Source organism: Arvicola amphibius, chromosome 3 (assembly GCF_903992535.2).
Source record: "Arvicola amphibius chromosome 3, mArvAmp1.2, whole genome shotgun sequence".
Lineage (NCBI taxonomy): Eukaryota > Metazoa > Chordata > Mammalia > Rodentia > Cricetidae > Arvicola > Arvicola amphibius.
The window spans coordinates 145,336,739-145,458,634 of record NC_052049.1 but is presented as its reverse complement, the minus strand read 5'-3'; the positions used below and the strand labels follow the sequence as shown (position 1 = coordinate 145,458,634).

The window sequence follows — 121,896 nt, the reverse complement described above, 5'->3', positions numbered from 1 at the left end:
ATAAAATATACATTTTTGACTTTAAATTATAGTAGTCTATCTAACACTTATATTATCTTGTGCAAACACCGAAAGTTTTTATTAATGTTTAACCATAAGAAGCTCAAGTAAAGAATCAGTCTCAAGGTCCAGGCTGAGGTGTTCTGGTGATTAGAGATCAGACTTCAAGGGAAAAAAACCTCAAGACTGGAAACAGAGATAGCTGAAAGTGGAAGCTGAACCTTCGTCCAGAGAATGTGGACCGAATATAAGATCTTAATCTTTTCCTATCTGGTGGCAGAACTCTGTGCCAAGACCCATTCCTTTTCGCAAAGAGAAGTGGATTCAGGACCATATTTCCCTAGAAATCACACCATTTCCGAAGGTGCTCGGCACAAAAGGGCCATTTTCCAAGGGCAATACTGTAGACTCTTCGGCTGTTGTGAAGACAGAGACGATTCCTGTGTCACTCCGTTCTATGAAGTCAATGCATTGTGTTACTGTGACAGCTTTTGTGAAAGGGAAAACCCTGATTGCTGTCCTGATTACAAGTCATTCTGCCGTGAAGAGAAAGAATGGCTTCCTCTCAAACAGCCTTCAGATCCGGAAGGTAGGTTTTTGGGAATGTGTTTGAACATTTTCCTAGTCATCAGGTCTGACAGTTTTATCTATCTTTTCTCCTCTCCTCTCCTCTCCTCTCCTCTCCTCTCCTCTCCTCTCCTCTCCTCTCCTCTCCTCTCCTCTCCTCTCCTCTCCTCTCCTCTCCTCTCTTCTCTCTTCCTCTCCATTCTGTCCTTCAGTGGAATGAAAATGATTATTTCAACAATTTTTTTGGCTTTCTAAAGTGTCTTTGGTTCAAATACAGGGCTTCTGTACCACACTGACACCATTGGGAAAGTGCGGGTCTGAGTGTAGTAAGCATGGATTTGGATTCTGTCTTGAAATTTCTTTCAACATACAGGCTGTTTACAACTTCCAGTTATGTACTCATCGTGACTCTCGAGCATTTGAGTGTAGCTTTCATAGAGAATTTTGTGAAGTTTAAAAATCTGATCATTGGACATTCTCCCCATGTAACATTTTGCTTATTGTTTTGTCAGGCTCATGAACCAGTGGCATTAGAGGACATGGTATCAGCAATTCTATTAAAACAAATTAAAGCAAAATAGAACTAGGCACTATCCTTACCTAGGGATAATAAATTCGTCAAATATGGTTTTGTCTTGTCCCACCACGTTGGAAATTTTCAGTCTCCTGGAGAGAGATGTGTGAATATGATTCAGTTGGTAGAATGGTTGCTTAGCTGGGGTTTGATGTCTTGGGTTTGATCACAGGCACCATACAAGTGGACATTGGCAGCACACTCCTGTTAGCCTAGCACTCCAGAGGTAGAGGAAGGACGATGACATGTGCAAGGTGACCCTCAGCTACACAGTGAGACTGAGGACAGAATGAGCTGCATAAAAGGCTAATCTTTATTTTATTTTTATTTTCTAGTTTTCCAAGACAGGGTTTCTCTGTAGCTTTGGGGCCTGTCCTGGAACTAGTTCTTGTAGACCAGGTTGGTCTCGAACTCACAGAGATCCACCTGCCTCTTTCTCCTGAGTGCTGGGATTAAAGGCGTGCACTACCTCCGCCAGGCTATGACAGCCTGTCTAAAATAAAAATCATTAAAGGGAAAGGGAGGTCACATAGACTAGTCTTATGAGCGTCTAAGACCCAGATAGTAAATAGAAATGATGTGTGGGAATGTAAGTAGAATATTGGTATTTACTACCCAGATGTAATTATACAAGAATGGATATTAATCTTCGGAAGTTGCTATAACAAAACGCCATGGACAAATGTACCCTATACACTTCCCTAGATGAAGATCTCATAGTACCACATCTTTTCTTCAGAAGTCTTTGTTTAATCAGAGCTCTGTCACACAATTATAAATGGCTCTAGAACTTGGAGTCTCTAGACGACTAGAACTTATAGTTAGAAGGAACTTTAAGACCCTAATTTAATATGAAGATAGTATTGACTGCTCTTATTTTCATATTAAATTCATTTTTAAGTTTTAAAAATGTTTCTTTCAAAATATATTTATCGTTTCAAATTGTCCACAGAATTTCCATTTAGTCCAGGTTTTCATTTTACCACCAGACTTCTCAGTAAATGATTACTTTATTTTACAAAGTGGCAGATACTCTACTGTGCTTGAGACGTCTAGTCTTCCTTCAATAATTCTTCACGTATCACTGTTGTGTCAGGCAATGTGAAAGGTCTTATTGTTATAACATTAGTCAAATTGGATGGGAAAAGAAAAAAATGTAGGAAATTTACTGAGAGGCTGTAAATAGTGATGTATTCTTTTGAGAAAAAAATGGACTTTTCTATGGACTGAGGAAATAGCTTCAATAATTAAAGCACTTGCCTTGAAAGCCCGAACTCCTGTGTTTGACATCTAGAAGCCAAATAGAAAAACAGGAATGGTGGTATGCGTTTATGGTCTCTTGACCAGAAAGGCAGGGGTAGGAAGATATCGGGGTTCAGTAGTCAATTGTACATGTTCCACAACAGAGACAGACCCTATCTTAAAAGTAAGATGATAGTTCCCAAGGCATGACATTGAGGTTAAACTCTGATCTACACACACACAAATATGCCCATTTCCATGCACACACACACAAATTGAGAGCTGTGAGAATATTAATATGTAGACAGCTATATGCCATCAGTCTCACTGGATGATGACTAAACAAAAACATTCAAACTCTCTCATAATAAAGAATGGGTTGAACTGGAGAAAAGTTTACACAAGAGTGTTACAGACCTGAGTGTGAACACCCTAACACTGTTTAACAACTGGAAGGAAACCACCATTTCTAGAGAGTCATGATGAGGGAATGGAGGGACACAGGAGATCAGTTTGAGAGGTGACTATACATTATTGTATGTCAGATCATTTAGGTCATGTTGGGCATTTGGGATCACACTTGTTTACTAAAAGTTATCAAGAGATGCTACTTTGGAATGGGTATGAAGTGTCTCAGACGTGTAACCATGTAATCAAAGAGCTTCCCATTCTCAGAGGACTCTCACGCTCAGTTGGTGCCATCTTGAAGCTCTTGATTATCTTTAAATATCAGGCCTCAGTCCTAAGTTTTGAGCTTGTTCCTCAACTAACCTGTGCTTCAGACTTGAAGTTGGATGGGACGGTGAGGAAACAAGTGGCATGGATAAGCCTTGCAGTATTAGGACCAGACGCTGTAAGAGCAGGAACTTTGAAGACATGGTCTTACCCTAGAGGAACTCAGAAAAGGTGCGGATACCCGAGGGCAGTATTTGTGAGAGGAATGGACTGAATCAACTAGAACCCAGGACAATAGAACTGAGACAAGAGATAAATGGGTCATCTAGAGGATGAGTGAGCCGCCCGGCAACATTTCAGTGTTTTACGGGGTTGATGAGTTTGTAAGAAACTGTATAGTGCAGAACCAGTAATTAGGCAGGAGGGAAAGAAAGATTAGGTAGGAACACTGAGCACTATGGACAAGTGTTCAAGGTCTTAGACTGCCTGTCTATAGAAAGTGATTTTGCAAAGTGAAATATGTTATTTCTCCTCTGTACCAACTCTGGATGGAGAGAATTGAGTTAATTAAAGTTATTTAGGGTACACTGTATACTTATATGCCATTATAAACCATGTGGACTGATTTTATATATCTGAACTATGAATTTTAAACTTCCTTCTGTTAAAGACAATGTTGGTTTTTGCTATTGTCAGACCGCATGATGTCTAAGGGCCTGGGTGTGTCTGTGCGCATGACTGGACCTCTGTGGTGCCCCTTTCTCGTTATTTATTTCCCTTCTGTTCTTTCCGTAATGAATGGGTACCTGCAACCACAGCAAAGCCTTGGGCAGAGCCTCATGTAAAATTTCTCTTTCAAAAATCAGTCTTAAAAAATTGATAATTAATTTTGATAATTAAAAAATTATCAAAAAATCAGATAAGTTTTGTGTGTTACAGAGGCATAATTAACATTCCTCCATTTTTAGTGTGCATATATGTAAAGGGTTCTCTTAGACATGCTTTCAGAAGTTTTTTGTTATAACCCATAGTAACAAAATTTATAGCAAAACTGGGTTACTATATAGGTTTATAAAAATTTTAAAAATTAATTGAACTTTGCAATTGTTGCAAATCATCCCATTCTGTTTTACTCTATCTTATAAATAATAATGCTTATCTTAAAAATAAAAATGCTTTTCCTGGTCTCAACATACTAAAATAACTTAATTTTATTTAAATTACTCTTTTACAGTGTCATAGTATCATGTACTTTTATCAGAGTCTCCTCCAGTTACCCTCTTGTCTACTTTCCCAACTCACAGAACCTCTTCTTTCCATCAAATTCACCTCCTGTGTTCATGTGTGAGGGCCCACTGTGTTTAGTTACTGTTGCCTTCATTAACTGTTGCTTCAGTAACTTAGTTACTTAGCCTGGGTGTGGATTAATTACAGAAGTAGGGGGTACTCACTAGAGTCTGTGTAGCTGAGGGGACTGTGATTCTTTATCCCAGGTAGACACTGAAGTCTATAGCTCTCAGAGACAATTGGGGGCCTCATGTGTCCTTCCCTGCTCTGTGATAAACTGTTAACATGCCCAGTCTTGAGCAGGTCTCATGCAAGCAGCCACTGCTCCTGTGAGTTTGTGGGTACCACAGACACCACGTCCAGTAGACAGCGAATTACAGAGCTCCTCCCACCTCTGGTTCTTATATTTCCACTTCCTTCACATGTCTACTCCTGAATCTGTATGCCAATAAACAACAAACAACAAACAAACAAACAAACAAAAAAACACAGGGGATCCTAGGACTGGAACACGCACTGCTTCCTGGGGCTCAAGACTGTCTATTCCAGTCTGTTAGTCCCAATCTGGCACCATATACAAATTCATTTACCCAATATTTTAAATACCCAGTATTGCAACCTTTCCTTAGAGGAACAGTAGAAACTGGCTTCTCCCTGATTACTGATGGGTCTGAGCTTCTCTTCCTATCTCTTATTGGACTTTCTTCTCATGATTTGCTTCCGACCATGCACGCTTCTCACTTTGTCTTACATATCTAGAATAGCAAGTTTCCTTTCTCTTTTTTCTTTCTAGGAAGACAGGATAGGTACTTAGTCCTTTAAAATAAGTTACTTTTCACTTAAAACAAGTTAAGTCTATGAGAATAATTGCTTAGGGTTTGTAAATTTTATTTCAGTTAAACTTACTTTTTAAATGACACAAAACATAAATTATAAGTATTAAGGGTGTAATGTGATATTTTGTACACATCTATATTGCACAGTATTTAAATCAAGTTTAGTGTTTATCATTTGTTTATGTTTAAAACATTCAATTGCCTTTCTTCTAGTGAATGTGACATACAGGTACATTGCTTTTGTCTGCTGGACCCCCACTGGGCAATAGCACACCAGGACTTCCTGTTCCTATTTAACTATGATGCAACACCACTGATCAGCACTATCTACATCTCACTGCTCCTCCTCTTTCACATCTCTGGTAACCACAAGATCATTGCGCTTGTCAAGCTTGATATTCTTTTTTTAATTCTTTTTTTTCTCTTTTATTATTATTATTTTTTATTAAAAATTTTGGCCTCCTCTCCGCATCCTCCCCTCCTCCCATTTCCTTCCCTCTCCCCTCACTCCCCTCCCCCTCCCTCTCCAGTCTGAAGAGCAATAAGGGTTCTCTGCCCCGTGGGAAGTCCACGATCCTCCCCACTCCATCCAGGTCTAGGAAGGTGAGCATCCAAACAGGCTAGGCCCCTCCAAAACCAGTACATGCAGTAGGATCAAAACCCAGTGCCATTGTCCTTGGCTTCTCAGCAGCCCTCATTGTCTGCCATGTTCAGGGAGTCCGGTTTTATCCCATGCTTTTTCAGTCCCAGTCCAGCTGGCCTTGGTGAGCTCCCATTAGATCAGCCCCACCATTTCAGTGGGTGGGTGCACCCCTCGCGGTCCTGACTTCCTTGCTCATGTTCTCCCTCCTTCTGCTCCTCATTTGCACCTTGGGAGCTCAGTCCAGTGCTCCAATGTGGGCCTCCTCTGTCTCAGTGTGGCGGTTTCTCAGGAAATTCGGGATCAACCTACCCCGGACCGAGCAATACCACTCTTGGGAATATATCCAAGAGATGCCCTACCATATTACAAAGCATTTGTTCAACTATGTTAATAGCAGCATTATTTGTAATAGCCAGAACCTGGAAACAACCTAGATGCCCTTCAATGGAAGAATGGATGAAGAAAGTGTGGAATAGATACATATTAGAGTACTACTCAGCGCTAAAAAAAATGACATGTTGAATTTTGCATGCAAATGGATGGAAATAGAAAACACTATTCTGAGTGAGACAACCCAGACCCAAGAAGATGAACATGGGATATACTCACTCATAATTGGTTTCTAGCCATAAATAAAGGACATTGAGCCTATAATTCGTGATCCTAGAGAAGCTAAATAAGAAGGTGAACCCAAAGAAAAACATATAGTTATCCTCCTGGATATTGGAAGGAGACAAGATTGCTGGGCAAAAATTGGGAACTTGGGGGTGGGGTGGGATGGGGCTAAGGGGAGATGGGGAGAGAAACGTGTGAAGGGGAGGATGGGGAGAGCTTGGGGGAATGGGATGGTTGGGATACAGAAAGGGTGGATATGGGAACAGGGAAGTATATATCTTAACTAAGGGAGCCATTTTAGGGTTGGCAAGAGATTTGACTCTAGAGGTTCTCAGGTGTCCAGGGAGATACCCCCAGCTAGTTCCTTGGGCAGCTGAGGAGAGGGAGCCTGAAATGGCCAAATCCTATAGCCATAATGATGAATATCTTGCATATCACCATAGAACCTTCATCTGGCGTTGGATAAAGTTTGATATTCTATCCAATAGTAGAGAGTATGTCTCCTCTTACTAAGATTATTATAAGAAGTCTTTAGATAAAATAATTTCACAGTGGCCATATATATTATGCTAATTTATGATTTTCTTGCATTTTTGGAGGATGAGCCCAGGACCTCAGGCATACTAGATAAGGCCTCTACTACTGAGTTGTAGGCCCAGTGATATATGTAGATTTAGTTCTTGCTATCTTAGATAAATGCTATTTTCATATTTGTTCAGATGTTACCTGTCAAATTTCCCAATTCTCTTTTTTTAGAAACAATAATGCAACTAATTATTGCAAGGAAAAAATTACAAAATAAATGTCACAAATAATGAGGAAATGTTAGCTCTATTTTTTCATGACTAGTAACAGGTCCTGTAGATGTATTATCTTCACAACTACTAAATAAGAAGTTCCCTGATAATACTTTAAAAAATATGTGAAACAAACTGTAAAAATGAAATTAATTATTGGAGTCAATGTGATTATATAACAGAAAATACCACTAAGATGGATTACAAGCACTTGAAATCAATGTTTTCACTATGAAATATAAATTACTAGCTACCCATGGGGATCTGGAAGGCTTGGTGATGCTGGGTCTTTCTGCTGGTTGTGAGAATGGGTGCCACTCTTTGGGAATCATGTAGTTTCGACTCAACCCCATCCTACAGTCCCTATTTCTTCCTTGACCCTCTTTTCTCATTCAATGCAATGGCAACTATAGTTTCTGTGATTCGAATTCTGGCTGTGTCCAAAACCCAACTAGCGTAACTGTAGACAGTAGCCCTGGGACACAACTGTATGTATTTTAGGCTTGAAAGGCAGTGATTTCTGGGAAAGTATAAGAAGCTTCAGAGCTCCCTTTGTAGTTGAACTTGTTTATTCTATCACATTGAAATGATTTCTAAAGGAACTATTAAAGTCAAATTACATGACAATCTATATTAATAACTCAATGATAATGTATGGGCTTTTTATAGAGCTCTATGCCCAGAATCGGTCAGAGGTAGGATTCTTTTTGTAAGCATTATCCCAAATAGTATATGTTTGAATGTTGTATATAAGAGAAATTCACTTAATGCAACATGGTAACTTACAACACATAGTAGATGTTTACCAGACCTTTCTAAAATACCATGCTTCTTATTAACCCTTCTATTCCTCTTTCTAATAGTAAGTAATATTATTGAATACTTACTATATTGTATCAAAGTTCCTGTACCCTTCAGGCTTTAATATGTACATTATTTTCTGCCCCCTTGTTTAATGGGGGAGCTACTCTGCATGGATTGTGTAAGTAGCTATGGAAAGGATGCGGTGCTTATTTTCTGTGTTCTAGTTACAGCACGTGAAGATCACCTGAGTACCCTCCTAAATATTGGTTCATTTACTATCAAGTGATTCCCAGAAAGTTTTTATTTTTTTTGAATGACAGATTTATGAAATTAAATAATAATCTTATTTCTGTATAATTGTAAAGAATAAATACATTTTAAATTATTTCTTTCAAGTTTTTGAGAGTATAATATAATTACATAATTTTCTTCTTAGGTTTTATCCATTCAAACCCTTCTATCTATCTCTCTTTGCTCCTGTCTAAATTCATGGTCTCCTTTTTTCATTACTTGTTGACAACTTCTATATCTATATCTGTGTATGTATATGTATACACACATATCTATATCTGTGTATGTATATGTATACACACATATATCTATATCTGTGTATGTATATGTATACACACATATATCTATATCTGTGTATGTATATGTATACACACATATATCTATATCTGTGTATGTTATGTATACACACATATATCTATATCTGTGTATGTATATGTATACACACATATATCTATATCTGTGTATGTATATGAATACACACATATATCTATATCTGTGTATGTATATGTATACACACATATATCTATATCTGTGTATGTATATGTATACACACATATATCTATATCTATGTATGTATATGTATACACACACACGGACACATTCCTAAATACAACCTACTCTGTCTATTGCTACTTCAATGTGTATGTTTTCATGACTATTTGGTATTGGATAGCCAATTGTTGTACTCCTCCCTGGGTATGCCTATTTCTCCTCCTCTCAGCATCTCTTAGTTCTCTATAGATCTGTGTGTAGGGCTGAGGCTTCACAGGCTTTCTCCATTCATGTTAGCATGTCTGTTTGTATCATCCTCGTTAGGCCCATGTCTAGGCAGTCATATTAGTGGGCTTGACATCCACATTCTCAGGAGACAACCTCACAACAAACTCCCTGGTCCTTTGGATCTTATAATCTTCCACCCATCCCTCACAATGGTCCCTGAGCCTGAGGTGTAGGAGTTGTGTTGTAGATATAGTTGGGACTGGGCTCCATCCATAACTCTGCGTTTTCATCAGTTTGGTTTTTCTGTTATGGTCTCTGATGCAAAGAGACATTTGGTAGATGAGGAGGGAAGGCCCAACTTATTGTGGGTCTAAGGACAAATATTTAGAATGAAGTTAGAGGTTATGGTGATTTAGTAGAGTTATGGTTCTCCTTCAAGATCCATTCCTATAGAAATAGATATCTAGAAAATTTTTATGTTTTTGAATGCAATATTCATCAAGTAATATTTTGACATAGTTTTAACTTTTTCATTTGTTTTAGATTTGAGATAATATAATTACAACACTTCTCCATTCCCTGTCTCCCTCTACACCCTCCCAAACACTCCTTCCTTCAAACTCATGGCATTATTTTCATTGTTATTACATGAATGCAATATATACATATTCCTAAATTCTCAGTCCATATGAAGTTTTTTTGTATGTGTGTGTTTATGACTTCACAGCTGACAGTTTGGCAGTGGACAACCAGTTGGCTTCCTCTTCCTTGGGGAAGACCTTTCCCACTCCCAGCTTTCTTTTGTTGCCTATAGTTCTTTATCCATATAATTTTAATGAATAAACAAGTTTTAAGAAGCATGTTTTTTTCATGCATGAGGTAGATGTTAAACTGTGTTAAATAGTGAAAGATAATTTTCTTATTTTCAGGTAACTCATATTTTTTTCAAGGTGACAGTTTGGTAAAAGCTATTGATAGTATTTAAAGCTTTTAGTGTATCCTTGAAGTAAGCACTGATGTGCATAATAAAAGAGTATTATAGTCTTAATTTATATTATATAAATTTATTATATTATATTATTTATATTATAAAGTCTCACCTCTTGAGAAACATATAATCTGTGTGAGTAAGAAGACTGTAGCGTATGAAATGATAAGCGTATAAAATGATAAGTGATATTGAGAACAACCACTTCAGTCTCTGAGAAAATTAAGACTCATGTAAGAGCATGCCTATCTAGGTGCTTGCATTTTTTTAAGTCACAATTTCAACGAAATATAAGTATCTCCTACTTTGGATTGGGTTTTGCTTTGTCTTCCATTCTAGGCTTTAATTCTTGGACTCAGTTAAATCTCTTGCCTCAGTTTCCTGAGTACTAGGGATCCAGGTATACCTTAGTTCAATTTACTATCAGTTTGCATATTAATATTATAAAATAAGTTATAATTCACTCTCTTCTCTTACTGACAAAGGAGACAGGCTTTCACCTTGTAGCCTAAGTTGACCTCTATATATCACACAGGTCTTAAAGTCAGCAAGCTTCCCCACTGAAGCCTCCCTCCTACTCACAGGGATTACAGGTATGAGCTTGTAATAACTGACTCAGCTGCAGTGCTGTAGATACAATAAAGCATATTCAGACTTTTCCTATTTCAAACATGTAGTCCAGTCTGAAAAGTAATTGCTACCTCTTCAACACCCATTTTTCTTTGAGAGGGGAATATTTCAAAGATTTCAACCCAAAGATATATTTTAGGTAGAATTTATGTTTCAGAGAGAACTTTTACTCCATTCATTATGGATAGGAGCAATTAATTACTCATTTCAATTAGTAGCAAAAAGTTCACATTAGACTATAATTGCTCTCAAGAAAGATAATTTTCCCTCGTTTTGTCTTCCTTTGGAAAATAATTTGTTGAAGAGAGCATATACGAAATTGAAGAAATTTGTGAAATAAACTAAAAAAATAGTTATGATTTACATTAATTTTTCATGTGCAAAGCAAATTTCATCTTTGTTTCCAGGTTTTCTCTATGTTGTATGTTTCCTACATTTTTACACAGTGATTTATTAGCTTCACATGACCAAGTTACATGCTGGTTTCTATTTCTGTCCTGAGAAGTGTTTAAATAAAAAAACTTGATATTTTGCATATTTTAAGGAATAAAGATAAATATGTAAAATTTTATATAAGATGGAAGCAGGACATACATTAACTACATCCTTTCCTTCCTTATGTGCAGCATTGTATCTAGTAACTTGAGAATTTCAAATTTCAAATACAAAAAGCAGTGATAGTGACAGACTTTAAAAAACCACCAACATGGGCAAATGGACCACACACACACACACACACACACACATGCACGCACGCACGCACGCACGCACACATACATGCACGCGCACACACACACACACGCACACACACGCACACACACACGCACACACACTCACACACACACGCACACACACACGCACACACACGCACACACACGCACACACACACGCACACACACATGCACGCGCACACACACACGCACACACACACACGCACACACACATGCACGCGCACACACACACACACGCACACACACACACGCACACACACACACACACGCACACACACACACACGCACACACGCACGCACGCACGCGCACGCACATGCACGCATGTGTGTTTATCACTGATATATTTGAATTTTTCATTTGGATGAATTCCTGTATCTCTTTGCAACCTCTTTAACAATATTAGAATGAAGATCGATTACAATCAAATTCTTAAATTCTGCTACACATATCGACCATTCCAAAAAAAAAAAAAATGCATTGGTGAATAAACACGCAAATTCACATAACCTCTCTGAGCTAGGTGAAATTTCAAGTCTTTGTCCTGTTAGGAATTCATTTCTTGAAAAAAAAATTACTGGAGGAATACATGCTCCTGTTACAGAGGTTTTATTACCATTTGAGTAGGTATCAAATTGGAAAATCTTCTTGAATGATGTGACTGTATGCAGGAAAAGACCAATCTGAGGGTATGAGGTCCACAATTGTGTACAATTTGTCCTTAAGGAAATATAGATAAGTATGAACTCTGAGTTGAGAGGTACAATGCGACACTGAAATATTTTAGCTCACCACATAAATTGGACACTATTAACCAATGTGAGCTATTTAGATCCACTGTGCTTATTAACAAGCCACTACTTTTACCAATAAAATCCCATTTTTATATTCACTATGCTAATTCTGGTGCTGCAGATGTGGATAATGTAAGCATTCAAAGCAGCTAGCCTCAAGTCTGGCTTGTTAGAATGCATGCTAGGGCATACCCCTGGGGTGCAGTTCCTGATGACAGCAAGTGACTGCCTTTCCTCTGTGCAGCCTCAGCCCGCACAGATATTTATAACACCAGGTGATGAAGCGTCTTAAACTAAATCACAGATACTATATTATTATCTTTCCTTAAGGCAACAAGACCAACTATTTCCCTCTTCAAACTTTTGATTTACCTAATTCTAGAAGCTTAAAGTTGTAAGACTCCCTTAATTTTAGTAGTCATTAGATTTATTTTTAATTTAATGTAATGTCTTTTGACAAAACTGTTATCTAAATGATATGTAAAAATAATTGGGCGAACTCGCTTGAATATACTTCATATACATTTTAACTGAAAATGGTATTGTTTCCATCATTATAAGATTAGCCCTGTTTTAGTTCCATCTTGGTTCTCATTTCAGTTGAACTGATTCCCTCTTGTGACCTTGGAGTCCTGGAGTACCTTTGTCTTCTCAAGTGCTCCTTTGAATTACAATCCCCCCACAACACACACACCTCAGTCTTCTAAATGCAATTAAAAAGTCTTTTAATTTAATTTTAAGACATTTTCTTTTCTCTGTTCTTTATAATTTTTTTGTTTTCTCCATTTAATGACAAAATATCTGAAAGAATGATTTTGCTTTCTTTCAAGTTCTCATCAACATATTCTGACAGGCTTTCTCTCTTTGCTATTCTTCTGACCCCTTTCTAATGAGGCTGTTGACAACTTCTCCAGCATTGAATGATATGTCCAGATTTTTGCTTTCTTGCTCTTGATCTCTGGCAATGCTATGCATGACTGGCTGTACTGGTTTGTTTCCCATTACTTGATAAGCATTAATGAGACAGCATTAAAAAAGCTTGGAGAAGAAAGGGTTTATTTCATTTGACAACTTAAAATTTATCATCTCAGGGGGTCATAGCAGGCATTCAAGGCAGAAACCGTGAGGCAGCAATCAAAACAGAAGCCATGGAGGAGTGCTATTTGCTGGGTTGCTCCTCATTGCTTTCTCAGTATTTTTTATGCCCTCTGTCTATTGGCACTGCCCACTGTGACCCTCCCACATCAATCATTAATCTAAAATTGTCCCAAAGACGTGCCTACAGGCCACTGTGTTGGAGATAGTTTCCCAGTTGAGGGTTCCTCTTCCCAGATGACCCTGGGTGTGTCAAGTAACAAGAACGACACCACTAGACCCCGTGTCAGCCATTTTGCTCAAAAGAAATTTTTTCTTTCAGATTCAACCTCTATTGAATTCCCTGTTGCCTTACAGGCCATTCATTCTTAGTTTCTTCTGAATGTTTCCCATCTGGTATGCTTTGAGATAAGTCCTGGACAACTTTTTCTTGCTTAAACATACTGCTAAAATAGACATGTAGTCTCAGGTTTCAAGAAATACATAATGTATATTATCATTCCTGGATTTCTATATACTTCTATCAATTACCCTACTGAGATGCCTAGTCTAGATTTAATAGAAATCTAAAGTATACTGAGCAGAACTGAAGCCTTCCTGTGTCTAAGGAAGTACTCTACTTCTGACACATACCTCCAGCCTTAGAAATCTTTATCTCATCCAGTAATAGCTGGACTGATTCATTATCAAAACTACTTCACCTGTGTAGTAATTAAACTCTGTATTTAAAGTCAAATCCCTCTTTTATTTGAGTTTATCTTTTTGAAAAATGCCTGGTCAATGATTATAGGACATTGAACACTTTCCTTATTATCATGATTCATCATTGGTCTCTTTTGGATACTTCACATAACTTTATAAGCCAGTTATCAATCAATTTCAGTAAATAGTTAAGAGGCATTTGGATCTCTTCTTCTTATTTCTCTTCTTTTCTTAAATATTTTTCACTTAGTATATTTTAATCATGTTTCTCATACGTAAATTCCTCTCACATCATCTCTACCTTTGTACCCATCCAACTCGGTCTCTTTGCTTTCTCCCACTGTCAAAAAAAAACCCATAGAAATAGAAAAATCAAAGAAAACAAACAAATACAATAAGACTAAAAATGGTCAAGCTAAACAAAATGAAACAAAAATCTCACATGCAAATATCATGGTGTTCACCTTGTGTTGCCTAACTACTCTTGATCATAGGGCTTGCCCTGAAGTGTGATTGATATTCTCAGTGATGTATCATTGTGGAAAGCGTATTTTTCCTGTGTAAGCAGCTATAAAGTGTAAATAGCTTCTTGGTTAGAGGTGAGCTCTTGTGCCCATGTCCCTCTCAGTGCTGGGACTTGGTCAGGCTTGAACCTGTACAGGTGTTTGCATGCTGCCGTGCTCTCTGTGGATGCATTTGTGTGTTAGTCCTGTCATGTCTGGAAGATACTGTTCTTCTCAAGTCATTCACAACCTCTGGCTCTTATTATCTTTTTGCTGCTTCTTCCTCACAATTTCCTGAGCCTTGAAGGCATTAAGAAAAAGGACTGAAAACTATTCTCTTGCTCTCTGCAAATTGTTCAGTTGTCGGTCTTTGTAGTAACTTTCATCTTTTCTGATGGAGGACTGAGCCAGGAACTCATCTATGGGCAGAAGAATTTGTCAGTAGGAGTCACTGAATTACTATGTTTCTTCAGCAGACCAATAGTAGTGGTAGTAGGTTACTCCTAGGACCATGGCCTATATAGCCACAGGGTTTTGGCCTCATTAACATTATCAGGGTTCCCTCTATTAGAATGGACCTTAAATCCAATCAGAAAGTGGTTGATGGCTACTCTTACATCATTTTGGCAGGCTGCTATTGTAGACTGCAAGTTTTTTGGCTGAGTGACATTGAGCATTACCTTTCTTCTCAGGTAGCACGTGGAGTACCTTCCAGGACAATGAACTCTAGTCAGTAGGGGTGAAGATTCTATTTGGGACACAGCTTGATTCCTCTGTGTTTGATCACATAAGGAAATATTGTCTTCAGTAATAGGGTCTTACGATGTCTGATAAGACTGTGAAGAATGATCGATAGCCTTGGCAAAAGCCTGTGATTCTTGGGAAGGGATCCTTTTGGCTAATGACTCATAAAAGTATAGCCTAGGTCTTGCCCTGTAGGTTTTACTTGGTGGCCTATGATATCTACTTGGGATATTATCTCCCGATATTCAGTATTCATTTAAAATCCTTTCATAAATATTTTAGGAGGCTTCTGTGGTCATAAGTTCCCATATGATTTTTTTTAGCAGAACTTATGTTTATTTAATATACACAAATGATAAATGAACGGAGTATGCTCTGCAAAAATATGAACCTATATCTTTGGGGGTAATGTACTTTATTGATTTTTATTGAACTCTACATTTTTCTCTGCTCCTCTTCCTGCCTCTCCCCTCCTATTCAACCCTCCCCCAAGGTCCCCATGCTCCCAATTTACTCGGGAGAAATTTTCTTTTTCTTCTTCCCATGTAGATTAGAACTATATATGTCTCTCTTATGTCCTCATTGTTGTCTAAGTTCTCTGGGATTGTGATTTGTAGGTTGGTTTTCTTTGCTTTATGTTTAAAAATGACTTATGAGTGAGTACATGTGAAAATTATCACATGTACCTGTATGATTTTTCCAAAGGCTTTCAGTGTTAGTTGTTCCTCCACATAGTCCCTCCTTTACCTTGTCCACATATCCTCTCCCCATTTAGATCCCCTATTCTAGTTTCCTCTATATATCTCCACAATGCTACATTTTATCCCCCTTTTCTTGGAAGAGCCTTACCTCCTCTCCTCTCCTGTCCCTTTCCCAAGTGCCCAACCTCAGTGATTATTTGGACTGTAGCATACATACTGAAATCTGAAAATCTAGAATCTAAATATAAGAGAGAATATGTGATATTTGCATTTGTGGGTCTGTGTTACTTCACTCAGGATGACCTTTTTTCTTGCTTCATGCAAATTTCCTAAGTTTGTTTTTCTTAATAGCTGAACAGTATTCTTTGTGTAAATATACCACATTTTCATCATCCATTGAGCAGTTGATGGGCATCTGGGCTGTTCCCAATATCTGCTTATTATAAATAGAGCAGCAGTGCACATGGATGATAAAGTGTCTTTCTAGAAAGATGGATAGTCCTTTCAGGATGTGCTTAGGAATGTGTCAGCTGGATTAAGAGGTAGATCTATTCCAAGCTTTCTGAGGAGCTACCACATTGATTTCCATAGTTTTTTTTTTTAAATTCAGGATTGTTTTAACTATCTGATATTTTGTGTTTCCATATGAATTTGAAGAATTTTTTTTCAATTTCTGTGAAGAGTTGTGTTGGAGTTTGTATGGGGGTTGCACTGACTCTGTAAATTGCTTTTGATAAGGTGGCTATTTTCACGATATTATGCCTACTAATCCACAAACATTGAGCATCTTTCTATTTTCTGGTGTCTTCTTTATTCTCCAAGGTTCTTGGTTTTTCATGAAAAATGGCTGCATTTTTACTGATTTCATGATTTTTATTCTCATGAGCCAAAACACTGGAGAAAAAGTATTTGTCAGGTGAATTCAGCTAAACTCTATTTTATTGGGTCATTATGATTTTGAACTCAGGTCATTTGTCAACTGATAAGATCTGATAAAAATTTAAAAATAGAAAATACCATAAATTGACTCATGTTTATACACTACCAATTTAAACATTTTAAAAGCAAAGTTAGTGATTAATTTCTTGATAATCTAGTTTTCACTTCTTGCCATCCTATTTTGCAATGTAATGCCCACTGTAAAAACAAAATCTCACAGAAAGAGCATAGAAGAATTTGATATATAAACCTTAACACAAACCAAATGGAGACTGCTATCAGATTGGCACTAACTAGCTTTCCACATTCTGTCAACTAATGACCATCATAGATGGCTTGTCATGTGAATATGGTTTTTTCAGTTCAGAATTTTCACTTGTTTGCTTGTCCTGTGATCAGGTTGCTCCAGAGGTAACCGACATTATGAAGAAGGATCAGTAGTGAAGGAAAACTGCAACTTCTGGTAAGGAATCTAAGCGGCGCGGAACAGAGCTCTATCGTCTGAGTATTTCTTCAGGAATGAGGACAGCTTCTAATTAAAGCATACATTTAAATGCATCTAGACAAAAAAAATCACATGCTGTAAGACATTCATTTTCAGAAGCATGAAACTAATTTTGGAAATGTAATTATGTGTGTATTTAATGCAAGCCTTAAATTGGATGTTTTATAGAAAGCCTTCTCCATATATCAAGTACTCATTAAGCATATTCTAAATTATATATGTTTTGATAGACTGCTAACAAAGTGTGGTTTTGTTTTTTGGGATTTTTTGAGCACAGTAAGTACACATGAAAACATGCTGCTTAAATTGTATTAGCTTGCAGGTACAATTTCAAATATATGTATATCAAAACTATATTTTAATTTGCTTTTAAACTTCAGTGAATATGGGGTCATGCATTATGTAGTTACTTCAGGGGATAAGAGCACATTGACTAGCACCTAATTCAAGCTTTATGATTTATTTTCTCCAACAATCAAACAACAACATGGCTAACATTAATCAAGAAATTTGTCCCATGACTTACTTAACAATGTAACAATAGTAACTCTTGTTCTGGAAACATATTCTGTAAAGATCAAAGGACTTTTGTAATTTTTTTTTTGTCTTTATAGTACATGCTCAGGACAGCAATGGAAATGTTCCCAGAATGTGTGCCTTGTTCATCCAGAGTTCATTGACCACATAAATAAAGGGGACTATGGGTAAGTTTATCTTTCAGTATAGGACTCTTGTTCTCTCTTACTCAGAAGACATACTGTGTGTTGTTTACTTCTAACCATGGCTATTAATTATAGAGAAAGATTGGGAAAGAAAACGAGAGTTTTAGAAACATGTGCATTTCATGTGTACAAGGTGAACATTAAATGGTTAAAATACAATGTGTAAGATGAACGCATAGGTGTTAGCCTTAGAGCACTAGGAAATATCAGTGCCGTTGTGTGGTGGTGAGATACTGAGAGAACATGCGTAGCTCATGTGATAGGTAAAATTAGAAAGCTGAAAAGGTTGATGCAGTTTAATCATTTCCTCCCTGTTGTTGCATTAAGCAAGCCAAACCATGCTCAGCTTCCCTAGGTAGAGTGTGAACTCAAGTCAGATGGTGCTCTGCCTTGCCAACACTGTAGTGTAGCACTAATCACTAATCTACAGTTTCTTGGAAAGGACTGACATTCAACCAATTTTACTTACATTGACATCAAACGGTATGTGGAGGTGTGCTATGTTGCTAGCAATTTTAAGATAGAAAAATGACCAGGAAATGTTAGGGAAAAACTGCGCTCAGCTGAAGACTATTAAATTTGGTTGCTTCTCCACTTACATATATGGGAATCTGCTGTAGGCACCCACATTTGCTTTTATTCCAGAACTGAATGAAAGGTAATAGCTTGGAGAATCTATGCCTTAACATTTTTTCCACTGCCACTTACCAGTCTATATGCCATCGATAACATTATTGACATTCTGCAAAATGCCAAACATAAAAAGACCATGTTGAAGCAACTAGAAAAGTGAAGTAATACATTTTTAAGGACCTTTTGAAAATGACAATTTTAGAAGTCTGTGTGTGTGGATTAGGGTGGGAGTAGGACTGTTGTGATATTCATGCTATAGCTCATGTCTGATATTAAAGCAAAACTTGGAGAGTGGGCTTTCTCCACCATGTAATCCCCTGGGATTGAGCTCCCTATATCAGACTTGGTAGTAAATTCTGTTACCTCTTGACCTATCTTAAAGGCCCCTGAGATACATTTTTTAAAATATAAGTACTATTTCTTTCAGGTATAAAATTTTATGTCCCTCAGGACAATGCTAACACTGAATTTCAATGTACCTAAAGTATTTTCTTGGAAGACACAAAGTACAGAAAGTCACATTTTTTGACATTAGCATTCTAAAGTCATTCTCAAGCTCTCTATGTGATGTGTTTGTTTAACCAGTGTTTTAGGTGATAACTTGATGACATTTGAGTATTTCTAGGGAAACCAATTATGGTTTCCTGTGCGGAAATTATATCCAAATCACTGAAAAGACATAACAAACACAAGAGTATGTGTCATCTTGATAAATGACCCTAGTCAGTGTTCTTAAAGGATTCCAATGCTGTACCCAAGCTGGACAAATTTCCCAGAAACCATAAGAGAACTGCACAGCTTCCAACTGTTCCAGCATGCACGGGAGCCACTGTTAAGCAGGGTGGAAATCAAGCACTCTTAAGAACATGGGTATCTTTAGGCAAATGCCTTCTTGGAAGTAGAGTTTTCTTTCCCTTATTTGCTTGTTTGAGTATAATGGAAAGTTATTTTGAGGCATAGGCTTTCTACTTTTGTAGAAAACATTAGTATATGTGTTTTTACAAGTATATAAGCTTTGCTTCCCCAAATCTTCACTGTATATTAAACTCAGGTCTGTATTGATTGTACATAATATACTACAGTGCATATTTATCCAGTTGATTTATTATTTATTTATTTATTTGTTTGTTTGTTTATTTATGCAGCAACATTTTGCTGCATAGTGCAGGCTGACAATCTTTCCTGTTCACCCTCCCAAGTTCTGGTATTACAGGCTTAAAACACTCTGTCTAACATCTCTGTATTATTTTTCACGGCAATGATTAATGAAAAATGTCTTTCTTTCATGACATTGCAGAAAATATAAACAAATATTTTTGCCTCAAATTAATTTACCCTCTACTTGAAGAGCCAACATATCATACCATTGTAAAGGGACAGTACATAAAGCCAAATAAAGTTTTACAAAAAATCCTGAGTGAGAGAGAACAAATGGAGATTTCCACCTGCCATATTTATCTGAGGTTGCGAAGCAAACACTCCAGACTCAACACTTTCAAGCTACAACCTCAATCATGCTTGGTAGCTCAAGCCTACAGTCCCAGTAACTGAGAACTGAGGCAGGAGGATCACTGTGAGCTTGAGGTCAGTCTGAGTATTAGATACCAATCTGGGCTACAGATTGAGAGACTCTGCCTAAGAAACTAAACTAAACTAACAACACAGCACAACAAAACACATTCTCTTATTTATACCTGTCAACAGTTTGGAATGAATTCAACTGGGGCTTTTCATTTGAAAGTTTTATTAGTTCTTTGTATATTTTATATGTACTTTGATCATATTCAGTTCTCCCCAACAAATCTAAAATATTCTTGGCCATGTAGTCTTCTACTGGAGAGTGGTGGTTGACTTACAAGGAACTATGCTCTTAGGGAAAAGTTTCTTCCAATACCTAACAATTGCAAATAGCTCCACAGCGAGGGGTCAGACTATGTGGCCATCACCTCTCTCCTTGTTGAGGTTTGGTCTGTTTTGGGCTTTTGTGGGTTTTGTTTATGCTGTTGAAATTCTGTGAGTTCATGTGTACAATTGCCCTTCTGTGTCTAAAGATTATGTTTTCTTGTCACTATCCCTTGCTCCTGGCCCTTCCACTCATTCTCCTCTGTAGTAATCCCTGAAACTTGGAATGCGGGTTGTAGTATGCTATGTTTCCTTTGGTGTTGAACATTCTGTGTAGTCTCTTATTTTCTGTTCTTTGACCAGTTGTGAGTTATTGTCTTAACCACAATCCACTGCAATTAGGAACATCTCTCATGAAGAATAAGAGAAATATTAATCTTTACATATAAGTCATTATGAGTCAGTTTAATACCAAGTCCATTAACAAAATTTCTAGCTTTTTTATCTCCTATGGCCTATGATCTGCTTAGTCATAGGTTCTGAGTCTGAGTATGATGTTAGATGTGGGTTTTATCATGTGGAATGCAACTTAGACCCAAGCAGAAAGTGATTGATTACTCAGCTGATTTTTTTTTTGCACCACTATCATATCAAAGAGTGTGTCTTGCCAGGCCAGCCATTAGGGTAGCTCAAAAGATGAGCTGGTATTATTGATCACTTTCTTCTCTGGTAGCATGTCTAGCACCTTCTAGTATTATACAAGCTAGCCAGTAAGTATAAAGCTTTCAGGTCTGTATCAGGTTGATTTTTGCAATGTGTGTCAAGCATCTGTTATTTTTAGAAATAGGGAATTAGGATTTAATTCTGGAGTGTAAGAAAGGGCAATGGACATAGCCTGTGATATTTGTGGGTCTATAGGACCTCACTGGCCAAGAACTCCAAATGAAGTAATTCAAACATAGTACAGAGCTTTTTTTTTTTTTTTCTTTTGTTACCCTCTGGTTGGTGTTGTGTAAGGGTTTTTGGTTCTCTTTTAGGCTCAAAAAATTTCTAGGCTGAATTTTTTCTTAGTGTTTTAAAATTTTTTCTCCTAGTTACTTATTCTTTCACTCACTTTGGTAACTTTGTTGTCTGTCTTTATGTCATAACTGTTTTGTACACATCTTGATATAAACTCATATGTTTATTTGAATTTCTTTTGGTTGGGGGACCTTATTTTTTAAAAAAAGTAGAACTCTGAATTTTTTCCTCTGGAAATTCTGCTAGCTTACTATCTTTATTTTACCATACCGAAAATCTGTTAAGTGTGTGTATGTCATGGTGAAATGGTACTCCACGTTTTTGTTTCTTTATGTGATATTCACCACCACTTGAGAGGCTATGTCTTCAAGTTTTTAAATTTTCCCCCTTCCCTTTGCTATTGTTTATTTTATATGCACTTTCCTTGTGTGCTAGATTCATTAGGTACTATATTTAGGAGAAAATCAGCTGTAGTAAAGAGACTGTGATGGTTTCCTCGAGGTCTTGGAGACAGCTTAGCTCTATTCATCAAGATGCTACGCTAAGGTCCATCATACCCATCATCCACACACCCTCTTTGTAGCACGGTCTGGATGGGAGTGTTAGTAATCACTATCCTTGCTTGCTTTTGTGTTGCTATAATAAAATTCTGATCAGAAGTAACTTGAGAAGGGAAGAGTTTATTTGGCTTATAGCTCACAATTCGTTGCAGAGGAAAGCCAAGGCAGGAAGAAAGGCAGGAATCTGAAGGCAGGAACTGAAGTAGAGACCATGGGAAAACACTGCCTTTGGCTTTTCTCTCAGGTATACCCCAGGTATACCTTATACACCCCAGGATTACCTGTCCAGGAATAGCACAGCTCACAGAGGGCTGGATCCTCCTGTATTGATTTTAAACAAGAAAATTCCCCATATTCAATTGAGACGATTCTTCACTGAGTTTTGCCTTTTCCCGAGTGGTCCAATTTAACACCAAAGCTATCCAGGATGTTCCTCTCTTCCAGATCTCACAACATATGAGCTTCTGTACACCATTTGTGGTCTGCTTTGTAAGCCACACAATGCTCTAAGCTCTGTCACTTTCTCCTCTGAAGCCCAGTGGATCTCTTGCTCTTGTTGTAATATAGAGGGTGTAATAAAACTGTACAGATGTTCCAGTTTTAGGGTCCTTAATCCTTTCTCTGGGGCTATACCTGAGGGCTGATTGCCTCTGTTCCTTGGTGGTAGACTTGGGTAGGCTGAGCTTGATTTTTGTTTCTCATTCTTGAATCTTATTTCATTTTTATTTTTTCTCATATAATACATTCTGACCATAGTTTCCTTTTCCTAAATCTCTCCATCTCCTGCTGTCATCCATCTCCCTCAGATCCATCCCTCCTCAGTTTCCCTTCAGGAAAGAGCAAACCTCCAAGGGATATCAACCAAACAGCCATAACAATATACAATAAGACTTGTCATAAATTATCACATCAAATCTGGAAAAGGTGTCCCAGTAGGAGGAAAAAGGTGCCACAAGCAGCCAAAAGAGTCAGAGACACCTGCCTTTCCATTGTGAGGAGTCCCACAAAAGCTTTTTGCACAGCCCTGAGCTATTCCCTCAGTCTGGTTCTGGGGACCCCAGTCTGATCATGTGCTTCTTCAGGCAGAGGCAAGGCTGGAACACCATGAGCACTGGGAATCTCTCCATTTTAGATTTTCCCATACTCTTCTGGTGCTTGGTCAAGGTTTCTGTCCACTTTCCTCTTTAGTGGTTAAGTTCAGCATGTTATTTGGGTTTCAGGCAGAGTCAACCAGTTCTTCAAGTTCTTAATAGGTCAGGTGCTTAAGTCCTCATGGTTCTTCCTGGTAGGATATGGCTCTGCACTACTACTGGGTGTTTCTCATTGCCCTGGCTTCTTTGTGGACAAAAGCCCACCTAGTCTTAGTTCTTTGCTCATATTTCCTCTATTGGTACAATGCATGGCTTTTTATCTTGATTTTCTTCTACTTACCTAGTCTCAAAGACACTATTTCTCAAGAATTGAACTCAAAGATGCCTTGTGCCTTGAGGAGCTCTAAGGAAAGTGGAGCCAGTGCATGCCCTCAGCTAGCAAGAGGAAGATCACCTCTATCTTATTAGGTTTCTTTTGTCTTTTAGATTTATCTATTTTTTTTTACATTTACCTGTTTATGCAAATGAGTGATTCGGCTGCCTGTATGTATGTATGCATACCACATGTGGCCTGTGGTCTCTGCATAAGTCAGAAGAGGACATTGCATCCCTGGGATCTGAAATTACAGAAGGTTAGGAGCTACCATGTGGATGCTGAGAACTGAATTCTGGTCTTTTGCAAAAGCGGCAAACACTCCTATCCACAATAGAACTATCTCTTCTGTTTTACTATATATCCTTGGCTGGCCTAGAGCTCACTGTGTAGACCAGACTGACCTTAAACTCAGTGAACCTCCTGAGTAGTGGGATTAAAAGGCTGGAGCCAGCACCCCAGATGAACCCCTCTATCTTTTATTTTAAAATGCTTCTTCCTTTCGTTAAATTGAGTTCTCAGTTAAATAATCCCTGGATGTCTCTTACATATTTGGAGACTACTAATACAGGGAACCTCCCCCTAAAAATCACTTTGCCCAGCAGTTTCTGTTTGTTTTATAAGTAACATTACATGTGCAATACAGATCTGGAGGTTACCACCTTGAAATTCCTTAGGTGTTGCAGTTTTTGCTTTAAAAATATTACTGAGAATTGAGTTGAATTTCTAATAACTCAAAATATCTTACCACATTATAAGTAATTTTGATGACAAACACAACAAAGTATAGTATAGACCTGATTTTAGTAATGAAAACATTTGTCTGTAGGGTAGAAGGTTTGGACTAGCAATGTTTAGAATCCTGTCTGGTGTCTGGTGTTCAGCCACCATCACCTACTGGAGAATTCAAATTTTCTTATCAAAATTTGAAAATAAGGCACTTTTTCCTAAACAAGGTGAAAAAATAAGTCTCTAAAAAACAATGCATTTTAATAGCTGATTTCTAAATAATGGACTTAATAAGTTTGCCAGTAACTATTAGTGGTTAACACTGGATACAAATTAACTCACTTATTGTCTAAATAACATTTGAGGATATAAACTCTTTAAACTAGAATGATGAAGATTGCCAAGAAGACACTCAATGGTAGAGCACTCACCTACCTAGATTCAGTCTCCAATACTGCAAAAATAAAATGTATGACTAGCTAGCTTTCCATTTTTCATAGACAACTTCTGTTTTGCTGAGAAACTTCAAAAGAAACTTCAAAACTGAGAAAGTTCAATTCCAACTGGACTTGGTGGTCTCCCGTTAGATCTGTCCCACCATCTCAATGGGTACATGCACTCCTCACGGTCCTGACTTCCTTGCTCATGATCTCCCTCCTTTTGCTCCTCATCAGGACCTTGGGAGCTCAATCCGGTGCTTCTATGTGGGGCTCTGTCATTTTCTCCATCCAATGCCAGGTGAAGGTTCTATGGTGATATGCAAGATATTCATGAGTATGGCAATAGGATCTGGACATTTCTGGCACCCTCTCCTCAGCTGCCCAAGGAACTAGCTGGGGGTGTCTTCCTGGACATCTGGGAACCCCTCTAGAGTCAAGTCTCTGCCAACCCTAGAATGGCTCCCTTAATTAAGATATATAATTCCTTGTTCCCATATCCACCCTTCCTATATCCCAACCATCCTATTCCCCCAAGCTCTTCCCATCCTCCACTTCACACTTTTCTCTCCCCATCCCCCCAACTCCCCATCCCACCCCACCCCCAAGTTCCCATTTTTTGTCCAGCAATCTTGTCTACTTCCAATATCCAGGAGGATAACTATCTGTTTTTCTTTGGATTCACCTTCTTATATATCTTCTCTAGGATTTTTTTTTATGAATTATAGGCTTGATGTCCTTTATTTATGGCTAGAAACCAATTATGAGTGAGTACATCCCATGTTCATCTTTCCTGGACTTAGGGGGAGCTGGGAGGACCTTGGACTTAACATAGTGAAGGGAACCCTGATAGCTCTTTGGCTTGGAGAGGGGCAGAGTGGGGGTATGGGTGGAAGGGAGGGGAGGGAAGGGGGAGGAGGAGGGGAGGAGATGGAAATTTTCAATAAAAAATGAGAAAAAAATAAAAATAAAACTGAAAAAAAAGAAAAAAACTGAGAAAGTTCAAAAGGCACAGTTTGTCCTCTTTAACCTGTAAAGTCTGTAAAGTCAGGTTTCTTTCTAAAGAGCAATTATGTACATTTAAAGGAAACGACATATATTAGCATTATTATACTTAATCTTTTTATAGTATATAAAGATGTCATATTCTTGGGTTCAACATATAATTATGTGGACTCACATTTCTTATATCTATCATAACAGAAACAGACCAAATCCAAGACTAGTGTTTCATGCCCTTGATTTTTGAAAGATCAGTGTTTGCAGCCTTATGAAGACTATTCGCTCTGTTCTGATAATTCACATATTTTGATATCCCATTACTATATAATTTTCAGATCTAGAAATAAGAATGTATTTATGAGTGATATCATGTAACCTATACATATTTTTTTCTGCTTCATTTGTAAGGTAGATGGACAGCACAGAACTATAGCCAATTCTGGGGAATGACTTTAGAAGAAGGGTTCAAATTTCGCCTTGGCACCTTGCCACCTAGCCCTATGCTTCTGAGCATGAATGAAATGACAGTAAGTGTTTCTTTCTGATTCATGGATGTACACGTGTTTTTGCAGGTGAACTTATGTATATATTTAAAGAAATCTGAACTATAACGTACAGTTTTGATTTTTCAGAACCATGAAAATGAAACATAAATTAAAAAGAAAATCGCTAAATATAAAAACCATTACCTACCTATAAAATTTGTGTGTCTTTTAAATGATGACTGGGTGTTCTGTTTCATTGTCAGTGACTTTACAGGAATACGTATTTCTACTAAAGGGTTTGATATTCCATGTTTTCAGTGGCAAGTCTTGATCGTCAAGTTGATTTGACTAGGAGGGTATGTTTGTGAGAGTGCTTCCAGAAAATATGAACTAAGAAAGGAAAGCAACTACATACAACAAAAACAGTTAACAAGAATTGCATTTTCAATATTCAGTCCATTTTCATTTAGCAAATTCAGAGAAAACAGTTCACCATCTATACCATTGTAGTGACTCCAAAGTTTTATACCTAACTTATTTTCTTAATTAAGAAAAACTGCAACAATAATTCTCCATAAGACCCTGGAAGGATATAAAATTACATACCAATGGAGACATTTGACTGCCTTGTCAGTCACCCAACGTTCCTTTGCAATGTTAGAACTTCTATCTTTAGCTTACAGGCCTAGAGTATCAGGCAGACTTTTCAATGAAACAGGAAATTTGAAGGTCTATCCTGCCTTGTTTTAGCAAAGTTCAATAGTTTCTTTCCTCTGTGTCTTGCAGAATGTCTGTCAGACTCTTCTATGAAGCAGGAATCTCAAAGGATTTCCCTGCCTTATTTTGGCAAAGTTCAGCAGTCTCTTTCTTGTGGATCATGCATGTCTAGTTTGCACAGCACATAGTAAAGCAGTCAAGGCAAAAGCAGTTTCTTGTCCATTGAGTTTCTTCAATGGCCATCACCCTTTTAAGAAGTAGAATGGTGCTGACAGGAGCAGATGTGTCTCATTGTCATGAGAAACCCATCTTAGGCACACACTCCATGATGATTAGAAAAGATTTGTTCTCCTTTGTCCTTGGCTACTCAGTCAGCCTCCACCGTCGGCCACATTCAGAGTCCGGTTTGGTCTCATGTTCCATCAGTCCCATTCCAACTGGACTTGGTGGTCTCCCGTTAGTTCTGTCCCACCGTCTCCATGGGTGAACGCACCCCTCACGGTCCTGACTTTCTTTCTCATGTTCTCTCTCCTTCTGCTCCTCGTCAGGACCTTGGGAGCTCAGTCCGGTGCTCCAATATAGGGCTCAGTCATTTTCTTCATCTATCGCCAGGTGGAGGTTCTATGGTGATAAGCAAGAAATTCATCAGTATGGCTATAGGAAGTGGCCTTTTCAGGCTCCCTCTCCTCAGCTGCCCAAGGAACTAGCTGGGGGCGTCTCCCTGGAAACCCGGGAACCCCTCTAGAGTCAAGTCTCTTGACAACCCTCAGATGGCTCCCTAAATTAAGATATATGCTTCCCTGCTCCCATATCCACCCTTCCTGTATCCCAAGCATCCCATTCCTCTGAGCTCCCCCCATTCTCCCCTTCATGCTTTTCTCTCCCCATCTTCCCTTGGCCCTGTCTCGCCCCACCCTCAAGTTCCCAATTTTTGCCCGGCGATTGTGTCTACTTCCAATATCCAGGAGCATGGACGGGCTCTGTGGGAGCCTTCTCAGCTTGGTTGATCACCTTCCTGGACCTGGGGGGAGTTGGGAGGACCTTGGTCTTAGCATAGAGTAGGGAACCCTGATGGCTCCTTGGCCTGGTGAGGGAGGGAGGGGGTATGGGAGGAGGGGAGGGGAGGGACAACTTCTTGATGTCCTGGATACCAGCATCACTGAGTGCTTTAATATCAAACAAACTACGATTGAGTGAGCCTAAGTTACACTGAGACTGAACAAGCAAATTGTTGCCTTGGAATTCATTACATTGCAAAAACCTTGTTTGTTGCTCCTACCACAGGAGTCTGTAGTATAAGTATGTCAAGATAACTTCAGCCATTTCACATTCAACATAGAAAAGATGTTTAATATACCAACAGTTATTTTTCATAGATATTCAGCTTAGAAAGTGTTCGGAGTCTTCTATAACTAGTATGACAAAATCTTTAGCAGTATGGTTCATTTCATGGTTTTCAGTAACTTAACTTTATACACAACTGGAAAAAGTATATTTTTTCTTGTAGTTTTTGTCTTTCCTTTTGCCCCTGGTATTGTTTAAGAAAATACTCCATTATAACAGCCATTCTTTCATTTTCTTTCATTGAGTGGCAGAGTGAGCTCAATATTTATTTTTAAATATTAATATGCTTTTCGTTGATATTTTTACAACATTTTCTTTTAAAGCATAAACTTTCAGAAGCTTCTGATAACTTACTGTAGTCTAGAAAAACACATGATAGAGTTTTTCAAGTTGCTACTCACCACAGCAGACAGCAGACCCTTTCACTCTAAACCATTTATTGGTTCTTGGGTATTTGCCTAAAAATTTCTGTGGTAATACATAAATGAAAAACAATTTTAATGATTAGTGTTTTAGGAAAGTTTAAAGCTAAGTAGTTCCAAGAAATCAGCAAGGACAATTCAACTGATCTCCAAGGGTTCCATTGCCTAATTATGACATACCCGCTTGGAAATAGATTCTGATTTCTTAAGCACAGTAGCTGAGGGCTGTTTCTAAGTGTTCGAATTGTCTCCAATACTAGTCAAGAATAGTTTAGGAACCAAAGCAAGTATTTATGGGAAGGACACAAGGGCAACACAAACTGAGTTGAAATGGTAGTCTTATATGGGCTAAAGATGAAGCCTCTTGGGTACAAATTAATACCCAATAAATGATATCAAACTGACTCAAAGTATAATACAAATGGACAATTCATAAAGTTGTACTTTTGAATAACTGATATTTCCTTTACTTAATTGTTTTCAAAGGGGTAGACTATATATGTAAGAGGGTTATTGGTAGAAAATCCAAATTTACATTTAGTGTGGTTATTATCTATTATTGAAATATTTGTAGTTGCTGAGCCATGATGTGATTCCTGGTATGCTAAAAAATGCACTGTACCCTAACCTAAAATCCCTCTCATTCTTTGGCCACATTGCCTAGATGAGTGTTGGAACTCAAAAGTTTTTACAATGCAGAGAATGTTGAGAGGAAGCTGGTCTGTACTTCTGCAACTAGGATTCCTGGGATAGCTGACAGCTAGGAGACTGTATCTCAGCTGCTGCCAGATAAAAAGAACATTATATCTGTCTTTTGAAGATTCATAATACTCATGAGAACACAGAGAATATTGCAGTTTTAATTTTTAGCAACTTTTTAGTGCAGCATTATCTAAATTCACAGATTAGATAAGTTTTGGGTTAGTAGTCAGGTCTTAGACTCCACACAATATAATTTAAGAAATACTGACTTCAGCTAAAGTTTTAAAATAAAAGTATTGCAAAAAGCAAAAGTATATTCTTGGAAAAATACAACATAGTCCAATTCCTTAGGAAAAAATTAGAGATGACCAATTATTATGGCTGTTTGTAAAGCTTAAATTGATGGAGTCTCTTCTGAGCTAGCAGAAAAATTACTGTTGAAGAGATGTTAAAAGGTATATCTGGGTTTGGTGATGTGCTTAGTGGTGGAGTGCTTTTCCAGTATGTACAAAGCCCTATACAAAGTATTATACACATGCACAGATATGTGCATGCACTTGTACATCTAGCATATATATATATATATATATATATATATGCACATGGGAATTTATCAAGTACTCCAAGAAACTTCATTGCATGATATTTATTTATAAATATTGAAAATGCTTTGTATTAAAATTACCATTTTTGCTCAAAAGTCTAAAAATAAGTGTTTATTTGCATATTTGTTTCAGTTTAAATTTTTAAAGGACAGCCTGGAGAGATTGCTTCATGCTTAAGGGTACTTTGTGCTGTTTCAGAAGGTCCAGTTTTAGTTACCAGCACCTTTATGGTAGTTCACAATCATCTGTTAACTACAATCCCAGTCAATTTGATGCCATCTGCAGACACCAGGCATGCATGTAGTACACATGCATGTAGTATACATGTAGGAGAGACATCCAAACGCATGCAAAACAGCTCAAATTTAAGAAATGTGCAGTTTTATTATTGCCACTGTTGATTGCCCTAAAAAAATAATTTGATGTTATATCGAAAATAGAACTCTTCTAGAACTATAAAGATGTTAAGAAGGACAGCATGTCAATTGAAACCCATAGCCTTACTACTATATTGGATGTCAAGATGGTATAGGTAAAATGTTCAGTTACCCTAATGAGAATCTTTATTCTGTTATTCAATATAAATGGACTTAGTTGGAAAAACTCACAGATAAAAATGATGACGTAAATTTTCAATTCTATGTTAAGAGTAATTAAAACTATCATTTTATGAATTACATATTAACTTTAGGCCGCTAAAATTTTTGATGAGTCAACAAATGTTCATCTGATCATCTGAATGTTTCATCACTATCTAAGTGGGACATAACAGTTGATCGACTGTTTTATTTCTCTGGTCATTAGATATAATCCATGTATTTTCCATCAGTTTTTGATTGAAGCCTCTCTGATGACTTTAGGGCTAGGCATCAATCTATGAATATACCAGAATATTGTTAGGCATCATAATACTGACTTTTTTCTCCATGCATTGTCAGGGGTGGGCTCCCTCCCATGGCATGGGTGTCAGGTTGGAACAGTCATTGGTTGGCCACTCCCACAATATCTGTGATACTCTTTCCCCAGGACATCCCATAGGCCAGACAGACTGTAAGTCAAAAGTTATGTGGCTAGAATGGTGTCCCAATGCCTCTACTGGTAGTCTTGTCAGTCTTGCCTGTTACAGCTGGTGGCCAGTTCAGGCTATATATCCTCTTTTGCTAGGAGTTTTAGCTGGGGTTATCATGTAGTTCCTGGGAGTTTCTCCTGAACTAGGTTTATACCTGACCATGAAATGACCCCTTATCTAGTAAGCTCTTTCAATACAGTACTCTTCCACCTACACCACCCCATCTGATCCCTCATGATCCCATCCGGATCTTCCTCCAGTCCACCCAGGGAGATCCAAGTGCCCTCTTTGTTACCTAACCTCTCTGGGTCTATAGATTGTATCATGATTATCCTTTACTTTCCAGGTAATATCCGCTAATAAATGTATTTGTTTGTTTTCCTGGATCTGGGTAACCTTACTCAAGATATTTTTTTCTAATTCCATCCATTTGCTTTTGAATTTCAAGATGTCATGGTTTGTAATAGCAGAGTAATACTCTACTGTATAAATGAATCACATTTTCTTTATAAAGTCTTCAGTTGAGGGATATCTAGATAGTTTCCAGCTTCTGACTATTCTTGCTACTATAAACTTAGTTGAGTATGTGTCCTTGTGGTATGATTGAGGATCCATTGGGTTTATGCCCAAGAGTAGTATAGCTGGGACTTGAAGTAGGTTGATTTCCAGTATTCTGAGAAACCTCCATTGCCACGCGCTGTGCCCCCTCCCCCCCCCCCTCGTCTGTGCTGTATGCCCTAGAACCCAGTTAGTGAGCTTCAGGCAAGGGGCTGGAGGTTGAGGAAACACACGCAGAGACAGACTGGCACACAGACCTTCCAACACTGGTACCAAAAAGCCCTCCTTTAATAGCACCATGGAGGCTTAAATACCCTGCAGTCAATGGCCAACAGGTGAAAATCCTATCCTCTGATCCTCTAGGTAAAGCACAGCTTTTAGTAACTTCAATTAGAAGGCTCTAGACAAGGAAGAGCAGCTGAAGGCCAGGACTCATTAGTTCCAACACTCCATATTGATTTTCAAAATGGCTGTACAATTTGTACTCCTACCAGAAATGCAGGAGTGTTCCCCGTACTCCACATCCTCTCCAGCTGCCTTTGCCTTACAGAAGCTTTTCAGTTTCATGAGGTCCCATTTTTAAATTGTTGAAACATTTTATTTGAGTAAAAATAGTCCTTTCTGAAAGAAGATCTTATCCTGGCACCAAAAGCACCTGTGTAACAGAAAACTTTGTGGAGACCAAAACACTGACAACAAAAAGAAAAACACAGTTAAATATCTTTATAATTTACATACTATTGGATAAAATGGTCTGTTTCCCCATAAAATGGTTGTTTGGCTCCAACACTCATGTAAAGCAGCTGGCCACAACACAGTGAGTGTGAATGATGCCAGAGAGTCTGGGTCAGATGTTGTGGTGGAGCTTGTGCTAATGTGTGTTCACCTCAGAACATTCTCATACATGTTGACAAGGGCAGGAGCAAACCAGGAGAGTGGACATTCTCACTGACACTGGCTAAAGCTGTTAAAATTCTAGCCACCACTGTATGCATAATGCTGTGACGGTGACTGAGCACAACCAGAGCAGTGGGGAGCCTAACTGATTGACACAGATAGATCCTCACAAGGGTGTTTAAAAGTATATTTTTTATTAAACTGGCCTTCCCCTATAAGCAGATTGATGACCACCTCAAGTGCCATCATAGAACCTTCACCCAGCAACTGATGGAAGCAGATGCAGAGGTCCACAGCTAAGTTCTTGGCTGAGTTTCCAGAGACCAGTCCTAGAGATGGAGGAGTGATGTATGAGCAAAGGGGTCAAGATCATGATGAGGAGATCCAAAGAAACAGCTGACCTGAGCTAGTGGGAGCTCACTAGCGGACTGACAGTGGGGAAACCTGCATAGGACCAAACTAGGCCCTCTGAATGTGGGTGGCAGATGTGTTATTTGGGGCAGTCTTTGTAGATACTGGTAGTGGGACCAGGATTTATACATAGTGTTTTAATTGGCTTTTTGGACTCCATTTTCTTTGGAGGGATACCTTGCTCAGCCTAAATATAGAGGGAAGGGCCTTGGTCCCACCTCAAAGTGATGTGTCAGACTTTGTTGACTCCCAATGGGAAAGTTTACCCTCTCTAATGAATGCATAGGGGTGGGGCAGGAGGCAGTGGGGGCAGCGGGAGGAGGGAAGGGAGTGGGAATGGGATCACTATGTAAAATGAGAAAAGATTGTTTCAATGAATAAATTAGTTGATTTTAAAAAAGTAGATTTCTAAAGTAATCAGAGGAATCTATATACTATATACCACTGTCTTTTGAGTGTCAGGCTCTTTTTTTCTACTCTTATTTCTTCCACAAATCTACTGCACAAGACATTAATTCTTTGCTTTATCACTAGCATGAAATAGAAAATGAAATAAAATGAAACAATCTGCATTGAGTCAAATGACAAACCCTTAAAACCATGGAATACTATCCATAATTTTTAGATCCTCACATAAATTTTAGATACCCTTGGCACTTGCTAAATAAAATATTGTGTTGAAAATAGAAACCAATTAAATTAAAAAATGGTTCTTATAAACTGTTCAAGTAAATCAACTTCCTTTAAAATTACCTGCTTCAAACTTGTGTTCTAGGTAAACCATTTAAGATATATTCATCTGTACTCGTATGCATCGTTCTAAACTTTTAGTACCTCTGAAATTGGGACGCTTTCTTACATTTCATAGATTTGGTTCAATGAAATACAGCATTGACCTAGAAACTTCAATGACAATTCTTTGTTCTTTAATAAATATGATAAGGCTCAACTGTGAGTGACAAGACTGAAAATGGCAGTGGCATAAGCACAGCATAAATCACCCCTCCAATTCTGCAAGCAAAGCCGCAGAGGAAGAGGGTCCTGGACCCAAGCTGCACTCCTGTTGCTCCTTCATTTCTTGTTCCTTCATTTCCAAGGTGGGACAACAGCTCACGGAGATTCCTCCATGCCTATCTATAACACCTGATTTCTGGTAGCAGAGAAAAGCAGGAGTAGAAAAAAAAAAAGCCCGAGTAGTCTTTTAAAGAAAATTCTCATACAGTACAAGTGACACTTCTGTGTATTGTACTGGAAATAGTAACAGCGGCACCTGGAGTCTGGCCAGTGTAGTCTCGTTCCTCAGCCTGCGTGTGCCATGATAAAAATTCTATGACTATGAAGAAAGGATGGGACTGGAGACCTGGCACTAGCCACGGAGCATGAGGTACCAGAGAATCATCAAGGGATTCCAAATGCCAACATGCAAATTTAAATATTTGCGAGGATGAGAAATATCCACATATTCCCCGGCTATCAGAAAAACACCTTTCTCCTTCTCAGAATTAAATATTTTTGAGAAATGTCTTGGTATTCTTCACCACTGATCTGGAACTGTGAAATGTTGGAATAGGCTCAAGTTTTTGGTTTCATTATTTAAACTTTAGATGTTTTTGGTTATCCAAATTAAAATGGGAGGGTAAAGTTGGAGCTGATGATAGGAGGGTGTTCCACATAGTGTGTGTCCTGTAGGTATAGAAACAACATATAGATTCATCACGGTTTTCTTAAGAAAACAAATGTGTCTTAAGGCTGTCTGTCATTGCCTTTCCATTCTCCATAACTGGACTAAGTGCAGAGGGTAATGTAAGTCTCTGGTGATTGGCACTGCTGTGGATTTCTACATCTGTCCATAGCATCTTCAAAATTTATAAATAAAATGTTGAATTAGGGAGATGTTCATATTAATTCTCAAATCTGGCAAATGTTGGTTTGGGAATAGAATTTAAAAATAACAATATAAACAATTAAAAATGCCCTTATGGAAGAATACATATTCTGTTTGAAGACAAATTTCTTCCTTATATGAGATACTACATTTGAAATTTCTGACACTCTTAGGTTGTCCTCTTGATTCTTTTAGTTATTAGGTAATATTTCATCAAATTAATTAATTAGAATATATCATTTATTAAAGCCAGCATTCTTTAGCCAGTTCCTGAAAGTTATTATTTTGGGATATTGTTTTTACTTATTAACTCTGAAAACATTTTGGTATCTAATGGAATGCAATACTTTGGGGATCATGGGATGTAACATTTTCTCTGTGTTCCTTAATTAAATCATTTGATAGCATGAGGAAAATACAATTGAAGGTAATTTCTCTGATGAGCTTCAGGTCACAGAGGCTTCCTTTCATGGAAACAATATTAAAAGTGATAAAAAAATCTTTATAAGACCAATACATGAATTTCATGTATTGTACGAAAATGTAGTTAAATACGTTTTCGATAAAAATCATTATAATTGATTTGTCTCTATCATGTTATTTTACCGAGGACTATCACTTTTTTTTTTGCAATTTTTAGTTTCAAAGAATGAATCATGAAAGTAGCAAAGTAGTGGCACAATAGTTTAATGGGACAAAGGGGAATCATATTTCAAGAGATGAAATCTACCTGACTTACACCCCTCCTCTCTCTGTCTCTCTCTGTCTCTCTGACTCTCTCTGTCTCTGTCTCTGTCTCTCTCTCTCTGACTCTCTGACTCTCTGACTCTCTCTGTCTCTCTCTCTCTCTCTCTCTCTCTCTCTCTCTCTCTCACACACACACAATCACACACAGATACACAAACTTTTATTATTATCACACAATCTTGGGCAAAACAGTCTGATCATCTCGCAAATGTGGAAGTTACATTCTACATCACTAAATTCTGCTGGATTGTACTATAAATGATGGATCTTAATTGCCTCAACAGGGAAGAAGAGATGTATCCTAACTCTCCTCTTAAATTGTATTTCAAAGCCATAAAATAACAACTGGCATTCGGACACTCAAGTTTTCTGGATACTTGAGGCAGATTAATGTAATATGCACTTAAATGCACACTGATAAGCTGATGAGAGAGATATGGGGAAGCACAGGTGATGTATAAGTCGTGTTTTTGTTTGCCATTTAGAAAGACACCTTTGAGACTGAGTCTCTTTGGTCACTCCTCTTAGCTTAAGCTGTTCCAGCTTCTGCTCTCTGGTCCATTGAGCAGCGCTGGCATTTCAATCCATTTCGTCACCGATCCCTGTCATGCTGACCCTTCTCATTGAGGCTATTTGTGGTAACCAACAGTATGTCCTTCACTCTTCCGTCTAAGCAGCGAAACTTTTTGGAATGGACTCAATGTTTCTTACTCTCTCATTGGGTGGTAATAGTTCTCTAAGTCGAAAGTGAATTCTTTCCCCAGTGCTCTAATTTATAAGTTATTTTGGATGAATGCATTTACTTCATAGAGACAGATACATTTTAAATTTTGCCTGCTTTAGACTTTGAATTTATTTTATAATTGTCAGAAGTAAATTTTTGTAAGATGTCAGATTAGTAGCATCACTAGCACAAATCATAAAACTATTAAGTCAATGAACTTTTACCATTTACCGACATTTAAGTTCTGATACAAGGTGCTGCATGCACTCATTTCTCATAAAAATGACATTAATGGAGCATGATGTCAGAAAAATTCTAAGTCAAGGGTCTAGTCTGAGGAGAAAGTCCTGTTTAGCTGGGTCTTTAGCATATCCATCAGCTTTTAGAAGTCAGTTACCTCATTTATTGAAAAGGGTTGCAAATATCTCCTCTTAGTATGTCACCTAGACATGTTGAGAGAGTAGCAAGAACTGACCCTGTTGGGAATTTAATGTGGGTTTTTATGACATCATGGTATTATATCTTTGGTATTATACACATTTTAAAGTTTTCTTTAATCTTTTGGAATTTAAGAATATGAGCAAATTAACTTCAGTTTCATTTCTCATAATGATGCAAAATTGAATGATTTCCTGTGTTAATATGAATTGCCCTGAAAGCCTTTGTTTGAAATTCTTTCACCTGACAATCATATACACTCTCCAAAGGAAGAGAGATATAGAAGTAACATTCTTTACAAGGGCTGATTTTTCACAATCTCATATGTCATTTCACGTGAATGAGCAAGCTATAATTCAAAATGACAGGGACACTGGTAGAAGGGTCCTTGCACTACATGGCAACCAGAAAAAAGCATCCAATCCATGCTGTGATTCCTAACATGCAGCTGCCTTTACACCCAAGCAGAAAGAAATCCCCTGTAGCTATGCTTCCCTCAGAAGCCTTAATGCATAAAATAATTTAAAATCATTATAAACACTGCAAGAGGGCATGCATGCATCTTTCAGTGACAGTGTGGACATACTTGAAAACTTCTAATATATCTGTCTCCTTTCCCTTAGGCATCTTTTCCTGACAAAGCCGATCTTCCTGAGGTTTTCATTGCTTCTTATAAGTGGCCTGGATGGACTCATGGTCCATTGGATCAAAAAAACTGTGCTGCATCCTGGGCTTTTTCCACTGCAAGTAATGACATTAATTTCAATCGCTTCCTCATAACTTCTCCTGTTTTTAGAGCATGGTAGAGTAGTTGGACAGTTTATAAGCTTGGAGAACGTAAATAATAGTAAACGGTCAGTTTAAATATTCTGGACAAAGAAAGGAACCTGGAGGTTACAAATTTTAATCTAAATCTTGGACGTTAGTATCTAATGTATATAGATAATGAATAAATTAGCAAAATTAACTTGATTTTGAGTTTAGATTTTAATTTACTTTTATCATAATGTCATCAAGATTTCTAATATTCATGTATAAATTCACATAAAATCTTTACATTATTTATTTTTATAAGATTTATAAAACTATAGTTGTTAAGCTATTTTGAAGAAAAGTTCAATTCTAGATTAAATCATAGTAGACTGAAGTTTTGCATCTCATTCTATACAAAATAAATCTATAGGTTTTAAATTTAAGGTGATATAATACCTTTTAATAAGATTGCTTTCCAAAATAATGTTAATATTCATTTTAAGTTGTAAGAAACATCCCTCTAACAGCTATTTATTGGTCTAAAGCCAATAAATAAGATACTCGGATTGATCCCAATATTTGATCTCCAAAATTACCCCCGAAGACTTTTCACAATTAAATAGAACCTACAGTGATAATGTCTGGATACTATCAACATCTTCATAGAGCTATGTTCTGGTGCTTTGATGTAGTCCTAAAAGAGCACTCAGGAGTAGGCTAAAGCATCTCAAAATTTTCTACTGAAATGGTCCTCACCCTGATTTTTTTCTTCTCCTTTTACATTTGACTACTATGTAAGTGTTGTCACACTGTAGTACACTATAGTCACACACAAGTTGATTTTTGCTACCATTGATCCATTTCCCATTTTTCTATGAGGGCAGAGATATGCCATCTCTTTCTTTTTCTATTCTTTGCCAGTTAATTTATATTTATTTTTCACATTAAAATTTTAAAATAGTATGCATGGTATTGTCATGACATTCCAACAACAACAATAAAACAAAACAAAAACAGAAGACGTCCACACCTAGTGACACATTTCCTTCAGTGAGACCGTATTTCCTAAACCTACCATAATGCTGCAACCAGCTGGGAAACAGGTTTTCAAATTCTGAAGACTACTGGGGACATTTATCATTCAAACAACTATGAAATACAGCTAATTACTTTTAATAGTAGTATAGTAATGCTGGTTATAACCACAACTATGAATACACTCACTTAGTTGCACACACATACAATATATGCATATATGTGTGTGAGTGTATCTATATTTGTATATATAGAATTAACTACATGTCTACTAAAATAAGATTATTTTTAATCACATAATGAATATAAAAGTATGATTTAACTACTTAAGCTATAATATAATGGATTTGTAGTACCTTAAATTAACAGAAATATGACCTCCAGGGAAGTTGCAACAGAAGCCAATGTAAAACTTAGGGATTTGGTTTACTTTAGTGTATAAAGTTACACTAGATTAATGGATTAATTAAAAATGAATTAAATTATATTTAATATTACTGTGTTAATTTTTTTCATATAAAACATAGATTTATCTGCAACTCTAGGGAAGATGCTCTCCCAGGTGCAAGAGTTAGACAATTCAAGTACATAAATCTCTTTCTTTCAGAAACTCTGCCACTTGGCAGGTTTCTTAATGAAAAACGGGTTCAAATATATATAGGCCATAAATGAATAAAGAACTAGAAAAGCCTTTGAGAAGTGAGTTACCGGAGCAATATCAATTTTGAAATGTAGTTGAGGGTTCAAATAAAAAAGTATTAGAACTATGACATCACATGTTATTTGAATATTAATCAGTATTTTGTGTGAAATAGGTGTGGCAGCTGACCGGATAGCAATTCAGTCCAACGGTCGCTACACGGCCAACCTCTCCCCTCAGAATCTGATCTCCTGCTGTGCCAAGAACCGCCATGGATGCAGCGGAGGAAGCATCGATAGGGCTTGGTGGTTCCTGAGAAAACGTGGGTAAATAACTGCTCGGCATGTGTCTCTAGGAGTCTTATGCGTGTTTTCTTTCTTATGTGAGGATATAGAAAAAGACTGGCTTCAAGATTCTATTTTACAACAAGAAACTCTAAAAAAACATGCCACATCTATATAACCATGAGTAAATGCCACACTTAAAAATATATATTGCACTTGGCTTCTGCTAACATATCAGCCACAGGAAATAGTGTTGGAAGAAGGTCCACATTTCTAGCTAAATTAATATGAAGACTCAAAGAGTATTTGTTCCTGTTGCTCTGAGCCAAATAGTTTTATTGGCTTTTCACAAAGGGAGTAACATTGGTCCGTGACACTGATAAATCTGGTTTTCCATCTGGTTATCCAGATTGAGGAATATAGAACTCCAGGAAAAGTCAGATTAAACACAAGAAAAATACAATAAGTGAAAAATTTAGAGTTTTTAATGACCCATTAGTTTCTATCCTGTTGGATGAAAGTGGCATTGTTTCAGTCTCATGTAGTTTGATATCTATATAATATCCTATGTCTAATGTATGACAAAATTATGAAAGAACAAAGGGAACTCTAGCTGATAGACAGAGATAGTTGTTCTTTATCATATAAGACTAATGTGCCTGCTATTTCATGGCATCTGATCACAGCCAGACATGAGTAAGAGGTATGGCAGGTATTAATGGGAGCTAATACAATAAGTTATTTAATATATTTCACCCAGTAAAGAATTGTGAATTGAAGTTGCCTAATTTGGTATCTTCCAGTATGGTTAACTTTTGCTTGGTCTTATGATCAGATGAAACAGTTAGCATATCTACAATGCAACCCCTACACCTAGGTCTTAGAACAAATTACAGAAGAGGGGGCAGAAAGATGAAGAGGACCAAGATGCCTACTATGAGACAGCATATATATCTAGCCTATGATATCAGTACAGGGAGTCAGAAACAGGAATATAGCAGGAAGTCACTTGCCAGACAGACTAATCCACTGGTAAACACTAAATTCAGTGAGAGACTCTATCTAAAAAAGACGGGAATGAAGAGAAACCAACGTCAATCGCCATCCTCCATATGTGTAACTAAGAACACAAACACCATCATACATGTGTGTACACATACGTCACACCCAAACTTAATATGTGTATATTAAATATATTATACATAATTTGGCACTGCAACCCAACTATATATGATTGTGTTTATTTGTTTAGCCCACCATGACCAAATGACATAAACAATGGACATTTTATTCTGGAGTTGCAAAGTCAAGATCAACATGGTGACTGATTCAGTGCTTTGGAAGCGATGTTTTCTTGGCTGGCAAATCCCTACCCTTTCATAGTATCACCATGTAGCAGAGAAATAGTTTCTCTTTTTATGAGGAGAATAATCCTGTCTGTAAGTGGCCTATTCTCATGATCTCACTTAAACCTGATTATCTTAAGGCCAAAGTTCAGATATCATTACCTAAGCTTTAGAGATTGAATAATAGCTTAAGAAAAAGAATATATTTCTAATTAAAATAGAATTATATAACTTCCTTTATTTCCTTTTCTTTGTTTAGCCTCTCCCAACTTTCAAATATATAATTTTACCCTGCTTATTTTTGTTGCACATACACATACACACATATATTTATACACTATGGAATTTATGTACTTATACATAAATACAACCTGGTGAGTAGGTTTTTGTTGTTTGCCTGTATGCAGTTTCAGGGCTGACCATATTTTCTTTGATAGCCAATAAAAAGGCTCTTCCCTGGGAGAGGTTAATTCTTCTCTCTCAGCACTCATCAGTTGCTCATAGTTCTTTGTCTAGGGTTATGGTCATCTTGGTATTGCTTATTTATATAACTAATTACATGGTTTTCTTTCCATACTATCCACTTCTCTATACAGTAAGGTAATGTGAAATTTGGAGGCAAGAATTTTGGATCCAAATAACTTATTCGTGGTTCAGTTTCAAAATCTATCAACAATGGTTTAATTTTTTATATAATATACAACTTAGAACAACTTATTTTATAAATTTTAATATTATATGAAAATTATACTGTTTCCCCACAGACACTTATTCAATGAAATATTAAGAAAAAAGATAGTGTAATTGAAGGGTTGACAAAATACAAAATCAATTTTAATTCTAACAGTGAAGTTTTCAGAATAATCCATCAACAAATAATCAAGTAAATGTCTTCATATTAACCCAGATTTATTGCAGGATACTTTTCTTCAGGAAATTTCACGCTAAGTATATAGTTATTTATCAAAAATGGATTGAAGTAAGAGTTCAAAATCATAATTAAGAGTAAAAGAGGGAAGATTATAATAACGTTAGGCTGCTGTGTTATGTAGGTGGCTGACAGTTCAGAGTTATGCAGACAAATAAGCAGCAAAATCCCCAAGCTTGACTATAGAGAGGGTGCTATGGCATTTTTCTGAATGCTATCCTGTTTTTTTCTTATTCCTCTTAGACTGGTATCTCATGCATGCTACCCACTTTTCAAGGACCAAAACACTACCAATAATATCTGTGCTATGGCAAGTCGATCAGATGGACGGGGGAAACGGCATGCCACAAAGCCATGCCCCAACAGCTTTGAGAAATCCAACAGAATCTACCAATGTTCTCCCCCATACAGAGTCTCTTCCAATGTAAGTCTAAACTGCAAGGACTAACAAGGATGCCATTCTCAAAGTAGATAACTCGGCCATTATTCTTACTATTTTTAATTTATTGTAGACAAGCAAATGTTGTGTTTGCAGATATACTTTTCTACTTTTACTGCATTTGTTTATGGTGTGTGTGTGTGTGTGTGTGTGTGTGTGTGTGTGTGTGCGTGTGTCTGGGATGAGTGTACTTCACATGTGGAGATCAGAGAACAAGTTGGCCCATCTCCTTACATCATGGGTGTCCTGGAACTTGGTGGCAAATGCCTGGATCTCTGAAATAACCAATGAATATCCCTGTCCTGTTCACATACAGTTGTTGCTATTCTTAAAATGCCCATTAAAAACTTGCATTTTGATCAGTTGTAGGGCAATGTAGTTGTTACAGCAAAAATTGCAAGGGATTGGCATAGAATTTAGAACGCCCCCCATAAACCAAGGTTTAAATTCTGGCTTATTTAATACACATGTGCAGGAAACTGAGATCACAGCTAAGTCACTGCATTTTGGTGGCAGAAGTTCATTTTATTGATCTTGTTCTTTAGTTCACAAAAGAGGACCTCCACATAGTGAGAAAAAGATCCCCTTAGACTCCAGATTTTCATGCTTAATGCTCACCCACTTTTAACACAATCTCCTCAGGGTTATCTAGACTCATTTAAGAAACATATGAACCTTTGATTACCACAGTTTTTATGAGATTATCATCCAATGTTTTTATCTTGGTGTACTGGCCTTTTATGCATGGTTGACCTACAACGTACAGAAGTTAAGGTCTTGCCAGTATTTAAACCTCTACTTACCTATAATTATCCTAATAAATGAGATAATTCTCTATTGCCTGCATAGATCATGCCTTCTCTATCTTCTTTACTGACATAGGAAATATTTTCTCTGAGTCAAATGGTTATTCATTCACCTTTCCACCTGAAGAAACTTTAAACAAGGGTCCAGACCTATGGCAAAATTTTGTGGGTTTTTTTTTTTTTTTTTACTTTGTGGGATTATTGTCTTCATATTAACCTGGATTTATTGTAGGACACTGTTCATCTTCAGGAAATTGTAACCTGGCATATAAATATTTATTAAAAATAGATCGAAGTAAGAGTTTAAAATCCTAATGAAATTGTAAAAGGAGGGAAGATAAGTTTCCTTAAGCTGTCGTGTAATTTAGTTGTTTTCTGTTTTTATCAATGGTTCTTTAAGCTTGTCCCTATAATAGAACATATTATATGATTCTGAAGTTAGCTGTTTTATTGCCTGTATACACCACCAACATGTCTTAAAGATTATGAAGCATCCAAATTTGTTTCTATTGGAGTTTTTATTTAAAAACTTTGTGTTAAATGTACATGTAAGACTGAATGAATGAATGAACTGCCTCCCTCCTGAGGGGACACTAAGTACAAAATAGGAGTGTTTGTAATGAAGTTGGTGTACAGCTTCACTCTTCAGTTTGGTGCAGCTGCTCTTGTGATCGAAATACCATAGGAAACGTGAATATTCACTAGCTCAATCTTCATTTTCTTCATTGCCATAAAAAGTTAGTATAATTTTGTCCATATAATTTTGTCCACTCCAAAAGTATTAAAATAAAAATCAATAAAGCAAATGGGCATGCACTGGTTTTAGCAGGGTCATCAATGCATTATAGTGCATATGGTCATTGAAAAGTTCATCAATGCATTACAGTGCCTATGGCCCTTTCAAAGTTCATCAATGCATTAGGGTGCATATGGCCATTGCAAAGTTCATCAATGCAATATGGTGCGTATGACCACTTCAAAGTTTACCAATGCATTGTGGTGCATATGGCTATTTCAAAGCAGCACCGCAGCAAGCTGCAAGTGGCCGAGTATCTGAGGATTATGTAATCCCTAAATGGATTGTCCTACAGGTCATATTATACACCAGACATTAGCTTTAGTATTTCTCATTAATGCTCAATGATATTTTTCATTCCAGGAAACAGAGATTATGAGAGAAATCATACGAAATGGACCAGTTCAAGGTAAGATCAGATAAAATGTCATTTTCAGTTATGAATTTCTTTTTTTTTTTTTTTTTTTTGTTTTTCGAGACAGGGTTTCTCTGCAGCTTTAGAGCCTGTCCTGGAGCTAGCTCTTGTAGACCAGGCTGGTCTCGAACTCACAGAGATCCGCCTGACTCTGCCTCCCAAGTGCTGGGATTAAAGGCGTGCGCCACCACCGCCCGGCTCAGTTATGAATTTCTATAGTAAACAATGTTACATGATATGACATCAAGGGAACATAATAAAAAAACGAAAATCTTAGGTATCTTCCAAAGAGTTCAACACTTCTAGTCTGCGCAGTTGCAGAAAATTAACTCATCAAAGCATATCATCAGCTTCCATTTTACTTTAAGAAGATAAACTTGTTTGTTGCTTGAACTCTTAGATGATAGTGGCACATTGAAAGAAAGCTGGCTGAGTCTTTCCAGAGTTATCATGGAGCACCTGACAGGCACCTGTCTTGCAGTAATTAATCCAATGGAACTCACATTATCCACTTGGTAATTTGTAAGAATCACACTTACAGATAGATATTTAAATTTATTTAGATACAATTAAATACCAATATTTAAATTCAGTTTAGGTGGCTATAGGAATATGTTGACAAAAACCACAGTAAGAATTGCTATAAATAAAGTAAATATTTCCTTTTTATATTAGGTCAAGGAAAATCAAACAAATTAGATGACTTTTGTGGCTTACACAACCATTTTATAATTTTAGCTACTTTTTAAATTTATTATTGGTAGTAAAATACTATTAAATAATATAATTTTACAGTGGTATACTAGATATAGATTTGACTTAAATGTATATCTGATTCCTTTTTTCCTTATTGGAATTTGTCTTGTACCAGTAATGCTGATAAAGATAAGTACACAAGATGTATTTTCTGTATAACATTTCTCCTGAAGGGCCTGGGAAAACAAACCCAATGAGGTGTGAAATGGGAATTCAAGTAGTGAACATAAAAGGCCTGAGTATAACATCAATACAGTGGGACACAAATTAAAAACACTTGTTACGTATTTGAGGGACTCCTGGTTAATTTTCCCCTTTATTTCTGAATGTTGATCTGATTAGTATTGATATAGGAGCTATCATGGATTTTAATATTTATGTTGAAATTATTTATCAAAAAATCAAAGCTTATGCTAAACATGTGCTAAATTTAATTTTAAAAAATACTAAAACTTTACATTAACTTTGCAACCAATAAATAAGGCTCCTTTTTTCGAAAACGTGTGAAATTTGTTGACTGTTATAACAGAGAATTTGTGTGTGGTTTTCCTATGTGCTTTGACTGGTGGTACCTGAGAGACAAATATGAAAGACAGAAGAAATTTTAATTAAAGGCCAAACTCACAAGCCCTACTTTGACATTTCCTTCTTAAGTGGCTTTGGCAATTCATTACGCAGTAAATTTGGCTTAAATCATCCCGAACTTCCGAATCATTGTAATACCCCCCAACCTCTGTTCTCAGTCAAAATAAAGCAGGATCTTAATTTTTTTTAAATGCTGTAGAAAACTGAGGTTTACTTTGCTGCCCTACTTTTGTAAATTTCACTTACTAAATTATCAAGTTCATAGAATACAAAAATTAAATCGGTGAATTCTCAGTTTGAAATTGTTGAGAAGATATCTCTTGGCAGCCTTAGCCACAGTCAAGATAAAGCACACACGGGGGGGGGGGGGGTCTGTCTTCTACGCTCACACGTCTTACAGTTCTGTGCAGTAGTTGACTGTGCGCAGCTTTCCAAGACTCAGAGTGCAGAGCAGGGTCTTACATGCTCACAAGCTTGTAGATTCATCTCTTTTGGTTTAATATCAGAGACTGAAGGAAGATGGTACTTTGTTATTCATGTTGACTTCTTAACCTTTGCTTCGGCTGGCAGTGTTTTACGGCAGTCGTAATTTATCTTGTCCAAGTACTTAAAGCAGAGCTGACGGTAAGGGTTAAATGAGTCAATGGTTATATGGAGAGGAAAATCATTGGGTGAAATATCTTCATATTTTTTTTTTTTCGAGACAGGGTTTCTCTGCAGCTTTTTTTTTAGAGCCTGTCCTGGAGCTAGCTCTTGTAGACCAGGCTGGTCCGAACTCACAGAGATCCGCCTGCCTCTGCCTCCCGAGTGCTGGGATTAAAGGCGTGCGCCACCACCGCCCCGCATATCTTCATATTTTTGTGAATGAAAAGAATGCTATTTGGTTCTTTCTGTACATGCAATTTGATTGCCTGCTTGCTGTAGCTTGGTTTAACTTACAGCATTTCTGTCTGCCTTGGGACAAAACAAAATGTCAAATGGATTGAACCTCGAGTAAATAACACTGTGAGCATTTCTCTAAAACCTGCAGAAAGCAGAAATTTGCATAGAGTACAACCTAAAAAATTTTAAAACCCTGTGGGGGATGTGTTTTATAGTGGGTAAAGAAAATTCAACTTTCAGTGACACTTAGAGCCCCCCCCCCCCCCAAGGCCCTGAATGCTGAAGAACGGAGCTAAAAGCAGAAGATGAAAAGCCACATTTCCCTGTGCAGCGTGAGCATCACCATAGGATCTAGCGAATGCAGTGACCTTCATTCTGACTTTATTTAAAACACATATTGAGCTAAGATAGGTAAGCTTCATTCTTAGCTAGCACGATAGCCATAGCTAGTCCTAATTTAAAAGAAAATCTTCAGTAGATGCCTACTGAGGGAGAAGTTTAAAGTCTTCAACCTGAATTGCACAAGCCCTTTTTCAAAGCCCCACATGAAATAGAAAAGAAGAAATGTAAGAGAAGGAATGAAGGAGGGTTTTAGGAAGCACGGGCTCCGGTTTTTTAAAGAGTGCAGCACAGACTCAGATCTCCAGAGCGGAAAGGATGAAACTCTACCAGAATACTCCTTTGTATATGGTTTTCTTTTATTAGCACCCAACAAAGAAAAGCTTGAACTACATTTTAAATGTAAAACTTGTATATAGGTAATGTTCTATGTAGCTGAGATTGTTTTTTAAAAGTAGTAAGAAAGGTGTGTAGCCAATGGATAAGAAGAAAATTAGGTGTGCTCTCTTCTTAGACCCCACTCCCCACAGCTTAACTGTTGATTGTTCTGGGAGAACTTCTGAGATTTTGAAGATGCACTTTTGTAACCGTGCTGTTCATTCTGTTGGGCTTATTTCAGCCATAATGCAAGTCCATGGAGATTTCTTCTACTATAAGACAGGGATATACAGACATGTTGTCAGCACAAATGAAGAATCAGAAAAGTATAAAAAACTTCGGACACATGCAGTTAAACTCACTGGGTAAGGCAATTGCTTTCATCTTTATTGTTTGGATTTTTTAATTTTTGAAAAATAAAGTCAAGAATAAGAGGAAACAACTATATAGCTTTGATTGATTGATTGTGTATTCATATTTCTTTGAGCCTGTATCTGATATCTCCAGGTTGCCTTGGATAACTAATTTTCTTTTCTTTTCTTTCTTTCTTTCTTTCTTTCTTTCTTTCTTTCTTTCTTTCCTTCCTTTCTTCTTTCCTTGCTCCTTCCTTCCTTCCTTCCTTCCTTCCTTCCTTTCTTCTTTCCTTGTTCCTTCCTTCCTTCCTTCCTTCCTTCCTTCCTTCCTTCCTTCCTTCCTTTCTTTTTTCTTTCTTTTTGGTTTTTTTGAGACAGGATTCCCTGTGTGGGTGCTGACTGTCCTGGAGCTCATTTTGTAGGCCAGGCTGGCCTCAAACTCACTGAGATCCTACCTCTGCCTCCCAAGTGCTGGGATTAAGGTGTGTGCCACCACGTCCCATCCCGATAACTCATTTTCATGTGTACATTCTCTATTTGCCTTTTCATCATTAAATTTAGGAATTCAATTTCATATATCTGTATTCCCCTCTGACTAGAATTTCTCTTTTTTCCAGTTCATTTCCTTCTCTATCTTGGCATCCAACAGCTCTATTATATCATAATAAATCCATTCAGTTTGACTCATATTCAACCGATCCTCTTCTAAAGCTACATACTTACTTAATTATGACCTCATAGTAAATCTTTATAATCACCCTTACACACACATTTCAGCAGTAAGAGATCTTTAGAGGAACAGAACAGATAGTATGAATGTGTGAGAATTATTCATCAGACTTATATAAAGGTAATAACTACAGTTTTCTTGCACCAGAGAGGCTGACAACTCAGTAGTTGTTTAGTCCTTGAGGCTGGGTATCTCAGAACTTGGAATAGACCCCCCAATGACTGTCTCACCTCAGAGAGAACAAGAATCTAGTAGTAATTCAGTCCACAAGGCTGAGTGCTTTAGCAGTCCCAGTGTGACCCCTAAAACTTGAATGGTTCCTGGAGAGCAGGCTGTCAGTCAGTTATAGAGTCTAGGTGCTGGTTCTGATATCAATGATGGAATTATTACTAGCAGCATCAACAGGATAAGTCAACTCAGTAGCAAACAAGAGAGCTGGGCAGGCAAGAGAGAGGACAAAATCACATCCTTCTGTTATGATGTCTCCTTTGAAACCAGAGCTGCTACTGAAGGTTCTGTATATTCTCGGATGATCTTTCTGCATCAATAAAGCAATTAGGATAATTCTTTAGTTGCGGCTCCCTACTCAAGGTGATTCTAATTTGTGGCAGGCTGGCATTAAAACCAACCATCATTATACCATTGACTCTTCCGTGCCTAAATGTTTGTGTTATCCCACCAAACAATAAAAAATGTTGTTTTTACTTTTATATCATTTTACAGTGATAAATTTCAATTAGATGTCTTATGCTACCAGGCATTTGCATACTAAACACCTATATTCTTTGTTTTCTCGGTTTTCAAATGAGTTTCTCAAAATCCCAGGGCTTCTTCCTTCCTGCCCTTGGAGGATAATCATGTCAGATATCACTGAAAAGTTTGAAATCATTAAAGCACATTTCCTGGCATCACAAGCGCATTTGCTGCTTTTCTGCTACAGAACACACAGAGAGACCGTGCCTTGTTCTCCCTACACTCCTCTTCTTGCAGCAAGTCCCCTACACCTCACAACATTTCAAGGACTCATTGAGGAGTTTTCTCTATTTCTTCTCTGGATTTGATTTCATTTGAGTAAAGTATCTCAGCTCACGGCTGTAGGAGCAAATCCTTTACTCTTAGCTCACATTCTTCCCAATTTACTAATGTTTTCTCTTTGCCTTCACTCAATGTCCTCAGGACTTCCTCCCCAAGTCTTCTTAAACTTACAAAGTCCTTTCTCACATTTCCTTGCTCCATTACCTTTCTAAAACCTGCATATTTCACAGCTATCAACTGTTTCTATCTTGTTAACACTATTTGTCAGACTTCACACTTGCTTATTCCTCCATCCTGGTGTGTCTGTACTTGTTGAGACTTGTCAGGTTTCTTTTCCCTTCTTGTTTTGGCTTTTCATGGCTGTAGTTGTCGAACTGTGGCCTCTCCTCTCCCTACTTTTCTCAGTCTTTCTCTGGTGAATTTCTCTGAACTCTTTCTGGCTTTCAGCACCAGATAAAAGCTGGCGTCAGTTAAATGATATATTCGGGTTACATCTCTCTCTTGAACTTCAGACACGTATATTTTGTGCACTACGCAACATCCCCATGCACAAGATGGATGCTCCAAACTTGGCACTTTCAAAATAGAGCTCTCTATCTTCCCCTTTCTCTGTACAACAGCATCATTTCCCCACTGAGTCAATGAAAGCCACTGTCCTAGTTTGGGTTTTTATTGCCGTGAAGAGACACCATAACCACAGCACTTATAAAGAAAATATTTAATTGGGGTGGCTCGCTTACACTTTCAGAGGTTCAATCCATTATCATCATGGTGGAGAGCATGGCAGTGTGCAGGCAGACACAGTGCTGGAGATGAGAGTGCTGCATCCTTCAGGCAACAGGAAGTCAAACTGACAGGCACACTGGTGGAAGATTGAGCCAAAGAGACCTCAAGCCCCACCCCCACAGTGACACACATTCTCCAACAAGGCCGCTAATACTGCCTAATATTGCTACTCCCTTTGGGAGCCATTTTCTTTCAAATCACCACAGCCATTCTCCCACATACTCTGGAGTGGAAACCTTGGAATTATTCTTTATTCCTCTCCCCACAACCCATTTTCAGTATATCACAGTGTCTGTTGAATTATAGCCCAGATCAACTTCTCTTTATCTTCTGAACTTGCTTGAGTACCCATTACATTTACTTTGTAGCTGGATCAGTCATAGGTCTTTGCCTTGTCCACTAATTTTGTTTTCAACATAGATCCCTGTAGAGCATATCTAGTTGCTAATTTGCTTAGAACACTACAGTAATTTTCCATTTTTCTCAGAGTAAATGGAAAGTTCTTTGCAATGATTTTGTAAAAGTCTGTCTTGCCTACTACACTACCACAGCTACCAGATTTCTGATGTCAAATTCTACTCTCCTTTACTCTTTCCACCTAAAATGCGTTTCTACCAAATATCCAATCCATTGCTAAACACACCTTCATCTAATCTGCTCCAATTTCCCTTATCAGTGTGGCTTTTCTGAATATCCTATGGAAGCCACTTTTTGCTCTGTCTATTTATTAATTGGCTTCTCTTTACCTGCCACTCTGCTCTCTATAGTTTCATATAATTATAACTTTCTTAGTAAATGATTTGATAATCCCTTCTTGTTGATCATGTATCATCTAGGTTGAAGCTTCCTGAGACCAGGTCTGTTTGCACAATGACCTTATAACACCAACTCATCTAATACAGTGTTATTTCTTGACACGACATGTTTAATATTTTTGTTTTCTATTGAAAAGTGACCCCTTTAGCTCCTGCTTTAGCTAGTTCTCACTTGTTGCTTTTAATCTTTAAATTGGGCAATTCTTAGTTTAAAAATAAGATAGAAAGGTAAGTCCTCTCTTGGGAAGTCAATTGTTTGTTCCATCACTTCATTGAAACAGGACCAAGGCCCTTCCCATACCTTGTGCCTAGGCTGAGCAAGGTATCGCTCCAGAGAGAATGGGCTCCACAAATTCAGTTCATGCGTTAGGGTTAGAATAGGGTGGACTGAAGGTGGGGGGAGCAGGAGGAGAGGAGGGGAAGCTGGGATTGTTAGGTAAATAAATAAATAAGGTTAAGAACAGAAAAAGAAGAAGAAGAGGAGGGAGAGAGAGAGAGAGTACTATATAACAGAGCGAGCGCTCTAGCGCCGCATCTCTCCCGCCCCACCCCTCACATCGCCCTCCTCCCCCCTACCCCCTCCGCCGTAATAAGATAGGAAGAAACTGGAAAGGAAAGCCAAGGTAGTCCTCAGCTTTTGGTTCAGTTTTGTGGATGTTCAACCCCTAATCACAGACCCTTTCTTTTTCTTCTTCTTTCCTAGAGGCTTGTCTGGTTCTTATCCCAGTTTAAACATGGCTAAATGAGCCTTCTAATGCACCTCTTGGAGTTGTTTGATACCCGGGGGTACTCTTCGCCTGCTTTCTTTGAATTATGTTGCTTCATTCTTTAGCCATTACTTCTAAAGGACTGCTGGGATTCTGGTTTGGATTCTGATCTCTGATGGGTACTTTGGGAAGGGAATAGTGTCTGCGAATGGCCTTAATAGAAAGATCTTGAGAGAAATGTCTGGAAAGTCTGACTTACTTTCCAAGGTGGATTTTGATACTCGGGTTCAGTGAGAAAAGGGGTTGAATCGAATGCTGTCTCTCCATCTCCATTCCTACTTTGGTATAGTGAAAACGAATTTTTCCATTATTCCTTAAAGTTATGTTTTTTTTTTATTATGACTGCTTCACTCACTAAAGATAGAACAAAGGCACTGATGCTTAAAGTTTGTTTCTTTGATTTTAATAGTGTCGTGCGTTTTCAGGAAGCACATGGACTCTAAGCTGAGGCATCAGTAATTGCATACAGCGTCATTGGGATTGAAGATTTAGATCTAGTTTGGCTCCCCATCTGTTCAGAAGCTCATTTTTCTAATCGTCATTTGTGTATTTCATATCCATTTTTGTCTTGTCTGCTGATAGCCTTGGTCTAGAAAAGCTTCCTCATAACACATTATGAGGTAGATGTTTTTTTTTTTCTTTCAGAGCCCCCTGATTGACAAGAACTGCTCACTGTCTTTGTCTACTGCTTGGGTAGCCATGGCACTCGTGTTAGCTTCACTATTATTCTCACCCAGGCTGTGGTTGAAGGGGATTTAAATGTGTTTCCAATTCACTGCTGCCGTTGTTTGTAGATTCCGTGCCATGACTTTGTTAGGCACAGTAGTGTGTTCACTTTCCTAAGCTTCTGGGATTTTATCTTCCTTCTGTGATAATTAACAAACTAACTTTTTGGTGATATGCAAGATATTCATCAGTATGGCTATTGGATCGGGCCATTTCAGGCTCCCTCTCCTCAGCTGCCCAAGGAACTAGTTGGGGATATCTCCCTGGACACCTGGGAACCCCTCTAGAGTCAAGTCTCTTGCCAACCCTAAAATGGCTCCCTTAATTAAGATATATGCTTCCCTGCTCCCATATCCACCCTTCCTTTATCCCAACCATCCCATTCCCCCAAGCTCTCCCCATCCTCCCCTTCACACTTTTCTCTCCCCATCTCCCCTTAGCCCCATTCCATCCCACCCCCAAGTTCCCAATTTTTGCCTGGCAATCTTGTCTCCTTCCAATATCCAGGAGGATAACTATATGTTTTTCTTTGGGTCCACCTTCTTATTTAGCTTCTCTAGGATCACAAGTAAGAATGTATCTATTTTTTAACAAATGTTTTGGATCATCTGGGCATCATTTGGTGCCTCGGAGCAGTAGATTTTAATTCCTTTCTCCTCCAGCAATTCCTTATTTGGCAATTACCACATTCAGGAGTTAAATGCATCAGTGAGTTAGAGAATAATTAAGTAGCTCAAGAAAGTTAATGTCCCTCATCTGAAGAGCTCAATATACTTTTGTGAAGTACCTAAAAATTTATCTCAACAAATTGTTTGGGGTCCTTTGTGCAGAATTCAAAGGTATTAGATTTAATTCACTTGAACAAATGACTTTGAGCTTATATTAAGTGCTTAACACTAGGGAACAAAAGCTGGAATAATATGTAGTCTCATTTTTCAGTAATTTTTAGTTTTGATGATTAATTCCCATTGTTATTTCCATTGGACTAACAAATACCTAGGAAATCAACCAAGCACACTTTCGAGTGTGTGTAAGTATGTGTGGATCAACTGAGGTCCTATGACCTGCCTTCAAGGTGGGCAGCACTGTCATATGGTTTGATGTCTCACACAGGATAATAACAGGAAAAGTTGAGATCTGGTGGAGTACCAGCATTTTTTTCTATGATGTATCAGGATGTGAACATAAGCCATTTCTGTGGCTATGCCTTGGTCACCAAGATCAACTGTATCTGCTTAAACCACAACAAAATATATAACATTCTTCATTAAAGTTGCTTCTTGTTAGACATTTGTATCAACAATAAAAAAGTAGCTAACACAGAATGCAAGGAAGATATGTCCAAAATTGATTCTACCAGAAAGGGATGGATATATGTTTAAAGCACAGGATAGTGAAGGACATATATAAATAAATTTAGAACACTTCTTTTCATCTCCGGATTCTTTTTGTGAATGCTGTTAAATAAAAATACTTTATCTTTAGCCAGTGTTGTTTCTTGGGCTACTAATTAGAAAACTGTTACTGACAAAACTAAGGAGTCCCTTCGTTTTTGTTTTGTTTTGTTTTGTTTTCCAATCCTTGTTCCCTATGTTATAATCACACTACCTCATCATGGTCCATTCATGTCCCTGAGATTTCCTTTACTCTGAGTCCAAGGTTGGCAATGCATTACATGAATGCTATTTATTTTGCAAATGCTTTTCAGGATCACTGATAGAATTCAGTGAGCAAATTTACTGTTTGAAATTTTAGATAATTATATAAAAAAGAGGCAAGTATTTACATTCCCTATTGTCATCTCTGTAGAACAGAATTTTATTGGAGCTGTAGTCTATATATCACCCAAAGAGAATAATATTTTGAATCAGTGTTTTATTATGTTTAACCAATATCTTATCTATCACATTTTCTGAGAAAATGGTAGGGTTTTATTTATGAGTGGAACAGAGAAAGATTCTAGCCCTCATCAAACTAAAAGCCTGATAATAGCTAAATAACTAGAAAACTAAAATTATATTTTGTAAGGGCCAGACTACAGATACTGAATATTTTTGTCTAGAGTCAATAGTATGAAGGGTTTTTATAACTTATGAAAGTTAAGTAATTACCCAGTGAGAGAAGAGACATATTCTCACTCCTCCCACTCTGCAATAGGACTTTGGGAGTTCAACTCAGTGCTCTGCTGTGGGTTTCTGCCTCTGTTTCCATCAGTTGCTGGATGAAGGTTCTATGGTGACATTTAAAGATATTCATCAATTTGACTATAGGGCAAGGCTATTTCGGGCACCCTCTCCTTTATTGCTTGGGGTCTTAGCTGGGGTCATCGTTGCAGATCCTGGAAATTTTTTAGTGCCAGGTTTCTTGCTAATTGCATAATGGCTCCCTCAGTCAAAATATCTCTTTCCTTGCCCTCATCTCTGCCCTTCCTCCATCTCTTCTATCTCCTTCCCGCAAGTTCTCCTCACCTCTTCCCTTTCCCTTCCTCTTCCTCTCCCATTCTCCTGTCTCTCTTCACCCCAATGCCCCCTGTTTTGTCAGGCAATCTTCTCTATTTCTCCTTTCCAGGTGGATTTATGTATGTTTTCCTAAATTTTTTAATGCACAGATTTAAGACAGTTGGATGAGCATTTCTGCTATGATTATTTAATCAATACATATAGATATGTAATTGTAATAATTAATACAGGCAGCATAAATTATTTAATTTTTGTGTTAAGATGACTTTCAAATACAAAATAATTATTTCTTATACTTTCTAATGGGTATGAGAAAATATACCTGATTTAAAAATATGATTTGATTCTTCTTGGGAAAAATTTGATCAGAGATAGATTTAATATTTCTGAAGTCTTATGTATATTTACAACACTTTTGAAACCTATGCATAACTGCATAGCATATAATAGTAGTATATATTGTATATAATAAAATATATTCAGGTATATTTTTAAAAAAGGGTTTATAATTTATGATAATTGAAATGAGATATTTTACTTTCTGGACTTTAACATTCTTGGATTTTATAATTTGCAAGATATCTCCCCAATTTAAGAAAAAATGCAGTAGGTAGGTGACATTGCAAAGACTTTGGTCTTTTATTGAAGCCTGTATATGTCATCAGCCTATTATTATATTAAATAATATATCAATCTTATTATTTAACTCCCGTATACAATGACTCATAGAATTATAGCTTAAAAAACCCTTAAGTTTTGTTCATAAAGACCAATGTCTAAAATGTAAAAAAAAAATAGTGAAATTTAAGAAGGATAATGGCTTCTGTTCATGGACAGGAATTAGAATATATTATTATAAGATTTAATGTTTATTAAATCGTTCAGAGATTCCAGAGCTCATGTGCTGAAAAATGTTTGTTCTCTCCTCCTGTATGTTGATCACTCCCAAGGTTTAAGCTTCAACTCTTTTTGGTTCCTTTCTCAAGATTAATTGAATCGACTGCATACAACCATCTAATTATCATTGGAAAGGATGTCATTTTAGTAAGCTTAAACTTTATAATTTAAATTAACATAAGTTTGATTTAAATGGATACTGAACTAAGAAAACACTTGTCTGATGATGTATATTTAAACCAGCGGTTTCCTCACAGTTGTGCTACCAATGGCTTGAGTATTAACTCTATCATGCAAAGTACTAACTCTATCATGCAAAGTACTAACTCTATCATGCAAAGTACTAACTCTATCATGCATGTGCTCACAGGCTTCATGGCTTCATATACTGATGAACACATTTAGTTTTGTTTCAATATTCATTTATAGAGGAAAGTTAACTTAAAAATTGTTACATACTATTACTGTCTTCAGATTTTGGGAAAATATGACATCATAAAATAAGTTGAATAATAAAATAACAATAAATAAATAAAAAATAAAAATGACTGGAGCTATTTATAAAGTACATTTTTCATTGAAAAACTGGCATTAAATTTAATTATTTCAAATAAATACTATTCTCACAATACACATGTGACAATTATACATATTTGTATATTTTTGCTTTTACTATTTTTAAAAATTGTCTTTTAGAATGGCAGAGAATAAGAACATCTAATATACAAACTGCTCATTTTACACTGGGAAATACTAATATCTTTTAATCCCATTGCTTCTTATAATATTGATATATTAGAATGTTTTATAATATAAAGATATATTATGATATATAATATGTGCATATATATATATTTCTGCATAAAAACTTTCTTGTGTACAAAAGGCATTTTTCCAGAAACAGCAAGGGGATCACAATGGATTAAAATATAAACTCAAGACAGGGAAGGAGATGAAGAAGTTATCCAGGACTTTGAACACAAAAGTCACAAATTAAAATTTGTTATGGTGGGCACCAATGGGGAAGTATGTAATTATAACCAGAAGGGTCATGAATCTGCTGACTGTCAACTTGTCAGCTTACACAGAGGGCAGAAGGAGATTATTTTAAATGATTCTTAGAAATGCACAAACAAGCAATGAGGTACACTCACCTGCATGTTAAATTTGCAAACATTTAAAAGTTAAAAACTAGATGCTGGCAACGATACATTCTCACATTATAGTTTCAATACAAATTAGGACAATTCACGTTAGAGTTTCAATACAAATTAGGACAACAGTTTTGGAACACTGTTAGTATGCAGAGCCATTTAAATCTCATACTGTTTAACCTAGCAATTCTACTTCTAGCAATACAATCCAAAATGTAAAACAAATCTCAGAGTTGGATTCATCAAAATATTGCTTGCAATGGCAAAGAAGGTGCAATCTTTAAATATACAGACACAGAAAAACAATATATAACATTAAGTGAAATAATCAGTACCCAAATTTCAACTTATAACAAAGAATACCAGAAAGTTGCCAAAATTATAAACACTGTATTTGGAGAGAAGGAGTTGATTTTTTTCTTCATTCTCTCTGTCTCTCTCTGCCTCTCTGTCTCTATCTCTGTCTCTATCTATCTCTATCTCTCTCTGAACTTTAGGCATTAATGTTGCCTAGCTTCTTAGATAAAAATAAAATTATAAAATCCCTGTCTTAACTGTTCTCTTCCAATACAACTCTAGACTCTCCTAGAAGAATCACTTGAGGGGGCTGTAGAGATGGCTCAGTGGTTAGTAGCATTGCATGCTTTTCCAAAGGTCCTGATTTCAATTCCCGTGGCTCACAACCATCTGTAATGAGATCTGGCGCCCTCTTCTGGCCTTTAGGCACACATGCAGTCAGAATATTGTATACATAATAAATAAACAAATATTTTTTTTAAAAAAGAAGAATCTTGAGATACTTAGTAAAAACACATATTAACACCCTGAACCCCATGGGACACCACTGAGTTAGGACCTCCATGGTGGGGCCTTACAGTACCCTGTGTTTGTTCATTTGAATCCTTTTGCTTCCTTTCTTATAATGACTTTTATGCCAGAGATAGGATACATTCAAAGCTCATTTTGGAGACCTTTCCCTGGGAAGCATGCATAGAAAAGGCAAAAAAAGTGTTTAATGTTTAGCACTAAGTAATGAAATACAGTTAAAAGCAAACAATGCCCTTCTCTTCCACCTGCAAACAATACTATGTTTAGCCTTGTATGTTTGGTCCCTCATGCTGAAGGAAGAAGCAAGCATTCCAAGGTAGAGGACATTTGGTGGCTGAGTGCCCTTCATTTCCCTGAAGAGGAAAGCTGAAAATCCACATGGAGACAGCCCTTAGATGTTGCAAGACCCACTAGGGAATCAGCCAAGAAAGTCTATGGGGAAAGAGGAAATTACTGAGCTCTAGGAATGCCAAAGTTCTTGAGATCAATTTAGGGAAGGAAATCCCTTACTGGGGCTCTTATGTAATCTCTGGCTGATTAAGCCAACAATTGCACTTCATGACACTTTCAAATAAGGGGTCAGCAAGTATTTATGACAGTATCCTAGATTTATTAATCTTGTTCCCTATATATTGGAAATTAAAAGTCTTACAAGATGCATATTTTTGAGTCAGTTTAGTTAGGTGTCAATTTCATGGTTCCTGTCTTTTTCTAAAGATTTTTATATATATATTGCGCATTGGTGTTTTGCTCATGTAAGGGTGTGAGGTTCCTGGAACAGACAGCTGCAAGCCACCAAATGGGTGTTGGGAATTTAACTCAGGTCCTCTGGAAGAACAGCCAGTGCTCTTAACTGTTGAACCATCTCTCCAGCCCATTTCCTGATTTTATACTTTATCTTTACATGACATTTATATTCATACTTGGTGGTTCCAATTTTGTAAGAAACTTTTTTTTTTTTTACTTTCTCTTACATTTTGTATTTTGGTCCCTGTACTAAGTCTTTGGGGTTTTATTTTATTTATTAGTTTGTTTCTTTTTGTGATGTAGGAGAATGCAACTAGGACATGCTACACAAGGGCTCTGTCACAGTCTCTCCCTCACCCACACAAATGCTTTATCGTTTGCAATGGGGTTCTACTAAGTTGCCCTGACTGGCCCCAGTAGCTCAAGCAGTTTTCTAAACTTTCAACTTTCCTGCCTCCTATTCAGGGTTTCTGTGACTACAGGCTTGTGCTACTAAGCTTTTTTTCTGATTTTATGTACATATGTGACAACAGGCCCACCATGGAGACTGAGAAAGCTATAACATGAAAGATCTAATAGTAGGTGCAGAAGACCAAAATTCAGTTCCTAGCACCCACCTTTGGGTAGGTGCTCAAAACCACCTTTAACTTCAGTTTTCAGGATGTGTGATGCCCTCTTCTGTCTTCAACAGGCATCTAAAGTCACAAGTATGTATGTATGCACACACATATATACACATAAATAAAACATAAACCTAAAAAGAAGTAATAGGAGCATTGCTAGACATTAATATGAATAGAAGACTATAAGGTGTATTGTTGGCAGAACTGACAGTTCACAGTAGTTTGTTGGATGTGTTGGTGATGGAGAGAAATGTGTACATTTTGACTCTCAAGTATCTTCCAAATTTCGAAGACATACTATTACCTTTATTAAGGAGCCATGGAAAGGCAACGAATGGATGTACAGAGAGAATGGCAAGTTCACTTTTAGTGTACTGAATTGGGTACTTCTGGAGATATCTAATTTTAAATATAAAGCAAGCATATATATATATGTGCAATTTAAACCTAGATTTTTAAAACTCTGAAGAAGAAACATTAACAATTAACTGTCATTTCAGAGGGGGATATACATGAGAAATTGGGGGAAGGCAATGTACAATAAAAGAAATGGCAAATTTAATTATATAATAATCTCAAAGTTACAATATTTAGTTATAAAATATAATCTTAAAAATATAAGTCTATTATAATTATATTGTAATCTCAAAAAATTTAAAAGGTTTTTTAAAAGCACAATTGAAGCAGCGTAAACGAACACAATCAATTATATGAGCGTGAAGAAAATTAAATTGATTTTACAATTAAGAGACTGGCACTGATAGGTCTAATTTAAAAAGTACTGTTGACATTTCCTTTATAGCCAAGGACCTGGAATAAAGGGCTTCCCTCAGAACAGGAGCATAGGACAAAGAGCTCAGGGCCCATCCTGAAGAGACTCTGTCTTTAGGTTAGGTAGAGAAATAGCCTAATAAAAAGAAGGAAGCTAAGGGTTACAAGACAAATAGATCTTAGAGAAAGAATACTTTAAGGAAGATAAAATGCTTCATAGTGTGGAATGCTGCTTAGAAACTGAATGAAACAGGTACTGGAAAACTGTACATTGTTATTGGAGATCAAAAGAAATTTTAAAAATATCAATCTCCAGATTTTTTTGTTTGTCTGTATATAACTTGTGAAGATTATTTTATATGCATTTTAAGTTCGAACTAATTTGACTTATTCCATGTGAATTTTCTTGACATTCATCTATTTCTATTGTGTGTGTGTGTGTGTGTGTGTGTGTGTGTGTTGTGATAAAAGTGGGATATTTAAGATTCTATGAAGATAGGGGTGAGCAGATGTCTCAGGGTTGTCGGGGTTTCTATCTTGCCCAGTTCCCACAGTCTTAAGTTCCAAAGAATCACACAGAAGTCTATATTAGTTATAAACTGATTGGCCCATTAGCTCAGGCTTCTTATTAACTCTTATAACTTATATTAGCCCATTATTCTTGTCTATGTTAGCCACGTGGCTCAGTACCTCATTCAGCGAGACAGTCACATCTTGCTTCTTCTGTGGCTGGATCAGGACTGCAGACTAGGACTTCCTTCTTCCCAGAATTCTCCTGTTCTCATTGATCCACCTCTACTTCCTGCCTGGTTGCCCTGCCTATACTTCCTGCCTGGTTACTGGCCTATCAGCATTTATTTAAAATATAATTGACAGAATACAGACCATTGTCCCACACCATCTCAGTGATTAAGACCACTTGTGTGCCTTTCTTGCAGTGAACTGTAGCTCTGTTCCAGGCACTCAATGCTGGGTGGCTTATAACCTCATGTAGCTACAGTTCCAGGGGATCTGATACCCTACCCTGGCTTTTGTGGGTACCTAATAAACATGCACATAATTAAAAATAATAATCAGGATGGAAAGATGGTTCCGTGATTAAGAACTCTTGCTGCTCTTCCAGAGGACCCAAGTTCAGGTTCCATCACCTGTATCAACTATATGTAACTCCAGCTCCAGGAGACCCAAGGCCTCTGACCTCTGAGGGAACAAGCACTTGGATGTGCACACCCACGTGCTCTCTCACACACACATCACATACACAATTTAAAATAATAAATAAATCTTCTAAAAATATGAAGGTAAAGTTAATGGCTTTCCAAAAGATTTGACCCTTGCTAAAAAGTGGGAAAATGTCGTTATTTAGTTCTGGTAGAGTCTACTCATCTTTTCTCAACTTTCAATAAAATTTATTGAGCAACAAATGTTTTAAAAGCCCCCGGTTAGGTACAATGCAAACTGAGATGAATAAATGCATTACCTCAATAAATGAAATGAAGTTCATGGTCTCACTGATTTGCAGGTGATCAGTCATTCTTGGAACCCATTGGGGGGTCCCCTAGTGATGCTGGCATCCTGTGAGTTGGACTTAGAGTACACGGGAAAAATCCAGGAGGCAGCGAAACTGATAAATGGATTTTCTTCGCTTCAGTTTTCAGGATGATAGACTCCTGTTGTCTCCTTTGTCAGTACTGAATCAAACTAACAAGTCCACGCTCCGCTTCTTCTCTTGTCTGACACTGTCTCTCTCTGATTTGTCATCTCCGTGGTTGATCAGTTCTGTCCCTTGCTATACTGCTGTTACTGTAAGCTGGATTTTTCAAGCATTACATAAAGCTACAGCATCAAGGAAAGAGAGCTTTATTTTTACTTGGACAAATACATGATAGGAATGGTGTTATGAAAGGATTATGAGAAAGCCATATTAGTGTTCATAAAATGTGATTTATTTAAATTTGTTTGCACACATATAAGTGCATGTGTGTGTATGTTTGTGTGTAAATGTATGAATATATATGTGCACATGTGTGAAAGTGCATAGGTATGGATGTGTGCAACTTTATGGGTATGTGTGTGAGTATGAGAGAATGTGAGGGGAGAGAAAGAGAGAGAGAGAGATTTGGTATCACGTCAAGCACAGGATTAATGGTGAAATACTACGCATCTTAAAATACAAGCATCCTTTAGCAAGTCATGGATTAAAATGCTAGTTCTGTCCTCTCTTGACAATCTCAGTTTATTTAATTGTTTGGTGATATTGCAGTTTTCTCAACTATTCCAGTGAGATGACATTTTTCCTCCTTGCCTTGTTTTGAAGATTAAGACAAAATATATGTCATCTAGTAGGCTAATAATTATATATATATATATTTAAGAATATATATATATATATATATATATATTCTTAAACTTTTAAAATCTGGGCTTGCTCTTAGTTAGATTAATCCAAGAGGAAATTTTAGTCCTCTTTCCTTGGAGTGAGTAGGGCATTTTGATGCCCCCTCGAAGGATTCTTTAATGTGATTAACAACACAGGTGCAGACCCGAAGGTCTTCTCTCTCTCAAAGAACAACTGATTCACAACAGTTGACAAAAGTTAGGCACCACCTTATTTTCAACCTCTGAAGTCTCCTTTCCCATTTCCAAATCTCTGGAAATTCACATATGACAGAGACTAGAACATACATATGCCTTCTAGGTGTGTACAAACTAGGACACATAGGCAAGGTGGAAGAACCAACCCACAGCCCACAGACAGCAGAGATAGTGTGGCTAGCATGGGTGTCTAGTATGCAAGGAAAAGATGCTACTATTGTGAAGATAGCATGGGTGGACAACAGAAACTCCCAACGCAGTTTATGCTGAGCCTCCAGCACCAGAATAAACCATAAGTAAGAGAAACATAGGATCTAGCCTGAACACTCCCCCAACTCTATTTACCGGAGGCTTAGGATTTTAGAGAACTAAATAGAAACTGCATTGAAATTCCTATCACTTCAGTCAGAATGGTTATCATCACCAGGAAGTCAGGGTTCCTTTGTTGAGTTCTTGGTCTCATTAGTAAAAGAATTTCAAAACTGACTTGGAAGAAAACTTATGGATATTTCTCATAGAATGTGAGAGAAAAACAGCAGGACAATCAATTGGTAACCTTAGACTCTGCCAGTAGAAGGGAGCTTGATAAGAAGAAAGAGAAAGCCATGTCTTTCTGAGTCAGAGTCCAGGAAAATGGACAGTTAGTTCATGATGTCTGTGAGCACCTACTTGGTAAAGAAGGCAGCTGCACTGTGCAAGGCTGAGTAGCTTTAGACAAAGGTGAGTAAAGCCCAAGTGTCTGGGAAAGCAGCTTAGGCTTACAGCCAGTATCCAAAAGTAAAAGATTAAAATAAATAAGGAAATGTTTTGTCTTTTTGGGCTAGAACTCAAGAAAATGGACAGGCTTAACAGTGTACTTCCTAATGCAAGCTTCGTATGCCACAGTGCTAAGTGTGTGGCTCAGGATCAATGAGTACATTGTCTCATTAAGAAGGTGACTATTCATCCTCAGCATGTGTTCAGGTGAATTATACCTCCTCAGGGGTGGATTCCAAGCCATATGACTGACAGGCCAGCCAGATCAACTCTTAAGACACAGTGTGATGTGATGCTCTAATCTTTGGCAGACAACAGCAGATTCCATTTTTCTTTAGACCAAGAGGAAGCAGTTTTCTCTGAATGGGTGTCAAGAAAGCCTTGATATCTCCACCTATTCTTGTGGTCAAAAAGTTTTGCTATTTATTTATTGAACATCACAGAAAACAAGGAATGGGAAAGATATTTTACTAAAGAAAAAACTTGAGCAGGGTTTTCCAAGGAAAGACATTACTTTCCCAGCTGTCTGAGAATAGAACTCATTAACCTATATCCACATTTTGTTCACAATATTTGTCAGATATTGATTTTGTCTTCTGTTAGTTACCTTCAACCTCTTGGCTGTTTTCAGCAAATAATTACAACAAACACACACACATACACAATGCATTATTCTGTGTGAGAGTCATGGAAAGAATATGTAGCTTAAGAGTAATCATACACTAAACGTTGGTTATACATGCTGATTGGATGAGAAATCCAAGCCATAGCAAGGTTAGTTACATGGTTGTCTAGGAGGCAGTTTAAACTTAAACAAGTTGAGCACACAGTAGGACGCAGTCTAACTAAAAGTCTTAAAATTATCTAAGGGGATATTATTAACTAGAATGTAAGGTCTAGTAAAAATTCAGTCTCTTTGAGACCAAGATCTATATTAAGACAACGGCGATGAGCATGAACTGTACAGCATGGACGGGCTCATGGACGGGCTCACTGTGAGCCTTGTCAGTTTGGTTGCTCACCTTCCTGGACTTAGGGGGAGCTGGGAGGACCCTGGACTTAACATAGTGAAGGGAACCCTGATGGCTCTTTGGCTTGGAGTGGGGCGGAGTGGGGGTATGGGTGGAAGGGAGGGGAGGGAAGGGGGAGGAGGAGAGGAGGAGATGGAAATTTTTAATAAAAAAAATGAAAAAAAAAGAAAAAGAAAAATGTATCACCCACAAATACTATGTGTTTGTTAAAGCACATGACACAAAGTTACATTTCAGATCCTGTGGCCTAGAAATACTGTTTGTACATAAGAAATATATATATATATATATATATATATATATATATATATATATATATGAACACACACACACACACACACATATATATATATGACAGATGTATGAATGAATGAACCAGGAGTTTTTGTTAAGGGAAGCATTGCTATGGCAACTAGCAATTTGTTCTCTGCACAGATTTTATTACTGACTTCCTCAATAAGAACAAGGAGAAGTTCTGCTTAAATCCATACTGTAACAAAAAGAAAAAGATTGGACAAAACACCACAGTTTGTAGATAATAAGTAAATACTACTTGTGTCAGTGCGACAACTTTGATATATTCTGATCTGTAAAATATACACTTTAAGCATTACTCTTATCCAGCTCCTTCTTTGTTATTACCATATTCATTACATTTCAGGATGTGAGAAACAGGCTTGTAGCATGCAACTAGTTGAACTTTTATTAGAACATTTTTTTTATAAAAACCCACGTGTCTTCTCCGCCCTGAAAGTTCTGTTATTAATTCATATATTCACCTTCACTAACATTCTAATCCTATGTTTGCCTACAACCATCTTTTCCCAAAATTTTATAATTTTGTGGGAGTGTATTAAGGGCAGCTCTTTACATTTATCTCATGTTTTTCTCTGACTTACACCCTCATTTCTCCTTAGGATTTTCTATAAATTATTCACGACTAGATATTCTTTCATAGCTCAGCACAGCAAAGCAGTGACTCTACTCTTTCTCGCTTCAGGTCCTAGTTTTATTGCCTGTGTTATTAATTTCCTTTCAGATATTAGTAGCAAATTGTGCCCTTAAATGTGTATTTTGAAATGCTTGTTTATTTCTTTAGGCCTCATTTTTATTATCTGTGAAATAAAATATTTTTGTATGGATAATTGTTGCTGTGATAAAACACTGTGACCAAGATCAGCTTGGGAAGGAACGAGTTTATTTCATCTTACAGTTTGTTCTCCATTATCAGGAAAGTCAGGGCAGGAATTCAAGGCAAGAACTTGAAGTTAGGAATTGATGAAAAGGCAATGGAGGAGTGCTGCTTACTGGCTTGTTTCTTATGACTTGTTCAGCTTGCTTTCTTAGAGCAGCTAGAACCGTCACTATTCCCTGTGGATAAGTTAATGCACATCAATTGATTGTCAGTCAATAAAATACACCACAGGCTCCCTCAGCCCAAATGGTGTGGGAGGTCCTCTGTCTATGTGTTGCTTTTATTGGTTAATGAATAAAGAACTGTTTTGCGCCTATGGCAGGGAAGAACAGAACTAGGCAGGGAAAACTAGACTGTATGCTGGGAGAAAGAAGGATGGAGTCAGAGAGATGCCATGGAGCTGCAGCCAGAGTCTGACATGCAGAAACTTTGCTGGCAAGCACATGGTAATACAATGATTAATATAAATGGGTTAAATGAATATGTCAGAATTAGCCAATAAGAAGCTAGAGCTAATGGGCCAAACAGTGATTTAATTAATACAGTTTCTGTTTGATTATTTTGGTTCTGGGTGGCCAGGATGAACAAACAGCTCCTTCTACACCCAAATTTCTCTTCCTCCATCTTCCTCTCTCTCTCTCTCTCTCTCTCTCTCTCTCTCTCTCTCTCTCTCTCTCTCTCTCTCAGATAGATTCTTCTCATTATTTTCTCACACAACACATTCCTACCACAGTTCCCCCTTACTACACCCATCCCAGTTTCCACACACACATCCTTCCCTCTCTCCAGGATCTACCCCCCTCCTCCATCAGAAAAGAGCAGGAATCCAAGAGACACAACCAAACATGAAAAAACAAAATACAATAAGACAGGAAGACAAAAGTCCTCACTTAACTAAGTGGACAAGGCAACCCAAAAAGAGGTAAGAGTTCCATGGGCAGGCAAACAAGTCAGAGACACACCCACTCCTACAGAAACACCAAGCTACAGCCACAACATCAATGCAGAGGACCTGGGGTGATGTGGGAGAGTCTTCTGTTTGTGTTGATTTCATTCGTTAGTAAAGAAACTGCCTGGCTCATTTAATGGGCCAGCCCTTAGGTGGGTGGAGTAGACAGAACAGGAAGAAGGAAGTGAGGTACATGGCTCAGTCAGATGCAACGCCTCTCCTAAGTGAGACAGATGCCATGCCTCTCCTCTCTGAGACAGACGCGATTAAGCTCCGGCCCAAGATGGTCGTATGCTAGAATCTTCCCGGTAAGGCACCATTTCGTGGTGCTACACAGATTATTAGATATGGGTTTATCAAGATGTGAGTAAGAAGCTGAAACTAATGGGCCAGGCAGTGTTTAAATGAATATAGTGTGTGTTGTTATTTCACATGTAAAGCTAGTCGTGTGGGAGCCGGGTAGCAAGATGCAGCCCGCCACTCCTCACTACACTGGGGCAGATCCATGCATTTCCTTTCTTGCTGCTCCAGTCTCTGTGAGCCCATAGGTGCAGACATAGTTGACTAAGTGGGCATGTTCTCCTTGTGTCCTCCATCCCCTCTGACTCCTGCAATCTTTTGGCCCCTCTTCTAGGAGATCCCTGAGCTCTGAGGGGAAGGACTTGATGGAGACCTCTAATTTAGCCTCTCTCTTGACATAATATCTGGCTGCAGGTTTCTGCACCTGAACCCATCTGCATCCATTTCTTCTACAATATCTTCAATACCTGAGTTTCTATCTTCCATATCTTATTTTCTATTGGTGAAGCTTGTCTCTGTAGTTTCCGGTGAAATTCCTAAATTTTTTTTACTTTCAGAATTCCCGCAGTTTGTGTTCCCCTTATTGCTTCTATTTCTATTTTCAGTTCTTTATCAGTTTTATTTTCTTCAGCTATTTGTTGGTTTTTCTTGGATTTTTTAAAGGGATTTATTCATTTCCTCCAATTGATTTTTTGTGGTTTCCTAGCTTTCTTTAAGGAATGTATTTATTTATTTACTCCAATTGTTTGTTTGTGTTTTCCAGTATTTATTTTAGGAGTTTTTCATTTCCACTTTTAAAAGGCCTCTATCATCTTCATAAAGTTGGTTTAAAGGTGTATTTCTTGTGATTTAGCTATGTTAGCATATCCAGGGCCTGCTATGGTAGGATAGCTGGGCTCTACTTGATACATATTGCCTTCCCTGGCAGTTATTGATTGTTTTTACACTGGTGTCTCAGCATCTAGGTTTGGGTTGATAATAGTTCTAGATGCTGATTTCTTGGTTTGTCTTTGTTGGGTGGTTATTTTGGTCCTTGATTTCTGTTTCCTCTCTGGATTTCCAGAGAGTGTGCTGGCCGTGTGTTGCCTGTTTTACTGGCCTGCTTGTCTGGTATTCTCACAGAGAATGCCTGTAGGTGTTGGAGACTGGAATGCAGTGATGTAGGAGGAGGGATGTCAGGAAGAGATGGTCCATAGGATCCACAAGATATGTGGGCAGGTGGAAGGGAAGTCACATCTGGTGATCTGTTGCAGCTCTAAGGAGGAGATGGAGGGGTTGGGTCTGGAGGAACAGAGGGAGTGGAGAATGTCCCAAGGTATTTTCTCATTTGGGTTTCCTTCCTTCCTGGTGACTAAATCTTGTGTCAAGCTGACATAAAACTAGCCAGCACATAAAGATATTAGGTTAGAATCAGATACATTTTGTGGGCTTTTGCTCTTGAGTATTCAATTCTGCCATTTGCAGATATGTACAACATCTAAGCAAAGGAGGTAGATTTCCTATTAAATTATATTCATAAAACATCCAGTCAGCTTGAGCTTTTCAGTCATAGCTGACCAACCCTTTTTGTGCACGATAGTCCCAAAGTTTTCTAGTGTTTTTTATTCTAAGAAAATGTAAAGAATAATTTCTATTCTTAGTAATAAAGGACTAATGCTTTTCTTAAACTATCTCGTAGTAACACATTACATTGGTTAATTGCCATCAGTAGTGATGGATGACTTTGGACTTTGCTTCTATTTCTCAATATATTTCTTATGATTATGTGAATTTAACATATAATCTCTCCGTACGTCAGATTGTAGACAGATAGCTTTCTCAGACATATAACACTTGTTAACTGGGTGTAACATTCTGCCAATCATCCTGTTTATTATTGCAGGCCAGTTTGCATTTGGTAGCATACTTGCATGCCCTTTCCTTCTTGATACAGTAGGATAAGAAATATATATGCAGTAGTTTATAAAAAAATAATTTTCAGAAATCTTCAACTGTTTCTAAAATCCACAAGAAAAATTGGAGCCACTTGGCTGGATATATCAATGAAAGTACTGATGCGAGATTTAGTGAATTCCGGCTTGATTTCAGTTTTTCCTGAAGTGGCAAATGAAGCAGGGTGCAGGGAGTAGCTTCATTCCACCCTTCTCTTCCACATCCTGTTGTTGCTCATGGTTGATGCAGTGTTCAGCAGCACTTTCTGGAGCTCCCGACACACTCCACACAGCCACACTCAATAGGTGTGTACCCATTGAGAAGTGAGCCTCCAAAGCATCTCTAGTAGAATATTCACGAGGAAACAAAAGCCTGCATGATTTTGCCTCATTCTCACTGCGGTTAGCTCTCAAATCTTTGTGTCAAAGAAACAGAGTTTCTAACTGTTGTCTCAAATATAAAAGCAAAACCCCATAGCAAGAATAATCAAGTCACTGTTATCTACTAAAAGCCCACCTGATGGTTTCTTCACACTTGGATTCTAGCTTTCATTTTCTAACATGAATGATTGAGGTTTCATACTAATACCAATATTTCTTACTGAAATGCGCTGGTTCTGCATGGAAAATCTTTTGTGTGTCCTCCATTTGTGAACTTTGTCTCCATCTGTCTGGATCTGTATTCACAAGTACAGAATGATCTGCTTAGAAAACATAAATTTGAGTTCTCATTGTCAGCCACTTGGGGACATGCCAGGGTCCCAGAAGTAGCAAATCTTGAGACGTGTTCTGACACTTTTGTCTGATGATTCTGTTACAAACCAGAATCTACTATTAGTTAAAATAAGCTGGAATGGGGAGCCCAGGCAATCCCAGCACAGGAAGGCTGAGGCAGGGAGTGTGCCAGGTGTCTAACGTTAGCCTAAGCTACATAGTGAGTTTCAGGAAAGCCTGAGTTACAAGTTGAGATTCAATATAAAAGATTAATAGGGGAGGTGATGATTTAGCTCAGTGGTAGAGCACTTGCCTATCAAATACAAGGCCCTGAGTTTAGTACCCAGTTCTAGAAAGAGGAGAAGAAAGAAAAAAAAAAAAGACAGAAGAAAAGGAAAGGAAAAAGAAAGAAATAAAGAAAGAAAGAAAGAAAGAAAGAAAGAAAGAAAGAAAGAAAGAAAGAAATGCTAAAAGTAGTCAGCCAAGTTAAAACAAAAAACTATAAACTGACTCAGAGCCCTGGGGTTAGCCTACACACACACACACACACACACACACACACACACACGCACACACACACAGAGAGAGAGAGAGAGAGAGAGAGAGAGAGAGAGAGAGAGAGAGAGAGAGAGAGAGAGAGAGAAGCACACACAGGGCATGGCATGTAACTCCAGCTCCAGGTGGTTCAACATCCTCTTTTGATCTTCAACACCATACCCACAACCCCTCTAACCCCCTCCCTACAACACATAAATAAAAACAAGTGTTAGGTCTGAAGAAATGGGTCAGCAGGTTAAGGTACATTCTCTGCAACTCACATGGTGGATAGGGAACCAACATTTTCAGGTTGCCTCTGACCTCCACATGCATGTAATGGCACTCAGGTGCCTGCACACATGTACACACACACACACACACACACACACAGGGAGAAAATAAATAATAATTTAAAAAGAATAATATAACTACTTACTTTTTACTCCAGATTTTTATAGGAATTGGATTTCCAGGCAAGTGTGGTTTTGATATGTGAATTAGGAATATTATCATTACAGCAAAATTTCTCACTGTGTAGAATTGATTTTTCAGAATTTCCTTTTTCAGGTTTGTTAAGTATATTTAATCAGCCTTCCAGAATTGTTAAGTCTATTTGCTGTCTATAAGCATGAATTGTCATGAGTTAAAGATTAATATGGACAGCCACCAACCACCAATACTGAGATCTCAACAGAAGATGTCTTAATTCTGTAATTGTGGTATTAGACAGTGGTAAAAATATCCTATTACCTGGAAACATAGCTATGTAATACAAGGTGCTTCACAGGTAACATATATAGTATGTGACTATTGATTTAGTTTTGAAATTCCAGGGTGGATCTTGACTTTTATTCCTTTTCAGCTCATGGAAATGAATCAACCAATCCTTTCATTTACCTCATCTGTGCTCCTCTTATTCCCATTGCCTGTACACCTCACAAGCGAAACAAGCACCTATACTCACCAATTTGAGAGTCACTTTTTAGTAGTACTAATACAGCTGTTAAAAGAATCAACAATATTAGGTCTTATCACCATTTTGCTATTTTGTTTGTCCTACAAGACTTATATTTTCTATGAGGCTCCTTCTCTAGCACCTATCTCCCACAGTAGCTTCAGAGCTGCCATTTTGAAGGACTATCTAGATCACACCATGTCCCATGTAGGAAGACTTTTATCATCCACACTGTGAGTGTCAACATAGATAGACGTGAATACTCTGGGCAGACTGTGTCAAGACTGGCTTTTCTAACCTCATGTCCTGACACTTCTGTAGAATGGGCTGCAGTGGAGTTCAAACAGTGTCCTTAGAACAGGCTCAGATGCAGTTCAAGCACTACCCTAACAGCAGGCTAAGTCCGGGTTCAGTAAAGCTCCTAGAATAGGCAGAAATGAGGTTAGACCTTATGTTTTCACATCTATTTACTGTGTTCCAACTTCTATCCACTGTTTTCAGCCTGAAGACTTTCTGTTCACCTCTGTGAAGGAAGTTGTGATTGTCCTCGATAGACATTTTATTCTTCATCTGCAACATGCTATTATTAAAGACTGCAAATAGAGTTGTGGTCACATATACTCATGTCTTTTCTCCCGGTGTCATACTTACTTAAATGTCAGCTACTTTGGACAAAATAAAACAGTTCACTGGATGAAAATAGAACTGAATTCATGAAGTACATAGTTGACATTCCTATCTATTATGTTAATGAAATATTTTATTACTTATTTAAGAATTTCATATAATGGATTTTGAGGATATCTACCACAAACTCTTCCATTAACTTCTCCCAGATGTAGCCCCATACTCCAGTCAACTATACTTCTTTTTATTTTAATTGACCAATCTGTGCTGTGCATATATCTCTGGGTATGGGGCCATCCACTAGAAACACACTGAGGGAGGTATCCCGGGTCCATGGCACATGTTCTCACTCATATGTACATCTTGGCACTGCATCTTTGACTTTGTGTTTTTAGCTTAGAGAACTTAGAGAAGTGAACATATAATATGAAGCCTGAGGGAGGACTTCAGTGACCATGACACTGAGTGAGAGCTGCTTGGAGATTTTCTAAACCTGTATGTTCTGAAAGAGAGGCAAAAATGATAATGAGCCCCAAATAACTAAAGCAGTTTATTTTAATGTTGTAGGTTAAGTTCTAAAGGGCAGTTAAAAGTCAAAATTGAGGAGATTACTCTAAGAAAAGAAAAATCTATGCTGGGAATGCTCTAGCTTCTCAACCAGAGTCTTTAATATTTTGGATGGTAAAGTTATAGGAAAATTTGACCAAAGGTCCTGCTCTGTTTGAGCAAAGGTCTATAAAATGAAGGGATTGATTTATTTTAATGGATACGAAGAACAAATAATTATGCTACAGATAATATGGATGCTGTAAAAGTCCTTACATCTTCAAAGACACTCACTGACTTATAAGAGGACATGTGTCAAAAACATATGCATACTTCTTGAATTTTCCAACTATTTTTAAGATAGTAGGCTGAGGTGGTTTCTTAGAAAATTGGGAATCAATATACCTCAAGACCCACCAATACCACTCTTAGGCATATACCCAAAGGATGTACCAACATACCACAAAAACATTAGCCCAACTATGTTCATGACAGTATTATTTGTAATAGCCAGAACCTGGAAACAACCTTGATGCCCCACATCTGAAGAATGGATAATGAAAAATGTGGTACATTTACACAATGAAGTACTACAGAATGGTAAAAAAGTACTATGACATCTTGAAATTTTCAGGCAAATGGATGAAAGTAGAAAAAAAAAACATCCTGAGTGAGGTATCACTCATAAGTGGATATTTGACATGAAACAAATAATCTACAACCTCAGATAAGCTAGATAGAATGGATGGTCCTAGGAAGAAGAAATAGTTAAGATCTCCTGGGTACACTGGGAATGGGTATAAGGGAGGAATGGGGGATGGAAACATAAAGGATCAAGAAGGCCTAGTTAAGAGAGGGATGGGGGAATGAAAGTGATATCTTGAGAGAGGGAGCCATTATGGGATTAGGGAGAAAACCTGGTCATAGGGAAATTTCCAAGAATCCACAAGGATGATCCCAGCTAAAACTCCTAGCAATAGTGGAGATGGTACCTGAATAGACCTTCACCTATAATTAGATTAGTGACTACCCTAATTGTCATCATAGAACCTATGTCTAGTAACTGATAAAAGAAGATGCAGTAACTCACAGCCAAGCACTGGGCTGAGCTCCTGGAGTTCAGTTGAAAAGAGGGAGGAGGGATCATATGAGCAAGTGGGTGAAGATCATGATGGGGAAAAACCACACAGACAGCTGACTCAAGCTAGCGGGAGTCCATGGACTCTGGACCAACAACTGGGGAACCTGAATGGAACCAAACTAGGCTTTCTGAATGTGGGTGACAGTTATGTGGCTGGATCTGTTGGGTGGGGCCCCGGAAGTGGGATGGGGACTTATCCTGGGTGCACAAACAGACATTTTGAAGTCCATTCCCTATGGTGGGTCCCTTGCTCAGCCTTATACAAGGGGGAGGGGATTGGTCCTGCCTCAACTTGGTATGCCAGACTTCATTGACTCCCCAAGGGAAGCTTTGCCCCTTCTGAGTAGTAGATATGGGTAGGAAGGGGGAGGTACGGGTGGAAGAAGGGGAAGGAGGAAGAACTGGGGTTGGTATGTAAAGTGAAAAAAAATAAATAAAAATAATAGGCCAAGGTGCATGAGGTGCATGACCATAATTCAGCAGTACACATGTATTAGGGGAAATGTTCTCCATTGACTAATAAAGGAATTTCCAGTAATGAATAATGTAGGTTACACTTATTACCCTTGATTGACTAATTATTTTAGTCTCATGAATTTGCCCTAATACCAGGTAGGAAATCCTTTGGTTCAAAGAGGTCATTTAGTCTCTAGGGTATGGGGATATTTGGGAAATAGTCCTCAAGTCTGGTTTTGTCACAATACTCCACAACAATCCTACACCATATCTGATGACCAGCTTAGATGCCTCCTAGAGAAGATCAGGAAGTGAAAGGACATTTGAAGGTCACCATATAAGTGCTGAATTTGAGTTGGCGTTGCTTGTTGTTTGCCCCAGAGACTACAGGCTAGGTTAACTAAGTGGTATCTATAGTGGTAGTTTTTTCCTCTGTGAACTTTTATTGCCATTTGAAGTGCACACAGAGGTGGAGAGTCTGTTAAAATATTCTTCCACAAGACTCCACCTCCCTAGAACTATTCAACTCAGCCGCCATCCTTTGTGCTTTTCCCTCTAGCATTTAGACAGTTATGATTCATCTGTTTCGCTGTCAATTTCATGAATGTTTATTATGATTTCAATGTCAACATCTTCTCTGGGTTTGAAATGATGATGATTTATTAGTTTCTTTATTCTTTATTTTTTCATTATTTAGAGTCAACAGAAACAGGCCTCAGACATATTAGATAAAACTGCTGAGCCCCATCCCCAGACCTTGCCTTACTTTCCAGTTTGAAACGGGGTCTCACTCAGTTGCCCAGGATTGACTTGAACTAGTTTCCCTCCAGAATAGCTGTGATTCCAGCTGTTTAAGGCCCAGCTATGAGCATTATTTTAAAAAGTATATTAAAGTTATAATTAAATTCTTTTTGAGAAGATATTTAAGGTAATTCCCGAGTTTTTAAAATTGTTGCTGTCTTTCCTATCCTATTTCCTAAAAATATCATTAGAACAGAGAACAGAAGCACAGTGCAGGATGTTGAAAAGTGAACAGCTATAAAGACAAAAATATTTCTTAAAAGTCAGCAAACTAAGGCAGTTTCTTTTACTTTTACTTAGAATTGCTATAAATAATGAAGAATTTGAAGTGATTAAGTAGCTCTTAATATTTTGTAGGCAAATGTTTTGCGTATGTGAATGTCACATTGTTGAGCTTTAATTCCGTTTGTCAGCATGATTTTCTCTAAACATATCATGACATATTTGATAGTACTGAGGGGTATGCTAAGTATGCTTATGAAAATCACAGTGTCCATTTCATGGTATATTTTTGCTGTAAGTTTCATCTGTTTTCCCTATTGATTTATTTGTCCTTTTATGCTTCATTCCTAAATTCACCAGAGCACAAGGAATTCAAAAAACCTTACCAAGTGACAGAGTAATAGTGGTCACTTTGAGTTTGTAAATTGTTTGAATATTGCAAAATTTTTCTATATTATACACATAATATCAGGGAAATAACTCACTCAGAACTATTTTAACAACAAGTTTGTCACACACCTTTTCAAATCAGTTTCTCACAGTATTTGTTAGGATCTTGGACAGAAGAAGTATGTTATGCTTATATAATCTCAGAGATGAGTGGTTCTTGTGATTTAATCTTATATTTTGTACTTTAAGTAAACAGCTAATGTGTCAGCCAGACCACATTGAAGGTACTTTTCTAGCATACTGAAGGCATTCTGAAATTGTTAGGATTGCTATGGTCAATGGACAGAAAATGAGTGATAAGCTGTTTTCATATATATGTTTGGGAAGATTGTTCAGTAAGTATAACACTTGCCACCACACAAACATGAAGACCGAAGTTTAAATCCCCCAAACCTACAAAAATATCAGACCTCTTAAAAGTAGAGTCTATAATCCCATCTTGCATAAGTGAATATGAGACATAGAGAAAGATTCCCTGGATGCTCACAGGCAATTATCCTGTAGTCAATAGCAGGAGGAACAAGTAGAAGAGTACCAACATCTGAAATTGTCCTCTGACTTTGATACACTGCTGTGGTACCCACAAAGATACATTCAAACACACATGGATACACAGACTTCTGATGTGATCTAGTACTTGAAATAACAGTCTTCTAATCTTTTGAGGCACTTATGATTGATAATAAATGGCTTTTGAAAGAAAAGTTACAAATATGTAAAAGTAACTATAAAACTATATAATGGCTTTGGAAATTGAACTCTTTCCTCTTGTGAACTTATTCAGTAAGCTCCCCTTATTTGGAACAAAAATACATATTCTTTTGAATAGCAGAGAAAAGGGGAGATCATTAGTGCAATTACCACCCAGCCTCAGACAAGACTGAAAGAAAGAAGAGTTGTTCTTCAGATTTTTCTCAAACTTTCTTATTACAGACTTGTTTCATGTGCTTATGACAAAGAATACAAAAGCAAAGGAATATTCCAAGAACCCCACCAGAAGCTTTTGTGCAAAGCATCTCCAGGAGAGATCAAAACAAACACCCATTTACAATCAACTACAGAACAAAATGAGTCCACTAAAGCCCAAATTCAAGAGCCAATGAGTTTATAGGGGTTGCTTACAGGGGCATGAGTGAGAGGTTCCTTAAATAAACAAGGACAGCTCAGAGGCAGCTGTGTCACTGAAGTCCATGCCAACCTGACTGACAAATTATGGAAACTACATCCCTGCAGCTCTCTGTGTGACCTACAGGCAACATCGTAGGTCTTAGAGCCTCTTTTAGGCAGTTCAGATGGTCATCCTTCCCTCCTCTAATTTTTGTTTTACTGCTTCCATATTTTGGGGAGAGACCTTGTTAACCTTGGTGATTTCAGGAACCTCCTGAGATTTCTGAGTTGTTTACTTCCTGAGTCTTATGAGTTTTCTCCCACCATCCTGGAGGAAATGTTTCAATTGAGAGAAAAGTGATCTAAAACAGAGGCCTGTCATTTTTGGACAAAAGCTTTGCATTATGTTACGATTGTTCTTTTATCCATTAAACACCATTTGTACAAATGGACAGATTATAAAATATTTGTGTATTTTAAGTTATGTATTTTCTGGGAAAGCTTGTCTTATAAAATTTTGTTTTGATTTGGAACTCTGAGGATGAGATTGTACACGTTAAGGAAACGCTAGTGCAATGTCAGAGAAAAATAAATTTTATTCTCACAGTCTATCATATTATATGAAAAAAGAAGTCAATGTGCTTTATCCCATACAATCCAGTGTTGCATAGGATACTCCACAGTTGAGAGGTTATGTGTTCATAATAAAAAAAGGAACATAAGATGACTTTGGTGGTGTACAGCTATAATTCCAGAGCTCAGGAAGCAGAGGCAAGATTTCTCCCATGTAACTTGCTTTGCATAATGAATTTCTGACCCTAGTAACATAGCAAAACATTGTCTCAAACCAAAAGAAAGAAAGGAAGGAAGGAAGGAAGGAAGGAAGGAAGGAAGGAAGGAAGGAAGGAAGGAAGGAAGGAAGGGAAAGAAAGAAAGAAAGAAAGAAAGAAAGAAAGAAAGAAAGAAAGAAAGAAAGAAAGAAAGGATATATAATATGTTAACGAATATGAAATTTAGTTTCCTGGTCCAACTTTTTCTGCTTAGAATTCTAATCAGCCAGTCATTATGCCAAGAAGTGGATAATGTGGCACAATTAATAAATAGGCAGAGACAGATGTTAGTATTCAACCTGAAGGTCAGAAAGACAAAATATCCAGTCTGGCTCTTACTTCTACCTCAGTCTGAAACGGAGATCCTGCCTCCAGTAATCTCAGAATGAGGCTATGTCTGAGAGCTTTCTCCTAGCACTGCCCGGTTTATATGGTAAACCACTTTAGCTCTTGGGATTAAAATGTGTGTCACAATTGCATGGTTTGTAAGGCTGACAAGTGGGACTGTTTTCCTCTCAGATCTTCAGGCAAACTTTATTTATTAAAATACAAATGAAATATCCCTACAGGAATATGTGAATAATACCCACCTCAGGGACTTATTTAAGAAAAAAACAATATATTTGAAGTTCAGTTTCTTTAAAACTGTTACAAGTATATGAATTTTTCTTTGGAACACTAGCTCACAAATAATGACATGGAGACTTATTATTAATTATGAAAGCTTGGCCTTGCCTTAGGTTTGTTCCTTACTAGTTCCTACAACTTAAATTAATCCATATTTTTAATCCACATTCCTTTGCATGACTCAGTACCTCATCTCTCCATACTGACATCTCTCCATGCTTCCTCCACATTCGTTGGGAACTCCTTCTTGTACCTAGATTTCTCCTCCTATTTTTTCTCTCTCTTCCTGGAAATCCTATAATGTGGGAGATGATGTATGCTGTGAATATGTTATTGCCATTGGTTAATAAAGAAGCTGCTTTTGGCCAGTGGCTTAACAGAGTAAAGCCAGGCTGAAAGAGATATATAGAAAGAGAAGGCAGAGTCAGAGAGAAGCCTTGTAGCCACCTGTGGGAGACAGATGCCTTCACAGGACATCGCTGAATCTTTGTTCATAGGCCACAACCTCACGGTGATGCATAGGTTAATGAACTATCCAGAAATACGCTTAAGCTATTGGCCAAATAGTACTGCAAATAATATAGATTCTGTGTGCTTATTGCAGGACTGGGTAGGACAGAAGCCTCCCCCAACAGTCCCACCTATACTTCCTGCTTAGCTATTGGCCATTCATCCTTTTATTAAACCAATTAAGCCAATCACAGCAATATATTATTCTACAGCACACAAATATCACACAACATTTCCCCCTTTTTTGTATAAATCAAAAGCAAAGGTTTTAATTCTAAATAGTAAAACTATATACAATAAGGGCAATAATCAGATTAGAATTACATTCATAATATTCAGTTTATTTGCTTTTGGCAAGTTCAGAGAAAATATTCCATTATCTATCCTATCTTGGTGAGTCAAAAGTTTTGTACCTAGTTTACTTTCTATCCTACCATATATTACTAACTCCAAAGTATCTTTTTAGACCTTAAAATATTATCTTAAATAATCAACTTAAGCTTTTATGTCTCTCAGCCTTATATAATTTATACTTTTGTGAATTTTTTTCTGAATTTTGTAGCAAAGTAAACTGTAACTATAAATATCTAGTCTTTAATATTATCAAAGACCCAAGAGGGATATAATTTAAAAGGATTAAAAAGGAAGTACAGAGTAAACAACTTCCAAAACTAAGAAGTGACAGAGACATCTGACTTCCTTGGGCAGTCACCCAAGTTTCATCTGCAAAATTGATGCATCCATTTTCATCCTACAAGCCCAGAACACTTGACAGACTTTTCTATGAAGTAGGAATTCTGAAGAGTTGTTCTACCTTGTCTTGGCAAAATTCAACAAACTTCCTATTTGTCCAATTTGGACAGCATACTATTAGCAGTAGAGGCAAGTTCAGTTTCTTGCCCAAATGGCTAGCTTTGCCTCCTTGAAAACAAATTCTATTTGGAGGTTTTTCAATGCCCAGCATCCTTTTTGAGGTAAATTTGTGCTGCTAGGAACAGATGTGTCTCATTATCTTGGAAAGCCTTATACTATTAAAATATTTTAAATGCCAAATTTGTATGTCTTCAAAATGTTTAAAGGCAATCTATCTATTTAAAATATATCTCCATTTGACTGAACAAATACCTAACCTAAATTTGATTATTATAGATGACTAACCATTAACCTGTCTTTCTTTATTATCCTAAATAACTTTCAAGGATTAGAACTATACGTTATGTTTTTAAATGAGCTACATAGGTAAAATACCTTAAACAAGAAATAGAAGCATATAATACTATAAAACAAAAATAACCTTAAATTTGCATTAATCTACAAAGATTCATAAGTGTAACATATTAGAGACTAGAGGTCATGCAAATGTAAACATAACAATTCACCCTTTTATACTATCATTTCTATGCTGTATCCCCCTCTTTTCGCTTCAGAAAGAGATCCCTGAATCTAATCTCCATTGTTCAACTTTTTTATTGAGTATGATCAATAATAACTTATAATTATTATTATTATAATAATAATCTCCATAAATGAAAACAAACATTCATAACTCACAATATAACCAAACATTCATAACTCACAACTTGGCAAGTTCAGAGAAAATATTCCATTATCTATCCTATCTTGGTGAGTCAAAAGTTTTGTACCTAGTTTACTTTCTATCCTACCATATATTACCAACTCCAAAGTATCTTTTTAGACCTTAAAATATTATCTTAAATAATCAACTTAAGCTTTTATGTCCTCAAATGCAACATATTTTCTGACTTTTATTATGTAGTTAAGACATTCTTAAAATGTATAGGTTGGCTTAATTTAGCAGTTTCCATAATCTGATGTCTCTCAGCAGTTATTACTTTGTGTATCTTGAGATTTAAAAAAATTCAAAGTCAACAATGCACTATATAGGATCCAGATACCCTGTGTATTTCCCTTCTTTATGCAGTTTATTTTTTAATATTATTTTATTCTTTCTTTAAAGACTTTGCTATTGTTTTTAAGCTAATATGTATTGTTGTGATTGGTTTAATAAAGAGCTGCAAGTCAATAGTTAGGCAGGAGGTATAGGTGGGACTTCTGGGCAGAGAGAGAATAAATAGGAGAAGAAATTGAGGTGTAAGCAAGAGATACCAGCCAACCCAGAGGAAGCAGGATGGATAGTATGGAGAGAGAGGGAATGTAGATTTAAAAACATGGGTCAATTTAAGTTACAAAATCTATATAGGAAGAGGTCAAGATTAAGAAACTGAATGTGCCAAGCTAAAGGACTGTTGATACATACAGTTCTAGAGACTAGCACAAAGAAGGAGAAAAGGAGGTACATAATGACAGGACCACTGTGGAGAACACTGTTCAATGGGAATAAAATCTGAGTTCTGAACAAAAGGACTAGAACAGAAAAAAAGGACCAAGACTGAAACAGTTCACTACCCAGAGCCCTATGGATGTGGGAGCTGCAGAGAAGACAATCTTACATGGCTGGCCTTATATAATGCTGAGCACTGCATTGGGAAGGTGGCTGGGGCCCCTGCATCTCCTGTCTCAAAGTCCAAATCATCTGCCATTTTAAGAGGCTTCGATTCCAACTAAAGCCAAGGAAAAAGCTACTGTCAGTAAGGATGGAGGTTATCAGGACCGTTAATCTATCCCATTCCTCTCTAATAATCACTCCATTCACCCTTTATTCTATTACCCACCTAAGTAAAGTTGAATTTCCTGCTTTGCAAAAAAAAATATAAGCTAAGACTTAGCTTTCATTATTAATAATAACTATCAGCATCATTATATTTGAGCTAGCACCCCAAAGAAAAATCTACCTATATATGGTGCTCAATGTGGGCACCAGATATACTATTTACCTAAATTGTTCTAATATTAATAAAAATTCGGGAGTCAGAAATTGAGATAAAATCTTGATAAACCAATGAATGGCAGAGGGGCAATCAGAGACTCTGCTCTCCACATTTTCCCCATCTAAAAGCCCAAGAAGTCTCCCCCAGCCTCTCCTTCTCTCTCCCTATCCCTCTCTATTTGGCTTCCACAGTCTTCCAACAACTCCATGACTAATCCCAGTCAATCCATGTAATTTTACTGACACAGCAGGGTGGCAGTACAAACAATTCTGCTACAACAGTTATATGCTGCTGGGAAACTAGGATTCAGTTACTACATGTGCACATATATACAGAAATTAGAAATGTCTTTGCTAGGCAGTATGTATATATGAATATTTTATATAAACTCCCCCACCTGTAACAATTATTCATATTTGCACTATACTACATATCAGTAGTCATAGAGATTGTTTAGATTGCTCCATTTATGGTAGAAATTCAGCGAACTATACGAAGAAATAGAAACTCTCTTTAAAGTTCCTGGTCCAGTTGACCTAGGACGTGTTTCAAAAAGTCCATCTGAGGGTGATATGTAAGCCTTGTCTACCCTGTCTCTCAATGTTTCAATGAGAAACTGAGGCATCATTTCATAAAAGTTCATTCTGGGGAACTGATGAATTTATTGGACTTCCCTACAGAGCAAGGTGAGGGCTTCCTTAGAAGAGAATCAGCACTCAACTCCCAACCCCTGTACCTGGAAAAGCCTTATGCAGCAGGAAGGAGGGCGTCTGTGCAACATTGATGGAACCCCTGCGTTTCTGCTTTAGTCCACATGCAAATGGGATCAACTTTTTCAAGGGGCCTCAGTTGACTGTCTCAAGATGGCCATTGCTTGTCCCCGTGGCCAGTCATTTATGACAGGGTATCTCTTTTGGTAGATAAGTTTCATTTCATGTCATTTGGATAAAGGTCACTCTATACTATTCACCTAAATAATGCCATAGTGAAGGAGAAAACTATACTACCAAATTTTTGGACGTCAATGATGACATTTTTGTTGTAAAACACATAAACATGGAAAATACAAAAGAATGTCAGCAAAATCAATGTTCTGGAGGAACAAAGCAAATGTGCTAACTAATTAATCATTGTTATTATTTGTAGATGGGGCACCCTGAGAGGAGCACAAGGGAAGAAAGAAAAATATTGGGTATGTAAGGCCTTCCAGTAGAAGTGAAAACCAGTCCCTCTTTTCCCAGGTTCATATTATGTAATCACAGCCTACAGTGTTTTCCTCACATCGGAGTTTGTTTTAGCACAAAACTAATTATAACAGTTTGTATTATAATAATTGTTTTCTTCAAGTCCAGTGCTTTCAAGTTGTAAAAGAAGAATTTGACTTTATTTTTTTCATATTGAGAATCAACAGGAAAACTATTTGTTCTTTTATCATCTAGATTGAATTAATGCTTGTATTTCATTCATTTTGTATGCATATCAACAAACAAGGCTTTTCCTATATTAATATCATGCCTAACTATGTAGTATAATATATTGCATATATACAGACCTTATAGAAGTTAAAAGTGTTTTTTGTCTTTTTGTTTTGTTTTGTTTTGCCAATTATAATACACACATGAGTCTTCACTGGGAAAGTGTTAGCATTTAGTCTCAAAAGTAACATGGACTTTTACCAGGTATGTTGGTGAATACCTATTATCTCAGCACTTAGATAGCTAGGACAGGAGTATAAAAAGTTCATTGTATCCTTGGATACAGAGTGAATTAAAAATCCAGCTCAGGTTACAAGAGACCCCGTCTAAAAGAAAACTACTTCCAAAGTAACATACCCTAATAAGATACAGGTAAGGGTGGAACGTATTGATAAAAATAGTCAGTTGGTTTTATAATAAATGCAGTTAATTATCCTGAGCTGATTTTTAAGTTTTAAAAATTACATTGTTATTTATTTTACGTGTGTGTGTTTATATGTATGGGCATGAATCATCCACACCAAGCAAATGGCTATCAGAGGACAATTTGCAGAAGTAAAATTTCTCATTTAACTATGTTGGCTGCAGAGGCCAAACTCACTCAGATTATCAGGTTTCTCAGCAAGTGGCTTTACCTACAGAAGCAGTGCACGCACACACACACACACACACACACACACACACACACGAGAGAGAGAGAGAGAGAGAGAGAGAGAGAGAGAGAGAGAGAGAGAGAGAGAGAGAGAGAGAGAGAGAGAGAGAGAGAGAAGAGAGAGAGGGAGAGAGAGGAAGAAAGAGAGGAGAGAGAGAGAGGGAGGGAGAGAGAGGGAGAGAGAGAGAGGAGAGAGAGAGAGGGAGGGAGAGAGAGGGAGAGAGAGAAACACACACACACAGAGCAGAGAGTTTTAGTCACTTTTCTGTTTTTGTGATAAATCACTACATCCAAAGCAACATATATTTAAAAAATTTAATTATGGTCTCAGTGTTAGAGTCCATGACTTTCATGGTGTTGAGCATGGTAGCGGGTGTCAAGTTGAAGTAGTGGCTGAGAGGTCACATCTTGAGACACAACTACAAAGCAGGTAGAGAGAGATTGGGAATAGTTCAAGTCTTTTGAAAACTCAAAGCCCATTCTCGAGGACACACCTCATTAAATATGGACGGACACACACACACACACACACACACACACACACACACACACACACACACAATGCATTTAGTCCAAATTCAATATCCTCCATTGTCTATCACAGTCTCAGCAGAGTATAAGTTCAAAGTCTCTTCTGAGACTCAAAGAACTCTCTTAACTGTAACTCTATACAATCGAAAAAGCAAATTATATCCTTCTAACATATAATGACAGAGAATATGCCATTCTAAAGTGGAAGACATAGTAAAGAAATATTGGGTCAAAACAAAACCAAACCCATCAGGGAAAACTCCAACTCTGTAGCTTCATGTCATATCAAAGGACTTAGATCATTCTACCCTTGCAGTTTTACTGAACTGGTTACACTCCTTGTCGGAAACTCTCCTTGGCAGATGTCTCAAGGACCTGGCATCTACAACATATTGGATTCTCCAATCAATCTAGTTTATACTTTCAATACCACTTAGAGCCTCCACGGAAGGACTCCCCTGCCTTAACCTGACCTCAGAAGTTCTCCTTTATGGTTAAGGAAGATTCCACAACCCTTTACCCATGTGTCTTTTATGATCCTTATGCCAGAACATGTTGATAACAAAGACAAATTTGACTGGATTCTTGGAATGAAGCTTGGACCTCTTGAATCACATTTGAATATCCTTCCCTCTGTTGTTGTTTATTAGATCTTTCCTTTGTACAACTTGGAAGCTTAGCTGGATGGCTGCTTGCCTTGAGGGCACCCCTCCCTTCACTCCACTTTGAAACAGGCCTTTCTTTAATTTTTCTCATCTCTTTCAGCACGTGCCTTGACTCCAGCATTAATTTTCCTGGTGCTGGTGCTCTTTTCTTTCTTTACTTTAATCTTTCTTTAATCTCTCTCTCTCTCTCTCTCTCTCTCTCTCTCTCTCTCTCTCTCTCTCTCTCTCTCTCTCTCTCGTGTGTGCGCGTGCGCACACGCTGCTTCTGGAGAGAGGGGGGCATGATTTCTCTTTTTATGTAGACTTGTATAATGGTAATTACTAATAACCATGCAATAGAGTTAATATTAGGCTCTCTTGAGATCTCTTCCACCAAGGAAATTAGATTCACATTTCAATTTAGCCTCAGGAAGATTCTTAAAACAAGGGCAAAGGACATCTATATTTTTGGTCAAAATATTGCAAGATTGGTCTCTAGCCCAGTTGCTTTCCTGCTGAAGCCTTTTAACTGAAATTCCATACTCTACATTGCAGTCCCTGATAGCAACTTGTATCTCATTTACTTTTCTATTGCTGTGAAAAAAATCCATGGCCAAAACTACTTATAAAAATAATATTTAATTTGGGGACTTACAGTTTCAATAGGTTAGAGTCCATGATGGCAGGACAAAGGTATGCAGCAAGAAAGGCTAACGATTTACATCTTGATCCACGAGTCCAAGTTGTAGGCAGAGAGAAGGAGAGGAAGAAAGAGAGAGAGAGAGAGAGAGAGAGAGAGAGAGAGAGCTCTAGACTTAAAATGGAACAATGCTTTAGAAACTAAAACCCAACCCCAGCACCACACCTCCTCCAACAAGACCACACCTCCGAACTCATCCCAAATTATTCCAACAACTAAGTATTCAAATGAATGAGCATATGGGGGTCAATCTCATATAAACCTCCAGTCCAAAGACAGTTTTAGAAATAAAAAATCTGTACCTCAGAATCTTAATTTAAATGGGCAGAGCAGAATGAATATAAAATATAAGTCATTGTTGGAATTTGCACTCACTGGAAAAAATTTTATAAACTTCTAAAATGATATTATTGTCTTATAGTTTAAAACACTGTGAAAGAAAATGTTATTTTAATATTTTCAGTTAAGCTCCTATGTTGAGATTCTTATTGAATGAATTTATTTCATAATATATAATGTTTCATAATAATATAATATTTAGAGAAAGCCATGTTTTGATGTATTTAATTCATAACAATTATTAACATATAACATTGAATGGTTATTTGCTGAATGGTTATGAGGAAATATACACTGGAAAAAATAAGAAATTCTCTCATCTTCTTTTTTTTTTCTTTTTTCTTTTTTTGGTTTTTTGAGACAGGGTTTCTCTGCAGCTTTTTTAGAGCCTGTCCTGGAACTAGCTCTTGTAGACCAGGCTGACCTTGAACTCACAGAGATCCGCCTGCCTCTGCCTCCCGAGTGCTGGGATTAAAGGCATGCGCCACCACCTCCCGGCTCTCATCTTCTTTTTAATCTTTTCCAACTGAGAGTCTATAAGTGGCATGTATATGGATGCATGCACAGATACATATGCCAACATGCATATGTACATATATATATACCTATATATACATACACACACACACACATATATTTACTCTCAGATTTTTACTACATGCATTCTGTGTGTGTATGTGTGTGTTTATGTGTGTGTGTGTGTGTGTGTGTGTGTGTGTGTGTGTGCTCATGTGAGGGTGTGGAGGTCTAAGGACAACCTAAGTGTTGTTCCTTTGTTGCTACTCTTTGGAGGGGTCAGTATCACTCACCGGCCTGAGACATGCCAATAGGCAGTAGGCTCCAGGGATCCACTTATGTTCCCTCTGCTAACACTGGGATTGTGTGTGTGCACCACTCCATCAGGCTTTTATAATATGGGTTCTGAGGATTGAAATGACAGAGAACAGAGAATTTCTGCAGTTACTTTCAGGAGAAAAGCAGTTTTATTCTTTCCTGAAGAATAAGGGAAAATAAAACATCATTTATTACATCGCCCTGGCCTTTGACAATATGAATACATCTTTTCAAGGCCTGGACAAACACCAGATAATGTCCTCTAATACTGGGCTTTTTATCTTCTGGCATGTAAATACTGGGGGAGATAATGTTCTGTCCTTGGAGACTAATTCAGGACCTTGTCTGAGCAATCACTCTAGCGCAGGAGGAATAAGAGAAGCTGTATTGCCCATGTGCATTGAATCAGTTAACTAGGCAAAGGGCTACAGATTTAACCCTCATGGTTTGTGAAAAGTAAGTGTTTCTAAAAGTAAAGGCAGCCATTCCTTTCATTTTATTATACCCATTGTTGGTTTATCAAGGTTCTTGGATATTTATTTATTATTTATTTGACTTTGCAACATACCCTGAAATACAAAACCTTCTGAAGGTTTATGTGATGTACTTTAAAAATATTAACATCATAGTCCTTTTTTCTAATAGCAGTTGTTGGATGTTTTTCATTGTTTGGTAAAACATAGTAGATATCAGCAAGTCAGAAACAAAGCTAAATAAAAGCAACAATTCAATTCTTTTATTTTTCCATTTTTTATTTAAAATAAATTCTTTTCCTATACAATGCACCACAACCACAGTTTCCCTTTCCTCCCCTACAATTAAATCCCCTCCCCTCTTCCCCAGATCCACTCTTTCTCTTCAAAAAGATCAGACTTCCAAGAAACAACAGTCAAGCAGGATTCAATAAAGCAAGGCAAAAGTCTTCACACTGAGGCTGGACAACCCGAAAGGAAAACAATCTCAGGAGCAGGCAGAAGAGTAGAGACACACCCAGTCCCACTGTTGCGAGGTCCACAAAACACCATGCAAACAGTTATAACATATACATAGAGGACCTACTACAAATTTTAAACGTATTTTATTTTTAAAATGAGAGTTGAATGAATCTTTGACCTTTTCCTGTGGTCTGGGATCATTTGGTAAGTCTAAGCTCAGGCTGAGAACCATTTTTGCAATGGGTAGAGAAAGCATTATTGAGAATGTGAATAAACCTGGACTGAAGTCTAGAGGGATCAAAAGCTGGCATCTCCCCCCCCCCCCATGAAATAATTACTGAGCACTGGAACAAAGTTGTACATCAAGGAAGCGGATGGAAAATCTGGACAAATTCTTCAGTGTTTCAGGATCCTTTGTGTGCTGACCATCTTGGAATACTTGAAAGCACATATGAAATGAGTTTAATAAAACTCTCGTCTCTGAGCAACTTAAGCTTTACAGTGCTGAACGGATCAGTCCCTTAGCATATTCTCCTCCATACAGAAAGGGGATGTCTTGTGGAAAATAAACACAATACCAGTGTTTCCAAATGGCATAATATAGCACATACTAAAAATTTACATGAACAAGGGAAATTACAACCAATATTCAATAGCAGAAAGATTTCAATATAATTAACAAATAATACCTAGCATGTAGGTCTTAAAATAGTCACTATAAAATACTTAATGAAATATTGAAGAATTAATCTGCAAGAAAATTGAAGTTTTTTATTCATACAGAAGATTTTTAGTTCTGAGTTTCTTAATTTCTGAACAAATGTGGTTTCTTTTTTTAAATTCACGAACTAATGAAATCTTACTCAGAAAATCCTGTCTTACATCTATGTCTTGTGAGATACTGCTTATATTTTCTTCTAGTGTTTTCAGGTTTCATATTGAAGTCTTTGATCCATTGGTGTTAATTTGTATGCAGATTGATTGGTCCAGGTCTAATCTAATGCTTCTCCATGTAGACATTGAGCTTTCACAGCACCATTTATTGAAGATGCTCTTCTCTCCAGTGTATGTTTTTGGCAACTTTGTCAACTATCAGGTGATTGTAGTTATGTGGAGCAATGTTTAGATTTCTTATTTTGTTCCATTTGTCTACATGTCTGTTTTCTGAGTCAATACCAGACTGTTTTTATTACTATCACTTTGTAGTATGTCTTGAAATCTGGAATGCTAATTCCACCAACACTGAGTATTTTGCTAGGATCATTTCAGATATCTGGAGTCTTCTAAGACTCTGTAGAAATTTTAGGACTTTTTTTTTATTCCTGTGAAGAGAGTGGAATTGTACTGAACTGGATATAGCTTTTGACAGAATGGTCATTTTTATAATATTAATTCTGCTAATGCATGAGAAGTCTTCCTACTTTCTAGTGTTCGTTGTGAATATTAATTTAATATGTGTTACATTTGTTTATACTGTGAAATATTTGCTTAATGATGCAAAGTCGTGTTACATTTATTCGATTAAATAAAATTAACCTGCGGTCAGGAGGCTGAGTCAGCAAGTAGCTGACAGGAAGTGGTAGGGAGGAACCATGTGTTGCAGGGTTCTTAAATGGGAGCAGAGCAGAAGAAGGGATGCGAGAAAGATGAGAGGAGGAAACCCAGGCCAGCCACCAGCTTCACAGCAGTCATGGAGTAAGATACACAGAAGTAAGGAAAGGTGAAAGCTCAGAGTCAAAAGGTATATGGGAATGATTTAAGTTAAGAAAAGCTGGCTAGAAACATCCCTTCCCCAGTTGACCATCCTATCCCCTCCTGTTTTTATTCCCCATCCACCTTTCTACCCCCAGTTTGACCAGAAGATCCCATCTATTCCCCCTTCTCAGGATGATCCATGTGTCCCTCTTAGGGTCCTCCTTGTTACCTAGCTTCTCTGGAGTTGTGTTCTGGTTATCCTTTGTTTCACATTTAGTATCTACTTACGAGTGAGTACATTCCATGTTTGCCTTTCTGGGTCTGGGTTACCTCACTCAGAATGATTTCTAGTTCCATCCATTTGCATGAAAATTTCATGATGTTATCTTTTTTTTTTAACAGATGAGTAATACTCCATTGTATAAATGTACATTTTCTTTATCCATTCTTTGGTGTAGGAGCATCTAGGTTGTTTTCAGATTCTGGATATTATGAATAATGCTGCTATGAACTAAGTTGAGTAGGTGCCCTTGTGGTATGTTTGAGCATCCTTTGGGTATATTCTCAAGAGTGGTATCGTTGTGTCTTGAGGTAGATTGATTCCCAATTTTCTGAGAAATTGTCATACCAATTTCTGAAGTGGCTGTGAAAGTTTGCAATCCATCCACAGTGAAGAAGTGTTCACCTTACTCCACACAGGCTGTCAATAGTGTTTTTATCTTAGCCATTCTGACAGGTGTAAGATGGTATCTCAGAGTCATTTTGATTTACATTTTTCTGATGACTAAGGATGTTGAGAAATACCTTATGGCTTTTGGCCATTAGAGATTCTTCTGTTGAGAATATTCTGTTTAGGACTATACCACATTTTTTTAAGTTGGAAGAGAAGAAGACAGGGAATAATCAAACCGAGGGATGAAATCAATAAAAGAGAACAATACAAAAAATCAATGAAACAAAGAGTTGGTTCTTTAAAAAAATCAACAAGATAAACAAACCCGTGTCCAAACTAACCAAAAGCAGAGAGAGAATATCCAAATTAACAAAATCAGAAATGAAAGGGGTACATAACAGACACTGAAGGAATCCAGAAAGTCATCAAAAACCTGTATACACAAAATTGGAAAATTTAAAAGAAATGAACAATTTTCTGCATTGGTATCATATATCAACATTAAATTAAGACCAGATAAACAACCTAAACAAAACAGAAGCAGTCATTAAAAATCTCACAATCAAAAAAGCTCAAGACAAGATGGCTTCAGAGCAGAATTCTACCAGAATTTCAAAGAAGAACTAATACAATACTCCTCAAATTATTCTAAACATAGAACCAGAAGGAACATTGCCAAATTCCTTTTATGAGGTTACAGTTACCCCAATACTCTAACACACAAAGATACAGCAAAGAAAGAGAATTATAGGCCAATCTCCCTCATGAACATTGATACAAAAATACTCAATAAAATACTGGCAAACCAATTCCAAGAACACATCAGAAAAATCATCCACTATGATCAAGTAAGCTTCATTACAGAGATTCAGGGATGGTTAAATATACAAAAATCTGTCAATATAATTCACAATATAAACAAACTGAAATTAAAAAAAAACCTGGTCATCTCATTAGATGCTCAAAAAGCCTTTGACAAAATTCAACACCCCTTCATGATAAAGGTCTTGGAGAGATTCGGGATAATCACCTTTAGAAAAGTGACAGGATACAAGATTAACTCAAAAATCAGTAGCCTTCCTAGATACAAATGATAAACAGGCCGAGAAAGAAATAAGAGAAACATCACACTTTTCAATAGCCACAAATAAATTAAAATATCTTGGGGTAACTCTAATCAAACAAGTGAAACACCTGTATGACAAGAACTTTTAAGTCTTTGAAGAAAGAAACTGAAGAAGATAACAGAAAATGGAAAAAAAATTCTCATGCTTTTGGATAGGTAGGCAACCTCATCAAATAATAAAAATGGCAACCCCATCAAAAGCAATCTACAGATTCAATGCAATTTCCATCAAAATCCAAACACAATTCTTCACAGACCTTGAAAGAACAATATTGAACTTTAAATGGAAAAACAAAAAAAAACCCCAGGTTAGCTAAAAAACAATCTTGTACAATAAAGGAACTTCTGGAGGCATCACCAACCCTTACTTCAAGACTTCAAGCTCCACTATAGAGCCATGGTCATAAAAACAGCTTGGTATTGGCATAAAAACAGACACATAGACCAAAGGAATCAAATTGAAGACCCTGACATTAACCCACACACCTATGAATACCTGATTTTTTAGAAAAGAAGCCAAATCCATACAACGGGGATAAAAAGCATCTTCAACAAATGGTGCTGGCATAATTGGATGTCACCATGTAGAAGATTGCAAATACATCCATATCTATTGCCATGCACAAAGCTCAAGTCCAAGTGGATCAAAGACCTCAATGTAAATCCAGGTACTGAACCTGACTGAAGAGAAAGTGGTAGGTAGCCTTGAACACATTAGCACAGACCACTTCCTAAATATAACACACAGACACTGAGAACAACAATCAATAAATGGAACCTCTTGAAACTGAAAGCTTCTGTAAGGCAAGGGACACACTAAATAAGACAAAACAGCAGCCTACAGAATGGGAAAAGATCTTTACCAACCCCACATCTGACAGGTGACTGATTTCCAAAACATATAAAGAACTCAAGAAACTAGACATCAAAATACAATATAATCCAATTTAAAAATGAGGTAAGGATCTAAACAGAGAATTCTCAACAGAAGAATCTCACTTTTTATGTTTTCAGTGTAGACATTTTTCACTTTCTTGGTCACATTTATTCCAGGAATTTTGTTATTGTTTGTGTGTTTGTTGTATTTTGGCTATTGTATATGGAAATATTTCTCTGATAATTTTCTCAATGTGTTTATAATTGGTATATAGAAAGGCTTCTGGTATTTATATGTTAATTTTGTATCCCACAAGATTAATGGAAGTATTTATGAACTCCTAAAATATTCTGGTGAAGTATTTAGGTCTCCAAAAAGAATTATACCTCTTGTGTATATTAATTACATTTCTTATTATGAATTCTTCATATTTATTTCCCTTCATTAAATGAAACCTAAGGAACTTCCATTGAAATTCTGATGGGTGTGGTAATAATGAACGCTCTTGCTTTGTTCTATAAAACAAAGGATAAAAGAATAAAAGGATAAAAGAAATGCTTTCCATACTTTAAAATTAACTTTGGTATTGGTATAGATTTCTTAAAGATAAACTGTATAAGACTGTGAAAAGTTCATTTTATTTCTAATTTACTAGCATTTAGATCATGAATGGATTTTTGTGGTAGGTCAAACTTAGCATATCCCCCATGATTCTTGCCCCCTTTGTGACAAAGTTAAGGATATCTGAAGAGGGGTTTGAATGGACTCTATATGAATTGTAGCAGTCTTGTCAAAGAGACTCAAAAGATTCCTAGAGAGCTGCAAGTCTTTTTCTGCATTGGAATTATGGAGAAGTTGGTTCTAATGCAGTGAAGGAATGCCTGAGCCAGAAGATAGAGAAACTTGACAGGCAAGTGAGGGCAAATTCACAAAAGCAGAAGCATCCTTCTTCTGAGCCCTTTCATGTGAAGGTGGATCCTTCTCACGGGAAGGTGGATCCTAGATTTAGGGTGGATCTTCCCACTTCAAATGATTCATTTACCTCTCAGGTGTACCCAGCTGTTTGTATTTTAGTTGATTCCAGATGTAGTCAGTTTGACAACCAAGATTAGCCATCACAACTTTCATTAGCATATGAATTTGCATTTGTTTAGCAAATTTTACATGTCCTCCCCAGATTCACCAAAGATAAAATGACAAAGTTTTGTATGGAAATTAATCTTCAGCTAGTCAGATGAAAATAGGTGCAATGCTACAAATATAGTTTCACTATAAAAATAATGTTTCTAAAATATTTTTCATTTGAGATGAATTTTATTTGATTTTTCTGTTTTGGGGAATATGTTATACATATATAAATTATTTTCCAGTATATTCATATATTGGAACTGGCTCCAACATTTGAGACTTGGAATTTTGTTTAGAACCTAGTTGCAAAGGCACACATTTTGTCTCTGTCTCATTTCCAGCTATTCAAAGTCCATTTTAACTTTGAGGAGCCACACTGAATTTGTGATTTCAGACCCATGTTTGAGCACATTCCTTTCAGGTGTCAGGGATGATTGAAGAGGCAAAAAGCCAAATCTAAAATAAGAAGTGCTGATGATAATTGGCTGTTTTTTAAAAAACTGATGTTGTCATGACAATTTCCGAAGCTGAGGGAGTCTATTCTCATAGGAGAAAACCGCGGAAGCTGAATGCAACACCACATGCCTTGGGAATATCAGTGTCGATCACACCCAAGATCATTTTCCGTCTTAGACCCAGCACAGGGTGAATGGAAGCCAAGCGTGGCAGCTGTTGTTATGAAGTCTCTAATTTGCGGAGCTGGTCTACTGCATTTAGTTGTGGTCAACTAATTCCCTCCATGTGCCTCTTCTGCCTTTATGACATTCTCTGCACACTCCATTAGTGCCTTGGCTTCACAATGTACTTACTCACTCAAGCTTCAGATCTAGGAGTTATTCTGGACCCATCCCAGCTCTCTAATCATCCCCAGAGTTTAAAAAGAAAAAGAATAAAGGAACAGCTTCTAATTCCTGCTGATTTTACTTTTTTTCAGATACTTTATTTTCTCTGCCTTCATTAGATTATGTAACTGAAAGCAGGCATTCAGTCACCAGGCTTGGTGGCTCATATCTATTTTGCTAGTTCTAGGGAGGAAAGTCTTAATGCAAGGACACTAATGAGCTTTAGTAAGTTTGAGGATGGTTGTATTCTATGATGTACTCTATGATGAATTTAAGGTTTGCTGCCAGGGTGAGCTACCTAACAAGAATTTTAAAAATATAATTACTTCAATAAATTCCGTTATACTGCTTCATGCTTAGTGTTTATGCGTTTTGCTGTTTCCCTCTACTAGAGAATCTCTCTACATTGAGAATTTGGTCAATTTCTGCACAGCCTTCTCTAATCTTTTCACATAGCCAGTCTATATCCTTCCTAAGCCAAGCAAATAAATGTGATGCAGCTAGGGTGATCTCAATAGTATTCAATGAGCATATCCATCTTAGCACTTAACTTCTGCTACTCATAATTCATTAGATTGGAACTCCCCTGAACACGGAATAATATATATCATTTGTTTTCGGTTTTCTGGTGTTTAACACCAGGATAGATCATAACTCTCGTGCCTCTGTGTCATACTTTCTTTTCCATTTGATATGACAAAATACCCAGACAAAAGACATTTCGGGAAGACTGTTGGCTGAGACTGCTTGTTCATTTCCTGGCTACCCAGACTCCTGAAATAATCACACAGAAATCTGTATTAATTGTAATACTGTTTGGCCAATAACTTAAGAGTATTTCTAGCTAGCTTTTATATCTTAAATCAATCCATCTCTATTAATCTGTGCATCACCATGAGGTTGTAGCCTACCTACCGGCAAGGCTCCAGCATCTGTCTCCTCTGGCAGTGGCTACATGGCATCTCACTGGCTTTGCCTACTCTCTCTCTATATCTTTTCCAGACTGACTATATTCTGGTAATCCACTGACTGAAAGGAGGTTCTTTATTAACCAATGGCAACAAAACATATTCATAGTATACATAGGGGAATCCCACACCCGAAGAAAGGGTTTATTTCAGCTCTCATTTCTAGAATCCGACCCATTGTAGTGGGGAATTCATATCACAAGCTGTCGAGGGAGCTGCTCACTCTGTAATCATAGTCAGGAATAGAGAGCAAAAAATACCTACATGCTAGTTCTCAGCTTGCCTTTTTGTTTTTCTTATTTAGCCCAGGGTTCAGCCCAGGAAATGGCAAAGCCCATATTCAGGGGTGGGTGTTTCTATCTCAGTTTATCAAATTAAGAAAATTTCTCATAGTTTTGTTCCTAAAATAACCCAATCTACAGAATTCCTCAGGGAGAATCCCATCTTGGGTGATTGTATAATATATCACGTTTACAATCCAAATGTACTACCACATTTGAAAACACATCAATTCTGGCTCTTGTCAGTGAATGTGCATGAGGATATTAATGTAATATAAGTAATAGAATTCCTTGATCATTATTCAGAAAATGTTTAGGTGATTAAGCATTACCATCTGTAAAAGTCAAAGGTAATTTAAATATATCTAGTATTTTTCTGTTTTTATAGAAAGGATTAAAAATATCAAAGTATAATACTCAACATTTTAATGTTTTTGTCTTTTCCTGCAGATTGCTGCCAATTCCTGGGGAAAGTCATGGGGAGAGAATGGCTATTTTAGGATTCTTCGAGGAGTAAATGAGTCTGACATTGAAAAATTGATTATCGCAGCATGGGGCCAACTGACAAGTTCAGATGATCCATAGCTATCAAATTCCCATAAGGTCATGCATTTAAGAACTCATTAAATTGAATTTTAGCAATGTAAGATTCTCTGCATCAATGGAAAGGTTGCATTTCTGTTGTGTGCATAGTACATTCCTTATTTTTCTTATTTTACTCCAAGATCTCATCTTTTGTTGTCTTTATATTACTGAGTATGTTAAACTACTAATAAAAGAAAGAGTGGTTAATTGCCATTGAAGTTCCCCAAGTGTTATTATTTGGCTCTCATGGTGGTGTCCCCTTTGATTTTAATTCTTCACAGTGTGACAGGATTAGGTTTTAATTTCATATCGCTCCTTTTCAGAAATTTTATGAACCCACTCTTAAGCTGAGGAGTCTGTCAGACAACAAAAAGCAAATTCACTGGTGTCCCAGCTCCATAATTTTCTTTTCAACAAATAATGCTTTCTTAGTTTAAACATTGCTTATGTCTTGCTGGAAGTAGAAGACACTAATTATCAACTATTCTCTCAATAAGCTAATATTTTTTCCTTTTATTTTGTTTAAACTTTGCTTGTATTTTTATCCCAAAAGAGGAGTGACTCCATCTAAAAATTACCTTAGTACTGTGTATTGGTTTATGAGATGGAGACAAGAGTAAGCAAAGAAAAACTTAGAAGCTAATAGAGAAGGATTGTCTTGACATAAATACACACCTATTTAGAGAAGCTAGTACACTATGTGTACTCTTAATCATAAAATTAGTCATAAGATTGTGCATAGAAAATTAACATATTAATCCCTGAAAACAAAAACAATACAATGTCAAGAGTCATAAAGAATAAATGCATTTTTTGTCACAGACATTTCACAGTTTACTGCTTGAGACTTTAAAAAGGAAGCTAAATTACCTTTGCTTTCAGTCCTCTGTAGTTGCAGAAACAAAAACAAAGACATGCTCTTTTTGAAATTCACTGGGATCCAAATAAGAGAGCAATGCTATTCATGAACATAGCTGATCATGATATAATGGTAGAATAGCTGACCCTACCGACAGGGTTGAGGGTGAAACGGTCCCCATAATGTGAGCATGGGAGATCTGGTAATGGGCCTCATCTGCCATATGGTGGTGTGACCGTGTGTGTGGGAGTTCCCCCGCCCCTGTCCCTTGCCAACTGTGGCAGGTAGGAGAGCTGGGCCTGCCCCTCATCAGCTACAATACTTGGGAAAGTGGTCTCTGCACCTCACCCGAGTAACAGCAGAGCTGGCCCTAATGGTGTAGGCATGGGAGAGCCTCACCCTGAGGGCATGAGGACAGGAGACAGGGCTCTGCCCCTTGCTCATTGCTGCTGGGGGTGAACTAGCCAGGGCAATGCTGGAGAGCTCACCCAGGTGATGAGAACAGGGGAAAGCTGGTGGACTGAAACAACCCTACAAATACCCAGGCCCAGAACCAGGCTAATGAGTTTGTTCATCCCAATATCCACCCCATCTGTGATCTGCTGGAGCACATGAAGGGGCCATTCCTGTAGATCCAAAGCTGCAGGGTCTCCATGACACAGGACAACAACAGGATATCTAAGAGGAGTCCCAGTGAGGGCCCAGCATTGATAATGTAGCAGAAACCAGAGGCCTCAAACCAGAACAATGACTCTGCAATAAACACTCGCAAGTAAAGCTATGTGGATAAAAGGATTTGCTATGTGACCCACTATCTCAAGCTACATCTTCCACAACGATAATTCTCCTTTTCTGTTTTCTTTTCTTTTTCCTCTTAAATGATATTTTATTTTGAGGGAGAGGGTGCAAGGACAGAGGGTGGATATAAAGGGACAAGGAATGAATGGGATTCAAAAGTATAACACAAAAGACACAAAGAATAAATATAAAGAAAGTTTAAATAAGTAAATACACATTTTTTTAAAAAAGATTAAAATAAAGGAAACTTTCAGGCCCCACTCTCTTCTTACTTTACAATGCTATTGTATCTCATTTTTTTTCTAAATAACAAAACTACTGTCTTGGTTTTTAAAAGTATGTATTGACAAATTCTCTCAAAATAAATAAATAAAATGAAGTTTTTAAGTTAGTATTTAACCATTGAAATAAACGTAGTAAAAAGCAAACAAAACAAATCAAGGCAAAATCCAGTTACCTGGCTGGAAGTGAAAGAGCAACAGGAGGAGCCAAGTCAGAGCCCAGATGAGCAGCAGTAGGCAAGACCCCTCTTTCGCTCCGAGACCGAAGGGATGAGGAAATGAGTTTGAACTGGAATCCAGCAGCTAGAATTAGTCCTGTAGTAGTTCAAAGTGGACCTAGTCTGCTGGTGAGAGACAGAGCTATTAATAGAAATGAGGCTGCCAAATTTACCACAAGTCATATAAAGGTGTGGACCACAGACTCCTCCCTACCTAGTGCTACCTAAGCTCTCATCAGAATCTCTGTTTGGCTAATACTTTTGGAAGGTAAGTGATGATATTTATGAAAGAGAGTGAGGTGTCAGGATTGATCTTTATACTTTAGCAAATACAGAGGAGAATATGGTGAAGCAAGAAACAAGCCTGGAAACACAGGAAACCAAATTTAAACTTTGGTTTATTCTGTGGAAATGTGGGAATAATTTATTTGTAAACTCAGTCTCTTTATTAATACATCTGTATTACATAATGTAATACCTACTGCTATATATCTGTTCCTGTTTAATTGAGGGACTATATTATAATATGATCTGCACATAGAAAGGCTTTTATACCACTTTCTTTCCATGGTTTGTAGACACTCACTTGCTATCATCATCTATCTGAAAGTCTGTGTTGATCTGAGTAGGAGATATTTTGTTTTCTTTGGATGGAAGTTAATTCCATTTTCAAAGACAATAAATGGAGGTAAAGACAGTGGGACTTTGTAAACTACTGCTTTATGAAATATTTCAAGAGACATAAAGCATCAATCCATGAGGTGCCATGGTATCAGGGAAAAAAGGCTTCTAAAGAGCACACAGACATTCTGTCTCCTGAAAAGTCAATGTAAGAAGAAAAATTCAACCCCCACTGTCAAGAAAGGGTGATTAGAGGAGAATAAAAAGCTTCTCTGGTTCTCCTGTGGATATTTTTATGCCTCATTTTGATATGCTCTCTGATACATATGATTAAAAATCCTTGTCATTGAATCAAAGGGAATGGAATTTTACTCCATAGACACCACCAGTAAGAACCCCATTATTTAGACAAAAAATGGTAGTAATTCTTCTGTCTACAATGTACTGTCTACAACGTCAGGATTCCTATAAGGCAGGCACTTTCATTCTTTGTTTCCCAAGATAGTTTCCATGGACTCTTTCATCTGAGACTGTACAAGAAAAGTGAATTTAAGGAAAAGCTTATGCTATAATCTCGACTGAAAAAATTCATTGTGTAGCTGCTGAGGGAGCCCACAGCAAAGTGTAGCATAGACCCGCTGAGCTTCTGTCCTCATTGACTTCAATCACGTTTCTTTTTGGGGTTATGGAGTTACAGCATTATCTCATTAATGACCTCACAAACTTTTCCCCTAAAAAGCTTTAGCAAATTATACACTGCTCAGTTGATATTTATGATATGCCTCCAATATGTAAGCTACTGTGCAAGTTACTAGCCATGAAAGAAGTGACTTCCAAAAGAAACGCTTCCTACCTGCATTAGGTCACTAATTATTCTTTTGAAAAATAGATTTTGGGAGACATTGGTCACCTTTGAGTGAGAAATTGTACACGAGTACTTAGAAAGCTATTAGATACAGGAACTTCTGAGATTTAGCAGAGCAGAGCATAGATATCTCACTGTACAAATCAGCTTTGATCAGCAGCCCTGTGTTTGGTTTCTTTTGGCAATACACTGGCTAGTACTTAAAATTTTTGTGTATATGTGTCATTATATAAAGTATGCTTTTTTCTAAGACCCAGGACTTTATATGATAAAATTACTTCAACTCTTTAGACTAGTTCACCATATGCATTCCCAGCGATGAATTTGCAACTTGCCAGATCATTTGATTGATCATCATGAATGGGTGTTGCAGCTGTAGTTCCATGAGAAGCAACTGATAAAGCCCCAATACCCTTAGTTTAAACAAGAAATTAAAATTCACAAGGAAACTTTTGCATGTGATGGTTTTAGTGGAATATGAATGCTTCTCTCCAGACCCACTAAGCTGGATACATTACATAAGCATAATGTTCTGTATGTCAGCCATATCCGCTTCTGTATCATCATGTTAGTCTTCACTATCTTATTTTAGTCCAGCCTTTGTGTTTTCTTTCTATGTATTTATTTGGATTGTGGCCAGCTTCTTTTTAATCTCCGAGGTGGATCATTAAGTTATTTGAGTTCTTAATTACTGTAACTACTTGTCCTACTTAGGGTGGCTATTGCTAGGATGAAGCACCTGACCAAAGCAACTTGGGGAGGAAAACTTTAATTTAGCTAATGCTTCCAAATCACAGCTGATCATTGAAAGAAGTCAGGACAGGGACTCAAACAGAGAAGGAACCTGGATGCAGGAGCTGACACAGGGGACATGGAGTGATGCTCCTTACTCCCTGTGTTTCCTACAGGTGCTTAGCCTGCTTTCTTACAGAACCCAAGACCACCAGTCCAGCAGTGTGCCCATCCACAATGGACTGATCGCTCTCATGTCAGCTGCCAGCTAAGAAAACGCTCTACTGGCTGCCTGCTGTGCTGTCTTAATGGAGACATTTTCTCAATCAAGATTCCCTCCTCAGAAGACTATAGCTTATGACAAGCTGACATAAAATTAGCCAGCACACTACTCGTAGCTATAAACTTCTTAGAACAACCTTTTTAGTATTTTTAAAATCCCTGTAAGTTGCATTTCCATTTGAATTTGATCTAGGTATTTAAAAACGTCTTGCTTGAGTTCTTCAGTGACCCTGCAGTCATTCTAGAATGTATTACTGACAGCACTCTCTTATAAAGAACTGGAAGACACAGCTTTTCTTTTAAGCAAACTAGCTTCCCACAGACCCAAAGAAAATGGAGATTAAAAAGTCAGATGAGATGTAAATGATTTTATGTTTTAGATTGTTTCATATTCTTCCCCATGTAATTGTCCTGAAGGTACCTTGTATCTTAGCATATTAATTCACAGGTTCCCCCTCCCCCTAGGAAGGGATATTTGACTGAAGGAAGTTTTATTTTTATAATCATAACCACTGTAGATAATTGCCAATTGCAATCTGCAGCATTTCATCAACTCTAATTTATGCTTTTGTTTATGAGACACCTTTCTGCGGAAGTGAATATTAGTTTACAATGGCTGTATCTCCATGATCAGTTAAGGCCAAGTTCTGTTGATTGCTAGTCACTGCATTTTGCTGACTGGTGTGCTTATGGAAGTGCTGGAAGGATTATGGGATGGTGAAGATGGTGGCTCAGTGAGGTAGTAGCCTTTGCCCGGATTTAGCAATGTTGGATGGCACCTGTAGGATAAACAACAAGACCGAAGTTACCCCCTTGTGTGTTAAATTCCGAGAAAAAACCACTGTAGGAATTTTAGAGAAGTGACTAACATTTGTAGCTATATTTGCTCTATTGGTTAACTAAATTATTGTGCTAGTTACATTAGCAGTCATTTAGCTTCTATAGTATACTGCATGACATGACTCCTGTTCATACAGTTTCTAACTTAATTTCGGAACTGATCTATGTGGTTGGGGAATGTTTAATCAATGCCAGCTATATATCTTTCATGACAGTGTTGTCTTGGTATCTTGGCATATAGAAGGGTAAGTGGGGGCAGAGGAAGGGAGTAGAAAGATGGCATGTCATAACAGTGATTCTGTCATACCACGTGATCAAACCTGCAGGTGGCTTAGAGAAACCAGATTGGATTCTGAGTCGTTTTGCTTGAGATCATTCTTCATCATTCCCAAACAAATCTCAAAAATAAAAAATAAAAAGACATGCTTGAATGTAAGTATGTTTAAGGAGAGTGCTAACTATTCTAATAAACAATATTATGGATCTAGACATTTTTATTTTCACTAATTTGTCTAGAACAAACCATAGAAAATTGAATCTTTACTAGTTTCCATGTTACTTTTAAAGAAAATCTAGGGGTCATATGGAAAAGAGTGGGGAAGCAGGTTCAGGGCACCACTGGAGGAGTATGGGACCTGAAGAAGTAAAATTAAAGAAGATTAGGATGTGCAAACTAGGAGATGGGTTTTTTTTTTTTTCTCTTAAACAGCTAGGTTAACGGTATATGGAAGAATGAGAAAAAGCAGGTTTAGCAGTGAAACAACAGCTCATATTGAGGTCCACTGCCCTATCATGTCACATTTTCCAGAATTCTAAACTGACATTGTACCTTCTTAGCCTAGGATGGAGGCAGGAGTAGCCTCTTGTTCTGAATGAGCTGATCAGTGGAAGAGTAAACTGAGTGGCAACAGGGATTTGGTCAATGTATGCAGAGAAGCCCTGATGACAGGGGAATGGCTATAGGGAGCTGTTCAATGTATGCAGAGATGCCCCGATGACAGGGGAATGGCTATAGGGAGCTGTTCAATGTATGCAGAGATGCCCCGATGACAGGGGAATGGCCATCATGACAACAGGTGCCAAAGGAACAAGTACAGATAAAGAGATCTGGGAACCCTCTTCCTCACCATGATCCAATTAAAATTAAGTAACTCCTTGGTTTTAACTATCTCCAGACAGTAACTAGGCAAGAAATAAATCTTCAGTTAACTGATGTTAACATAGGAATGATCATAATTAGCTAGGAGATAATGAATGTATTTTTGCCTATAGTAATGTATAATCAATGGATAATTAACATAGAAATTACACAGTAATACTTTTTATAAAAGCTAATAATACATTATGTGTATATATTTGCACATACTTATTATATGTGTGAATATACATATACATTCTTACTATAGGAAATTTTGAGAAAATTTTGTATTTTGTGTCTTTGGTAAGGCTTTGGTGGTATTTGTCTTAAGCAGAAAGTATTAGCTTGTTTATGAACACTCATTATTTTTAAGCACAAAAATACCAATGAGTTGTTAAAAAGCTTTGGTGAGCATAGCAAAATTTTATATTTTTGTTAGTATTGTCTGTAAAATGAAGTAACTGTTTTATCTCTTAAGAAAATTACTGGGCATTTAGCTTTAGTAGCACCACAAATCTGACAGCCTTGTCGATTGTAAATGTGTAGCACTGCTAATATAATTCAGGGTATTTATTCTTTGTCTACATACGTAGCGTTCTTTGAGAAGCTGTGCGTCTTTTTCCGATAGACGAGAATAAAAGACTGATGAAAATAATCAAAACCGATGGCGCTTGCTACTTTTGCTCTGACAGGAACTGAACAAGCTACAAGGGCCGTTCAAAGAAAGGACTAAGGAAAGCAGCAGACTCTGAAACCCCAATGTGTCTTCATGTACAAACCAAATAAAAGAGCAGAGCGGCATGAGTTCTGCCTGTTGACTTTTCATGCTCTATATGAAATCTAATTTAGACTTGGGGAAAAAATGACATCCTCAGCATAGATGGCTTTGGGCTTACAGCGTGGATAAGAAACGAAGGATTTTTCAGCGAGGTGTAAAGAAAAGGCTCTTGGGGGGGGGGGTGAACCCAAAGGACGCAAAGGGCTTTGATTTGGGTTTTGTGGGGTTGGAGGGCAAGGAAGTTGTTCCCGTTGCATTAATGAAGCAGACGGACACTCCAAACTCTTCTGCTGCATCTTTCCTAAACCACTGTCATCTCACTTTGCTTTGAGGAAGAGGATTTATGCTTTTGTGATTGCAGTCACTGAAAATCTATATAAACAGTAGTACTAATATCACAAAGCCAGGAAATTCTCTCCTGATGTTTTCTACACTGTAAGACTAAACATGTGTGTGCTATCCATACGTTATTTAAGCTTTTGTAAGGAGCCTTTTCAAACTTCACTGCTATGGAAAACATATAAAAAGAATGCTGAGATTAATCATGGTCTCTAATGGTAGTACATAATACATAATAATTAGATGTTTCTATTTCATAGCTACACACTAATGGGCGAATTGATATTTGGTACTGCTTAAATACACTGCCACATAACACATAGAATGGTAAACCTATTTGAAAATTACTTTGAAAGCAAATATTATTATACAAAATAGTATTCAGCCCTTTCTTCGGAAGTGCCCCCAGAAGCATATATTTTCCTAGAACATTTCTTAAATAAAACTTCCATGGTGAGTTGATGCCGATATCAAACCAAATTTTATATTAATTTTTTTTTGAAAAGCGAACGAAATTTTTTACCATTAAGCAAAAATTTACTTCAAATTAGAGTAAACTGTACAGGAGAGTCATTGATTTGTGTGACTGGCAAAAAGTAGAGGTGGCACCAAGCCCTGGCGCAACTACATCTGGAACCACAATGGCTGTGACTTCATCCTCTCTGATCTCTTCATCTCTCTCTTTTTGCTGCAGCTTGTTGCGTTTCAGTCTCCGTACATACCATGCCACTTAGGTAGCCGACCGTATTCACACATGAGTTTGTACCCTGTGTCATCCTATCTTAGTGAACAAATGGGTCCCCAAGAGTGGTCCCCAGACCAAGAGCATTAGCGGTAGCTGGAAATTTCTTATGAAAGATACTGCTAGTGTCGCAACAGGAAGTCACGTCAGAGTTTCCTACAGAGAAACTCTGGACCCAAGGATCCTTTCCTACTACATCTCTCTTAACACACCGATTGGGTGTTTCTGAGACATGCTATATCATTGAACAGTCGTTGCCTTAGAGCGAACAGAAAGAGTGCTTTAGTAGAAAAAAAAAACCAAAAATCTTCAGAATGTGGGTCCATCCCGGGCTCCAAGGAGGGAGCAGGGTCCTGCCCGGTGCTATGACGGACTGAGCTGGAGAAAGAGACCCACAGGCAGGGCCGGGCGTTTTGCCCGGGGCACTGAGGAGAATACAAGGACCCACCCCGTGCCTTGCAGCATCAGGCAGATGGGAACTAGTATGGTGAGCAAATGTACAGTGTGGTACGGTGGAGAGAGAGAGAATGGTTCATGTCCTGTGGAGAGAGGCAGATCTGAAGAGGTAAAAGCAGTAGGGAACAGGTTGATGTGGGTAGTTTGATTGCTACCCAGGCCCATGGCAATGTCTCTTTCTGGGCTGCCACTGGGACCCACATCTGTGTTCACGGCCCTGATGCAGCTGCGGTCTGTGTTGATGTCCCTGGTTCCTGAAAACCACCTCAGGCCTAGAGGATAGGGCTGCACTGTTGGCCCCACCCCCTCACTGGCAGAAACACTAGGAAGATCCCGTCCTGTTGTCCCTAGCCTGCTGGAAAAAAAAAAAAAAAAAAAAAAAAAAAAAAAAAAAAAAAAACTTCAGAATGGGATTCTTAGTGACTTAACTTCAAATATACAGCAAGATCTTGGATAACCAGTAGGATAACTAGAGGCAGAGAAGTGGAGAACCAAAAACTACATGGAATAGGAAAAAAAAAGGCCATAGATTAATTCTCAAAGAAAAGTATGCCCTTTTTTTTCAAGACAGGATTTTGCTGTAGCTTTTGAGCCTGTCCTGGCACTCACTCTTAGACAAGGCTGACCTCCAACTCAAAGAGACTCGCCTTCTCTGCCTCTGCCAAGTGCTGGGATTAAAGGCATGCGCCACCACCACCCAGCATAATATGTCCTTATGGAATATATATATATATATATATATATATATATATACTCTACATGAAAAATAATGTGTTTGATAAAGTTTTATAGAAAAGGAAGTAGGCTAAACACCTTGAAGAAAAGCAAAGTTTCCTCCATGTCTGAAGGCATGGACACCAGAAGCTCCATGTTCGTATCGGCATCACTGCCAGACAGAGATCTACTTCCAGTAATCCCAGAGACAGGGTCGCTCACTCACAGGCACAGTCTCAGAAGTTCACTTTGAATACTTTCCGATTGGAGGTGGGAAAGGGGGAGAGAAATGTTGTAACTATATTATAATCTCAAAAAATCTGCAACAAACAAACAAACAAACAACGAAACAACAAAAAAAACCCTCAATAACTATAGTTAAGTTAAAGGAACTCCTGAAACTGGGCAATTAATAAAAAGTCTGACTCAGAACTTCTTTTCGGGGAAGTGTATGAAAAATCATTTATCTGTGGGTTGTGTACTAAAAAGCAAAGATGGGAATGATTAGTGTCAAAAGTTTCCTCTAGTTTTTCAGTATGACCGTTCATAAGGGATATTTCTGTGCAGGTATGACCATCTAACATTCAGAGATGTTTGTTTTCTGTACCTTGAAATGCCTGTACATTGAACTCTGTCTTACTGAATGCTATTTTCTCAAAGTAAAGTTAGAAACACTGAACTATGTTCAGCTGGTTTGGAGTCCTCTGATATAAGGCAGCCTCCTAGGCTCTGCTTTGTGATGTAGGAATATGAAGAGGCCTATATGGGAAAGGGGCTTCACTGTGTGGGGTAGGCTAAGGCTTGTTTCTGTTTCGTGGCCTTGACAAGTCCTAGGTAGAGCATTTCAGTATGGGGTATTTGAGGCAAGGTCATGTGAGAGTTCTTTACATTCAGAATTTCCACTATGGCAAAGCCAAAACTGTTCTGGCACCACGGTGTTCAGAGAAATCTCAAGCCAGGCCCGTGGTGGTAGATACGCCTAACAATGTGGTCCAGCCTCATGATCTGAGTGCTTCCCATAGGTTCTAATAAAACCCTGAGAGCGTAAATAGGTCACTGTGTACTTCTTTATAAAAACTGAAAACTATGAGCAAAACAGAGAGATGAAGCATTATGAAATATTGTTAGAATGTTTAATTGTATTATATGAATTTCTTTGTTCTCCAATAGTATGTCAGTTCATGTAGTTTGTTTGGATTGGCATGTTACTGCCCTGCACACTGAGTTCTTGTGTGGTATATTCAATGAGTCAATAGAATAGTAATAATGTAATATAAAATAAATCTTCTAAGTAAACTAGATAAACTGTCTATCTTGGTTTTATGACAAAAACCAAGGGAGAATGAATATGCTATTGATTGGCATAATATCTCCATGTGTTATAAGTAAAATGTGATGTTTGATTGATATGTACTTGTTCAAGTCAAGATGATTAACATATCGAGCACTTTACACCTTGGTAATTTCTTGATGAGGGTGTTGAAATGCCTCTACTATTTGATTTAAATTTTTAACACTTAAACAAAAATGTAAATTACCAATCAGTAATCTTCTGCTTGCCGAGTTATTCTTCGGCTAAAAGGACAAAAATCTTTAGAATTATACATGACTCCAATGAGTCTTATCTATTTATGAGTACAAATCACTTATAATAAACAAGAACTCTCAGATACCCCAGGAACAGGTGCTCTTCCACATATTCAGAAACACGTTTTCTTTTGATTTATCCTCAACGAGAATAAAAATTTATATGTAAAAAGTTGAAATAAAAATTTAAATAACTTTATTATACTTGTTACTAAGTCATGGGAGTGTGGGGGAAGACAGAAATAAAACACATTCATTTCTGCTACATTTTATAAATATTTAAGATTCGAAAAAGAACATTGGTTATATAAATAAGTAGTGAAAAGTTAAGTTGTACTTAAAGTAAATTTAAACCTTCAGTAAAACTCAGTAGGAATGAACCTTTGAGGGCGGGAACTGGGTTCTAGAGCAGACTTACTCCAGGGAAAACAGACAAAGTTGCCAGTGATCAAAAGCAGCTCTTCACACCGAGAGGTGGAATGGTAAGGACTCGCAAATGCAGAATGTGGCAGAGTGAAAATCAGCAAAGCCGTGGGCCCGCTGATCACCTCACCCCTTATTCAAGGCCTACCTACCGTTTGTCTCTGTGCCTATGCTTTATCTGGCTATATTTATGGAGAGAGTACATGACCAAATATTTGAAACTGAGCTATTTTATCTCCAAATTATACATTTAATCCTCAGATGCATCAATTTTCCCATTTCCTTTATTATTAAAATCCTCATTTTGTTGTTAACATCAGTTTTAAAGAGGTTGTATAGGGATAGATGGGTAGGAAATATGATGAAACCAACAGAGATTTTATTTAACAAATATCCATGACTATGTGAACTTGATACAAATTGTTGTACAGTATTTCTTCATATACTTAATAAATATTATGAAATACAACTCTGATACTAAAACTATACACTTTAATGTAATGTCAGCTTGTTCCTGCTTAGTTATTCTTGTTTTAAGAAGTGGATGGAGATGTGTGCATGTGTGTGTGTGTGTGTGTGTGTGTGTGTGTGTGTGAAGGTATGAATGCCTTAGGGGAAATCATCTCAATGTATATTCAGGCCCATAATACTTCTCCCTCCCCCACCCTGTCACCTTTATCATATTTTTCATCTGTAACTGTGCCTATGTGGATAATGACTTTCTTCCTTTCGGGTTATTGGCCAAATTGTTCTCCAATATTGTCTATGGTACTCAAATCCTATTCTGTCTTTATTCTGAATCCCTTTCTTACAGTAGGTGTTTATTAGATGTAGGGGTATTCATTGGGTTTGAAACAATCAAATTTGACTTTGTTCCTTTTAAGAAAAATAAAAACCTAGATGTTCCCATCCACTGATGTACTTCTAAGTAGAACAGCTTGATGCCCCTGAGGCTTCCATCTATCATGACATTCTGTTTCTTTCTTTCTTTCTCGCACATCTATACTTCAGCCCCAATTGGCTTCCTGTACAGATAGGATTAAATTTATGTATATATTCTTGATATAAAGAAGGTTACCTCACTGAAAACTATTTTCACTCATTTTTTTGTATTCAAAACTTAGTCTTTCTAGCTTCAAGGACCCAGAAACAGTACAATAAATTCAATTAACAAACATATAAAATATTCTTCATTTGATTTAGGGAGCAGGCACTGTGCATTAGGGCACATAACTAAATGGACATTGATTACCCATAAATGTGAGGAGGGAGAACAGCGTGCAATCCTGTTTGCCCTTTCATGGAGTTCTACTTCTCACAGGGTTTAGGCTTTCTATGGAGCTAAAAGGTCTGCACAATTGCTAGGACCTTCAACACAAAAGGACAAAGAGGAGGCAGTTAGCTCCCTGTAGACCAGAGAAAGTTCAATCAGGCCCGCAAATACTAATCACCACTGCTTTGACAATCACTGTTTCTAAAACAGAAAGCATGGCCGAGTTCCACCGGAAATCACAGAGCAATGCTACCAGATGCTGGCAGACACTGGGCAGAATGGTGTTAACACACAGTCCTTTCTCTGAATGAAATACTCTTAAATTGCATTTGGTCTTAAGAATGTTCTAACCTTTTGAGACAGTTAAGTAAATCACTGTAATACTTTGTCTCTGTATTTTCCCAAAAATAGACAATAAAACCTACAACAAGCTGTGTAAGTACTCCTTCACAATGTAGAATATAATATGTAAAGTGTGTCATATATTGGATTACAATAGAAGTTATTTGACAGTATTCCCCTCCTATGTCCCTCTCCTATTCCCCTCCTGTCCTCTTTCTTCCCCTTCCTTCCTCTCTGTCTCTCTGTCTCTGTCTCTCTGTCTCTCTGTCTCTGTCTCTCTGTCTCTGTCTCTGTCTCTCTGTCTCTGTCTCTGTCTCTCTCTCTCAAAACACAATGGATTTTCTTTTGCTTTCATTAAACTAGGAAGTCTCATATTTTCTATTCCCTTCACTTTCTCCCGTCTCATGATCTCCTTTCTAGTCTGATGAAGTACGCACACTCACACAACTTATGGGAAAATTTAAAATGTGGATTCACACCTGATAGAAAATGTGATTTCTTTAAGTTGGATTTCATGTAATGTAATGATTTTCAGTTACATGCATTTACCTGGAAATGCCATGATTTTATTTCTATTTTAAAATGAATGAATACAGCCAGCTATATGTGCATACATAATCATTTACCCATTCATTTGTTTGATAAACATATAGGTTGTCTCAGTTTCTTAACTTTTATGAATGGGGAATAAGTAAACATAGATAAACATATTGACTTAGAATGTATCAGGTATATATCAAAGAGTGGTATATTTTGGTCATTCTCTATTTCTATCTAGATATTTTAAGGGAAACACAATATTGACTTATATAATAGCTGCACAAATTTCTGTTTCCATCACTAGTAAAAGAAAAATGTTCTCCCTTTCTCAGATTCTCAGCAGCATCTGTTGCTATTTAGATTTTTTTTATGGTTCCAATGAGGCAGGACAGAATCTCAAAGAAGTTTAAATTTGTCTAAAGATACTGAACACTTTAATGAGAATTTACTGGCCATTTTTATCTTTCCTTGGAAATTACCTTTTCAGTATACTGGCCTATTTTTTAATTGAATGGGTTAGGGTTGATGTTTTATTTTGAAATATTTTGTATATGCTACATATTAATTTTCTATCTGGTATGTAGTTAACAAATATTTTTCACATTTCCAGGCTGTCTTTTTATTTTACTGATTGCTTACTGTGTGGACCTTTCTAATTTTATGTTATTCCATTTGTCAATTAGGAGAATTATTTCCTATACAACTGGACTTTTCAGAAAGTCTCTGCCTATGGTTATATATTGAAATATTTTGCCTTTGTTTTCTTCTAAGAGTTTCAATGTTTCAGGTCTCAGGTGAAGTTACTTAATCAATTTTGAATCAGTTTTGTTTCAAGATGAAATATATGCATCTAATTTTATTGTTCTACATTTAGAAATCCAGCTTTCTCAGAACCGTTAAAAAAGGTGTCTTTTTTCTCATTGTTTTAAAATAAATTAGGTGGTCATAACTCTTATGGGTTTGTTTCTGTTTTCTTGTATGGATTAAACACAATAAAGACAAAACTTTGAGTCACCAATATGTTGTTAGTATTAAGTTATTAAAGAAATCAAAAAATTTCCTTTTAGTGTTATTTAATCAAGATTGAATCCAGATTTGAGCTCTCCCAGTGTCTATAGTCCTCCCCGATGCATGAATTCCATGTCTGCTTTTGTGCCAGTATCATGACATTTTTCTTTTTTTTTTTTTTTTTTTTTTTTTTTTTTTTTTTTTTTTTTTTTTTTTGGTTTTTCGAGACAGGGTTTCCCTATAGTTTCTAGAGCCTGTCCTGGAACTAGCTCTTGTAGACCAGGCTGGCCTCGAACTCAGAGATCCACCTGCCTCTGCCTCCTGAGTGCTGGGATTAAAGTTGTGCGCCACCACTGCCCAGCTTCATGACATTTTTCTATCACTCTTGGTGTGTGGGTTAGTTTTAGTCATCTTGGCACAAATTAGAATCCCCTTGGAAGAGGGAATCTCAATTAAAAAAACTATCCCATCATATTGGCCAGTAGGCATGTCTGTTGGAAATTTTTGTGATTACTACTTGAAGGAGGAGGGCCTAATTACTGTGAGAAGTATAACAAATGGATAAGTGGTCTGAAATTACGTACCAATGGCTGCTGAGCAAAATACAGGAAACAAGCAAATAAGCAGATTTCCTCCACAGTCTGATCCAGTTCCTGCCTCCAGATTCCTGACTTGAGTCCTGCTTTGACTTTCTTCAGTGATGGACTGTACCTGTAAGTCAAACAAAAACTTTCCTCAAACAAACTTCTTTTAGTAAGTTTATTACCACAGCAACAGAAGCAAAGTATGAAAGAAATTGGTACCACTAAATTGGACATGGTTATAATTGACTTAACCATGTTTTTTTTGTATTTTCATGCAATATATTTTGATCACATTCTTTCCCGTCTAGCTCTTTCTAGATTCTTCCCACCTCCTTACTCATGCAACTTCATGATCTTTCTCTTTCTCTCCAAAACAGTGCTAGGATATAAAACTAGCACATGAAAAATCAGTAGCACCCTATAAATGTATGACAAACATGTTGATAAAGAAATCAGGGAAAACAAAACATTCCAAAAAGCCTCATAAAAAAATCTTGGGCTAGTAACGAACTATAGAAATGATCCCTGAAAGTGAAAAGCTTCTGTAAAGCAAAGGACAAAGTCAACAAGACAAAATGGCACCTTACAGAATGGGAAAAGATCTTCACCAATCTGATATCGGACAGGGGGCTGATCTCCAAAATATAAAAAGAACTCAAGAAATTGGTCATCAAAAGAACAAACAATCCAATAAAAAAATGGAATACAGACCTAAACAGAGAACTCTCAACAGAGGAATCTAAAATGGCTGAAAGACACTTAAGGAAATGTTCAACATTCTAAGACATCAGAGAAATGCAAATGAAAACAATTCTGAAATTCCATCTTACACCTGTAAGAATGGTCAAGATCAAAAACACTGATGACAACTTATGCTGGAAAGGTTGTGGGGTAAAGGGAACACTTCTGCATTGTTGGTAGGAATGCAAGCTGGTACAGCCCCCTTTGGATGTCAGTGTGGTGATTTCTCAGAAAATTAGGAAACAACCTTCCTCAAGACTCAGTAATATCACTTTTGGGTATATATACAAAGAATGCTCAACTGTGCCACAAGAACATGTGCTCAACTGTTCATAGTAGCATTGTTTGTCATAATCAGAACCTGGAAACAACCTAAATGCCCTGCAACTGAAGAATGGATAAGGAAACTGTGGTACATTTACACAATGGAGTACTGCACAGCAGAAAAAATAACAACATCTTGAATTTTGCAGGCAAATGGATGGAGCTAGAAAACGTCATTTTGAGTGAGGTAACGCAGACCCAGAAAGAGAATTATCACATGTACTCACTCATAAGTGCTTTTTAAACATAAACCAAAGGAAACCATCCCACAAATCATAATCCCAGAGAACCTAGACAAAAATGAGGACCCTATGAGAGACATACATAGATCTAATCTACATGGGAAGTAGAAAAAGACAAGATCTCCTGAGTAAACTGGGAGCATGGGGACTTTGGGAGAAGGTTAAAGGGGAGGGGTCAAGCAGCAATAGGAGTAGAGAAAAATGTAGAGCTCAATCAAAATCAATTAAAAAAAGAAAAAAGAAGAAAAGTTTGGTTTTGCTTTCATCTGTTCTGTGTTGTGATTCATCTGTTTTGAATTTAAAATTAAAAATCAACATATTTTGTTCTTTACAGTACATAATTAAGAGATGTTGAATTTTTAAAACAGAAAACAAACTTTGAAAGTTGGTTCAAGCACTGTGGAAACTGCCGTTGCCCCGTGTTTGGTATTATGATATTATCGGAGGATCTTGAGGACATAGAAAAAGAAGATCATGGTGGAATAGTGTTGTGTTTGTGTGTCAAGTTGACAAGGGATCAATGGTGGTGATCAGTTTTTGTCAATTTGACACAGAGTCACGTGAAAAGATAGAACTTTAATTGAAAATTATATCCACCAGATTGGCATGTAGGCATGTCTGTGGGATATTATCTTAATTTCTAATGAAAGGAGAAAGGCCTAGTCCACATTGAGCAGTTACGCCCTGAGCAGGTGGTCTGGGGTTCCAGACAAACGTATGTGAGCAAGGCAGCAGAACCAAGCCTGTGAGGAGCTGGCTTCCATGCGCTCTGCTTCAGTTTCTGTCTTCAAGTTCGTGCTTAAGATTCTGCTCTGCCTTCACTCAACAATGCACTGTGACATGGATGTGTAAACCAGAGAAATCGTCTCCTCCCCCAGGTTACTCGTGGTCACGGTGTTTAGCATCGTACCAGGGAGCAAAGTAGGACATAGAACTCTGTAATAAAATTTTAAATCAGCCCTTTTGATGCCTCCAGCATTGCTATTTCTTCCTAAGGTAGCTTTGACTACTCAGGGATTTTGTGCTTATATATGAACTTCTGGATTATCTGGTTGTTATTGAAGAATGGCATTGGGGTTTTGATAGGAATGCATTGAATCTGATTTGACTGTTTCTGGCAACACAGTCACCCCAACATCCCCAACCATGGAGGACTGCACATCTTCTACTGTCCTTTTCAGATTCTTCAAGGTCATTGTTTCTGTTGTCAGGTTCTTGTAACTCTGTAGTAAGTTGACTTCTATTTTTTAAAAAAATATTTTTGAAGACATTGTGATAAGAGGGTTTTCTAATTTCTTCCTTAGCAAGTTTTCTATTGGTATATTAAAAATCTACTCATTGTTGTATGGTGATTTTTTATCTTTTTACTTTGGTAAAAACTATTTCTCAGTTATAAAGATTATCTGAGACATTATTAGAGTCTGTAAATCTAATATCTTGTCATTTGTAAGTGGAGACAATTTGACTTCTTCCATTGCTATTTATAGCCCCTTAATTTTTCTTTTCTCACTGATCTGAGACTTGGAACACTATATTGAGAAACAATGAAGAGACTGTTTAACCTTATCCTGTTCCATAGTTTAGAGAAAATGTTTTCAGTGTTTAGTGTATGTCACATATAGCTTTCACAATGTTGATATATACTCTTTATATGGTGGTAGAAGATTTTCTTTACCTGCTATGGTTTCAGTATTGAAGACTATTGCGTTTTGTATGACATGAGGTAATTTACATATGGTGGGACCAACTTGCATCCCTGGGATGATGAAATGATATGACTATCATTCTGTGCTATTTAGTTATGGTACATAATGTTTTTAAAATGTTATTGAATTACATTTGAAAGCATTTCAGTAAGAATTTTGCACCTCTGATTATCAAAGAAATAGATCTTTAGTGTTCTTTATTACAGTGTACTTGCAGGTTTTATATCAGCATGATACTGGCTTTATTTATTTCCATTTATATTTTGCAGAATGGAACAATTTGAGAGCAGGCATTTCTGGAAAGGAACTATGTCTGCAAAGACTGAGTGGTTCAAATTTTAATAATGTTAGATGCTAGAATATTGTATATGTATGGTAATAAAAAGCACAGTCATGAGAAACCATTAAGGCAATATATAAACTAAAATACAAAAAAAAATCAACAAAGAAAAAAGTAAAGAGAACAGAAAATACTAAAAAATTAAGCAATAAAATAAAATGAAAGAATTGTGGCTTTGGACAGTATTTTGTCCTCCTTCTGTTGAAGGGTTTATCTCTCTCTTTGATAGTCTTTCCTATTAGACTGTGCAGGTTGAGGGAAGGCTATTAAGTCAGCATGTTTCTGTAGTAGAAGGACACTTTCTAAAGAAATACCTAGACTGGATTGACAGGAATACCCTTGCTGACCAATTACAAAATTGTTTCTTGGGGGGGCGGGGGGTGGCAGGGGCAATTCTTTCCATGAACAGGGCTTTCTGTGAGTGAAGCGCCAAGGAGATGTGAGAGTTCCACTGCCATTTGTTTGCTTTTATTGCTAAGAGGCTCTTGAGTAGCATCTTTCAGGAAGATGTGTGACTCCACAGTAAAAGTCCCAAGATCACATGCAGCACTGGCTACAGCACTGGATCTTCTGGTAAAGTTGTCCTGGGCATCCTTGGAGAATCAGTGTCAGGTTCCTGCACCATGCGCCTGCTTTTGCCTGCACAGTCTGCTCTGTTCCAGCCACTCTGCTTCAGACCTCGCTCCATGAAAACTGTAGTTGGCCTGGACACTTGCCATTTGCTAAGTATCAAAAGTAATATGGGGTAATGATGTGGATTATAACAGTCATTTTATCATCTAGTTTTATAACACAACACCTTGTGCATGCTGAGTAAGCATCTCTGTCAACTATATGTCAACAAGTCATGAAACAAATCCAAACAGAAATCACAGTGAAACCTTAGAGTTTACTGCTGCAGAATGACCTCAACGAGATAGCCTTTCACAAATATTTTGTTAAGGTCCTCAACAAAATCTTCTTGTTTTTTTTCCTCATTTAATGGAAAATTTGTTTATAGTATGTAAGTAGGAATTCTAGAACAGGCGTCTAGAGGGACACTTCTTGGGTTGTCATTTGGCTGTGGTAGGAGGATTACCTCATCTGTGACATCATTTAGAGGAGGCATGCAGATTATAAATGTCTCCCATAAGTTAAAAACCTTCCACTGCATCACATTATTTCAATGTCATGTAGGTCTTTCTAATGTCCCACAATCACTCAAGAAAATTACTAGGAAAAACTGGGTTCCATCTCTAGAGATCAGTAACACCATAGATAAAAAGAAATGAAGAGTGTGATAAAATTAAAAATGTCAACATACAAATGACGGGTTACCCTATAACATTAAATGTTCTCTATATAGTATATATAAAGTGTTGACTATATATATATACACACAAAAATAATAATATAAAATATAAAAATATATACAAAAATAAATAAGTCACAAAATAAAGGAGACTTCTTTTTTATATGCACTTGAATTTGAATGTTTATAAATGGTTTTATCCTAAAATGCTTTTCTATTTTTAATTTTTTTATTGACTTCAATTGAACTCTACGTTTTTCTCTGTTCCCCTCTCTGCCTCTCCCCTCCCCTTCAACTCTCCCTCAAGGTCCTCATGCTCCCAATTTACTCAGGAGATCTTGTCTTTTTCTACTACCCATGTAGATTAGATAGATATATGTATGTCTCTCTTAGGGTCCTCATTGTTGTCTTGCTTCTCTGGGATTGTGATTTGTGGGCTGGTTTTCTTTGAGAGATGGTTAAACAGTTTGCTCATCAGTATAATTTCAAGCATCTTTGAGTACCAACACTCTATTTGGAAAAACAAGACTGTTAAAATAGTAACAGTTTTCACTGTGATGACATGGGTCATTAAAAAAGTCTTTTTGCTTTAGGGATATTTTTATCGAATGTATTACATTATTTGTAATAAAATCTTTAGTTTAATATGGTGCAGCCATGAATTGTTAAGAAACACCAACTGAGATTTCTATAGTATCTTGTTTCTTTTAGTTAGTGAGTGATATAAAAATTGTCAGATAAAAACAGAATTTTTCATGAGGTATTCTAAGAACATTAGATACAATGTATGTATAGATCTTACATAGCATACAGGAGGCATTGATTTTGAATAAACTCGATGATTCACTGTGAATTCATCTGCCTCTCTAATTACATAAATACTCATGTTTGGTTTTCATAACTATCTACCAATCTAATTTATTACACATGAGGAAGTCTACTATCTCTTTTTAGACTTCTGGAAACCAGTTCCCTTTGCCCAAATCTCTAGAGCTTACTCCCATACTATTTTCAGACACTAACAGACAGAAAAACAATTGGTCTATCCTCTTTACCACCCACTTCCTTTATAACAGCATGGGAGCTGACTGATAACGTAGTGAATATGAGTGAAAACAGCAACAAAAAATATTTTCGTTGGTTCACACCCCTGCTCATGCTTTGGTGATTCTCCATACTGAAAGCCAGTTCACAGCATTTTTAATTACAGGCTTATACTCAGCTATGGATCCACAAAACACAGACAATATACCAAGGAGACTGGTTTGCTTAAGGTACATATTCTGTGTACTTTGGACTTGTGTTTGGCTTTTAGTTGTGTAAATAAATTCTCAGAGTTGTTTCATTCAAGCGTATCTGGCCTTGAGCCTCAAAGGCCAGGACATAGATATGTTTCCTGCTCTATCTATGGGACATAGGCCAGTGTTTAGCCTTAATGACTGGATGGGTAGATGGATTGAGTCACTCATTTAGCTTATTAAATTTAATGAAGATTGATTGAGAATTTTTCTTGGATCTTTTTCTTCCAAAATACCTTTGGAAAATTGATTCATCTCTTCTCTCAAGATCTGTTCTGTAAATCAACTGTTTTGTATTTTTTTGGTATGTATTGTCATTGTTTCATAGAACAGATGTCTCATTTCAGGCTGCAAAACCATACTTGATACCCTTTCTCTTATTAAGAAAATGCAAGCATGCTGTGCGCTCATCCTAAACACACAATGTTTACTAATGATTACACTTGCTTCCCATTCCACTCAGGTCCTTCCCTCCCACACTTGGGCCTTCCCCCCACAAAAGAAAAAATAGCATACTTTCTGTGTGGGTACTGGGGCTCACACGCATTTGTACACACTGCTTTTTCCTGAGCATCAGTTCCCTGGAAAGAAGTCAGGGTGCCTCCTTTTCATATAAATTTTGAAGTAGAATTGCCAGGAGAACTTAACAAGGAAACCGAGAGAGGGATTTCTGCTTTGGCTGGGAATTTAGAATTCATGATTAATACCCTCTCTAAAATGGAAGCTCTGTGATTGCTCTTGTGGTTTACAGTCTAGTTGGTATTTGTTTTCTAGTTTGACTGTTCAGCATATTTCTAATATAAATTTCTGTATAAAATATAAGTAAATATATTTTTCAAGAGATACATGCTTTAATCTTACCATCATCCAGAGAGTTATGTATCAACCATGTTGCTAAATATTTTTGGTGGTTGTGTGTCGGAAAATCTGCTTTCATAAGATAAAATTGTATTCCAATGAAACTTAACTTTAGTTTTCTTTTGTTTTTCTTTGAAGACTTTTTTCCTTAAGTCCCATTTATGTCTTGTTTTACCACTTCATTTCTTCCCTTTTCAGGGTTAGTGCTACTTTTGCTTGACACGTTCACTACAAATTTACCACAATCCTGATAAACTTCTCTCTGTCTCTATGTCTCTCTGTCTCTCTCTCCCCCTCCATCCCTCCATCTCTCTCCTCTCTTTTACTAGCCATTTTCTCTTTTTTTAATGACAAAATTTGGTGTGGGAAGTCCTTCTGTATATGTGTTGCTTTCATTGTTTAATAAAGAAGCTGCTTTTGGCCAATAGTGTGACAGAATACAGCCAGGTTGGAAGATACACACACACACACACACATATGTATATATGTATGTGTGTGTGTATATATGTATATATATGTGTATATATATATATTATATATATATATATATATATATATATATAGAGAGAGAGAGAGAGAGAGAGAGAGAGAGGAGGCAGATTCAGAAAGAAGCCATGTAGCCCCATGGGAGATAGACGTGGAACAGTAAGCCACAGCCAGACACACAGATTAATATAAATGGGTTAATTTTATATATAAAAGTTAGCCAGAAATATGCTTAAGCCAAACAGTATTGCAAATAATATAGTTTCTGTGTTATTATTTGGTCTGGGCATCCAGGGACAAATAGGAAGCCTCTGCCAACAAAAAGTTATTTCTTATTTATTTGTTTATGGGTGTGTGTATTTTCCTGTGCATGACAGATACCCAATGAGGTCAGAAGAGGACCTCAGACCCTCTGGGACTTGAGTTAGTGATGGTTGTGAACCCCCGTGGGGGTGCTGGAATTGAATCCACCTTGTTTGAAAGAGGAGCCAGTACTCTTAACTCTCAGGCCAGTGCTCTAGCTCCAACAACCTAAGGCAGATGAGCTACAGATCTAATAGATTTCTTTTCAGGAATGGATTCAACCTGGAGTCTTTGCACATACTAGGAAAGACCCAACTATTTTCTTCTTTCATGAGTCTTTTGTCTTCTATTGTAAATATGGAAAAAGGAAATAGAAGACCTTCATTAAATGTAATGGACCTATAAAAGAATTTTTAAAAAACTAAAATTTTGGAGATTATTTTTTTTGCTAGATTAGATTTTGTTTTGTTCTGTCTCTAAGATAGTGAGCAGTGTGTAAGGATTTTATATTATTATTCTCCAATTATGTAGCACACAGTCAAATGTGACCACGTAGAATTATAATACACTGAAAATTATTTCAATACTGTGTTTACTTCCTTGCTCATTTCTACTCTACTTAACTAAAACATGGGCCAGTATTGCTGCAAGTGACTGGATTTATAAGACTGAAGATAGCAGAATACATCATTAAACTATGGTTCAGGGCTTAGACCATCTCCTTTACAGCCAGCACATACTCAGAAAGGATTACGGTTGAGTGACTAAGAGAAGATCCCAGTCACTCCAATTGAGAGGAGACAGTGAAGGCAGCATATTACAAATCTAGTGTGGGTAAAAGTCACCTAGTGGCCTTGTTAAACTACAAATGTCAGCCCCTGGGGCGTTTGATTCACTCAGTCTCCCCAACAAATTCCCAGGTGCTACTGCTGTGGCTGGCTCAAGGATAAACTTCAAGAACAACTTGGGTAAGGATAGGTATCTCACCTTTGCCAGAACTGGCCTATGAACTACAGGTGTGGACAAGCAGGATTCAGTATTGTCTGTATATCAGAACGCTTAGCAGATCTACTCCTTTCCCTCATCTCATGGAAATCAGAAGCAAGCTTTGATCATTCCTTTATCTTTCATAGGGAGACACGCAATGCCACCTGCATTTTGTGTTGGAGTGGGGGTGGTCAGCTGGGAGAAAAGCAGAGAAATAGGATTTCTATCTTGTGCTCTCAGTTGCTCCAGTGACTCAGTTGCAGGTCAGAGCGAATTACCATTCCATCACAAGGGAGAGCTTTTCTACATGAAGATATTCTTCTGTACAAAGTCATCTTGCCTCAGGGATTTGAAGGTCTACTGAATTCTGAATATTTCACTTGGCCTGGATACATAACTGAATATTTTATTTTGTCAAGTGTATTTGTCTATTCAGAACCTTCAGTAATTCCTCCTCACCTATGCAGGCTCCAAAGGTGACCTATAAAAAGCCTTAAACTAATCCCCAAGTCCTCAGGCACTTCTTTCAAGTCTGTCTTTTAAATATCAGTTTAAAACCTTGTATAGTTCTGAGACACTTTCGTTGTTCTACATCTTATTTGTATTACGCTTTCTAACTCGGCCCTAAGATTTGATGCTTCTGCTGAACCTTTGCTTAGCTTTTAAATCCCACTTTTGTTCTTTCTCTATACCTTTAAGCATGTGAATCCCATTTCAGTACTGTATACTAAGAGTCTGGGTCTCTACACTTCTATTTTCTTTATTTTGATGGTTTTATATATATATATATATATATATATATATATATATATATATATATAATGAAATTCTGATGTCTAGATTTTTATAGCCCATATTATTGAATGTAGTGTTTACAAAATATTCCAAGACTTTGGATTTCAATATATACCTATTCCACATTTTTATTTCTACTTCAAGTGTCATAGAGGCTGACTAGGACTAACTTAGACTGAATTCTATTCAGCTGAATTGTTGGTCAAGTGGGTATCATGAAAATCCTCAAATAACCCTGGCTGTTGCTAAGACCATGGTTGGTGCTCTGAAAATTGACATTGGGGCCGCATTGCTAAGGACAACACACACACAACTCAGTGAGCATTGAAAAGTTGTGCTGGTTCCTACATAGAGCCTTCAGTCCTGTCAGAACTCTGGGAACCCCACAGAAGAGGAGGCAGAAAGTGTAAGAGCTAGAGGGGATTGAGGACACTGGAAATTAGGCCTTCTAAGTCATCTGAATAAAGCTCAGATGAACTCACGGAGACTGAAGCACCAAGTACAGGGCCTACATAGGTATGCACCAGGTTCTCTACTCTACACACACACACACACACACACACACACACACACATATAGTAGGATTTTTTATGGGACTCTTAAGTGTGTGGGTCTCTGACTTTTGTGCCTACTCCTTGGGCTTTTTTCCTTCTTTTGGGTTACCTTGTCAAGCCTCAGTGTGATAGTTTTTGTTTTATATTAATTTGTCATGTTTGTTAAAAGAAAAGAAAAAAGAAAGAAAGAAAGAAAGAAAGAAAGAAAGAAAGAAAGAAAGAAATATATTTACCAGTCACATGAAGAAACTGGAGGTGAGAGAGGCTAGTTTCAAGTCATAATACCTGACACCGAAGTCTGGTTTTATCTCTACATTCTCAGTTCCTCTTCTTCTGGGCTATTACTTTTCTCAAAGAAATCCTTCCTTATGAGAGCAACTCAATAGCTCCCAAAACACACCCCTCTGTGGCTAGCAGTAAAAAAGAGTGACTGTGTCTCAGCTCCTCAGCTCCTCCAAGAACTGGTTCATCTTTTCTGTCTAGGGTCGTGTGGCCTCTGACACAGTGTCCTGACTAGCAGAAAGGCAATGTTTTAGACTTGGGCTTTGTGCTTTGTCGTTGGAGCTGAGTTAGCAGCGTGCCTGTTAGAACATCTAAGAAATTATGGAAAGGTAAATAAATCCTTATATAAAAGAGACATGTCCCATCTGTACACTATTCAGAGGTGAAGTAAAACTTGTCAAAATGTCCTTTTTACCTATCGATTCCTTATTTTTTCCCTCTCAGATCATGAGACATTGACTTATCATTTCTGATATGAATTGTAAAAAAGTTCTTTGTTTCGTTGGGGTTTATAATAGATACATAATATTTATAAATAAACTCTTCATGCAACAGTTCCGTGGTTTTCTTTCCTGCTATTTTACTTAAAATTAGATCAGAACTACAGTGTGAACAAAGGAATGTTTGGAAGTAGAAAACTAATACTAGTGGGAGTTTAGTAAAGAGAAAGTTTGTTACTGTTTTATTTTCTGAGGGATTGTCTGCATTCTATATTCATGTGTGAGGCTCTCTTATTTTATTTTGTGTGTAGTAATACATTATATATTCATGTGTGAAGGGTTTATCTTATTTTATTTTTTGTGGTAATGTGTATGAATGGGATGTGTATGATGTTCCATTCTAAAATCTTATGAAAAAGAACCACAACATGGGATAATAATTAGGAAAAATTGTGATACACACTTAGTTGAAATCATTAGTGTTGCTTTATTAATGTGATCTTGTATCATATGGGTTTGTTCATATTCCCTGTAAAGGAGTTTCAAAG

The 121,896-nt window shown here is 37.3% G+C and overlaps 1 protein-coding gene across 1 annotated transcript; it reads left to right on the top strand.

The window, feature by feature from the left end:
• The first annotated feature begins 234 nt into the window (after positions 1–234).
• Positions 235–95,281, top strand: Tinag (tubulointerstitial nephritis antigen). The gene is made up of 11 exons (XM_038324171.1): positions 235–589; positions 17,276–17,339; positions 17,996–18,085; positions 26,203–26,317; positions 37,418–37,541; positions 39,398–39,548; positions 42,024–42,204; positions 44,185–44,230; positions 47,418–47,541; positions 82,143–82,188; positions 95,147–95,281. The coding sequence occupies exons 1-11, from the start codon at positions 235–237 to the stop codon at positions 95,279–95,281; spliced, it is 1,431 nt and encodes a 476-aa protein (XP_038180099.1).
• Positions 95,282–121,896: the final 26,615 nt, after the last annotated feature.

Coding starts and splice junctions, on each gene's coding strand:
- Tinag (XM_038324171.1), top strand. CDS start 235: ATGTGGACCGAATATAAGATCTTAATCTTTTCCTATCTGGTGGCAGAA. Junction 42,205..44,184: donor CATACAGAGTCTCTTCCAAT/GTAAGTCTAAAC, acceptor TTTTCATTCCAG/GAAACAGAGATTATGAGAGA. Junction 47,542..82,142: donor CATGCAGTTAAACTCACTGG/GTAAGGCAATTG, acceptor TATTATTTGTAG/ATGGGGCACCCTGAGAGGAG.